General features: G+C 40.2%; 4 protein-coding genes across 5 annotated transcripts; 2 read left to right on the top strand and 2 right to left on the bottom strand.

Annotated features, from left to right (window-relative positions):
* Positions 1-10,943: 10,943 nt before the first annotated feature.
* sdhdb (succinate dehydrogenase complex, subunit D, integral membrane protein b) lies at positions 10,944-21,807 on the bottom strand. 2 transcript variants are annotated; one of them, XM_028464626.1, is made up of 4 exons: positions 21,682-21,807; positions 15,695-15,805; positions 12,580-12,730; positions 10,944-11,346 (listed from the first exon to the last, which is right to left on the bottom strand). In XM_028464626.1, the coding sequence occupies exons 1-4, from the start codon at positions 21,728-21,730 to the stop codon at positions 11,250-11,252; spliced, it is 408 nt and encodes a 135-aa protein (XP_028320427.1). In that variant the 5' UTR covers positions 21,731-21,807; the 3' UTR covers positions 10,944-11,249. The 2 variants fall into 2 exon arrangements, with proteins under 2 accessions (XP_028320427.1, XP_028320426.1); XM_028464625.1 differs by having other exon boundaries at positions 10,944-11,758.
* A 979-nt stretch (positions 21,808-22,786) lies between these two features.
* timm8b (translocase of inner mitochondrial membrane 8 homolog B (yeast)) lies at positions 22,787-27,447 on the top strand. The gene is made up of 2 exons (XM_028465166.1): positions 22,787-23,064; positions 27,160-27,447. Exons 1-2 carry the CDS (start codon positions 22,963-22,965, stop codon positions 27,325-27,327), a joined length of 270 nt encoding a protein of 89 aa, XP_028320967.1. The 5' UTR covers positions 22,787-22,962; the 3' UTR covers positions 27,328-27,447.
* Positions 27,448-29,200: 1,753 nt separating this feature from the next.
* il4i1 (interleukin 4 induced 1) lies at positions 29,201-41,209 on the bottom strand. The gene is made up of 8 exons (XM_028463829.1): positions 41,159-41,209; positions 40,991-41,078; positions 37,276-37,496; positions 35,065-35,177; positions 33,642-33,843; positions 33,496-33,564; positions 31,014-31,150; positions 29,201-29,969 (listed from the first exon to the last, which is right to left on the bottom strand). Exons 1-8 carry the CDS (start codon positions 41,207-41,209, stop codon positions 29,201-29,203), a joined length of 1,650 nt encoding a protein of 549 aa, XP_028319630.1.
* A 1,384-nt stretch (positions 41,210-42,593) lies between these two features.
* snx19b (sorting nexin 19b) lies at positions 42,594-87,085 on the top strand. The gene is made up of 14 exons (XM_028465333.1): positions 42,594-42,689; positions 44,527-44,786; positions 47,209-47,403; positions 48,339-49,430; positions 52,604-52,793; positions 61,795-61,895; positions 62,939-63,058; positions 63,140-63,258; positions 66,735-66,828; positions 67,063-67,192; positions 70,333-70,471; positions 79,085-79,269; positions 83,386-83,473; positions 86,866-87,085. The coding sequence occupies exons 2-14, from the start codon at positions 44,583-44,585 to the stop codon at positions 86,987-86,989; spliced, it is 2,781 nt and encodes a 926-aa protein (XP_028321134.1). The 5' UTR covers positions 42,594-42,689; positions 44,527-44,582; the 3' UTR covers positions 86,990-87,085.
* Positions 87,086-144,179: the final 57,094 nt, after the last annotated feature.

Raw genomic sequence — 144,179 nt, forward strand, 5'->3', positions numbered from 1 at the left:
CACGGGAGTTCAAAGGATTTCATTTTTTCTGGAAAAGAAAGAAAAAAAAATTTAGTTTTGGTTTAAATATATATATATATATATATATATATATATATATATATATATATATATATATATATATATATATATATATATAAAGTTGAAATGAGTGACTTCTTTTTCTCATTTAAACTTGATAACTTGTTTTCCTCTAAACTGATGAAGCATGAAGGATGGATTTAAACCAATGTGGTCACCATGTGATTCTTGAACAACGACCACATAGTGTTGGTTAACTGGGTCGTTGGAAAGCTTTACCAACACAGGGTCGTTATGGAAACCTGATGTGCTCATATCAGGACTAAAACAAGCTAAGCTACTGTCCTCTATTCATGTTTACAGTATATCTGTGGATCATTAAAATAGATGGCTCTGCTTTAATGGAACTCAAAGCTCACACTGTGTCATTATGCTACGTTACTTTTGGTGGTTGGACAGGAAACATCAATGTCATTAAAAGTATATACTAGGAGGGTGAGAAAAAATAAATTCTGTGATATATCTCGATGCTTCACTGCACGATTATCGTATCAATCCAAAATACGTCCAAATGTATTTTTTAATCATGTTTTTTTGTAAAGAAAAAAACATTTAATGTCGCTAACATATCATAGCACGTAAACTCCCTGTCACCAGGTGTCAGTGAACGCATCATCAGACCGCGTTAAACTACTTCACAGACTTTTAGCTTTAACTTTATATAACATACTTGAAACTTTTACTTTTAAAAAATAGTTTTAAGTGTAAATCTACCCTAAAACCACTTTTTCTGCTGAATCCATATATTATCAGGTATGAACTAATGTATTTAAATGTAGTGTTTTTAGTCGTAAATGTCAGAGTGACTGCCCTCTATGGGTTGAACGCTGCTATTACAATAAAATGTTTCTATTGGCTGAGATTAGATCGGTCACTGTTGGCCCCACCCCATCCTGGACTGGTTGATTGACAGCTCCATGTGGAACTGTGCAACACTGTGGGGGCGGGGCTGCAGTGACTGGGCGTGTCGGAGCCACGCCAATAACCAAGACATTTTGAATTTTCCCCAGACCACCATACCATACGCCACAGACCGGCATGGCCTGATGTCTGGGCCCCTGGGGGCCCTAATTCTGACAATAGCTAGGGTTCATCGTGCTGGCGACATCGATGAAGAGTGATCTGGTACACTATGGGGGGTTCGGTCGGTGCTCCAGGGTGTCTGTGGGGCGGCTTGCAGCGTCCTCCTGGAGATCTGGGTGGCCGGGGATGCAGCTGTCGTCCTATGGGGAGCTGCTGTTGGTGCTACCTCTTAAGAGGTTCCCTCTGGGTCCCTGGGGTCCAGTCTTACCTGAATCTTGGCCCGGTCCCCGATGGGTGTCCACTGACGGAGCAGGTTGCCTCCTGGGCGTGGGCCTCTGCCCCTCTGTTGGGGTCTCGGTCAGGGCCCTCCCATTGCCCTTCCCTGGGGGGTTGGGTGCTGGGGCGTGAGTGGGGTTTTGAGGGGTGAGTGCTGGCGGAGTGCCTGGGGGTGGGGTGTTGGTGCGGTGGCAAGGTGTGCTGGATCCTCGGCTCCTTGGGGTTTTCTCAGGTGTGTATGTGGGGGCGGTCTAATCTGGAGGGGGCTGCTCGGTTGTGGTGGGGGGGGGGGGGGGCTAGCCAGGGTCTTTGGTCCTTTGGTCCTTTGGTCCCGGGGCGGTGCCTGAAATCGCAGAGGTGTTTCTTGCACAAACATTGTTTGCGGATGCACTGCATTCAACTAATTACTATTACTAGTAACTAACTAATTACAGTTAGTTACTATTTACTTGTTCTCACAAGTTTATTAAAAAAGAAATTCATTGTATTTTATAATATTTTGTACTTATAAAGATGAAATTTTTAATTATTAATATTGCGATGTGTATATCGTATTCATATTGTTTAGTATGGTGATAAATCGTATCGTCAGATTCATTGCAATGTACAGCCCTAGGAGTGTGTGAAAGATTTATCACTTTTCTCAACTAAAACACGTGTGTGCGTGCTCTGTACACACACACACACACACTCTGAGTGACCTTTTTTAAAGCCTTTTATCTGCTGACTGGTGTCGTATAGAACAAACCTAAAGTTTATCTTAAAGGATTTATTAAATTGTAAACATGGTCCAGCCTCTTTCTATATCTATGAACTTTGGAGGGTTAAATAAAGGTGACTGTGTCAAAAACTGTTGCACTGACACACGTTACAATATAGGTTAGTTAAAGGACTTTGTAATAATTAATCTGAATTAATAGTCTAACAATATTTGACATAAGAAGCAACATTTTCCAGTTTAAATGTATGTTAGTTTATGACTGAATCAATGAAAACAATAAATGATGTTAAACAACTAAATAATGTTTATTATTTACATCACTGAGTGCTAACATAATGTGTAATATGAATAAAGAACATTATGATTGTATTGTTTAAAAAACACTAACTTATATTTAACTAAAATATATTTATGTTTTTCTGGATTTTTAGTAAACTTTCTAAAACAAATGTTTTTGTAATAAAATAAAAACATGACTTAGTCCAGAACATTCCAGAGAAATATAAACTGAACAGTGTAAAATATTTATAATATCTGTGAATATCATGAAATAAACAGAACAACTGATGAAGATGATGAATTTAGTTTAAAATAGTTTTTCTACATAACAGTTGATAAGTTGGGTCAGACGATGCTATTTGTAGCAGCCCTTCTAGCCCCGCCCACATCCTCTACCACAGAGTGGTCGACTGTCACTACAATCATTTATCACTGACTTTGTTCATTTGTCACTCATGGATTTATTATTGGTTCTGAACCCTGTCTGAGTGTCAGTGTGGATTGGAGACACTGTCTGCTCCACCAGGACCATTGTCCCTGCTAGCTGCTACATGTTAGCATTGAGGTGTTAGCTGCTACATGGTTAGCATTGAGGTTCTAGCTGCTATATGCTAGCATTGAGGTACGAGCTGCTACATGTTCGCATTGAGGTGCTAGCTGTTACATGTGAGCATTGATGTGCTAGCTGCTACATGGTTAGCATTGAGGTTCTAGCTGCTATATGCTAGCATTGAGGTACGAGCTGCTACATGTTAGCATTGAGGTACTAGCTGCTACATGTTTGCATTGAGGTTCTAGCTGCTACATGCTAGCATTGAGGTGCTAGCTGCTACATGTTAGCATTGAGGTTCTAGCTGCTACATGCTAGCATTGAGGTGCTAGCTGCTACGTGTTAGCATTGAGGTGCTAGCTGCTACATGTTGGCATTAAGGTTCTAGCTGCTACATGTTAGCATTGAGGTGCTAGCTGCTAAATGTTAGCATTGAGGTGCTAGCTGCTACGTGTTAGCATTGAGGTGCTAGCTGCTACATGTTGGCATTAAGGTTCTAGCTGCTACATGTTAGCATTGAGGTGCTAGCTGCTAAATGTTAGCATTGAGGTGCTAGCTGCTACGTGTTAGCATTGAGGTGCTAGCTGCTACATGTTAGCATTGAGGTTCTCGCTGCTACATGTTACCAGCTGCTATATGTTAGCATTGAGGTTCTAGCTGCTACATGTTAGCAGCTGCTATATGTTAACATTGAGGTGTTAGCTGATACATGTTAGCATTGAGGTGCTAGTTGCTACATGTTAGCATTGAGGTTCTAGCTGCTACATGTTAGCATTGACGTGATAGCTGCTACATGTTCGCATTGAATTGTTAGATGCTACATGTTAGCATTGAGGTGTTAGCTGCTATATGTTAGCATTGAGGTGTTAGCTGCTACATGTTAGCATTGAGGTGTTAGCTGTTACATGTGAGCATTGATGTGCTAGCTGCTACATGGTTAGCATTGAGGTTCTAGCTGCTATATGCTAGCATTGAGGTACGAGCTGCTACATGTTAGCATTGAGGTACTAGCTGCTACATGTTTGCATTGAGGTTCTAGCTGCTACATGCTAGCATTGAGGTGCTAGCTGCTACATGTTAGCATTGAGGTTCTAGCTGCTACATGCTAGCATTGAGGTGCTAGCTGCTACGTGTTAGCATTGAGGTGCTAGCTGCTACATGTTGGCATTAAGGTTCTAGCTGCTACATGTTAGCATTGAGGTGCTAGCTGCTAAATGTTAGCATTGAGGTGCTAGCTGCTACGTGTTAGCATTGAGGTGCTAGCTGCTACATGTTGGCATTAAGGTTCTAGCTGCTACATGTTAGCATTGAGGTGCTAGCTGCTAAATGTTAGCATTGAGGTGCTAGCTGCTACGTGTTAGCATTGAGGTGCTAGCTGCTACATGTTAGCATTGAGGTTCTCGCTGCTACATGTTACCAGCTGCTATATGTTAGCATTGAGGTTCTAGCTGCTACATGTTAGCAGCTGCTATATGTTAACATTGAGGTGTTAGCTGATACATGTTAGCATTGAGGTGCTAGTTGCTACATGTTAGCATTGAGGTTCTAGCTGCTACATGTTAGCATTGACGTGATAGCTGCTACATGTTCGCATTGAATTGTTAGATGCTACATGTTAGCATTGAGGTGTTAGCTGCTATATGTTAGCATTGAGGTGTTAGCTGCTACATGTTAGCATTGAGGTGTTAGCTGCTACATGTTAGCATTGAGGTGTTAGCTGCTATATGTTAGCATTGAGGTGTTAGCTGCTACATGTTAGCATTGAAGTGTTAGATGCTACATGTTAGCATTGATGTGCTACATGTTAGCATTGAGGTGTTAGCTGCTATATGTTAGGCAAGGTAAGGCAAATTTATTTGTATAGCGCATTTCATACACAAGGCAACTCAATGTGCTTTACATGATAAAACATTCAACTGTTTAAAATCAATAAACACAGTTCAAGCCTCACCTGGGCCATCACTGTGGGATGTTGAGCAAGTCCCTTAACCCCGAACTGCTCCCCAGGCGCCGCAAAATGGCTGCCCACTGCTCCTCAGGGATGGGTTAAATGCAGAGGACGAATTCCATTAATGTACTAACATTACATGGCCAATTAAAGGCGAAAGCCCAGATTTAATCTTTAATCATCAACATGATCATAAATCTCTCTCAATCATACACAGTAGATAAAAATAGTTCCTTTAACTTTGATTTAAAAATGTTCACATGTGATGCTGACTTCAGCTCTGCTGCAGTTTGTTCCACTACTTTGCAGCATAACAACTAAACACAGCATCACCATGGTTACTGTGAGCTCTGGGCTCCACTATCTGACCTGTGTCCATAGATCTCAGAGACCTGCTGGGGTTCATACCTGACTAACATGTCACTGATGTATTCTGGACCAAACCCATTCACACATTTATAACCAGCAGCAGAACTTTACAGTCTCCTCTGAGGCTGACTGGGAGCCAGTGTAAAGACTTTAAAACTGGACTAATGTGTTCTGACCTCTTTGTTCTGGTTCAGACCTGAGCTGCAGCGTTCTGAACCAGCTGTAGATGTTTGATGAAGACCATTACAATAGTCCAGTCTGCTGGAGATAAAAGCATGGACCAGTTTCTCCTGATCTTTCTGAGTCATTAAACCTTTCACTCTGGAGATGTTCTTTAGGTGGTAGAAGATGTTTTTGTGATAGATTTGATCTGATGCTGAATGTAAGATCTGAGTCAATCAGAACACCAAGGTTTTTGACTTGGTCTTTATCTTCTAAAGATCCAGACTCAGATACTTGCTGACAGCAGTCCTCTTTTCATTGTTACCAAAGACAATCACCTCCATCTTGTCATGGTTTAGTTGAAGGAAGTTTTCACTCATCCAGCAGTTTACTTTTTCTAAACAGTCACACAACACCTCAATGGGACCATAGTCATCTGGGTTCAGTGATAGATATAGTTGTGTGTCATCTGCGTAGCTCTGATAATCAACCTTACAGTTGTGTAAAATGTGTCCTAAAGGAACCATATAAAGGCTAAACAGAAGAGGTCCAAGAACAGATCCCTGAGGAACCCCACAGGACATTGGTAATCTGTCAGATTCAAAGTTTACAATGTTTACAAAATAACTTTGATCCTCCAAGTAGAACTTAAACCATTACTTTAACATTTAGTCCAACCCATGTTTACAATCTGTGCAACAAAATTGTATGATCTACAGTGTCAAATGCAGACTTAGATCCAATAGAATGAGAACAGATACTTTTCCTGAATCAGTGTTCAACCTTATGTCATTGATCACTTTGATCAGATCAGTTTCTGTGCTGTGATGAGAACCAAAACCTGACTGAAATTTATCAAATATTTTGTTGAATGTTAAGAATTGACTCAGTTGGTTGAAGACCACCTTCTCAATGATCTTGGCCATGAATGGAAGGTTCTGATTGGTCTATAGTTAGCCAGTATAGAGGCATCCAGTGTTCTCTTTTTAACAGAGGTTTCACAGCAGCTACTTTCAGGGATTTTGGTACGGTGCCTGATTGGAATGATCAGTTAATTATCTGACACTAATCAGTGATAAATGACTTTACAACAGTTTTAAAGAAGTTTGAGGGTTTTGTGTCAAGGCAACACGTTGATGGATTCAGCTGCTGAACAGTTTCCTCTATTGTTTTTGGGTTCACTGTAATAAACTCTAACATTGTAGTTGACTCCTCCCTCAGTGGTTGAAGCTGTTCAAGCTTTTTGTGATTTTGCTGGTTTGTTCTGATGTTTGACATTATTGATTGTATTTTTTCATTGAAATTTACAGAAAATTTATTGCATTTTCCAGCTGACAGTACACACGAGGAATTTGACTTGGTGAACTGTGCTCTCTCTAATAGTGTAAACATTAAATAATAACAATCAACTAGAAAAAAAATAATAATAAATATAAACATAAATATAAACAGTAGTTAGACTAGAATGTGCAAAACTAAATAAAATAACAAGATAATAATAATAATAATAATAGTATAAAAATAAAAATAAAAATAATAAAATATAATAATAAGATAATAGTGCAGTAGTGCATAGATGAGTAGTGCAGGAGAACATTTAAATTAAATTAAATAGTATGTACATGAACATTCTCAGTGTCAGATTGATCCAGGGTTGTTATGTTTAGTTCCAGGGTTATTTCACAGAAACAGGTCTGACACTCTTTGACTGTTTAGTGTTGATCACAGTGACAGCCTGGGGGAAGAAACTGTTTTTATGGCGGGTAGTTTTTGCTATGGTTTCCATAAACTGTGCACTTGTTCTCATTTATGTACCTTTTCTTTAAACACACATAACTAGGGTGAACAGATGTTACAGTCTCTAGGTCAAAAAAGACACAGAAATGATCAGATAGAGCTAAGTCTCTTACATCAACAGCAGAGATATCAACACCTTTAGAGATAACCAGATCCAAAGTGTGACCTTGAGTGTGTGTCGGACCAGTCACATGTTGTGTAAGACCAAAAGTATCCATTAAAGCATACAGTTCTTTGGCAGTATTGTCCATGTTATTGTCTACATGAATATTTAAGTCACCTGTTATTATTAAAAAGTTGTATTCAGTGCATACAACTGACAGCAGTTCAACAAACTCATCCATGAATTCTCCAGAATATTTTGGGGGTCTATAAACGACTAAAAACAGAACTCTTGAATCACCCTTCAGTAAGAATGACATATATTCAAAGGAGATAAAATCACCAAATGTTATTTCTTTGCACTGAAATATTGATTTAAAAATGGCAGCAACTCCACCACCTTTCCTGTAAGTACGACACTTATTGAAATAAATAAAGTCTTGTGGTGAACTTTCATTGAGAATAGTATTACTGATACCATCATTCAACCATGTTTCATTAAGAAATAAAAAGTCCAAGTGATGTGTTAAAATAAAATCATTAATTAGTAGTGACCTCTTCATTTTGGTGATTTTGATTTCTTGCTGGAAGCTCATGGACTCCATGTTCTTTCCTTGTTGTTTTGTTCTCCGATGGTACATGTTGTCCTCTGTCTTTATCAGAACTGATAGCAGTGTGACTGGTGAAGTAAAACAAGTTGGATGTGAAGAGTTTTACTCCAGCCTTGTTTAGACACAGTCCATCTGCTCTAAAAAGATGACCACGTTCCCAAAAAATAGGAAAATTTTCTATAAAATTTAGTGAAAGGGCAGCACAAGCTGAAAACAAAAATGTATTCAAAGAGTAAATCCTTGAGAATTTCAGATCTCCTTTGTGGACTGGAGGTATCTGGCCACTGATGAACACTTTAGGCTGTAAACAGCTCACAGTTTTTAGCAGATGGGTGAAATCCTGCTTTAACACCTCAGACTCCTCCTTGGCTAAATCATTTAACCCAAAATGAATCACAACATTTTTCAAACGTGGGTAATCTGCAACAATATGCAAGATTTTGTCAGCCAGGTCTGATACTGTGTCATTAGGTAAACAGATCACTTTCACGTTGCTGCTAAACATCTTCTGAGCATCTTTAACAGAAACGTCTCCCACTATCAGTGTGTGAGGTTGTTGCTTTGGCCTACCATGTCGCTTTTGTTTTCCTGAAGCACTTTCAGTCTTCACAGTTCCAGAAGGTTGTGTGTTGACCTCATTAGAGCAGATCCTAGGTCATTCAGCAGTGGGGCGAATCGATTACCCAGTTCTACATGAAACTGGGTTTGTGACTTGGTGATACTCCTGCCTTTAGCAGATGTCCACTTTTGTGCCTGGGCAGACAAGGGAGTTGATGTTGAGGCTACAGTCTGAGAAGGGAGTGCAGGCCAGTCCGTCTCATTATTGATATCAGGGCGCTTTGCTCGGCCCGTTAGCCTTTGAAGTGGATATGACTTTTTCTTAGGCTTAGCTCCCAGAGTATTCCAGGGAGGACTCACACCTGTTGGCTTATCAATGTGAACATGATCCTCTCTAGGCCTGATAGCTTTGTTAGCACGGGCTGGTAGCGAGTTAGCTTTATCCACTCCGCTGTTTATTATCATATCCACAGTGTCAATTAACCTCAATGTTTACTTGTATTCCTCGCACTGTAGTCTACAGTTCAGTAATCTTTTGGAGAAGACTGCTGTATTCTGTTGTGGAAAGAGCCATTCTTCTGTTAATTAGCTTGCTACTTGTAGCTAGCTAGCTTGCTACTTAGCTTCGTAAATAAATTCCTCTGTGAGCTCCTCTCTGCTCTTTTGCTGCTGTCAGCTCAGCTGCCGGAAGTTGGTAACATTGAGGTTGGTTAGCATCGAGGTGTTAGCTGCTACATGTTAGCATTGAGGTGCTAGCTATTACATTGCGGTGTTAGCTGATATATGTTAGCATTGAAGTGTTAGCTGCTATATGTTAGCATTGAAGTGTTAACTGCTACATGTTAGCATTGAGGTGCTGGCTGCAGCATGTTAGCATTGAGGTGCTAGCTACTATATATTAGCATTGTGGTGCGAGCTGCTACATGTTAGCATTGAGGTGTTAGCTATTAAATGTTAGCATTGAAGGGTTAGCTGCTACATGTTAGCATTGAGGTGCTAGCTGCTACATGTTAACATTGAGGTGCTAGTTATTACATTGAGGTGTTAGCTGCTACATGTTAGCATCGAGGTGTTAGCTGCTATATGTTAGCATTAAGGTGTTAGCTTCTACATGTTAGCATTGAGGTGCTAGCTATTACATTGAGGTATTAGCTGCTATATGTTAGCATTGAAGTGTTAACTGCGATATGTTAGCATTGAAGTGTTAGCTGCTACATGTAAGCATTGAGGTGCTAGCTGCTACACGTTAGCATTGAGGTGTTAGCTGCTACATGTTAGCATTGAGGTGCTAGCTGCTACATGTTAGCATTGAGTTGTTAGCTGCTATATGTTAGCATTTACGTGTTAGCTGCTACATGTTAGCAATGAGGTGCTAGCTGCTATATGTTAGCATTGATGTGCTAGCGGCAACATGTTAGCATTGAGGTGCTAGCTATTACATTGAGGTGTTAGCTGCTACATGTTAGCATTAAGGTGTTAGCTGATACATGTTAGCATTGAGGTGTTAGCTGCTACATGTTAGCATTGAAGTGCTTCTGCTACATGTTAGCATTCATGTGCTAGCTGCTACATTGTAGCATTGAAATGTTTCTGCTATATGTTAGCATTGATGTGCTAGCTGCTACATGTTAGCATTGAAGTGTTAACTGCTACATGTTAGCATTGAGGTGGTAGCTGCTACATATTAGAATTGAGGTGCTAGCTGCTACATGTTAGCATTGAGGTGTTAGCTGCTACATGTTAGCATTGAAGTGCTTCTCCTACATGTTAGCATTCATGTGCTAGCTGCTACATGTTAGCATTAAAGTGCTAGCTGCTACATATTAGCATTGAAATGCTTCTGCTATATGTTAGCATTGATGTGCTAGCTGCTACATGTTAGCATTGAGGTGCTAGCTGCTACATGTTAGCATTGAAGTGCTTCTGTTACATGTTAGCATTGAGGTGCTAGCTGCTACATGTTAGCATTGAAGTGCTTCTGCTACATGTTAGCATTGAGGTGCTAGCTGCTACATGTTCAACTGTGCTTTAGTTTTCCATCCAGTGTTTTTATTTAAACACAGCAACGACTTCTCCTCTGGTTCTCCTGTTTCTTGTGTTGTGGTCTGTGCATCAGTTTTATGGGTATACTGGGAACTCATGTAATGAGAAAGGTTCCACATTGTTTAGAGTGCAAAAAAACCCCTGATTAACTGCATTATTTTGTTTTTCTTCAATTGATTAAACGTGAGTAACGCATTTAAGTCCCAGCACTAGTTGTAAAATAAAAAGTCATGTTTGAACTGAGGGTTGCCGTCTTGAATCAAACATCCCAATGCAGCATGTGTACCATAAACAGTGTGTGGGGGGCAGGTAGAGCACTATCTGGCCAATCTGGAGACGGTCTATATATTTAATTCTGGTTTTTTTTATGCCCCCCCCCCCCCCCCCCCCCCCCCCCCCCCTAGAAACAATCTCAAACTCCTCCTGGCGTGAACTCTTTATTTCATACTTGCGTTAACAATACACCGTAAAACCTTCAATGACAACCTCATAGATTACAGTCATGGGGAAACATCTGACAGTGACATTATAGCTCCTGTACATCCAACCACTGTTTGTATGAAATGTGTTTACAAAGTTCAGAACTGAGGCCTTTAAGCTCTAATAATAGACATTTAGTGCATTGACAGAGATGGTGATAATAATAATAAAAGGCATGTTATCACAAAGATTGGCTTTACCACTCCCACAGGTTTGACCTGATGTGACCTGGACCACTGCTGTATGGAATCACATGACTTTAAAATCCTTAACGGTTCTGATCTCTGCAGCAGCCATACCAGGAGAACCAATCAGAGTGGCTCCTTTGATGGGAGGGATGAAGCAGCTGAAACATGAGACACAAAGCCTGAGATGTTTAACAAACGTGTTCTAAGACTGGACTGAAGATAAAGCCGTTTAAAGAACAATTAAACCCCGTCAATCAATAGGATAGATTTATGTTTATATTCATAGCAATTTACAAAGGACACCTGTGACTTTATTACAGTCTGTGGGGGCGGGGCCGCTTCCACCCTGAGATGGAGGAGATCCTACTGAGAGTCCCAGTCTGGTTCCATAGTCCCAGTGGTGTTCATTTGCTCCACAGCAGGGCCACGGCTCTGCAGATGCCCACGTCGCTGTAGTTAAAGTAGCAGAGACCAGCGAAGGTGACGGTGGAGAGCAGGAAGAGACCTGCACTGGCCATCTTCTCCTTAGTTTCCCCATGGACGTAGTCTGTTAGAACCTGGCCCAGACCCCTAAAACACACACAAACTGTCTAGTGCAGATGTGCAACTGGTGTCCCCCCAAAGTAAACACATTAAACTACACAAAATGACAGTAAAACACACAAAAAAACAGACTAAAATAATCAAAATCATTCCAAAAACTAACAAGATGACTACAAAAATAGCCAGAAATCTATAAAACAACAAAAATACAAAAAATAAAAACCATTATTTTGATCATCTTTGTTGAACAGTCAACTTTCTTTAAATTTACATTTCTCCATGTTGTTAAAAGTTTCTACAAACATGACGTGCATCATCTCACAGTCCCTCTGTAACCATGTCACTGTTGGTTCTGCTGTTGTGATTGCACAATGTTACAGTAAATAATTATTTTTTTTAAAAACTAGTGTCGTACCATTTAATTACAATAATAAAATCATATTTTTTATGAGGTAAAATGTAAGAGTTTTGAAACGTTTAAGGCCTTATTTTTAGATTGATGATTTTAATCCTTTTAAGACTTTTTAAGGATCTGACGGAACCCTGAGCTACTGACGTCATGATGCTGGTGTGTGTGCTACTCTATGTTCTACATGAAAACTCTCCCTCACCGTTACACTGATGTGTTTACATATGAAACGTGTAGCGTTTGATTTGACGTGAATCAGGACCAGCTAGTCTGAAGACGTTCAGTCTGCACCCATCCCCACTAATGTGATCAGATCAGTGACTGATGTTTTTAAACTCATTGATCAGTGATTGGCCCAAACATCCTGATACTTCTGATCGACTAATGGAGCTGTCCCAGGTGTGTGAGTGAGTGAACAGGTTGAATGTGTTCTTCTTACCAGTGTCCATGCAGAGTGAGCGCTGCAGCCAGGGAGTAGTCTATGAGGGGCCCGGGGCTGAGGTAGGCCACGGGGCCCATGGCCAGCAGCAGCACGCTGAGAACACGCTCTGCTGTCCAGTGGAGAGACGCTGCTTTAGAGTCAGAACCCCCTGTGGAACAACAACAACACGGTAAGAACGTGTCCAGAACATGACGTGAAAAGTAGGTGTGTCCACTACTTTGAGCTGCTGTCAACTGAAGACATTAGGATTGATGTTCATATGTTAATAAGCTCTGCTAAGGTTAGCACATTTACAGTAAACAACGTGCAAATGCTACCAACACAAAATGATCTTTAATAAATCATAACACACAGTAAACACAGATAGTGAAATAAAATAATCAGATTTATTCAGTCATTTAAACTGTTTTTTTTTTAAATAAAGCAACTTTTTGAAAGAAATGACAACCAACAGATAATGTCACTATTCCATTGATTTTTAATGTTGGTCATGTGACTCATGTCCCGCCCTGACATCCCATTGGTCTACTACTATATAATGAACACGTGTGGGTGGGGTTAAACTGTAATAATAAGCACACTGTGTTTATAACTTTTGATTTATGTCTGTATGAGTAATCAATAATCAACCTTTATTGTTCTATTTGTACAGGTACATATACTGTACGTTATGAGTTCTAAACTATTAACCCCTCCCCGAGGAGCAGTGAGCATCCACAGTGTAGCAGGGATCAGTTAGTTAGGACAACGGTTCTCAACCTTGGGGTCATGAGACACGAGGAGGGGATCGCCAGATTCCTTCAATAAACTAAGAATATTTTCTGAACAATTTTAACCTATTTTTGTTTATTTTTATCTTTTTTCTGCAACTCCACCAAACTGATCATATTTTAACCTATTTTCATCACTTTTTATTGCCATATTTTTGCTCCTTTTAATGTATTTTTGCTACATTTCTGACACTTCTACATAACATTTCAATGTCTTTTCTGCACATTTTTCCCACTTTCAATGCATTTTCATTTTTATATGTTGACCCATTATTGTCACTTTTGTAGGAACCCTGGTCGATGGTCAAAAGGCGGTAAAAACACTGTCGCACGTTTGGAATTTTATTACACTTTTATGACTCAAAAACAGACAATGGAAAAATGGACCAAGGAACATTTCTTCAAATCCCAGCCCTTCTTCCAGCAGACTTTTTGCTGACACCCATCCTCCCCAAAGAACAGACACCCCACAGAGATAACAGGGATGTAACCTGACACCCTACACCAGAGACATCCTCTTCAACATGAAGATTAAAAAGGAAGAAATAAAAATAAAACCTATACACCATCTGATGCTTTAAAGGCAGAACTGTGATTTAAACGAATTTCAGACATGGGACCTCGATTTTAACCATTTGTCTACAGGAAAGAGACTCATCGTGTGCCTCCATCTGACATATTTAAGCACTAATGCATCACATTTCAAGGGAAATGTTTATAACTTCATATTCCATGATCATTGATCAAAAGTGTATTTGTCCTCCTTTGTTATGCTTAAAGCTAGAAATAATTCAAATCAGTCATTTAAGGGATAATCAATTGAAAGTCATTTTTCAAGGGTTCATTAATTGGCACACACCCATGCTCCATTTTAGACCTAACATGGTAACACCCTATCTAGTTTTATGACTCTTTGTTTAAGAAGCACATGTGGGGATAGCCCCACCATTTTGTCTTCTTTACAGGAAAGTTAAGCCTCCCGCTTCTTTCTGCCAGCCAATCAGGTTTCACTCATTCCCACACTGCAGATGTGTTTTGACCAATCAGATAAGCTCTTGACATGTTTATAAAAGGCCTCGCTCCCCCTTATCACGCTCTCTTACCCCTCTTACGTCTCTCTCTTACGTCTCTGTCTAGTCCTCTTTGCATCTGACTTAACAGTTAGATGTTATTCAGTTTAGTGATGCTGAATTTTTGAGATATTGATTGAACTTCTCTCTAGTCAGGAAGTGGCTACCAGCCATTCTCACAATGACTAACTTTAAGGTTTATCTCCATTTTTGAAATTAACCAAGCAGTTTTTAATTTTTGGAGCAAATCAATTTTTATAGCCTCCCATGAGTAAGCTTTAACGAACTCTAGCATCTTTGATTGGAGAACATGTTAGTTAAACTACCCATCGACGTCCAGGAGTGGTGCCGTGTAGGAGAACCAGAACCCCAGCCAGGCCGACAGTATCCCGCGGGCCCGTACAGTGAATGAGCGGAAAACGTCTTCGGAAAAACGCAGGAAAAGCTTTTTCCCCACACACTGCTGGTTACGCAGAAGGAGCTGTCATCATCACGCCTGTTCAAAGGAGGGTAAAACTGCACGCACACACAATTCTGGCAAAAAGGTGGTTTATAACTTAACAAATTCTCTCAATCGAAAATTCTAGATTCATAGTCCATATTTTTCATTTTGGTAAAGTTTTATTAATTTCATTACTTTAACTTTCCATTTTCCTTCTTCCTCTTCCTCAGAGCGTTAGGAAATCCCTATAAATCCCAAATTCACACAAACATCTAAAACACTCAGAATGTGTAGATACCATACATCTGTGTTAAAATGTACATTTTGTGTGATATCAATGAGTCAAAATAACTGTGAATGATTGTGAAACTGCCTAATCTATCATCGTGGTAATAGCCTGTAAAATAAACATGTACATATTGTAAACGCTGTGTTTTTATTGACATTTAAACCTTTATTAAACCTCTATTCTGACGTCAAGAACCCACCACAAAAACAGGGAACTGTAACAATTAATTAAAATAAAGTGATCTAGGACACTTAAAACTCAATTCTAGATGACACCTCTGGCAACGAACATATTAAAATTTAATAATTAATATTTTTGAATATTAATCATCCTTTGTTCCCCTACACTTTTCACCATATTTCATGATTATTTTTCCCAGTTTAACCACATTCACCATTTGTTTGCTAGTTTAAACTAAATGTTACTACTTTTTGAATGAAACTTTATTACATTAAAGGACTTGATCCAGGTTGAATTAGAACCAGTGACCCTCTGATTACAGCCAGCTTTATTAGCTTCATTGAACAGTGTTCACACTGACCGTAGAGAGTCTGTGAGGAGTGGATCTGAGCCGCCAGCAGGTGGCGCTGATCCCGGTGTTTGGGAACGACAACCAGTGGCCGAGCCAGCAACGCACTTTGGTACAACAGAGCTGAGAGAGAGAGAGAGACTTTAGATTACATCATAAATACAAACACTGGAAACCTTTGCAACCCAGATAACACACGCACACACACACACACGCACACACACACGCACACGCACGCACACACGCACACACACACGCACACACACACGCACACACACACACACGCACGCACACACGCACACACACACGCACACGCGCACACACACTCTGAGTGAACCTAAAGAGTATCATATAGGATTTATTAAATTGTAAACATGGTCCAGCCTCTTTCCATAATGGTGAACTCATTGGCTGTACTTTGGAGGGTCAGATAAAGGTGATTGTGTCACAAACTGTTGCACTGACACGTTAGAATAAAACCTAATTAAAGGACTTTGTAATGAATTCATCTCAGTGAATATTTGACACGAGAAGCAACATGTTCTTGTATGTTGGTTTATGACTGAATCAATGAAAACAATAAATGATCTTAAACAACTAAATAATGTTTATTGTTTCCATCACATCAGTGCGTATGATGACCTTATTTTAGACGGAGCGGCTGATGATCTGTGATTATACATCAGAGGTAAACAACTATTATCACAGTGGGCCACAAAAATGTGTTTGTTTGATCAGAAGGTCACATGATCAATGTCCATGTCAGCATTAGAATAATGAGTGATCTGAGCATTAATACAGGAAAGAACAAAGAGTTTTTACAGTCATTCTGTGTATGTTTGTTGTTTTGCTCGTTATGAGGCATTTTGTGCATTTCTGTGTCCTTTTGTATATTTTTCCTGTAAAATATGTTTTTTGGAGTCATATTGTAATTTGTTTTTTCTGTTGTTATTTTGCTTATTTGTTAGTACTGTGGGTTTGCTGAGTCATTTTTTATGTTTTTCTTGTCTTTTGTGTAATTTTGTTCATTTTTGTAGTAGTTTTGTGTGTTTAGGTATTTTCTGTGTTTTTCTCTTTTCTTTTGATGAATTTTCCTGCAATGCAGTTGCCTATGTCTGTTATATACTGTTTTCTGTATATGGTGTTGCTATTAAAATAAATACGTTATAATTATTAATCTATACTATAATTCAAGTATGGTAGCCAAGAGGTGCTACACTGAGAAGCTAAAACAAAGCTTCTCAGACAAAGACCCTTCAGAAGTGTGGAAAGGCCTGCGTGAGGTCACTAACAGGCAACCGTGGCTCAGGTGGTAGAGGGTCGTCTTCTGATCGAGAGGTTGGGGGTTTGATCCCAGTACCTAACTATGTGTTGAAGTGTCCTTGGGCAAGACACTGAACCCTAAGTTGCTCCCAGTGGTCGACTAGCGCCTTGCATGGCAGTTCTGTCCCATTGGTGTGTGAATGTGAGAGTGATTGGGTGAATGAGCTGATATGTAAAGCGCTTTGAGACTGTTTCAGTGGTGATAAAGCTCTATATAAATCATGTCCATTTAACATTTACCATTTAACTACAGGAAACCCTCCCCCCACCCTGCAGGTGACAATAGACTGGCTGAAGACCTGAATAGCTTCTACTCAGTGACGTGCCGTCAGGGTAGGCAAGGTAGGCAGTGCCTACCCAAGGGTGAATTGATATTTTGACTAATTGTTTTAATTATAATTTTTCTTTTTTTTCTTAATTATCATATAATTATAAATTATTTATTTTTCTATTTCCAATAGCCTACAGTACCTTTAAGTTTGAAAGTGTCAGCATTTTGTGCGTTTCATAGCCCAAATTACTAAACAGCGCTATTTCCTGGAACAGCTGCACAGTCTCACTCCACTGTAAAGCTGAGGGAGGCCACACCCCCTCACAAAAGCACATTGCTGCTCTGCCTCTGTTCCCATTGTGTGTTTTTATGTGTTTGCGCATGCGCAGTCAGTTCCCCAAGATGACAACCATTTACGTGTAAAGGCAGTGTAGAGAGCTGCCTTTGGACGTAACCGTGCTATGCTAAATGCTATACGTACGTTCACAGTGCATTAGTGAATTGATGCCATGTAACCACTGCTGCTACATTCTCTAGCTATTGGGTGGGATAACACTACAGTCAGGATGACAGCGCTAGAGACGATAAAGAAACTTTGTTTAGAGGAAAAACAACATCTTTTAAAAGATGGAGACCAACACCTGAGCTACCAGACCTTCAGCAAAGCTAAGGTCAGAACATTGTTGGTATTTTCTACAGTGAATGGAACAAAAAGAAGGATTGACTTTGTGGATGCTCCTCACTGAGGATGTTCTGAGTTGTTGTTGTTGTCATTTTCTCCATGTTTCTGTGTTTCCAACACAAACAACAGATGTGCTGTCGTGTCATGAGATATATGTTGTTGGAGAGTATGGAGGCTATATTAAATAACTGTTTATGTTTCTTTAATGGTGTTTATGATGTTGATTTTGTTAGATTAACACTTGTTCATGTGGATCTTATTGGGTTTTTTCTTTATTATTATGAATTTCATATTTTGATAAGCACATTGAGATGACTTTGTTGTAAATTACGCTATACAAATAAAGTTGAATTGAATTGAATTAACACTTGACAGCAGAAACATATCAAATTGTCATTGGTGGTCTACATTTACAACGTGCCTACCAAACCCTAGTGGTCACGGCACATCACTGCTTCTACTGCAGGTTTTCACACCCACCCCCCAGCTCATTAGCATCAGCTCATTAGCATCAGCCCATCACCTGGACTCTGTCCTTCCTGCTCCCCCCACTTCCCCCCCCTCCCTCACCCTCTGACCCCCCATCTGGCCTGAAGGTCAATGACAGAGATGTGTGCCAGCTATTCAAGAAACAAAAGATCAAAAAGGCTCCAGGACCAGATGGAGTATCTCCCTCCTGCCTGAAAGCCTGTGCTGAGCAGCTGGTCCACATCTTCACACAGATCTTCAACACATCACTGGAGCTGTGTGAAGTACCTTCCTGCTTCAAAAGCTCCAGCATCATCTCAGTGCTACAGAAACCTGCCATCACAGGACTCAATGACTATCGACCCATTGCCCTGACGTCAATAGTCATGAAGTCCTTTGAGAGGCTGGTACTGAGCCACCTGAAGGACATCACAGGACCCCTGCTGGACCCCCTGCAGTTTGCCTATCGGGCAAACAGGTCTGTCGAGGATGCAGTCAACATGGGACTGAACTACATCCTGCATCACCTCGACTCCCCAGGGACCTACGCTAGGATCCTGTTTGTGGATTTCAGCTCTGCATTCAACACCATCATCCTGGACATCCTTCACCAGAAACTCATCCAGCTCACAGTGTCGGTCTCCACCTGTCAGTGGATCACCAACTTCCTGTCTGACAGGAAGCAGCAAGTAAGGCTGGGAAGCATCACATCCAGCACCCGGTCACTCAGCACTGGCGCCCCTCAGGGGTGTGTTCTCTCCCCACTGCTATTCTCCCTCTACACCAATGACTGCACCTCAGGGGACCCCTCTGTGAAACTCCTGAAGTTTGCAGACGACACCACCGTCATCGGTCTCATCAGGGATGGGGACGAGTCTGCCTTCAGACGGGAGGTGGAACAGCTGGATCTCTGGTGCAGTCAGAAACATCTGGAACTGAACCCGCTCAAGACTGTGGAGATGACAGTGGACTTCAGGAGAAATCCCCCCCACTCACCCCCCTTACCATTCTGAATAGCAAAGTGGCTACCGTGGACTCCTTCAGGTTCCTGGGATCCACAATCTCACAGGACCTGAAGTGGACCTCCCACATAGACACAACCAGGAAAAAGGCACAGCAGAGAATGTACTTCCTGCGTTAGCTGAGGAAGTTCAACCTGCCCCAGGAGCTGCTGATAATGTTCTACACCTCCATCATTCAGTCTGTTCTGTGCACCTCCATCACTGTCTGGTTTGGATCTTCAACCAAACTAGACAAACACAGACTACAAAGGATAATCAGGACTGTAGAAAAGATCATTGGTGTTGATCTGCCCTCCATCCAAGACTTATACCTGTCCAGGGTCAGGAAACGGGCAGGTAACATCACTGGAGACCCCTCACACCCTGCACACAATCTGTTTAAACTCCTCCCCTCCAGCAGACGCTACAGATCACTGTACGCAAAAACTACCCGCCATAAAAACAGTTTCTTCCCCCAGGCTGTCACTGTGATCAACACTAAACAGTCATAGAGTGTCAGACCTGGTTCTGTGAAATAACCCTGAAACTAAACATAACAACCCTGGATCAACCTGTCACTGTGAATGTTCATGTACATAATATTTAATTTAAATGTTCTCCTGCACTACTCATCACTGTACTATTATCTTATTATTATTATATTTTATTATTATTATTATTATTATTATTATTATTATTATTATTATTATCATCTTATCTTGTTATATTATTTTATTTAGTTTTGCACATTAGTCTAATTACTGTTTATATTTATGTTTATATTTTTTTCTAGTTAATTGTTATTATTTAATGTTTACATTATTACAGAGAGCACAGTTCACCAAGTCAAATTCCTCATGTGTATAACATACATTAGATGGTTAATAAAGTTGATTCTGATGGTCTGTCTGTGTGTGTGTGTGTGTGTGTGTGCGTGTGTCTGTGGAGCAAATATCTCCCTGACGTGGAGCGTGTTCGACCTGAAACTTTGTCAACGGTTTTTAAATACCCCAAGTTTGTGCATCTATTATTTTGGAGTAATTTGGTCATTTCCAAATGTTTATTTTAATTTTAAGTGAAACCTTTTCAGCTTTTGACCTCAGAGTGTGAGGGGGCGCTAGCGCACCATCTATATCTATTTCACTACACAGCTCACTTCCGGTGTGTGCCAGAGCTCCTGTGGAAAAAATACTTTTTTACTGTTCCTTATTTACTCAAAACGTTTATTTTCATGTTAGTTAGACCTCACCCTGAAGTTATTGATGGCAATGGCTGCTGTGTTGAAAGCTGTACATTTATCAGCAGCGCGTGACAGAACCAACGGAGGAGATTAGAGTCCCAGGTATAGAGACACACACACACACACACACACACACACACACACACACACACACACACACACACACACACACACACACACACACACACCGTTTTTTGAAAAAAATACAATAATATGACAACAAATGCACACAAACTACACTAAAAAAGATACAAAAATACACAAAATGACTCCTGAATCACACTACAATGGCAACAAAAAACTACAAACAAAAATTGCACAAAAACACAACAGAAAGATACAAAATTACACACAATAACTCCAAAAAAACAAACATTACAGAAAAATACACCAGACGAAAAAACTAAAAAAATTAGTAAAAAAAAAAAACCCGACACATTCATCATGCGCATGTGTCATTGAATTAAACCAGAGAAATTGTACACACTATTTTACTTTGCACCTGCAAATAAACCCCTTTATAATGTTATTAAATATGTTGTTATTATTATGGCCAAAATTGACAACTCTACTTAAGCTCCTCCCACTATATGAATACATACTTCTGACAGGCACTGTACTAGCAATAATAAAACAGATAGTTCCCACTTATAGATTATTCACCAGTAGAGGGCGGTGAGGAGCGGACATGTCCTAAAATGCCCCGTGTATCAGTCCGGGTATCGCAGTGAGCGTTACCCGGACTGAAGGAAGGAATAACTGTCATAATTAACTCTAATGAGTCATTGTTGATGTTCTATAAGACATGTTTGTTTGTGGATTGAAGCTGAGCAGGAAGAGCTAAACACACACACACACACACACACACACACACACACACACACACACACACACGCACACACACACACACACAGCCACACACACGCACGCACACACACACACACACCCCCACACACACACACACACCCATACAACCACACAACCACCCACCCACACAAAGACAGCACTACTCACGTTTAAATCCTCTGCGACACACAGAGCTCAACCTGATGACGGCCGCCATGATGAACTACCACCAAGGTCACCACATTAACCCGGAAGTACTTACTACGTCACCGTTCAACGTTTATAATTTTGAACCTGGTCAGAATAGAATTAAAAATAAATAAAACCTCGTCAGAATATTTTTAATACGTAAACAAATAATCATAATTAGCTTCGTCTAACTCGTAATTTTAAAAACAACAAACCAGACATTTCTTGTTCGTCCACAGTCACTGCCCGATACGTTCATCTACCTGATCCTTTCATGCACGAAAAGCGTCTACATCCGGTTGGTTTGGCCTATTTTACGGAAATAAAAAATAGGGAATAAAGTTTGGTGGTGGTATTAAATAATAATAATAATAATAATAATAATAATAATATAATAATAATAATAATAATAATAATAATAATAATAATAATAATAATATATTTTTAAGTTTAGATATAGATTTAAGTGTCAGGTTTGGATGAATGAAAATGTAATACAAATAATTTAAGTTTTATTATTATTAATTAATATTATATATATATCTATATATATATATATATATATATATATATATATATATATATATATATATATATATATATATATATATAATTATTACTTTATTACTTTAGTATGTAAAGTCTTACTTCATTACGTACTCAGTCGAATCCATAGTGTGACGAACATGTTATTTGGCTGTGTTTGATTACAGTTTTGTTAAATTTGGTTGCATTTTGAAGGACAAGAAATTTCTATGTCACAATTTGATGATATTTGGCAACTAGCGCAATGAGACAGTCCAAAGTTTTAATGTTGTATGTTGAATAACCCCTGTAAAAAATATTATTATAACTTTTATTATTATTATTATTTTTCTTATGTTTTAATTTTTAAAAAATGTGTTTTGTTTTGTGTTTTATTTTATTTTGCTGCTTGGATATGTGGATCGGATTTTCATTATTTGTGTCTGATTTTTTATTTTATTTTTTAAAGATCTAGTTTGATGTGTGTATATAAATGTTAAAATACTCGTTTAAAAAAAACAAAAGCAAACTACAGTAAATAAGCCGTAGAAGAAGAAGCATGTGACGTCACATCCTGTGTTAGCTGCTGCATGTGGGTGCATGGCGCTGCTAGCAGAGGTGCTGTAACGTAGTCTGAGCAGCGGTCACTCTCACAGGACCAAAGGTCACCACAGCTTCCTCTCCACGGACAGACCATAGGACACACCGACTGTGTACGGTACCTGGACCCGGACCATGGAGAGCTTCGATCAGCTCAGCGCGTCAGAAAAAGCCGAAGCCTCGGAGCTACAGAGAATGATCGCTGTGGAGCAGCAGAAGGCTCAGTTTCAGGCTCAGGTTGGTGTCTATTGTTTATTTTTTATTAGTTACTTTGTACTCTACTAGTTGTTCTAACCTGTCTCTAATTACTCTGTAGTAGCGTTGGGGTAAACTATTATTTTTTTGCGATGCATCGATTAATCTAACGATTAATTTTTTCCAGTTCGATTCGATTATCTCCCCAATAATTGACTTTAAGTACTTTGTACATGTTGATTTACAAATCTAAAATGAAGTGTGTGTGTGTGTGTGTGTGTGTGTGTGTGTGTGTGTGTGTGTGTGTGTGTGTGTGTGTGTGTGTTTTAAAATAAAAGGTCAGACTGCAAAGGAAAAAACTCCAATAGACGCGCTGCCGTCCGGTCAAGGATACACACATGTCCGATAAACGCCACTCGCGTTAGTTATTCTCCAGCGTCGCCATCTTTGTTTTGGTCAGACGACGCATTGGCGCGCACAATTTGCATCAACGTATTTATTGCGTCGACGTCAATCAATCAATCAATCTTTTATTTGTATAGCGCCAAATCATAACCAATGGTATCTCAAGGCACTTTACAGTAGAGCAGTCTTAAGGACGGACTCTTCAGTTTAAGGATACACACATATGCATATATACGTATATACACATACATATGTATCCCACACCCAACATGAATTCATCATGGCGGCAAGGAAAACCTTCTGTTAAGCAGCAGGAACCTTGTGTGGATCCCATTCCTATGATGAACAGCCATCCACGTTATGCTGTGTTGGGTGTGTGCAGAGGAAAGGGTGGAGACAGAGTTGTTGAGACTCTGTAACTCCACACTGAGGATCCCACGGACCTGCAAGACAAAAGCCAGAAGGAGAACAGGAGCAAACACACAAGGGAAGAAGCAGACATAGAGGGAGTGTTAGAGAGAGGAATGGGACCCTCTCCGGTCCCTCTCTAACCTAAATGACCTCTCTCTTAACGCCCTCTCCAACCTCTCTCCAACCGAGCATGCCAGACCCCCCCCCCCACCGGCAGTCTATGCCTATTGCATCTTAATTATGAGCTATGAGCTGGTTCCTAACTAAAAGCTTTACCAAAGAGGAATGTTTTGAGTCTAACCTTAAAGGTAGAGAGGGTGTCTGCCCCCCGAACCGTGGTTGGTAGATGGTTCCAGAGAAGTGGGGCCTGATAACTGAAAGCTCTTCCTCCTATACTACTTTTAGAGACAAATGGAACAACGAGTAGTCCAGCATTTTGAGAGCGTAGTGTTCTGGGGGGATTGTATGGCACTACAAGCTCCTTGAGATAGACTGGTGCCTGTCCATTTAGGGCTTTATAAGTGAGAAGAAGAATCTTGAATTCTATTCTATATTTTATGGGAAGCCAATGCAGAGAGGCTAATACAGGAGTAATGTGATCTCTTCTCCTAGTTTTAGTCAGTACACGTGCTGCAGCATTTTGAACCAGCTGAAGTGTCTTAAGCGACTTGCTCGGGCAGCCTGCTAAAAGAGAGTTACAATAATCCAGTCTAGAGGTAACAAAAGCATGGACTAGTTTTTCGGCGTCGCTCTGAGACAGGATAGATCTGATTTTAGCAATGTTACGGAGATGAAAGAAGGCAGTTCTTGAAGTTTGTTTTATGTGAGAGTTGAAGGATAAATCCTGATCAAATAGAACCCCAAGGTTTCTAACAGTTGTGCTTCGTGCCAGAGTAATGCCATCTAGGGCAGTTAGGCTAGCATAGGTTTCTCTAAGGTGTCGTGGGCCCAGTACAATGACCTCAGTCTTGTCTGAGTTAAGAAGAAGAAAATTTTGGTCCATCCAGGCCCTAATGTCCTTTAGACAGGCCTCAAGTTTAGATAGCTGATTTGTCTCACCTGGCTTCATTGATACATACAGTTGGGTATCATCAGCATAGCAGTGGAAGTTAACAGAGTATTTTCTCATAACATTACCAAGGGGGAGCATATAGATACAGAAGAGGATTGGACCTAGCACAGAGCCCTGAGGAACCCCGTAGCTTACTTTAGTGTACACAGAAGACTTATTATTCACGTGTACAAACTGGTACCAATCAGATAGGTAGGACTTAAACCAGTTTAGGGCAGTCCCTGTGATTCCAAGTAATTCCTCTAATCTCTCTAGTAGAATATAGTGATCTATAGTGTCAAAAGCTGCACTAAGATCTAATAAAACCAGCACTGAGAGTCGTCCTTCATCTGAAGCCCAGAGTAGATCATTAGTTACTTTAACTAAAGCAGTCTCTGTGCTGTGTTGAGCTCTAAAGCCTGATTGGAAGTCCTCGAACAGGCTGTTGTTTTGAAGAAATTCACAGAGCTGAGCTGCCACAACTTTCTCAAGAATCTTTGAAATAAAAGGAAGATTAGATATAGGCCTGTAGTTTGCTAAAGTGCTGGAATCAAGAGTAGGTTTTTTGAGAAGGGGTTTGATTACAGCTACTTTAAAGGACTGTGGCACGTAGCCTATTGATAGGGATATATTTATTGTCTCCAACAAAGATGGGCAGACCAGGGGAATAACTTCTTTAAACAGCTTAGTTGGGATCGGATCTGAAAGGCAGGTCGATGGTTTGGAGGATGAAATAATAGAGTTAAGTTCCTGAAGTCCTATATGTGTGAAACAGTTTAGGTTAGGCCTATTTACATTTAATGGTACAGCAGGCCCAGGTGAAGGCAGGGAGTGGCTAATTTTATCTCTAATCTTGTGAATTTTATGGTTAAAAAATGTCATAAAGTCCTCACAGCTGAGGGCTAGAGGAATCATGGGCTCAATAGAGCTCTGACTTTGTGTTAGCCTGGCTACAGTGCTGAAAAGATACCTCGGATTATTTTTATTTTCTTCAATTAGTGAGGAGTAGTATGTAGATGGACTATGTCGTAAGGCTGTCATGTATTTACTATGGCTTTCTTGCCAGAGTATTCGTGACTCCTCTGTTTTATTGGAGCGCTACATTCTCTCTAATTTACGGGTTGTCTGTTTGAGTGTGTGAGTTTCAGAGCTAAACCACGGAGCTTTCCTCTGACGTTTAATAGTTTTTTCCCTCAATGGGGCAATTGAGTCCAAGGTGGATTTTAGTAGACTAGCAGAGCTATCGACAAGCAGATCAATGATGTCGACGCGTTGTCCCGGCCCTACTGTAGTTAATGTATAAGTTACTCTGTAGTTACACATCTATTACATAGTTTTTTTCTAGTGCATATGTGCAACTGGTGAGTGTTGAGTGTATAACGGATCACCATTTAGTCTGGTTACAGTCTGTGTCACTACACCCGTCCATAGAGTGGCTCTGAGTCACATCATTGCTGTGATTGGACAGAATACAACACTCACACACACTTAGACGATGCTACATAGTGAAGGTCACATGATCACTATAGCATCACTCACACCACACCTGTCACTACACCTGACTACTGACATTAGGTAAGTTTAGTGAAAGTTAGACACGTACACGTGTGTTAGACTGGTGTGTATGAGTTTAGAAGTGATTCACCCCCATAGTGTGTGTGTGCGGGAGCAGCCGACAGTAACCACAGGTCTGTGTAGAGTAAACAACTCACAGTCGTCCTTTTCAACGTTCTGTGAGACGCTACAAAACCTTATGGACAGAGCTGCGGTGCATGAGTGTGCGTCCCCTCAACCGCGCTACCAGCATTAATACATTCAATAAAATAATCATTTAGATTGCGTTTGCTTTGGGCTCAGGCCTACAATTTAACGTAATTGGTCGGCTCCGGTTGGGTCAGGCTTTATGCCCGCGGGGTGGAGTCGGGTCACACGAGGCTCCAGAGCCGCAGGTTGCTGAGTCCAGAGCAAGTCAACATGTTGTACTTTCTTCTCTCCCCATGCCTCCTCTCATCAGTCTGTAGTTTACAGAGCCGCTGAAGTGTTGCTCTCTAGTTATTAAGTTAGATTAATGAAGCCTTCATCATGTGTTCGCCCCCTGGTGGTTGGATGACTAAATAAATAAAGTGTCTGGTTTGGTATGAAGCAGAGTCACATTTTAAAGGTACATTTAATGATAGAGGACAAAATTATGATCACGATTAAAAAGAGAAAAATTGTGGAGCCTTACGCCCCCCCCCACCCCACCCTAACCGATGTGTCTCCTCCTTCAGGTGCACACGTTCACTGACGTGTGCTGGGATAAGTGTGTAGAGAGTCCAGGATCAAAGCTGGACTACAGGACTGAGACGTGTCTGGTGAACTGTGTGGAGCGCTTCATCGACACCACCCTGAACATCACCAACCGTTTCACACAGATGGTCCAGAGGGGGGCTCAGTGATTGGTGCAGAGCATCAGTGGTGGGAGGAGCTTCCTCTGGTGCTGCCAATGGACTAACTCAGTGTCCTCCTGCATGTGTCAGAGTTTATGTGGATTTAGAAACTGTTATTTTTTTTTTTGTCATGTTTTTTTTTTTTTTTTTTGTGTGTGTGTGTCAGTAATGCAAAATAAACAGTTGCATTTAATGACTCAATAACTGTGGACACTGATTTTTTTATTGATTGCAATATACTTCTGTGATTTTGTACACATTTCTACATTCACTTGAAAAAGAAATCTGTTTTTTCTGAATATTTATTTTTTTTGGTTTGTTTTTTCTGATACATTTTTTCTTCTGTTTTTTTAAGCTTAGTGTGTTTGAAACAACAGATGCATTTATTTCTTTATTGAAAGCAAACAAACAAAGCGTTTTTTTCTGAATAATATAATTTTTATTGGTTTGTTTTTTGGACACTTTCTTTTTTCTGTTTTTTCGTGCTGTTTTTTTTCTGAATTAGCCTTTTCACACTCTGGAACTGCACATGCGTGACCAGCGAGGATCATTGGTAGAGATTGTTAAAATGTCAACAAGCTGAAAAAAAACTATTTATATATATATATTTTTTTTTTCTTCTGTTTTTTTGATTATTTTTTCCTTGTTTCTCAGACTATTTATTTTCTGAGCTTAGAGGACATTTTAAATACCAGATACATTTATTTCCTTTGTTGAGAGCAAACATGGCCGACTTGTTTAATAAAAATGTATTTTTAACTGGGTTTACGACACTGGGAGATAGTATAGATATATTTAAACTATAATATTGATGGCATTGTAATGAGGCATCTGAGTTATTGTTCAGAATTAAAAAACGTTCAGATCTGAGGGACACAGAGATGTTTCTCCAGGATCAGTTGGACAAATATGACGTGTTCCATGGATATAAAACCGGAAAAAAAATTATGCATAACAAGCAGTTTTTTTTTAAGTAAATGTAATACGGTTCCGTACAGAATACCCTGATTTAACAAAAATTAAATTAAAAAAAAACTGAGAGCATGAATGATATTGGAAGTTATGAAAAAATAAAGTTAACACTTAATGAACTAGATTCACCTCATTATTAAACATCAAACTCTTAATACATTTAATACATAACAAAACATTTTATTGATAATATTTTTATATATTATGTAAATATAAGATACCAATTGTTAGTTGCACTTGTTTGGAAAATGTAAAATAATTTTGTTTATTTGATTCCATTTAAAAACATAAGAATGACTGCAGATTAATTAGCACTTTTAATTAGAAAAAAAGAATAATGATAATAATGACTGTATATTGTTATTAAAGGATACAAAGTTACATTTTTTAACACTTTCAGTGAGTGGTATCTGTGCTTTGGGATTATTTTAAATGAAAAAATTAACCTCGGCTCAAAAAAGGTTGAAAAACCCTGGATGAGATCATCATTAACCCTGTTAATTATCCTCAAATATCACATTTTATTCTCGGGGTCAGTTTGACTCCAGGATATTTGCCTTGTAAACTTTTACATTACAATTAATTTATCTGGAATAGTTTTCATCCAAATCTAGAGTTTGAACCCTATTGGTTGTGGTGATTATATGATCTTTGACCTTTACTGCAGCGCCACCATCAGGTCAAACTTTCACTTTTACAGTTACTGGATCTGGAAAATCTTTCACCCAAATCTTTTCTAATTTGAGATGAACATTTATGACTCTCACACTGTTCCTCTGGAGTCAAATTGACCCCAATTTAAACAATATCATGATGATGATGTTATGCTTAATCACTTGACCCATCAAATTAGGAAAAGTCATGATGTCACTATAATCTTTAGATTGATAAACGTTGAAAATACGCAGGGTTAAAGTGTGAGGCTGTTGATGTTTTTTGCGGCCCTGATGGCAGACTTCATGGCCGTTTCTATCCACCCATGGGGCGTGGCCGTGTGCTCCCCTGCAAAGTGCAGAAGCCCCTCCCCCTGGAAGAGGTCGTGGGCGTGGTGCACCTGCTGGTAGGGCGTGAACAAAGCAAAGGCCCCCAGGCTGTAGGGGTCCAGGCCCCACTTCTTCACCAACCCGCCCGTCCACAGGGCCCTGATAGACTCCCCGTGGATCCTGACTAGGTCCTCCAGGACCACGCCCATCAGCTCATTGTCGCCCATCCCCTGGAAGAGGGTGGAGTCATCGGAGCAGGTGTAGGAAGCCAGCAGGGCCCCCGCCGCCGTGCCGGAGAAGCTGTGGCTGGGGTAGTAGATGAAGCGTGAGGGCCGGTCGGTGATGCTCTTGCCCCCCCTGATGCCTTGGCGTTCCCAGAAGCGTTCCTTGAAGCTGAGCACCACCTTAGTGGAGCTGGCGTAGTGAACGGAGCGCAGAGCCTCCATCTTGTCTCCAGGCAGAGGGGGGTGGAAATCTATGAAGATGGTGGCTTTGGCTGTGGCTGTAACCAGTGCGTAGTCCACTGTCAGGTGGGTCAGGGAGGCTTGGCCACGCCCACTCTGGTAAGACACGGTCACGTTAGATCCACTAGTTTGGTTAATCAGCTTCACCTTAGAGTCCAGGAGGACGGTGGCGTTTAGGAGCTGAAGGAACGCCTGGGGGAGGCGTTCAAAGCCCCCCGTTACCTCAAAGTATCTGCAACGAAACAACAGTTTGACTGAGTGTGTTCCAGGGTTGTCACATGGTCGCCATGACACCAAGCACTCGTGTACGATGATTTTTACGTCTTAGATTCAAAGTTGCTGTTCCTGTGGTCAGAGTTTGTTTTTCTACAAGTTTAAAGTTTGTAGTCATGGAAACAAAAGCTGTTTAAAGATACTCCCCCAGGGTTGGGCTTAATTATATCTAACAATTACAATTACGTCTTCAATTGACCATGTTCACTTACGACTTAATTTCGATTAAGATGACAATTACAATTAAAATTACAATGATTATTTTCCCCCCAAAAGTCAATTACAATTATGTTGTCAATAGAATATTTGCATTTCCTGAAGGAAATGCAGGTGCTGGCCCGTGTTGCACAGCATTAACTTAGCATTAGCATTGGCTTAGCGTTAGCTAGCATTAGCATTAGCTAGTGTCACTGCCCGATCCTTTCAAAGCATGTGCGTAAACTACGTCACTTCCTTAACTCACAATCCTTACGACAGAGCTGCTGGGACGTGATAGTTTAAACCGACCAAATTACGTTTCTTAAATATTTTAACACGTTTAAATATGTGACTGTTTTTTGGTGTTTTTAATTGTGAATTTAAAAAAAAGACAAAAAGTAAAAACCACTGTAAGATGAGTGAGGAAGACTGGCAGGTGATCAAAGTAAAAAAAGTTGTCTGAATAAATGAAACGTTAAAGGTCCAGGTTTTTGCTATTTTTCACACATTTCCATTTGTTCTAAGAACTCCAACAACAGTATTTCATGTTTATTTTCACAAACTCGCCTATTTGTCAGAGTTTTAGCCTCTGAAAAGGCATGACTGGGCGTGTCTGTAAATGCTGACTCCACAAAACAGCTGATCACCATAGTGATTTAATTTTGCTATTCACACTCTTGTTATTGTTTTCAGCCAAAAAACTGCACATTACAGTAAAACACATGGATATTTAAGCAGCTATTGTGATTGTGAGTCAGACAAACAGTGATAAACTATACAGTGTGTGTACTGTAGCAGGTCTTACTCAGTGTTGTCGTTGATGTCTGCCTGTATATACAGCGTCTCTATGAGGGATGTGTAGAACAGACTGTTCTCATTCAGCAGATCTCCAATCATCCTCAGAGCTCCACGGCTCAGCTTCCCCTCCTTCATCAGGTACTCCTGTTACCATGGAAACACACTTCAATCACTGGGACCCTCTGAACTAACCGTCGGTATAAGCTTCAAACCTTTTCTCTTTGTTAGTACACGTCTTTTTCCTTTACAGAGAACAATGTTCACTCACAGAGACTCAGACACATATGTATATGTACATGTATATATGTACATGTACATATATACATGTATAAGTATATGTGTATATGTATATGTATATATGTACATGAATAAGTATATGTATATGTATATATGTACATGTATATATGTACATGTACATATATACATGTACATATATACATGTATAAGTATATGTGTGTGTGTGTGTGCGTGCGTGTGTGTGTAAGTGGATTACTGATGCAGGTGGAATGAATCTGTTTACTGTCAGACATCAGGGATGGAAAAAACTCAGTGAGATTTAATCTCATATTCAGGGGTTTTCAACATTTTTGGGGTCCATCCATAAAGTCAGTAAAATGATGGTCCATTGTTCTATGAATCTGTGATAACCACATTTATTTATTCATCTGAATAATATCCACTGTTATCCAGGAACGTTTATTATTATTATTATAATCATCTTAAAGATGGAAATCATGGTTTTAATCACTAATAAAATGGTTCAAAGTGAATAAAAATGGTGGAAAATGTGGTGAAATGAGATTTTAAAAACCAGAATTGGTTAAAAGTTGTAAATTAGAGTGGATAAAAACAGACAGAAAAAGTGGTAAAATGGGTTCGAAGTGTCAATATTTGATTAAAAGTGGCAAACAATGAGTTTAAACTAACATAATAATGGGCATGTCAAGTCGTGAATGTGGTTAAATTGACAGTAATAAGCATGAAATATGGTGAAAAGTGATGGAAACAATTTATAAATGTCTTGAAAGATGAAAAAAATGCATTGACATGTGATGGAGAACTGTCAGGAATGGGAGTAATGTTGCAAAAATACATTAAAAATTGTATTTTTGGAATGAAAACCACACAAATTGGTTAAAAGTTACAAATTAGAGTGGGCAGAAAAAAGTTGGCACAATTATTTTAACCTGACAAATGTGAAATGGTGAATGTGGTTAAAATGGCAAAAATAAGCATGAAATATGGTGATAATAATGTGTCAACACATGCAACAATAGGTGGAAAAGTGATGGAAACAATTTATAAATGTCTTGAAAAATGAAAAAATGCAGAAAATGCATTGAAATTTGATGAAGAAGTGACAGGAATGGGATTAACGTAGCAAAAATACATGAAGTGACCAAAGATAGTGGAAAAGGTGGTGAAATAGGATTTTAAAAACCACAGAAACTGGTTAAAAGTTTCAAATTAGAGTGGATCAAAACAGACGTGGTTGTGATACTGTCTGACAGTTTTCTTCAACAGGGCTCCGGTCAGAGAGAATTTGTTACCAGCATATTTATTATTGTAGTTAGTGTACTGGCAGGGATGGTGGTGAAGGTACAAATCTTTGTAGGTATGTTTGAGTGTGTGTGGTTTGTAACTCAGTCATCACACGGAGGGCCCTCATGGTCTAACACACAGCGCTACTACTGACGTTGGACGCGCTCAAACAGGAAGTGACATCACTACTAAGCGACTTCAAAATAAAAGAGCTGTTAACACAAAGACTTTCTGACATAGTAAAGGATTCAAAGTGTCAATATTAGCTTAAAAGTGGCAGAAAAAAAAGTATGAACATTTAGTTTTAACTGGTAAATAATGGACATGACAATTGGTGATAGTGGTTAAATGAGCAAAAATGATCATGAAATCTGGTCTAACCTAAATCACCTAACCCACAAAATGCCAACATAGCTCCAAAGGTGCCAGAATTTAGTGAACGACACTTAATGACAGTCTTATGTATAAAACTTCAAGTATTACCAAAACAATTAGTTTAAACTGGTAAATAAAGGACATGACAAATGGTGAATGTGGTTAAATTGGCAAAAATAATCATGAAATCTGGTGAAAAAAGGTTAAAAGTGACAATAATAGGTCAATATATGTGACATTAGGTGTAAAAGTGGTAAAAAGAGTTTATAAGTGCTGAACATGTCTGGAAAGTGGAAAAAATGTGATGTAAAAGTGTCATAAATGAGAGAAATGTAGCAAAATACATTAAAATGAGCAAAAATATGACAAGAAAAAGTGATGAAAATAGGTTAAAATATGGTGAGTTTGGTGTAGTTGAGGAAAAATGGTAAAAATAAGCAAAAAATGGACTCAAATATTCTTAGTTTCTTGAAGGCATCTGGTGACCCCCTCCCAGTGTCTCATGACCCCAAATGGGGTCCTGAACCCCATTATATAAACAGTGAGTTGTGAGTGTGATGGTGGGCGTTTACCTTCACAGTGTAGGGATCATATTTATCTAACATGGCAGAGCAGCCCATGGCCCCGAGGTCGTCTCTAACCTGTGTATACATCAGATGATCAGTGTGTGTGTGTGTGTGTGTGTGTGTGTGTGTGTGTGTGTGTGTGTGTCAGGAACCTTCTGCAGTGTCTGAGTAAAGATCTGAGCTGCTGACTTTCCTCGTTCTCCATCCTTTAAAGTGTAGTTGAGAACATCTGGGTTATTCTGCACAGTCACGGTTTGATGCAGAGCTCCGTTTATATGGTAGAACGTGTTGGGGTTCTGTTGGATGAACGGGTTCAGGGGGATTTGTAGTTTGGATATAAAGGACAGTAAAATCCTGTGAAAGTGACACAACACACACAACACACACACACACACACACACACACACACACACACACACACACACACACACACACACACACACACACACACACACACACACACACACACACACAGCGGGGCCACAAAAATATGTTTGTGTGATGGAAGGGTCACATTATCAACATTCATGACTCAGCATTTAGCATAACAAGCAATCATTACCACAGGGAAGAACAAAGAGTTTTTATTGTAATTTTGTGTGTTTTTCTGTCATTCTGTGTGTGTTGTCTTGCTCATTATGAAGCATTTTTGTTGTTCTTTTGTGTATTTTTGGACTAATGTTTGTGTATTTCTGTGGTTGTTTTTGCTTGTGTGTTAATACTGTGGTTTTTAGAGTCATTTTTTTGTGTTTCTCTTGTCTTTTTGCGTACTTTTATTGTTGTTTTGTTTTTTGGAATAATTTTGTGTTTTCTTGTCTTTTACTGTATGTTGTAATTATCTTTATTTTTTTTTAATGTATTCTTGCTTTTGTTTTGTGTATTTTTGCTTGTTCTCTTTAACAGTATTTATCCACCTTGTCTAGTAGTTCCTGAATAAAAAGAATATATTGCCCTCTGTATCACCTCTAGTTCAGTCATGACCAACAGGAGGCTCGGGGGCCACATGCAGCCCACGGTCTGATTCTGTGTGGAACCCCAAAGTAAACACACAAAATTAATAAACGAAATACACACAAAAATAACAGCAAAATTTACAAAAATGACAACAAAAATATACAAAAAAATTACTCAAAAAACATAAAATTACAGAAAAATACACAAAATACGACTACCATACACAAAAAAAACTCAAAAAAGAAATGTAAATTGTGAAGAGAAACACACAAAATGAACTGAAGGTTGCACAAGATGACTAGAAATACACAAATATAATTGAATTGATAACAAAAATGCACAAATCAAAGAAACGATTAAAAATATATATATTTCATTTTTAAATTTTTAAAATCTTATCATTATTTTATTTTTAAATAAAACATGACATTTTTTTTTTTTGCGATATAGAAATGGGGTCACGCTCCAAAAAGGGTCGGGAACCACAGGTTTAACAGATAGCTAACTGTGATGGAGTCATCGTCGTCTTGAAAACGATCACTGTTTATATTCTAGCAGCATTGACCTTGTTCCTCTCGTGTTAAAGTCACGTGCACGGACAGATGTCAGCCGTGCACTCACCTGTGGAAGCTGGGAATCCTCATGGCCCCCACCTCTGCGTACCATCCCTCTCTGGTGTTCCTGAAGGTCTCCACACGTCCCCCAACCCTCCCACTGGCCTCTACGATGGTCACCTGGGAATTAAGGAAACACTGAGGGCCGGATTCACTAAAGGTTTAGTGATTTTAAAACGTGTACAAATATCACGTCATGCTCTACTAAGGAGTACAAAGTCTAGGGAATCAGCTGTGCACCGCCGCTGAGCTTATAAATGTGCCCTGATTCCATTTAACACGTTTCCCTCTGATGAATATGTATAGTAGGCGGATCTCCCAGGGGGGAGCAAAAATATGGGAGGAGGAAATGCAAATAAATTAATGCAGGGGGACGTAATGTGATTCATGAAATCTGGAACTGTTTGCGTTGATAGTTTTAGTACCAGAAAATACCACGACTGAGAAGGAGGTGCAAACACACACACAGAGATCATCACTGCAGTAAATGTGGACAGAAAACACAGCTAAGATGTGTGTGTGTGTGTGTGTGTGTGTGTGTAGATGGATATAGCTTCAGATGTAGCTTCAGACTCACTTCTCCACTGATCTCCTTCTCTCCATGTTTTAACGTCAAAGTCTCGTATCGTGTTGATGTCAGACCAGGATCAGCTGATCAGATGTAATTTACACATCATCACTGATGTTCATATATGAGAGTGTGCTGACACAGCACTGCTCAGACCTACTGGATGATGGTCAGTAGATGATCTTCATATAATACAGACTGATTGACAGACTGTGTATCTGTATTAACAATAGGACGGTTTCTGTCCTAATCTGACTATTTTTCATGGACTAATCAGAGCAAAGTTACAGGACCTGACGGAGCACCCACATTAAATGAGGTGGAAAAAATATTTGATATTATTTAGTTTTCTACATTATTAAATGTTTGTGCAGCAAACAGAGAAACACATCTGCCTCATATTTAACTTCCTCAAATGTCAGTGCTTGTGCACACTGACGTCTCCACATTAAACGCTCATTTAAATAGGGGCGGTCTGCACCAATTCTGCACGTGCACTAATCATTGCTGCAATCTTAGTGAATTCTGCACAGTAGGTGAGGAAACTGTGTCACTAAAGGATTATTACCACCTTTTATTTCAGATCGTAGTGAATCTGGCCCAATGAGTAGTAAGGCTGTACATTCCCATGAATCTGATAATACGATAAGATTCACTGTTTGTATGTGACGATATATCCTGATATTAATATATATAGATGTCAATTTTACAAGTACAAAATGGTATGAAATCCAATTTATTCCATTTTTGGGCGGGGCTACCGGACTCAAAACACCCTCACTTTGGTCTTGTTGTTGTGTACACTAGTTAAAATCACTCCTCTGGTTCAACCATTAGGTAGGTATGATCTATGGATGTGTACGCAGGGGGTCCCCAAGGACCTCAGGGGTTCTAAATATGAGGAATATTTGACACTAATGTTGACTAGTTCACCATATTGGAAAATCTTATTTATATTTAATATTGAACATTTATGATTAAAAAAAAATATCTTTATTTTACAACATAGCCTGACATCCCAGATCAAGGTATATTTAACTGATCAACCAAACTAGCTGTTTGTTAATAAATGTGTGTGTGTGGCATTTTGAATCAGCAAATTTAACCCAGAATTGTTTTTGTCAGACTATAGAGATTTATATCATATATTGCCATTTCAAAATATATATATACATAGATATAGATACATACATATATATATATATATATATATATATATGTATATATATATATATATATATATATATATATATATATATATATATATATACATATATATACATACATATACATACATATATATATATACATATATATATATATATACATATATATATATATATATATATATATATATATATATATATATATATATATATATATATATATGTATATGTATATGTATATATATATTGAGATAAGAGTTTTGGTTCATATTGCCCCGCCCTAATCTCCATTAAATTTTTATTCTTTTTTTAAATAGCAACTCTCATAAACAGTGCAAGACAATGTAGAAAAAAATAGTGCAAAAGATGTCGGTAATAATAATAAAAATTGAAAATTAATTAGATAATAAAAACAAATAAAAACAATTAATGCATAAAAAAATGAATAATAATCAAAAAACCCAAAGAATTAAAAAACCCTAACCTTATGTCCGGCGTCCTCTAAAAGCTTGGCAGCGGTCAGTCCTGCGATGCCCCCCCCAACGATGGCTACGTGTCGAGGAGCCTTGGAGGCAGGAAGTCCCCCCTCCATGATGTCCAGCAGCTGGCTGTAGTCTGAGTCTTGGAGGCATTCTGACAGAGGGTCATTGAACACACCGCTCACAGTCACAGCAAACACCAGGACCCCCACCACAACCAGGGGCACTGCTACTGGGACAAAGACCACGACAAACATCACCACTGCTCCAAAAGAACGCCTGTGATCTGGACCAGGGATGGAGTCAATTACATTTCTTAATTACAATTATGTCTTCAATTATCCATGTTCAATTGTTACTCAATCATGATTACACTAACCGGCATTCTTTCTAATTACAATGAAAAAATACAATTATTATTATTAGGAAGTCAATTACATATATGTTCTCAATTACTGAAGTAAAATTCCAATTATTCACATTTACTGATTCTTTAATAAATAATCCTTTCTCGTGTTAGCTTTCTGTTAGCATCTTTAATGCTAACGGCTCAGTTTAACCCATGTCTATAATCAGCTGTAAAATACACTAATAAATGTTATCTATCATATAATTAGTTTCTCATCTATTGATTACCTTGTTAGGATTCATAATCAATGAATATATAGATTTTAATATTTATGGTGTGGGTGTCTGAGCCTTTTTACTGTCACTATACACATAGATTTACTGTATTTTTTTTAATATTAAAATGATCCTGAAGAGCAGGTAAAGTTAATATGAAACACATTTTATTAATTGTTAACTACAGTATGTGTAAGACTTAGAACTGTAACATTTTCACCCAGTTTAAGTGTTTTTGTCATATTTGTATAAGTTTTTAGGGTCTAATAAAAGTAATAAAAATTCCAAAAATGTTTCCATTTTATGCCTTAATTGGCACTGACAGTTTTTATAGAATTTCCATGACAATTGCAATTACAAAGTCAATTATCTCAACTTGATTGCATTCAAATATTATTTTTTTAATGGTTTTTCAAATACAATTACAATTAAAGATGGTGTGGTTTGGCCAGAAATTTAGAAAAAGTGCTACATTTGGCTCACTAAATTCTAAATTACAGACTTCCTGTTGAATTTAGGTTTTAGGTCCAAATTACTTTTTTTCTAGTCACTGTCCACTGCATATACCTACAGGATGCCATCCAGCTAGTTCAAACCAGTGAAAAGTTACAAACTCTAGGTGGCGCTAAAAACAAGACTATACATGTTTCACCAAACGATACCGTCCTGCCAAATTTCATGAAATTGCACCAGTGGGAAGGGCCTCAAAAATCTAAGTAAAGTGTCAGAAGAAGAATCATAATAAGAAGAAAACATCAAATCTGTACGGGAACAATAGGGTTTGGGATAACCCTAACCCTTTGAACCGCCTCTGGTGCTTGGGCCTTAATTGACAGTACGTCATAATTGTAATAAGCCTTTTCACACTCAAAGGTCAGAGGGATATAAATGTAATGAAGCTTGTTTACTCTGTTGATATTTCCAACCTAACAGCGTTTCTAATGTTATTGGTTAGTGTTTTAATAGTGTTTATATGAATAATATTACACATATTCAGACTGGGGGAGGGACCGATGTTAGAAACATCAAAGTGACAGACCTCTGTTTACACTCCTGTTTTTTCTTTATTTACCATTGTTGGTAGTTTTTGTTTTGACTTTTGTAGTTGTTTTAACAACTGTAATGTGTCTTTGAGTTTTTGAAAAGTGCTTATAAATAAAATGTATTAATGATATTTCTGAGTGTGACAGGACAGTATGAGTTCTCACTGTGAAAAGGTGAAGTTATGAGGAACACCATTCACTAAACAGGTCCATGATTATTTTTATTAAGATTTTAATTTACAAATTTAAACAGGTCAATAAGTGAAACAGCACTGATCAGCTGATTGATCACTGTTTAAGAAGCAGGAAAAAAATGAATTTTTATCTTGTGTGCAACATTAGCTTTAGCATTAGCTTTAGCTGCTAACTCGGCATTTCTACCTTGGAGACCGATACCACATTTACACAATATTTGTTTTCAAAGAATCAATGCTCCGCCTCCAACATGGAAAAAATGATGTAAATCTCTGTCAGACTCACTGTTTACACCGTCAGCTACTGTATATAGGGTTAGCAACTTTCATAAAACAAAATAAGGGACACCCACGAGACCGTGATCATAATCCTCAAAAATATAAACATTTTGACATAGAACAGTGTTTACCAAACGTTATTGCCCCATGTACCCCTGAGCTCATGTTATATATTATTTATTAGTGTTTGCTGACTCGTCTAAACTCCTTCTGTGTCTCGTCCAACATTAACCTTGAATTTAAGCCTTTTTTTCCATTTATTTCTGGGTTTTTTTCTTCATTTTAAAGAGCTGTGCAACAAATTATGATTGATGGATGAAAAAAAAGTGTGCATGTTAAAAAAATCTATAATGTAAAAAAAAAAAAACTGAAACGTGTGTGTGGCTGCTGACAGGTGTTCATATAAACCTAGGGCAGCGGTCTGTAAACATTATTCTCAAAGGAACCATTTTTCCTCTCACCTGGATTAAAATCCTTCTGGAGCCAAAAAAATACCTTCTCAATGAAGACAATATAGTGTAGAAAATTCTAGTTACAGTTATATTGAATAAAATAATTAATAATCATTTTTTTAAAAATGTTGTTGATGTATTTGTAGTGCTACAAAAAATAACTTGAATTTTATAACACATGATCATGTCGATCAACACACACACACACACATATATGTATATATGTAAATATATATATATATATGTATATATATATATATATATATATATATATATACTAATTGTTAGAATCTCTCAACATATCAAGCATGCTTATTAATCCAGCACATTGGCAGATAATTCAATATTTCCCCACACAGATAAAATCTGTAGACTAGTCTTTTTGTTGGTTTAGTTACATTATCAGAGATTTAAAACATAAAATGAATTAAGGTGTAAGGAAAGTTTATGGTTAATGATAGTTATTGCACAATATAATTAATTTTTAGGTTTACAAATTGTTGTATCATGATTTAATTTGGTGTCACTGACATTTATCAATAATATCCTTGGTCAGAAATAACAATTCATTATTTTAACATGTTCTTATAGCTATAGGGAGCCTTTGCCAAACAGTCAAAGAGCCACAGGTTACAGACCCCTGTCCTAAAAGTACACGTACCCCAGTTTGGGAACCACTACAAACATGTTTAACCTAGGGAATATATATATAAATAAAATATGAATATATTTATTTATTTAATGTTAACCTATTTTTTGTTAAAAGGTTATACATAATATGCCTATTTATATTACCTAATACTACTGTAATAATTAATAAATGATCTTTCATTTAATTTTAAAACCTCCACATATTAAACATGAAATCAAATCACAGTCTTTCAAATGAATCAATCTTCCAAGTTTATAATCTAATCATGATGTGTCTACTGTATCAGGAGATGATGGATGTATGAACAACTTCTATAAATTATTTATACCTCTTGACCTTTGACCTCATGGGCGAGAACTAAACGAGAGTGAGATTTCCGAGAGCGTGAAAAGGCTTATTGATGATCAATTATGCAATTACAATAATAACTGAGTCCAACCCTGATCTGATCATTGAACGTTTAGGTCAGAACTTACAGAGTTTAACCACGGCCATGTGGGACATCACTTCTAACATAGAGCTCCACCGTCGCTTCCTGCTGCTGAACAAAGGACCTGTGGGAACCTAACACACACACACACACACACACACACACACTGTAAATGTAGCAATGAGGTACGTGAACCACGGCTGCACTGACTCACCTCTGCCTCTGTTAAAGGAAGCGTCTCATACGTTGCCATGGGTGGATCCATGTCTGAGTCCAGGTTCCTCTGAGTGGAGACCCTGGAACTAAAGCTACGTGTCAAACTGCACAGTCACTACGTAGTTCTTTAGGTGGTCCTGGAGTATTTTCCCACAGAGCTCCAAAGTCGTTCACTGGGAACAAATGAGATTAGAGATGCTGGGAACGCTCAATCACACACACTTCACTTCTTCATTAAGATCTGCTTAAAACGTCTGAGATAAACGCCATTATTACACGTGTTTGTCCTATAAGTTACATTGAAGCAGCGTTTCTCAACCTTGGGTTAGTGGGACACTGGGAGGGGGTCGCTAGATGCCTTCAAGAAACTATATTTTTTTCAACAATTTCAGCCCATTTTGACTTATTTTTTATCCTTTTTCTACAACTTCACCAAACTCACCATATTTTAAACTATTTTCATCACTATTTCTTACCATGTTTTTGCTCCTTTTAATGTATTTTTGCTACATTTCTCCCATTTCTGACACTTCTACATCACATTTTAATGACTTTTCTGAACATTTTTCTACTTTCCAGACATGTTCAGCACTTATAAACCCTTTCTACCACTTTTACACCTAATGTCACATATATTGACCCATTATTGTCACTTTTAACCTCTTTTCACCAGATTTCATGATTATTTTTGCCAATTTAACCACATTCACCATTTGTCATGCTCATTACTTTGCCAGTTTAAAGGAATTGTTTTTGTAATACTTAAAGTTTTATACATAAGACTGTCATTAAGTGTCGTTCACTAAATTCTGGCACCTTTGGAGCTATGTTGACATTTTTGGGTTAGGTGGAAGGATCTAGTGTGGTTTGGTAGGGTTTGGATTAGGGTTAATGACAGCCTTCTTCATGCTAATTACAATTAATTACACTTTGAATAATAATTCATTCAAAACACATTTATTTGGCTGTTTGTGTTTATTCAGTTTTTAGAATTCAACACATTGTAAATAGTGTAGAAAACAGTAGAAGTACAGTACATAAATATGTCTTTGTTACAAAATAATTCTGTCACATTTTTGTATGTTCTTTGTAAATTTACATTAAAAATAATTTTCTCATAATTATGACTTTCTGTCTTATAATTAGGACTTTACTGTCTCCTAATTATGACTTACTCATAATAAATTGTCATAATGATTTTTTCCCACATATTATTGATATTAAAACGAGGGTCACGATCCAAAAAAGATTGGAAATCACTGTACTAAGTCATTATTATGTATCTCATAATTATAACTTTATATCTTATTTATTCTTTTAAATGGCGGAAATGGGCTTCCATAGATTGTGTTTTGATTTAGAATTGTATTTATTTTTTTGTTAATCTGGTTGTCGTTTGTTAATAAAGTTTTTAGAGAGAAAAAAAACCTTAGCTTTGCACAATACCGGAAGTAAATAATCGTCATCATCATAGAGCGCTGGACGCTAACAGATGCTAACAGATGCTTCAGTAACAGCAGCTCCTTCAGGTGACAACACTCTTTATTTACCAGTACATGTGAATGTTTTTAAAGTATAATGTGTTCATGTGGACAGACTGTCTGTTAAAAGATGGTTTTTTCCACCGACCACAAAACCACATCGCGGAATTGTGTGTGCGTGCTTGTGCGTGGTGTTTGCTTCGTAATAACACATAAAATAAGTAAATGTTGACATTTTTAAATGTTTAAATGGTTTGAGTTAAGGACCATCATGTCGGGAGAACATCTGTAGAAGCAGGGTTGCCAGATCTCGCGATAGAAACAAGTAACCCGCTCAAAACCAGAGGCCATTGTATTATTTACACCTGTATGTCTAATAATAATAATATTGTGCTTTGGGTGCTTCATTATACAACTATTAGTCATGGAACAGCTCAATGTTGACAGGTAGTCATGGTAACTAAGGTGAAAGCCAGTAGAATCTACAGGAGTGACTGCACAACACAAATGTGTCAGAAACCACTGCAGCAGGTCTAACATCCTAAACCCTCCTTGTTGTCAATTTCACCCCATTCATTGTTTGACGTTCAAAAAATAATAATTGACTGTTTTTTTGCTTCATAATTCATGAATTTTCCTAAATTGATGGGTACAATTATCATGATGGTATTTTTTCAATGTGCTGGACACTTATTGCATGTATTGTTGTTCCTCTGGGGATCAATTTGACCATATTTCAACAAATGACCCACACACTTTAATTTTTACCAATTGTTATGCGATTATTCAATATTCACACTGTAAATATGTAGTTTGATTTGATAATTCATTCTGAAATATGGACAATTTATAGTACTAGTACAGTCCCTGTCAGAAGTATGTATTCATATAGTGGGCGGAGTTTAAGTAGAGTTAATTATGTCCAAATGAGTATGTGTTATAAGGTTGTATGTACATAGAGGTGTACATACTGTACTCTGTAGTGTTATTAAGGGTTTATTTGTGGGTGTAAAATAAAATAGTGTGTGTGATTTATCTGGTTTAATTCTATGAGACATGAATATAATAAATGTTTGGTTTTTTTTTTTTACTCATTTATTTATATTTTTTTCATTTGGTGTATTTTTCTGTAATGTATGTTTTTTGGAGTCATTTTGTGTGTTTTTGTCACTTTCTGTTGTGTTTTTGTGCTTTTTCTTGTATAATTATTGTTTTTTGTTGCCATTGTAATATGATTTTTCAAAATACGTTGTACGATGTATTCATTATCATAACACTAATTTAATGCTGCGTCACATACTGTATGCATAACAAACCAGTGTAATTAAATGTTCATGATTAAACTGGTCATTACTCCCCATATTTTATAATTTTGTAAAGCAAACATAATTAATTCATTTCAATCACAAAAATGTATGTATGGAATGTTAATTTGTAAAATTTTCTATTTGTTTTCTGCTGTATCTCCTAGTTTAACTTTGTATTTATTGTTTTTTCCAAATTGAAGAAATAAATTCCACAAGAAGAACATTTCTTGGAAGGGAGTGCTAATCAGTTGGAGAAATATGGTCATATATGAAATACATATATGTTCTAGTCCAGTCTGTGTTTGTCACATTATCATCATTTGGATCAGACGATAAATAACATTTGGATCATTATATCAGGTTTCAAGCTACAGATAAACTACCATATAGTTCCATCACGAGAAGCTGTACCTTAGTATCGAGTACTGTTATCATTATCATTATCATTACAGTCATTGGTAAAGTGTGTGAGATTAGTTAAAATAACATGGAATACATGTTTATTTTCTCTGCTTTTGTTCCAATCCGCTACGTTAACTGAACACTTTTTAAACCAACGTGTTGTGTGTGTTTTCCAGGCGCCATGCGGCGCCTCCACATGTGACGGTCGGTGTTAAAGCTGTGGTGCAGAGACATGACTGAGGTCCTGGGACAGAGGAGCCTGTTGGTCTTTGGTGGGGTGCTAACGTGTGTCCTGCTCTTCCTCCTGCTGGTCACCAACACTCTGCTGTGGATGTTCAGCAGTCTGCTGGTGGTGCTGGGAGGATGGCTAGGTTCACGAGCTATCCTGGAGTCCAACCGTGTGATCCACCTGGAGAGGTTCATCGCCCTGGATCAGGTACGTCTGATGGAGATGAGGCCACTTAATGCTGTGTGATATAATCATATATGTACATACAGTATATGGTAGTGTGATATAATGTTATATATAAATATATGGTACGCTGTAAACATGAACGTTCAAAGTAATTAAATAGATTAAGTAGTTTATACTCAATTATAGAAAAACTTCTGTTAACTTAAAACACAACTGAAGTACAACTTAAAAAAAAAAGTAATTACATGCTAAGAATGATAAAGCAGTGGACATTATTGATCAGTTTTGCGCCCCCTGGTGGCATTTCTACACATTTACAAATCAGAACACATGACAACAGTATATGTAGCAATAGTCACAAATATTACTTCATTGAGAAGTTACTTTAAAATAGAAGTACCATTTATTTTGGGATATTTTTAGTTTTAGCTTTAAAAACCATGTGTAATATTTTTTGTACTAAATGTTTACATTGATATAAATGATCCATATCTTGCTAAATTGTTGTGAATCTGCTCTTTTCTGTATTGATATGGAAGAATTGAAAAGCAATCAGGGTTTTTTTTGTTGTTGAAATTATTTAACCAGTCTATCCAAAGAAAATAACAAAGCCTTGTTATCAAAAATAAGTAACTTTAGTCACAACTTTTGAAATAATATTTGGAAGAAGCTGCTATTAAACCAGGCTTTTAAGACGTAACAATCACAGAAGATGGTCATGAGGTTCTGAGAACTAGGACAAGATCATGTTATTTATAGAAACTATTTTTATATATGATAAAATAATGAATTGCAATTTTCTATTCATTTCATGGAAGTAATACTATATCAGGATATACAGTGGATATATAAAGTCTACACACCCCTGTTCAAATGATAGTGAAAAACAAAGTGAAACCTTTAAAGGGTAAAAAATAAAAACTTAAAATAACCTGGTTACATAAACACACCATTAAACTAATACTTTGTTGCAGAACCTTTGGTTTTTATTCCAGCACTCAGTGTTTGTGGGTCAGAGTCTATCAGTGTGGAACATCTTGATGATGTCATATTTACCCACTCTTCTTTACTAAACTGATCTAAATGTGACAGATAGTGAGGACATCTCCTGTGTACAGCCCTCTTCAGATCACCACACAGATGTTCAGTAGGATTCAGGTCTGGACTCTGGTTGGTCCATTCCAGAACCTCCATCTGATTGTGGTGAAGCCATAGTTTAGTTGATGCTGTGCTTAGGATCATTGTGGTGTTGAAACATAAAGTTCTTCTTCATCTTCAGCTTTCTAACAGAAGTCTGAAGGTTTTGTACCAACACTGTCTGGTATTTAGAACTGTTCATAATTCCCTCCACCCTGACTAAGGTCCCAGTTCCAGCTGAAGAAAAACAGCCCCAAAGCATGATGCTGCCACCACCATGCTTCACTGTAGGTATGGTGTTCTTTTGGTGATGAACAGTGTTGTTTTTGTTCCAAATAAACCTTTTGGAATTATGGCCAAAAAGTTCCACCTTGGTTCCATCAGATCATAACACATTTTCCCACATGTGTTTGGGAGACTTTAAATGTGTTTTTACAAAATGAAGCTGGGCTTAGATGTTTTTCTTGGTAAGATAAAGCTTCCATCTTGCCATCCTACCCCATAGACCAGACATATGAAGAAGATGGAGATTGTTGTCTCATGTTCTACACAGACAGTACTTGTCAGAACTTCCTGCAGCTCCTTCAATGTTGCTGTCAGCCTCTTGTCAGCCTCCATGACCACTTTTATTCTCGTTTTGTCATCAATTTATGACGGACGTCCTGTTCTTGGTAAAGTCACTGTTGTGTCATATTTTCTACACTTGATGATGACTGTCTTCACTGTGTTCTATGTTATATTTAATTCATTAGAAAGTCTTTTGTACCTTCACTGACTGATATCTGTGAACAATGAGATCCTCTGATGCTTTAGAAGTTCTCTGAGGACCATGGATTGTTCTGGAAGATGTGGCTACAAAAATATGAGGAAAAGCTTCTAGAACATCTGAACTTTATTTGTGGTTAATCAGAGACACTTTAAATGGTGACAGGTGTGTGATGACTCCATTTAACATGAGTTTGAATGTGATTGGTTCAATCTGAACACAGCCCCGCCCCCTGTTATAAGAGGGTGTGAGCACTTTAGCAACCTCATTCTCTCAGTTTTTATTTTTACTTCACCTCCTTTAAGGGTTTCACTTTGTTTTCAGTTGCATTGTTCAGGTTATAGATCACATTAAAGGTGGAAAATGTTGTGGAATTATTTATCTTATTTTTTACATCACAAAAACCTGACATTTGAACAGGGGTGTGTAGACTTTAAATATCCACTGTAAATTGTTATCAGGATCTATATAGCGTTTTCTCCATATCACACAGCACTAGTCCCACTGTAGGCACTTTCTCTAATTCTACTATACTTTCAGATCCCACCATCTATTGGGGATGAGCGAGACCTGGACCAGGAGATCCACAACACAGTGAGGAAAATCATCAGGGATTTTGTCTCCTCCTGGTACTCCACCGTGTCGTCTGAGCGTGGCTTTGAAACCCAAGTTGAAGATGCTATGATCTCCACTGCCATGAAGCTGAAATTACGAGCACAACAGGTGGACACTGAGGTACTGGACTCTTCACTCTGTACACACTGAGATCTATGGTAGAACAGACATACTGAGTGATAGATGGGCCCCGTTTACACCACAACGTTTACTTCTGTTTCCCTTTTAGTTCTTGTTTTCCAAGAAGTTCCGCATTCACAAGGCAACGTTTTCAAAATGACATCAGTTTCCATGAGACCAAGAAACATAAAAAACTGTAGACGACTCTTTAGGTTTGCGTTTGATTTGTAATTGAAAGTTTTAAAGCTGCACTACTTGAATCTTGATCCATGACAGAGGGGCGTGGCTGAATTCATACCGTAAATCCTGCAAAAGGATGCACACAAAATATAGGAAAATGTAGCATTAGATGACCTGTCTGGAAGGAAAACAGCCACTTGTGCGTCCAAAGTTAGTCCAAGACTGAAAACAAGTTTGCACCGTGCACGTGCTTCACTATATATCGTGGCAGCCAATGAGGAGGCTCCTTTGTGGGCTCTGCTCACTCTTCCTTTCTCTAAATCCTGTGATTGGAGCTGGAGGGGGTGACCGCCAAGATTTTGTCGTCCGGGGTTTTATTAACTAAAATATTTAATTATAAAGCACAGACGGCACGCAGACACATTTTTTTTTTAATTAAAGAAAATAATTTGAGTACCGCAGCTTTAATAGGATTTTCATGGCAATTACAAAGTCAATTACCTGAACGCAATAACAATTAAATTATGATTACAACAGCAAGAGTTTTTTTTTTTTTAAATTACAACTATGTTATAATTGTAATTAAATATAATTTACACAATTATAATTATAATTGACCCCAGCCCTGGTGTCAGGAGCTTCTGATTGAGCTGTGTGTTCAGTGTTAGTGCAGAGAGAACACAGAGATCCTTCACTCTCTGACGTGAACGCTAATGTGCTAACGTGCTAATGTGCTATGATTTGAACTCTTCCAGAAACTGACCCAGAGGATCCTGGACCTGCTGGGTTGTCACCTACAGGACTACTTATCAGCCAAGGAGCTTGAAACCAAAAATAAGACAAAGGGGGCGGCGTTATGGAGAACATATTTCAGCATGGCTCCACCTCATCTGGCCATGAGCAGTGATATGGTGGAGGTGAACTACATCAGAGCCATGGTGGATCTAATGTTGCATGTGTTGGTCCCGCCCCCTCACCTGGACACGTGTACTGGACGCTTCGTGGTGGGAGAACTCATCACCTGCAACGTTCTGCTTCCTCTCGTTGACAAACTGTCGGACCCTGATTGGTTGAACCTCCTTATCATTGACATATTTAGTCCGACCGACGTATCCCACGTGTCAGAACCAGCAGAACGACTGACTTCATCTCCTCATCTGTCACCAGCGCCCCCTGCTGTGTCAGAACCTGCTACACTTCAGCAGGAAATACACACACACACTGAAGGCGTGGAAACACCACCAAAAGTAGAAACCAGAACAACGAGTGACACAGAGACAGTTCCGTCAGAGCGGGCCCCTCAGCACATGATTGGTTCTGATCAGGTGGACCTTTCACATGGAAACAAAGAAGACCAATACTTGAGCAATGGACAGTCTGATCCTATTCACCAACAGAACAACGTAGACCTGGACTCTCCTCTTCCTATAACGGACTATCATCAGACCTCCATGGATTCCTTTGTTCTGATTGGCCAGGAGGACGGCCTGGACGAGAGGCCCAGAGATGGAGTCAAACATGGACCGGAAGATGAACTCAGTCCAGCTCCAGTGGTCGGCTCCTGTCCTAGAGTCTTGGTGAGCTCTGAGTCAGTAGAACCAGCTAACGGAGTAGAACCAGAGACCAACACAGAACCTCTACTGGTGGGGGAGCACAGTGGGAGTTCTAATGAGCTGACTGTGGTCAGCCCCATGCAGGGCTGCTCATCTATGGGAACGTTTAGCTTTGAGCCCCTCAGCAGCCCAGAAGGACCCGTTATCATCCAGAACCTCCGCATCACTGGCACCATCACCGCTAAGGAGCACCGTGGTACCGGGTCCCACCCCTACACCCTCTACACCATCCAAGTAAGGACACATCACTACTTTGGTTTATTTATTTTCATCTTCACCTTTAACATCTTATTTTACAATTTTAATAATAATAATGATGATGATGATGATGATGATGATGCATTGGATGAAACCAGAGGTGGTAAAAGTAATAGTCCTCATTACTCAAGTAAAAGTATAGATACTTGAATAAAAAATAACTCTGGTAAAAGTATTGAAGTTGTTCCCATACTTGAGTATAAGTAAAAAATAAAAAACATGCTACTAAATGTACTCAAGTAAAAAAGTAAAAAGTACAACAAATGTCCCTTCAATAATAAGACAGAGTTTTTAAACCAGCAAATTTCATGTATTTTATTAAGAACTTGTAGAATACTGGTACAGTACATGGAAACAAGTTATAACTGTTACCTTTGAACACCAGGACTCATTATAAATAAAATTAGTAAAATCCTTGGGCCTGCCGAAGGAACCGTGACCTGATGGTTACAGAGGCTGGGGCATAGACAGTTTAGGGTTCTTAAACTGCGTGCCCTGAGGAGCCGGGAAAGCCTTGCAGTGAGCAGACGAAGACAGAACCGGGGTCTTCCTGGGAAAGCAGAGGCACAGGGCTGGTATGCCGTGAGCAGTGATGGGACATTTAGAGCTCTGACTGACTGCGCTGAAGCCTTGTAGGCACGTTCCGACAGGGCTGACTGCTGGCAGTCGGACTTCCCAGGCAGGCTTGGTTTCCGGGGAGAAACAAGGAGCCTGGGGGAGAAGGTGTGCAGCAACCAGCGGCTCTACCGTAGGCTTTCAAAGCAGGTCCAGGCCCTCCATGTACTCGGAGTCCAGGGAAGAAGCGTCCAGTATTGCGCCCCTGTTGGTGAATGGTTGATCTTTCCAAGAGCGTGACACCTCATCCAACAGCTCCAGGAAAACGGGAAGCAGCTGTCTCGCCGTACCCCTGGTTGGGGGAGTCGCTTTCCCTCATACCGGGACCTGGTCACCTCAGCTACGACGACGGGCCACGGGATGGACAGGTGGGCGGCGTACGCCTACAGACATCATATTTGAGCCGGGGAGAGGAGTATATGAGATGCTTACCTCCACTCCCTCCATGGAGGCGGCAGAGGCGGTGGGCTTTGCACCCCGAGCCGGGGTAACGAAGATGTCGTCTTCCTCTAAGATAAGGAATTCCCGAGGTCACGTCATAAAATTACCCACAGTACAAATCCAGAGTGTCCTCTCCGGTCGGAGGGACAAAGGCGATGTCGGACTGGGAGCTCCAGCTGGGCCCTACACAAGTGTTCATCTCCGTCCTTTCCGCAGCGATAGATTCGGCCCCGAGAGTGAGAGGGAGGGGTCCCTCCACTGCCAGGCTGTCCTGTCGTGCCAGCCGCCTGTGGAGGCTCTAAATGGTGAAGGCGACGCAGTGGTGGCAGGACCCAGGAGCGTCCATTGCCCTGAAGCAGACTTTGTGCGTGTCTCGCTCCGAAATCTTTTTACCACACCTGCAGAGGCGAGATCCCGAGCCTTCAGCCCTCCGGTGTGTGGGGCATTGCCCTCCATTTTTCCTCCCTGTGCTAGGTTGCAGGCAGGAAGGAGAAATTTGCTAGTGCTAACACGTGGCTTCTAGCCGCTAAGGTAGTGGAGGGCCGAAAACCTGCGCGGTGTTGTCACGAGCCGCTAACTGGGGTGGCTGGTCCAGTGGTCGATAGCCGTGGGGTGGCGTCGAGTGGCAAGTGGAGGCAGTCCTGAGCACGGGGGCACGGAAAACACTGGTCGACCTGGTGGTCACAAGAAAGGATACTAGCAGCAGCGTCAGTCGACGGAATCCGAGTAGGGTCAACCTGTGGACAGTTAAGCTGCCGCGGTGAGAAGCTTCCTGATGAGAAGAGGTTTTTAAAAGCCAATGTATTTTTCACCCACTTTACTTAGAGTAGGTGGGACTACCTGTCGCGAATGAATACAATTTCACCAGCCAATCAGGTTGGCTTTATGAGAAAGGGCTTCTGTGATATGACGCGGAGGCGTATATCCTATAGTGAGACATCGAAACGAATGTTATGAAAGAGAACACATTTTACCCTTGGGGTCAATCTGACACCCAAGGGTTCATTTCAATAAATGTTCCTTTCTTATTTAATTGAGACTTGTACTATTTGTTATCATCTTTATGTAATTTTTAGAATGTAAATCGAGGGAGCAAAAGTAGTATCGGCTTAAGAAAATCAGCAGTTCATATCGGTATCGGCTAAGATTGATGAAAAAAAAAATGGGTATCGGTATCGGCCCTAAAAAACCCAAATCGGTCGATCCCTAGTGAACATTCACGACTCTCACAGAATGAACCATATTTATTAATGTTGGGATTGATCGTAAACTTTTTTATACAGGATATTTTCAAGAGGGAGAGAAAGAGAGAGTACAAATCACATCATACAAGTATTTAATATTATTTATAGAGTACAGTCAAACCGTGTCCTTTTTTACAATTTTTTTATGTTTTGGAGTTATATATTTTATAGCTTATTTAGCTTTTTTTTAACTTATTTTTGTAGTTGCTGCTTTTGCTACTTCATAGAAAATATAGAGCTCAGTAAGATGATCACTGAATGCGTCCTAACCCACACCTTCATCTAAACAAGACACACTACAGAACTCACTCGCACTTGCTGTCCCTTAGAGGAGAAAAAGCCAAAAGTGACACATATTAATGAGCTGTTTGTTAATAAATGGGCATGTGTGGCATTTTGCATCAGCAAATTTAACCCAGACTTGATTTTCTGGTCAGATTTTATTGATATAAAAATCTTGACATTTATATCCTATATTGTCATTTGGGGAAAAAATATTGAGATATGAGTTTTGATCCATATTGCCCATCCCTAACACAAATGCACCCTTCCATCCCTGCTGCTTCTGTCCTAAGTCAGCGTGTCTTTCCAACTGCACGAGACAAAGTCAATGTCCAAAGGTCACAATTACTGCCATTCAAAGTAGAGATGCTAATATAGTTGAAGAAGAACATGTTTATATGTTAAATTATATGGTCCCACTCTAATTGAGCCCCATACTTTAAAATGCAGAAATGCAGACATTTTAAAAGTGTAGCATCATCATTTTTACACACAATTGATTAAACGTACAAGAATAGCTAAGAATTATTCTTTTTTTTTTTCTTTCATTCTTTCTTTTTTCTCAAGTATGAAACAGCAATTGGCAGTGAGACCACAGGAGGCATCCAGACGAGCACCGAAGACGCTGAAGCCACGCCCACATGCTCGTCACCTGTCCAGTCTGTAGCCTATCACAAAGTCAACAGACGATACAGCGAGTTCCTCAACCTACAGACGCGTCTGGAGGAAAAAGCAGAACTTCGAAAACTCAGCAAAGGTACAACTCTCGCCATCGTACTCCACTGCTGTAATACTACATGAATGTTAGCATTGTTAGCTAGTAAGTGAAAAAAGTTTTAGGGTCATTCCATGTCATTTCAACTAACGTCCCACGCACTTTGGTCTAAAACAATTCTAAAGTTTTTAACAATTGTTCCACGATTATTGAATATTCTCACTGTAAACATTTAGTTTGATCTGATCAATACTTTTTGAGATATAGACGATGTAGTGGGGGGGGGGGGGGGGGGGGGTGTATGTGTCTATTTATCTTCCATGTTCATCTTCCAATATATCTATAACTCCATCACATATAAAGGTAAATATGGTATAGTAATAAGCTCCACCTACTCTCTCAGAATATAGAAATAGATCTGCTATACATCCTATCTGGTGGACATGTCAGCTCCTCTAAATAGTCAGTGTGTGTTTGGGTCTGGAACATGTTTGGGTCTTCAGTAAACTACTTAGCATATGTCTCAGCCTAATAAATAATATGATCTGTTTTCATTTATAGTATGAAGGTTACACTTTGTTTGGATATAAAATTATTGTTTAGGCTTTATTAGGGCTGGGCAAAAAATTGAATTTAACGATTTATTGAATTTGTAGATAAAAATGATTTTCACTTTGAAAATTTGAGTTAAAAAAAAAAAAAAAAAAAATATATATATATATATATATATATATATATAAATTTGTTTTTCCAGACCTTTTGGTGTTCCATCCTTGTTAGTTACCTTAGCGTGATGTGAGCCAGCCCCCTCTTTGTTTACATGTGTTTACCCTTTGAGTAGGCTGTTCCCCCAGACATGTTTATTATTCACACTATGCTGAGATGCACTAAATCTATAATTTTTTTATTGGCATGTTATATGATATAAAATATGTAGGTATCTGATTTCTTAATCAGAAAATATAAGCTACTGTATAGTTACTGTTGAACATTTGCTTAAACCTGGTCTAAAGCTTGAAATTGTTGAATGAACCTCATTTACTTTATACCAGACTCAAAATACCGCTCACTTTGGTGTGACTTTGGGCAGTGATGTTGTTTGGCACGCGTCCTGCGTCCCTGACGCATAAAAATCTAAAAGGACGTATTAAATCCACTATCCATGCGTCCCAGGGATGCACCTCATTTTCCCCATGAAAAACGACACATTGTGAACAACAACTTATGTTTAAAATCACAGTAACCATCAAAATAAACGTAGCAGTCAGCGGACCCCTTTACGCATTAACTCAGCGCACACATGATCACCTTGTGTACATGCTAGTTTAGCCGCTACAACAACAACTAGCAAGTTAACTAGCTGCTTATAATACACCACAAAAATATCATTTTATTTTTCTCAACAGACTTTACACTGTGCTAGTTAAGTTACATTTTGTGCTAAAAGTTTCATAGTGACTGACTTCATTTGATTTAGTTGATGTTCAGACAAGAAGATTATGGTCTTCTTTTGGTGAAAATTGATTTTTTTGACTCAGTCATGATGATGAGAATGTTTTGTTTGTGTTAAAATCAGCACTTTTATTGATAATTTATTTTTGTACAACAGACACCATTTTGTTATTAATTTGAATTTTAGTCATTTATTTTGGTGGTTTTTTTTTGTGCTACTAAAGTGAAATATAACCTGTTACTGTGACATTTGTTTAATTTCAGATACATTTTGAACATACATGAATAAATCTGCTAATTATAGACATATTATACCACCATTAAGAGAGTTTAACACTACAATTTAAGAAATAGAAGAATATGAGAAATAAAAAAAAATATTTTTTTATTGGGGACCCATTGAATTTCCCAGGGACCCACTCAAATCACCACCTGTGGGTCCTGGGACTCAAGACATTGTAAACCTATCAACATCACTGCTTGGGAACGTTTGGGAACCACTGATCTATGGAAGTGTACGCATCAACGCTCGGAGCCCGATTTTAGATTTGGGGCCCCAAAAGAAGAAAAAAAAGAAAGTTGATTTTTCATTTATTTGGGAGTCAAATATTATGACGGTTGGTGGTACCGAATCGTTGGCACATACCATTATATAAACAGGGGCCATTACCCCATACGTGTCACGGGGGTGCCTGGGGGCCCCATTTTTTAAATGACTTTAACTCCGTTAGTCCTCGATAGATCAAAATGCAGTTTGGTATGAATACTCTATGAATGAATATGATGAGACGCTCCTTTTTTTGGGGGGCCCGGGGGCCACCCCCCATGTCAAATTTAAAGGAACATAGTTGTATGATATATTGTTTCAAATGTAGTTCAATGTAGGTTACGATTACTCTTCACACAATACAATTAGGGGCCCAGGGGCCCACCCCCCTTTTTTTAGCAATTTACATTAAAGTCATTTTCTCGTTTATTTGTGTCAAATATTGCGACAGTTTGTGGTACAGAATCATTTATTTATTTGACAGGGACAATGCAGACAGACATAGTTACAGTAAAACTGATGCGATGCATACAGTGTGTATAGCTAATGCTAATTCTCAACTCCTGTCCCTGGTTGAACTTTTTGCTAGATGCAAAATTTAATTAAACTTTATTTGTGTAGCGCAATTTACAACAAAGTCTTCTCAATGCGCTTATCAAAATATATAATTCATAATAAGAAGAAAAACAACCAACAAGATATAAAAGCACAATCTTAGACACATGAACTTATTTACAACAGTGTATTTACACATTCCCACATTCAGCTCACACAGATACACACACTAATCTTCCTTTTATTTCAAAGATTCTTGAGAAAGTTGTGGCGGCTCAGCTCTGTGACTTTCTTCAAAACAACAGCCTGTTCGAGGACTTCCAGTCAGGCTTTAGAGCTCAACACAGCACAGAGACTGCTTTAGTTAAAGTAACTAATGATCTACTCTGGGCTTCAGATGAAGGACGACTCTCAGTGCTGGTTTTATTAGATCTTAGTGCAGCTTTTGACACTATAGATCACTATATTCTACTAGAGAGATTAGAGAAATTACTTGGAATCACAGGGACTGCCCTAAACTGGTTTAAAGGGGACATATCATGGTTTTAAATCCTTCCTTTTTACATATAAATCATACAGTTATGGTCTATATAAAGCAGAACTGCAATGTTTGGGTCTGAATTCCTCATTATTATAGCTCCACCCCTTTTCTACCCCTTTTCTGATGTGCTTCTGAGAGCAACTCGTTTTGGTGCTGTCTCTTTAAATGCAAATGAGACACTCCATACCCCGCCCCCTCTTCAGGTGACACTCGGTTCAACTCCACCCTGCTCGGCCATTTTTGTAGTTTGATAGAAGAGATACGGCTATGTAGCGGAGCATAAACTTTTTATTCAGAGGTTATTTACACAATGTCAACAACGTTAGACTTGTCCATCCAGCCTTACATGTTCCAGCCAGAGTCTGACCCAGTGGAGCGAGATGAAAATGAAGATGATGAACCTGCAGAACCCTAACAAGTGAGCTAACACAAGCACCGAGCTAACGCTAGCGCCAAGCTTACGTCACGAAATGCATTTTAATACAGTCTTTTCAAAGACAAAAACGTCAAAATGAAATGACTAATGAAAACTTTAGACTTAAATTAAATCACGTAGGCCATATCATCAAGGATCTAAAACGAGCACACAGCGCTAACATATGAAGACGGTGCAACTGTGCTAATGCTAACAAAACAATGACAGGGACGTCTTATCACACTTTTTAGCATTATTTACAGGCACTTTGAAAAGGTTCTGATGCGGGAGACGGTGTAATGAAGCGTGTGGGTTACAACCGAACATTTTGACTTATCCTCTCGTAACTTCAGCATCCTTGAGCTTGGACTACAAAATAAAAGCGAGAAACAAAAGTGTTGGGCCTGGAGTCGATATCTTAATTTGGCAGTTCCGCTGCAAATACTGTGACGTTATTGTTCAAAAAACGTAATAGAGAATCGAAACAGATTGAAAAATATGACCAAAACAGAATATAAAGATGTCAACGGAGCACCTGAAGAGACTAATTTGAACTTTTCTGTACTTCTAAACACTAAATATGCAACAAAAAAAAACAAAAAAAACCTTCTCGTGTTCAGTTTTCTGTTATGTATTCATCATTAATAGGTATTAGACCAGGGGGCGGCAACTCTAGTCCTCCAGGGCTGGATTCCTGAGACTTTTAGATGTTTTCCTGCTCCAACACACCCGAATCAAATGAAGCTCGTTATCATGCTTCTGCAGAGCTTGATGACCACACATTGGTTTCAGGAATCCGGCCCTAGGGGACTGGAGTTGCCGACCCCTGAACTAGACTATGAAAAGCTTGATTGGATCAACTCCGGCATCAAAGGCAAACATTTTATCACAGGTTTTATTTGTTGTCTTTGGTGCAACCCTGTTACCAATATTGAGATACCTGGAAAAGTACATTATTTTTAAAAATATGAGTATTTTACCATCTTATCATCACTTTTTAGCGTTATTTACAGTTTACCGAAGTGCTCTGTTCATCGTCTCCAAAGATAGAAGGAATTGAACCCTCAATCAGACAAAGTCTTTCTGTAAATCCTTCTTTATACTGGTGGAGGTTGATGAAGCAGTCATCATTGAAGTGCTTCACACACACTAAAATGACCTTATCCACAGATGTGGTACATTTCTATAAAAAATAAAACTCAACCAGACACTTTGAAAAGGTTCTGATGCTGGGAGACGGTGTAATGAAGTGTGTGGGTTACTACATCCAACAACCCAACATTTTGACTTATCCTCTCGTAACTTCTGCATCCTGGAGCTTGGACTACAAAATAAAAGCCAGAAACAAAAATGGCGGATTGCTCTAAGTGTTGGACCTGGAGTTGATGAACTAATTTAGCAGTTCTGCTGCAAATACTGTGATGTAATAGTTCAAAAAACGTAATAGAGAATAGAAAAATCGAAACAGATTGAAAAATATGAGCAAAACAGAATATAAAAATATCTACGGAGCACCAGAGAGAGGTTGGAGAGGGCGTTTAGGTTAGAGAGGGACCGGAGAGGGTCCCATTCCTCTTTCAAATACTCCCTCTATGTCTGCTTCTTCCCTTGTGTGTTTGCTCCTGTACTCCTTCTGGCTTTTGTCTTGCAGGTCCGTGGGATCCTCAGTGTGGAGTTACAGAGTCTCAACAACTCTGTCTCCACCCTTTCCTCTGCACACACCCAACACAGCATAACGTGGATGGCTGTTCATCATAGGAATGGGATCCACACAAGGTTCCTGCTGCTTAACAGAAGGTTTTCCTTGCCGCCATGATGAATTCATGTTGGGTGTGGGATACATATGTATGTGTATATACGTATATATGCATATGTGTGTATCCACAAAACGAAGAGTCCGTCCCTAAGACTGCTCTACTGTAAAGTGCCTTGAGATACCATTGGTTATGATTTGGCGCTATACAAATAAAGATTGATTGATTGATTGATTGATTGACTAACTCATCACAATATTAAAAACGTTATTTACACGTGGATTCAACTTTGATTTGTTTTAAGCCACAACTTGAGCCTGGACGTGAACAATTGAAACTGTGTGATGCATGTGAGATGGTGTACAGTGAGTTCTACAGTTTGGCCTGTTTGATGGTTCTACGGCTGGGGATTGTTCACTTATTGCTGGAGGTGCTACTGGTGACTCTGGTGCTGCTTTGTCTCTATATACATGAACTTAGTGGTTCTGCTGAAAGGTTATTGATGCATTTCAATATTAGTTTTAAGAGAATATAATTTATTAAAGCTTTCAAAACTTAATATATATTTCTTGAGTATATTACAGTGGTGGTAGTGGATTGTTTTTTTGTCCATAATTTGTATTGCTTGGTTGTATAATGAACCAATGACCTTTGTGGCTGAGGGAGCTTCTTGGTTCCATGATGTCATCATGTATGATATGTAGATCATCACGTATGTACAGCAGGGCTGCTTGATTTGGGATGTAGTGTTTAATTTATTTAAAACAATTGAGATTTATTTTAATAGTTAATATGTTTATCAAATTTTATTTGTGGGTCTAGAACCAACAACAAATACTAGAATTCTGTTATGGTTTCAATTTGTTCAGAGTAAACCACTCAATTGTTTCTGGTGTGATGTTCAAATATGACATTTTAGACAGAAGCAAGTCATGATTCACAGTTTGGAAGCCCCTCCTTAAATCTAAAAAGACTGCCCCCACCATTTCTCCTGTCCACGTTCTATAAAACAACAGTTTGGAATTTCGGTGGAGTAACCCACCCGAGAACCAAACTGCTGAGGGTGCAGAAGCTGGTGGGCCCCCCGGTGGTCAGTTAGCTGTGTGGCTACAGTTTTATAGTACAGTATAGGTAAAATAGATATGGGCCTGTAATCAGTCATGCAGTCCTGGGCTCCTGATTTAAATATTGGGACAATAAGAGTTTTTTTCTAAGCAGCAGGACATTTACAAGTTCTAATTAAAAGATTGACAAGATGTGTCAGAGGTTTAATTAATGCACTCTGATACATTTACAGGAAGCAGGTGTTCATATTATGTCATTAGATTTAGAATTTGACAATTTTTTGATACTGTTTTCTCATCAATTGCTGGAATTTGGAAGAGGTCTACTTCTGCTGTTTGGACCACATTTAAATATTCAGTTATTTCTTTTACTAACTACACAAAGTTCATATTCAATTCATTAACAATGGCGTTGTTAATAGTTTTGCCTTTAATGGTGAATTATTTCATTTAATTGTGTTTAACTTTTTTGTTTGTCAGATTGTTTAAATGTTTCCAGAGAGTATTTTAGTGAGAGCTTTATTTCCTAAACTTTTGTATATTAGATTGTCAGTGATGAGATTACTTAAGGATTTCTTCAGAGCTAGATCTCAAGATTTCATCAGTTTTCTTAGTTCAATATTAATCCATAATATAATCATTTTGCTGCATATATTTTGCCATCAAATCCATAATAGATCTAGTCATAAAATTACAGGCATCATCTACATTCTCCAGAGTCATCATCTGCATCAAATCCAAATTATTTAATTCTCTTTCAAACTGCAAGGCTTTAGTTTTGGGAATGACCAGTTTTACATTATCATTATTATCTATTAACTATTTTTAGTCCATTTTCTATCTGTCAGTCATGTTATGGTCAGAAAGTCCAGTTACTAAATCCTCGTGATACGTTCTGGTTTATTAATAAATACACAGTCTTTGTCTCTTTGATGATCATAGTAGGTCTTTTAACCATTTGATGGTAGTTACATTTTGCCATCAGTGTTTTTATTTTTTGTTTAACACTATTGTTGGACCAGTTAATATTAGTCACCATAACACAAAGTCTCTCTCTATACATAAGGCAGTGCTATGAGAAGGTGGATTATAGATTACAATAACATTGAAATTCATTGTTGGAGACAGAATTATGTTCAGTACTAGACATTCAAGGGAAGTGTCCAGTTTAATTAAATTACATTTAAATTAGTCTTTTATGTAGATGAACACATGCTCCTCCTCCTTTCTCAGAGTTTCTGTCTGTTCTAAAACATTGGTAACCTGCAATGTCATCATATTTGTTAGAATATTACTATGGTGCCAGGATTCTGTCAAACAAATGTAGTCCAAGTTGGAATCCAGGAGAAGAATAGTCTTTTGGAGATGATGCTGCGAATGTTCAAGTGTCCACCCAGTATTCCTTCAGACTAGCATGATGCTTACCACAGCATTAGGACATGATGAACAGTTTGATAGAAGAGATGTTGCCTTTGTTTTTTTATCAGCGCAACCCGTGAGTGCCACGTGCGTTTTGCCGTGCCTGTTACCGTTGCGACGGTGTCTTGGTGTGTGAGCGCCGTGGATGTCACCGGCATACTCGTCGTATCCGCGTTTGGGTGCGTCGGGTAGGGAGACTCACCGGTGGAGCAGCGGTCAGGTGAACATAGTGGGTGGTTCGCCAGCAGCAGGGCCGGATGGTGCTACCAGTGCTGCTCCATTGGTAGCAGGCCTCACAGTGGGGCAGGCCTGTTGCTCAAACGTGGTCAGTCCAGGTCCGGGATTAAGATGTATATCCCCGCCATGAGTATGAGCACAAGCAGGACTTTGGATGCATACATACGGCCATGCTTTGATGTTAGACTGAGCCTTGCTCCTGTTTTTTGTCCAGAGGGTTGAAGACCAGATGGAGTTCAACACGCTTTGTCCATGACAAACATATAGAGTTTGTTTTGTTCCTTTGTTGAAAAGGCTTGTATACCCCTTTGTAGTGAAACATTGTAAATCCAAACACATGATGACAATAAAACTGAGTGGAGCCCAACAAACCACTGCTGTCCTCGGCTGCCATCTTAGGAGGTTTGACACATACCAGTATATGAATGGGGCCCATTACTCCCTTTGTGCCAAGGGGGCCTCATTTTTTTTCAAATGACTACTCCTCCATTAATGCTCGTTTTACTCTGAATTCTGCGTTCCGCGGGCGAGACCGTTGTTCATCCAAACGTGTTCTTTATTCATTTTTATTTTGGACTCCAACTTTGGGTTATTTCACCACTCGTGAATATTGAACATCCTTTAAGTGAGGCCTATGTAACTTAACTCTGTGTCTTATAATCATTTATTGTTTATTAGTTTATCACTGGTCACATACAAATATAAATAGTAGAAAATGTAGAACATAATACATTTGTTTATAATTACTGTAACATGTTTTATGTTACGAGTGAAAAACCAATAAACAATAGTGTATTTACCTTTCCTATGTGCTGTAGTTCCTGAAATATTGGAAATGGAATAAAAATAAGGACACATACTTCCCTCACTAAATGATCCATATCTCAAAAAGTATTGATCAGATCAAACTAAATGTTTACTGTGTGAATATTGAATCATCAGGAAACAATTGGTAAAAATGTCAGAATTTGTTTAGATCAAAGTGCGTGGGATATTTGTTGATAATATGTAATGACCCTGTTAAAAGGAGCAGATGCTGATTCACTGTTAATGCTGCAGGTGTTAAAGGTCCAAAGAAAATACTCCCAGACATGCCTTTTGGGAACATGGACAGTGATAAGATAGAAGCCAGAAAAGGACTGTTGGAGACGTTCCTAAAGGTCAGTGCGCTGCCTGCTTTCTTTGCCTCATGCTCACTTTTACTGGTTGTTGACACTTTGTGTTGTTTTTAAAGGCTTTGAATCAATTATAATTGCTATCATGTAATTGATAATTAATCACAATAATGGTGTAATTCTAACTGTATCTTTAAAAATATGGTGCTGTTGTAAACGCAATTGACTTGTAATTTAGGATGTGGGTCAAACTGACCCTTTAGCATTAGAGATGCTAACAGAAAGCTAACACAACGGGAAGGTTACGTTTTATGGGCTTATTTATAGAAGGCTCAGTAATTGTGATTAATTGTAATTGAACTTTAGTAATTGAGAATATAAATTAGTGAGGATACAGGAGGCATCCGCACTATTATCTGTTTTTTTCTTCCGTTTTTGCTAACTCCTCCTACACCGTTTGTCAGTTTTTGACAAATAAGCTATCCAAAATTTCAGAAAATTCCTGAGATTTATGTTATCGATTTTTATCATTTGTAACTTTCAAACTTTGACTTATTACATTTTTTCTATCCCATTAATTTCTATTGGAAATTTCAGCTTTTTCAACTTTCAAGCCCTTCATCCCCAGACATTTTTTAACTGATTTTAACTGTTTCAACTATTTCAACCTTATTGCTAATGTTTAGCTTGGTGGGTTCATGCTATTTTATTCTAATACTAAGCTGATGATAAGTTAGTGGTAATGCTAGGTTAATGCTAATGCTAGATAATGCTAATGCAAGCTAATCATTATGCTGATAAAACTGTATGGTAATGGTTATTCTAATACTGATGCAGATTTATGCTGCTAATGTTAACCAACGCTAATGCTAAGCTAATGCAGTTCGACATAGGCCAGCACCTGCATCCTCACTTGCATTTTCTTCAGGAAATGCAAATATTCTAGTTGTAATTGACTTTCAGGGGATAAATAATAATCATAATTTAATTGTAAATAGAAACATGTTGGCCACTCTAATCGTAACTGAATTGTAATTGAACATGGATAATTGAAAACGTAATTTTTTTTTTTTTTTTTTTACTTCCAGCAACTGTGTGCCATCCCAGAAATTGCCAATAGTGAAGAGATGCAGGAGTTCCTGGCGCTGAACACAGACGCCAGGATTGCCTTTGTTAAGAAGCCGTTTGTTGTGTCCCGTATAGACAAGGTTTGTCCCATTGTGTGGGATTTAGATTTAAAACACTGGTTTGTATTTATTATCCTTTCTAACTCCGGTCTACTTGTGCAGATTGTGGTGAACGCCATCGTTGATACGCTGAAAACGGCGTTTCCTCGCTCAGAGCCTCAGAGCCCCACAGAGGATGAGGTGGAGGTGGACGGAAAAGTGTTTTTAGACAAAAAGAGCAAGTAAGATATAAATGTGTTACTGTGCAGAAAGATTTATTAGCATTAGTAACATATTATAAAAGCACTTTAAGCTGTATTTATTTATTTCTACATGATATTACTGCAGCAGGAATGTGTAATGATACCACTAAGAATTAAATTCAGCTTATTTTTCACCAAAAACAAAACAGATCCACAACAACACACTGGACATAACACCTACCTAAAATCAATGTCCACAAACATGAAGTATGACTGCTGACAAATGGTTATAAAATGATCCTCCACTGTTGTTAATGTGGCCTAAGGCTAAAATATCTAAATGATCTATGTCTAATAAACACATTATTATGCATCATATTCATTTAATTAACTTTTAAAAACAGGACAACTTCACAGTTTTAGAGCTTGTGTTCATCCATCTTGAAATCACATGATTGATGATGTCACATGACCCCACTGCCTGTAAACAGCCATTGTTTTCTATTGGAGTGAAACATTCAGCCTGATTTATAGATTTCGTAGATTTTTACATTATTTAGTAGATTTTTTAGTCACAATAACAACTTGTGCTGCTTTTGGTTGCTCTAAAAATCCAGGAAAAGTAAAAAATGTAAATGTAAACCTCTTGTTTACTGAAAGAGGATAAAAACAGTTGTGACCTGAAAACACATCTGACACGCTGTGGTGGCTGAAGTTAGCGAGTAAATCATGGTCTATTGAAGGACTCCCACCTAAAAGTCCTTCTATCCTCAGGGTTTGTGTGTCTTCAACAGTCTGTGATTTACTCTCTATTTTCAGCCACCAGAGCGTGTCAGTGCACTGTTTAAGGGAGAGTAAAGATCCCTTAGGAGAGCCCTCCTTCTCTGCTTCATTGTCTACTACCAAACCTCAGAGTTGGAACTGTCGCTTCATGCGCTCTCAGATTATTTTTGTGGAGCCTTAATATGAACACATTAGCATACACTGAGCTAACAGCTAACTATAGGAACACAACTTTTACCACAGCAGGCTTGGATATCTATGATCACATAGTGTAGATCTATAACTTTGATATGTGAACACATTGAATGAATGAAATTAATCTAGCTTCAACCACCAATTTCATCACATCTCCACAGCATCCATGTGTCAGGTTCAGAGTTAATATACGTAACGTTGCGTTTGATTTTATAAATCACAAACTTTGCGTGGACAGTGACGTGCACAGGGCTGTAAATGAACTTTTTAGATCAGCAGCCAGCATGGCTAGTAATGTTACCAGCCAATCACAGAATAGATTTAAGCGTTCATGTTTCTTTAAATAGTTTTTATTTTAGTTGATTGCAGAAATACATTAAAATTGTGAAAATATAAACATTTAATTTAAAAACAATGTTGTACCAATGCCTAAAAGGTGTAATATGGAACTTTGGGTGTGTCAGAGAAGTGAACCTTTTATAAAGTATATTCTCATAATTTAATAAACAAACTTAACTCAGATAAAAATTGGATCCCTGGAACACTGACGTTAGAAAGAATAGAAGTAATCAGTGCTAAGAATTACATGTACTGTAGAGAAACATGTTTGACTTTTCTTTCTCTCTTTGCACATGCTGTCAAAGGTCAACACTAATCTTTTTAAAACAGCAATGCATTTTTGTTTTAGTAATGAAATAAATGAATTTATTTTATTGTATTATTGTGACCATCACCAGCCCTCCCTAAGGAAGGGTAAGAAATAATTTATTAAAGGGAGGATATAAAAAGAGAGAGCAGTGTTACACCTGGGTGGGAGGGAGGGGAACAGGGAAGAGGGAGTCAGGGTAGGAATTGTAAAGGGTGGGGAAAGGTTGATTATTGTATAGTGAGAGTGAGATGTGAAGTTATAGTTGTGTATATTGTGCTTATTGTGTGTGCTGACCAGTGTGAAGCTTAAGTATAATGGTGGTGGTTGTGGACAGAGGGAAGGAGTGAGTGGTAATACCTAAAACAGGTATTTAGGATTTGGAAAACATGTTTTACTAACACTGCAACGGGATGTCGTAAAGGAAAGGGTGCCAGTCAGCGTCAGGTCTGACAAATAATAATAAATTCCACTCAAAACAAAATGACTATAACCCGTACAAAACAGAAATAGTTTAATGAACAATCAATACACATTTCCACAAAATACACCAGAAATCAAGTTCAATTCAGTTTGTGTATTTCACAGGTAGTTTACATGATCAGTCCATTCCATGAAACTCCAGTTCGTATTTTACGCCACCATCGGTTTCGTGAATCCGTTCCCTTATGGCTCACACTCGAATGAAAAGGAAACTCCACTCCGGGTTTTACCACGGATCCCACCCTATAAACAACCCGGAAAACACAATAAGAAAAAAAAACACAAGAAAACTCTTCTCTAACTAAAGTTTCAGTCACTGTACTTCCCGTCAGTAGAGTCTGGGTTCAGTTGGGGAATGCCACGGTAGTCATGGCTCGGTACTCTGCGGAATTATAAAATCATAAGTTCGTCGCAGGGCAACAGAGAACGCTGACATGCTACCGGTGCTAACATTGTTGGCTGTTACCAAGGCGACAATCGAAGGATAACTAGCAGTTCAGCAGCAGGTAAGAGATCCACGATGTTTCTGGCATGTCTGTCTCTCAGCAGTTATCCAACGTGGATGCTTGTGGGCGTTTTTAATAGTGTCCACGGGTTGGCAGTATGTGATCATTGGATGAACGGTGACAAGTGGGCGTGAACGGCTGGACACGTGAAATGGAAAATAACCTCAAACAGCTGGAACGCTACAACATGCATGCTCTTCAAATGTAAACAAACTGTATAGTGCACATTTTAAAGGTGGACAAATGGTGAAATATCAGCCACTCACGACCCGACATCCATTTATTAAGAAAACTCCTCAATTTCTTCTTCTTTTCAGATCCTTTTTCATCTTTATTTTCCCTGAGTCAGCAGCAGCTTTCCTTTTTACAGTTCAGGTTTTTTAACACCTGATAAATATCTACACGTTTGTTTGTTTGTTTTCAACTCATTTTACAACTTCATTTCAGATCCTATTGTTTGTTTTGTGTCTTTCTGTTTGTCTTCTGGTACCAAACCATAACAAGCACGCTAACGTTAGCACGTAGGCAATTGTTGTATGACATGTCACAACATAGTGTTCATGGGAAATGTAGGATTAGTACAACCAGCAGTGTTGCCAGATACACATTATGTTTTAAAGTCTAAACACACAAAAACACACATTTCTTGGTGAAAAACAGCCCAATCTGGCAACAATGTCTTGTTGAATCGTTTCTGCAGCCTGTCAATTTAAACAGATGCAGTGGTATCTGTTTCATTCTTCACCAGCTAAACAGGCTAATGACGCTACAATGTTACCACCAAAGTTCATTTTTACCCACAATTGTCGGGTGTTAATTTAAAGCCTTGGACGTGCACGTGTTTTGTGCACGTGAACCTTATAAATCAGCTTAAATAACTGAAGGTGTTTTTGTGTTTCCAGGTGTCGTGTGAAGCCCCCCACTAAACATGTTACGGTTCTGAACGGTTCTGACATCAAACACCCAGTGGTGTTTGGATTGGACCAAACCAACTCTGTAAGACATTTACTGGTCGCTATGGCAACCATCAGCACCAGCTTGTTAATTATCTCTGTCTGTGTGTGTCTGTGTGTGTGTGTGTGTGTGTGTGTGTGTGTGTGTGTGTGTGTGTGTGTGTGTGTGTGTGTGTGTGTGTGTGTGTGTGTGTCTGTGTGTGTGTGTGTCTGCGTGTGTGTGTGTGTGTGTGTGTGTGTGTGTGTGTGTGTGTGTGTGTGTGTGTGTTCTCTCCAGGTGTTTAAGGGCATGTCCTTAGCAGAACTAGAGGCTGCTATTACTGAGCTGGAGAAGGTTCCCATGCACCAGGAAACAGGAAGTGAAGAACATGGAGGAACTCTGAGTGGAACACACACTCAATCACATGGTACGTGCTCACTGATATAACGTAGGATGATATTATTATTATGACACTGGTGCTCTTTAACTCTTTATATTTATATTCTTTTCTTCCTTTAATGAAAATGTTTAATAATTAGGTTCAATCATTTTCTTTATCAGATACACATCGCATCGTTCTCAGCAGGAACCTTTCACAGCGTAGGATATTATTTAGTGTCACGTAAAATATCTAACCTTCTGAAATACTATTTCCTGCATTTTTTAAAGTAAAGCTAAAGTTTAAAAAAAGCCTTACTTTAAAGCTAAAAGTGATTAGTGTAATTAGTGATGGTGATAATGAATGTAGTTAGAGAGTTTTCAGACTATAAAGCACATCACTGTATCGGCTGCATTCTAATAATAGAAATATTATAATAAATAATAGGCAGCACTCTATTGGCTGATGAGAGTGGCCTTCAAATGACTCGGCCAATCAGAAGGAGGCTTCCAGAATCATGTTAGGTTTCACAGAGATTTCTGCGTTTCAACTGATAATGTCTAGATGAAGTCTCCTCCTCACTGCTCCACGTCTGCATATCAGTCCATTTACAACTTTTTATGGTCATTTTTTACTGGATCAGACTGATGCACCATTTCATCTGTTCTCCTTATCATGAACTAAATTACAGCGAGTCCAGACTCTGAGTCAGAATACGGACGCGATTGCTTCTGAACGAACTGTTTTATTTGGCAACTTTATGCTGTTTGTTGCCTTCTATTTAAAACTGGTTAATTTTTACTTCACCCAGGCTGCTGCAGCACTCTCTCTCTCTCTCTGATAATATTCTTCATGTCGTTGCTATGATGAGGGTGTGTGGGATTAATGTGAACAGTTTCATTAGTTTGTTTAGATAAAGAGTAGGGGATCAAAATCACAGCCTAGGGGATCAAAATCACAGCCTAGGGGATTAAAATCACAGCCTAGGGGATTAAAATCACAGCCTAGGGGATTAAAATCACAGCGTGGGGGATTAAAATCACAGCCTAGGGGATTAAAATCACAGCCTAGGGGATTAAAATCACAGCCTAGGGGATTAAAATCACAGCCTGGGGGATCAAAATCACAGCGTGGGGGATTAAAATCACAGCGTGGGGGATTAAAATCACAGCGTATGTGATTAAAATCACAGCCTAGGGGATTCAAATCACAGAGTATGTGATCAAAATCACAGCCTAGGGGATTAAAATCACAGCCTAGGGGATCAAAATCACAGCCTAGGGGATTAAAATCACAGCGTGGGGGATTAAAATCACAGAGTATGTGATTAAAATCACAGCATGGGGGATTAAAATCACAGCATGGGGGATTAAAATCACAGCGTATGTGATTAAAATCACAGCCTAGGGGATTAAAATCACAGCGTGGGGGATCAAAATCCCAGCCTAGGGGATCAAAATCACAGCCTAGGGGATCAAAATCACAGCCTAGGGGATCAAAATCACAGCGTGGGGGATCAAAATCACAGCCTAGGGGATCAAAATCACAGAGTATGTGATTAAAATCACAGCGTGGGGGATTAAAATCACAGCGTATGTGATTAAAATCACAGCCTAGGGGATTAAAATCACAGCGTGGGGGATCAAAATCCCAGCCTAGGGGATCAAAATCACAGCCTAGGGGATCAAAATCACAGCGTGGGGGATCAAAATCACAGAGTATGTGATTAAAATCACAGCGTTGCCTGAGATAAACATAGTGTTGACCTCATAGATCATTTTCTCAAATAAAAAAAGATGTAAAAGGTTGGAATTGTTGCTCTGAAGTTAGTTTTCATTTCCACTCTAAACTTTCTCTTATTGACATTGTTTTTAAAGTTTGGTGCATTGCATTGTGGGATGTGGAGTCCTGTAGAACTGTTTTTGACAAAGTGATTTCAACACATTTCTGCTGTTTTCACTGAAACAATGGAGGATGTTTATTTTGGGGTTACACACAAAGTTGTGAATCCCACTGAAACTGAATGTCTCTCAGAGTAATCGAGAACCAAAATGGAGTCAACCAATCACTGTCCTCTGTCTGACAATAAACACCATGTGATTTGAGCCACTAGGGGGCAGTGTTGCAACAGCTTTAGTTTTTCTCTTGTCTCCTGATCAGAAGTTTATCACTGTTACATAACACCAGGGCTGGGCTCAATTACATTTTTCAATTACAGTTATGTCTTCAATTATCCATGTTCAATTACAACTCAATTACAACTATGGTGAATTATTATTTTCCCCTGAAAGTCATTTACAATTAATCACAATTACTGAGCCTTTAATAACTAACCCTTATTAAACGTAACCTTCCTCTTCTGTTAGCTTTCTGTTAGCATCTCTAATGCTAACAGTTTGACCCATGTCTATAATCAGCTGTAATCTAATCAATGAATATATTAGTATTAATATTTATGGCGTGAGCGTCTGAGCCTGTTTTCTGTCACTATACACATAGATCTATATTATTTTTGTAATGATAAAATAATCCTGTAGAGAAGTGACAGGTTGTGGAAAATGTTCATCTGAAACATATTTTAATAATTATTAACTACGTATGTGTGAGACATAGAACTGTAACATGGTTCCACACGGTTTGTGTTTAATTCAATTGTAATTGACAGATTTTATATCATTTCTATGCCAATTACAATTAAAGGTTAAATATTTGAACTAAATTACAATTCACTTATGATTACAACAGCAATGCAATATATGTTTTCAATTGCAGTTGTAATTATAATTGTCATAATTATAATTAATTATTAATTATGCTATTACAATTATAATTGACCCTTTTCTTCCAGTGCAATTGATTGTAATTCTTCCAGTGTAATTGATTGTAATTCCTCCAGTGTAATTGATTGTAATTCCTCCAGTGTAATTGATTGTATTTCTTTTAGTGTAATTGATTGTAATTCTTCCAGTGTAATTGATTGTAATTCCTCCAGTGTAATTGATTGTAATTCCTCCAGTGTAATTGATTGTAATTCCTCCAGTGTAATTGATTGTAATTCCTCCAGTGTAATTGATTGTAATTCTTCCAGTGTAATTGATTGTATTTCTTCCAGTGTAATTGATTGTATTTCTTCCAGTGTAATTGATTGTATTTCTTCCAGTGTAATTGATTGTATCCCTGTCTTCCAGGTGTCTCAGTGTGTGAGATGGAGCTAGCTGATGTGGTTCTGAACATTGTGTGTCTGCTGGTGAAGGACCAGGGCAGCTACCTGTGCACTGAGAACATCCAGAGGACCATCAGACTGCTCTTTGGAACCCTGATCAATAGGTGATGAGTTCACACCTCAGCTACGTTACACACATTTACTGATCAATCACTGATACATTTAGGACTCAGGTCTAGACTAAAACAGTCAGGGAGAAAAACTGGTGATTTGTGTAAAACTTCTGATGAAATTAGAGTCTTTAATCTTTCTGAATCTGGTGTCAGATTCCATAATACAAAATATTCTGTGGGTCTTTAAAAATCAGTCAAAATGCTCTAAAATGGCTGGCACTGATTGGGTTAATGGTCAATGTAACCCCCCACCCCCTGGTGGGGAATAGAGGTATGACAGGTGTGGTGTGACAAACAGGAGGACGTTTTCAATTTCAAGCCAATCTTCTTAAAAACATAAAAAAAACTGAAAATGTAGCAGAAATTCAAAAAGTATTAAATGATTAGACTGCGTTAGACATGTTTCAATTGTCAACTGCCAGTCTTCCTCAGAGGTGTCTGCTGATCCCTTTGATGTTTTTTTGACTTCTGCATAGTAATTCCTACGAGTTAATTTTGGTCTTCTTTTTGAATTGCTTTGATGTTTTCTTGACAGTATTAGCTCATTGTGGGCTAAACGCTGTTTCCCAAAGCTAAGCTATTGCTTGATGACCTTGATGATGATGTCAGAGGTGCGTCTGATTGGTGGATCATGACTTGTATATATCTGCAGCGTGCTGGAGGAGCATGTTCTATTATAGGTTTCACTGATTAAATGGACGTGTGCACATGCATGGTGTCCCTGTCGTGAACTTTCCAGTAAAGTGAATGCAGACAATGTTCTCAGACCCCCCCCCCCCCCCCCCCCCAGCCCCCGAGGTGTCACTACCAGAATATCCTGTCCTCATGTTAATATCCACGTCTCTATTCTGGGATGTTCCACAGCTCAGTCAGACACACCTTGTGCTTTTGTTTGGCCTTGGTCTGGATTATTATTATTATTATTATTATTATTATTATTATTATTATTATTATTATTATTATTATTATTATATATAATATGTCTACATTCAAGATATATCAAGTTTTCTATTTTGGTGATATAGAAAATTACAATATTGCCAATATCGAGATATATCTACCTTTTTTTTTAGCTTGTTTTTATCTATACAATCACACAGTGTAAATCACATCACACATTCATTCAATATTATTCATAAAGTACATTCAAACTGTGTCATTCTTAACACATTTTCCATATTTCTGGAATATGTTTTATAGCATATTTTGTATTAAAATACTTGTTTTACGTGTTGCTGCTTGGGTAACTTCTCAGAACATGTAAAGCACATTTAGATGATCACTGTACCCGTAAATCAGTATCAGTTATCAACAGTACCAATGTGTTGTAAAACATGGTAAATAATAAAATATCAAAATGTTCCAATTTATCATAATAATATTAATAATAATAATAACAAATGTATCAAACCAACATCCAACTATTTGTTTTGTAGCTAAATTAGTTTAACAAATTTCTGCAACATGAAAACCATTTCTTTTCTTTTTTTAATTTTAAAAAATAAAATAAAAACCATCTCTATGGGACAGGGCTCCATAATGTAAATATTTCACTTGCATTTGTGCACAGAGGTGAAAACCTATGTTTGAATAGCAAAAATTAATGTATTTATAGTATACATACAGTGGATATATAAAGTCTACACACGTGATGTAAAAAATAACACTAAGATAAATAATTTAATAATTTTCCACCTTTAATGTGACTTATAACCTGTACAAAAAACCTTTGGTTTTTATTCCAACACTCAGTGTTTGTGGGTCAGAGTCTATCAGTGTGGAACATCTTGATGATGTCATATTTACCCACTCTTCTTTACTAAACTGATCTAAATGTGACAGATAGTGAGGACATCTCCTGTGTACAGCCCTCTTCAGATCACCACACAGATGTTCAGTAGGATTCAGGTCTGGACTCTGGTTGGTCCATTCCAGAACCTCCATCTGATTGTGGCCATTGTTTAGTTGATGCTGTGCTTAGGGTCATTGTGGTGTTAAAAGATAAAGTTCTTCTTCATCTTCAGATTTCTAACAGAAGTCTGAAGGTTTTGTACCAACACTGTCTGGTATTTGGAACTGTTCATAATTTCCTCCACCCTGACTAAGGTCCCAGTTCCAGCTGAAGAAAAACAGCCCCAAAGCATGATGCTGCCACCACCATGCTTCACTGTAGGTATGGTGTTCTTTTGGTGATGATCAGTGATGCTAAGCCCAAAACGTAAAAACTTAACCCCCCCCCCTACCATGGTTGTGTTTCTCAGGTCAATCAGACGTTACCATGACGATGGACGCCTCAGCATTTGTACGGAAGCAGATTAGGGCCAATTTTGATGGAGAAAATACTTTTTAGCAAATCAAGAAAAAAGTCGAAAAGACAGGAATAAAGTCAAAATGTTGAGAATAACTGAGTAACTAATAACTAAAAAACTTAGAATAAAGTTGAAATTTCAAGACTAAAATTGAAATATAATGTTGAGATTAAAGTAAAAAAGACAAGATTAAAGTTGAAATTTTGAAAATGAACTCAAAATACAATATAGTGATATATATATATATATATATATACTGTATATTAGCAAGGCAACAAAATTTAAATTCTTGGCCGAAATGAATAAAAACTGACGGTTTTAAATGATTTATTCAGAGAGCTCCATGTGTGAAATGTTGACGATAGTGTGGCACAGTGATGAGACGGAGGAGGAAGTGAACTCCGTGAAGTCCCTGACCCGCGATTTAAGGGAAGTTTGGGATCACGGGAATAATTTTAAATAACTATGAAATATTAAATTGAATAACTTTTATCAGTACAAAAACGTTTTTAAGAAAGACCTTCTTTTTTAAACCCAAACAAACTGCGACACAGTGACGTCATGAACCGGAAGTAGCGTATTCAATACCGAGAGGGAGCGTAATCTTAAAATTAAAATGAATGTTTTTTAACACCAAATTACTCCAAAATAGCGGATGCACACACATGACCTGTGTGGAAGCTGTTGACAAAGTTTCAGGTCGAAAAGATACCGAGTCGGGGAGATATTCGTTCCACACACACACAAGCGTGCGCATATAGAACTTTCTTGCTTTTATATATAGATCATATATGATGTGTATTGTGAAATGAGCAATGTTTGATTATTTCACACAAATGTGTCAATTTCACAGAGCTGTCTTTAATTTCATCCTTCTCCTGTTGGGGGCGGAGTTTCCCATTTCTCATGATTGTGTGCGTACAGCATGGTCAGAGCTGCTGTGGAAGTGGAAACTTTATCTCACCAGGTTCTTTTTTACAAGTCCCAAACGTTGCGTACGCTTTTTTTAGTATGTACGCAGCGTTTTTAAATGAGGCCCCTGGGGAGGGAACAGGCTGAAGATGGCTACAAATGTGACCTAAAACCTTTGAGATGTCCTCATTAGTAGATCTATGTTTAACAAAACACATTATTTTGAGAGCCTGTGCGCCGCCATGTTGAAATGATGTCATTGATGATGCCAATCGTCCCTTTCAGTCCATTGAGTTCTATAGGAAGTCAAGCATTCAGGATCATTTATCAGCTTTTTCAGTCAAAATAACAACTTGTGCTGCTTTGGGTTGATCTAAAAATTAGAAAAAAGTTATAAAAGTCGATGTAAACCTCTTTTGTTTACCGAAAGATGACAAACAAAATCTGTGACCCGAAAAGATCTGTGACAACAGGGGCGACAGTTCTAACTCTGCTGTTTCATCGACGACATGAAGAAGAGAAGAAAAGCTTTGTTCATGTAAATACAGACAACCAGGATCCACTGCTGCTCATTAACTCTGACCCAAGTACAATCTGTCTGCTGCAAAAAACTGCTGTTCTGTCAGAAATGGTTGAAGGTTTGGTTTCATGGTTTAAGTCCAGATTTTTTGCTCTTCTCTTCTTCATGCTATCTATGAAACAGCAGTGTTGGAGAAGGAGAATAGATTCACTGTCCACTCAGATCACTTGGGATTACAATATTCTCAAAGGTCAATATGCTTTTTTGACCAAATGACGCCAAAACAAACTTACATACTGCAGCTTTAACAGGATTTTTGGTCCTGTTTGACAGAATCCACTCTGTGTGCATTGCGCTCTTTGATTTATTTACCTTTATTTCACATATTTAGTGTTTTATTGAGGTGATAATCAGCAGGTGTTCTCTTTATCCTGGAAAGCAACAGTGTTGACACGTGCATTAAAGCTTTCCCTCAGCACCGTAACACACGCCTCAAATAGAACCAGTCATGCTGTTGTAACATTCACCTGGCCCCTAGGGAGGGGCCACATGAGCTGCTCCACCCTCTGTCTCCTGAGACGTAGATGTAGCTATGAACAGCTTTGTGCTGCTTGTTTTAGCTTCCACCTTACATGGCCACTGATATAAATCTCACTGCAGTCCATCACAGGCTTAGCTCATACTTTACCTTCTGTTACATCACTCATTTATGGTTCACGTTGGTTATTCAGTCAACAGTAATCAGTGGTGATGATGTCACTTTATTTTATGTCATCATTGTTTACTGTCGTAGTGACATTTTAAAGATTATTCTAGTGTTTTGGAAACACATTTGACTCAAGTGTTTCTCCCTTGTATCATAAACACATGCATAACCACGCTATGTGTTTTATGAAAAGTTCTTCATTTCTCAGGGTTTGTGTGTCTTCAACAGTCCATGATTACTCTCTAACTTCAGCCACCAGAGCGTGTCAGCGCACTGTTTAAAGGACAGTAAAGTTCCCTGAGGAGAGCTCTTCTTCTCTGCTTTATTGTCTTCTACCAAACCTCAGAGTTAGAACTGTCATCCTCTGTGGTCATAGATTTTTTTTTGTTTTTATCATTTTTCTATAAACAAGAGGTTTACATCGACACCTTTAACTTTTCCTGTTTTTTACAGCAACCAAAAGCAGCACAAGTTGTCATTGTCACAAAAATCTACTAAATGATCTATAAATCTACTAAATGATCTATAAATCTACTAAATGATCTATAAATCTACTAAATGATCTATAAATCAGGATGAATGTTTCACTCCAATAGAAAACAATGGATGTTTACAGGCAGTGAGGCCGTATGACATCATCAGTCACATGATTTCAATATGTAGGAACACAGGCTCTAAAACTGTAAAGTAGTCCTATTTATAGAAGTTAATTAAATGAATATATTTCATAATAGTGTGTTTAGTTGGACATGGATTACTAATGAGGACATTATAAGGTTTTAAGTCAAACTTGTCAAACAAAAAGCTCTAATACAAACACAGAGTCAGGCTCTATCTATGGTGATTATAATATGTCTGTTCATAACAGCTGTGTGCTGTTTAAAGGTATTTTTAAGGTGCTAATCCTTCAGATCAAAGGGTCACTGTTAAAAAGAGGCTCCAGTAAGTGATTTATCTCTAATAAACTATATTTAGACTTTACATGAATAGAGTGGATCATTTACAGAATGACCCATTGGCAGAGGAACTAGGTTGTGATATAACACCAATCATGTATATTAATCATATACAGTAAACAGTTTATGAATGTATTTAGAAGTAATGACAGAGTGAGAAACTGAATTTAAATGAAACGTTCCTCTCGCTCTGTTGATATTTACCAATGAAGAAAATCTGTTTTTTGTCACAGCTACAAATCATGGTTTGAACATTGATATAATCTAAATAAACAACCTTATTTAAAATAATAATAATAATAATAACCTTAAACATGTTTTCTACTGCTGTGCAGAAATGTCAGATAGATGTTTCTATTTCTTATATACAGTGAAGAAAATAAGTATTTGAACACCCTGCTATTTTGCAAGTTCTCCCACTTAGAAATCATGGAGGGGTCTGGAATTTTCATGGAAGGTGCATGTCCACTGTATGAGAGATAACCTAAAAAGAAAAATCCAGAAATCACAATCTATGATTTTTTAACCATGTATTCGTGTGATACAGCTGAAAATAAGTATTTGAACACCAACGTTAATATTTGGTAGAGTAGCCTTTGTTTGCAATTACAGAGGTCAAACGTTTCCTGTAGTTCTTCACCAGGTTTGCACAGACTGCAGGAGGGATTTTGGCCCACTCCTCCACACAGATCTTCTCTAGATCAGTCAGCTTTCTGGGCTGTCGCTGAGTAACACGGACTTTCAGCTCCCTCCAAAGATTTTCAATTGGATTTAGGTCTGGAGACTGGCTAGGCCACTCCAGAACCTTGATATGCTTCTTACGAAGCCACTCCTTGGTTTTCCTGGCTGTGTGCTTTGGGTCATTGTCATGTTGGAAGATCCAGCCATGACTCATCTTCAATGATCTGACTGAGGGAAGGAGGTTTTTGGCCAATATCTCACAATACATGGCTGCAGTCATCCTCTCCTTAATACAGTACAGTCGTCCTGTCCCATGAGCAGAAAAACACCCCCAAAGCATGATGCTACCACCCCCATGCTTCACAGTAGGGATGGTGTTCTTGGGATGGTACGCATCATTCTTCTTCCTCCAAACACGCAAAGTGGAATTATGACCAAAAAGGTCAATCTTGGTCTCATCTGACCACAAAACTTTCTCCCATGACTCCTCTGGATCATCCAAATGGTCATTGGCAAACTTAAGACGGGCCTTAACATGTGCTGGTTTAAGCAGGGGAACCTTCCGTGCCATGCATGATTTCAAACCATGACGTCTTAGTGTATTACCAACAGTGACCATGGAAACAGTGGTCCCAGCTCTTTTCAGGTCATTGACCATGTCCTGCCGTGTAGTCCTGGGCTGATTCCTCACCTTTCTTAGCATCATTGAGACCCCACGAGGTGATATCTTGCATGGGGCTCCACTCCGATTGAGATTGTCCGTCATGTTTAGCTTTTTCCATTTTCTAATGATTGCTCCAACAGTGGACCTTTTCTTCACTGTAGCTACAAAACGATGAAGATTCTGGGAATTCTGTGCTTGCAGATCTATGAATACTGACTTTCTTTTATTATTATCTATCTATTTATCTGTGTGCGTGCGTGCGTGCGTGTGTGTGCGTGTGTGTGTGTGTTGTTTTTCTGAATCAGTAACACGTCTAATACTTCAGATTTAAATGTAAAGTAGTTTACATGTTGTCTCTATGTTGTTTTGTCTGCTCTTAGAGACTAAAAAACAAAAGGATGTGTGTACGTGTTTGATCATAAAGCTAAACAGAGTGAACAACATCTGTATGATATCACATATTGTCAGTGAGTCCTTGTGATGGTTTCATATCATCACATTAGTTCAGTGTTGGTGCTAACGCTACATACAGCTGTTATATGTAGCTTTAAATAATGTCTACGGCCGTTCTGCTTAGAAACTCACATTATGGGAAACGCTTGAGATGCTCCATGGAGGTTAATGATCACATGACCTAGCTGAAGCAGTTATGTGTGAAGGATTAGGATGACTTTAGCTCATCATGGTCACAGATTGGACACGAGTAAATGTGACTGACTGAATGATTCATGAGGTCAAAGGTCACAGCATGACACACGTTAAGGAGATTATTGTTCAATCAGATTCTTCAAAGGATGTAAAATTACTTCATTAGAGCCGGAGTTCTCAATCTTCAAGAAACTAAGAATATTTTCTCAACAATTTGAGCCAATTTTTGTTTATTTTTATAATTTTTCTACAACTCCACCAAACTCACCATATTTTAATCTATTTTCATCACTTTTTTGCCATATTTTTGCTCCTTTTAATCTATTTTTGCTACATTTCTCCCATTTCTGACACTTCTACATCACATTTTAATGACTTTTCTGCACATTTTTAACACTATCCAGACATGTTCATCACTTATAAACCATTTCTACCACTTTTACACCTAATGTCACATATGTTGACACATTATTGTCACTTTTAACCTCTTTTCACCAGATTTCATGATTGTTTTTGTCAATTTAACCACATTCACCATTTGTCGTGCATTATTTTCCAGTTAAAACTAAATGTTCCTTTGTCACTTTGAACCCTTTTTATTTGTGATTAAAACAAGAATTTCCATATTCAAGATGACTATAATATACTATAATATAATATATAGATATATAGCTATATTTTTAAAAATATTCTCACAGGGATAACATCTGACTTATTCTTCTTTTTCCCTCTTTTTCATTAACTGTGACTATTTTTAATGTATGGAATTGTTTGATCTTTTCTTTTATGAGTTCAACCACTAAGTCTGTCTGATCTATTATTAAAGAGTTTGACTTTTTAATGTTTTCAACACGTGACTGACCACAACATAACCAGCAGTGAGTGTCTCTGTGGGAGAATGTGAAAGCTTTCCAATCATGTCTTATACAACGAAATCCAAACATGTTAGAGCAGATATGACATGATGAATGTTGGCCCTCCTTTAAATAATGTGTGTTTGGGTCTGGAACATGTTTGGGTCTTCAGTAAACTACTTAGCATATGTCTCAGCTCCCTGTAATGTGATCAGCTTAGAGCTATGAACATAGACTGTTCACATCACTAATGATTAGTCACAGATATACATTGGTTCTAGACTCACACGCTCTGGAAATATGAACATATAATGAACCTTCCTTTAACGCTTGTGTTTTGTTGATGTGTTCCAGGTGGCTGGCTGTGGGCGTGGCCAACCTGACCTCTCCCAGGTACTGGGTGATCTACCTGCAGGTGATCCAGGAGGCGGTGTGGCCTGGTGGGGCTCTGCCCACTCAGGATGTAGAGGAACGCAGTCAACAGCAGAAAGACATCAGCAAACAGCAGGCGTTACACTGTCTGATGGGACTATTACCAGGTACACGCACACACACCTTCACTATGTAGCACCGTCTACGTAACATGTAGACCGTGGCTCAGGTGGTAGTTAGGTCGTCCTCTGGTAGAAAGTTTGTGGGATCGATCTCAGTCTATACTGTGTTGAAGTGTCCTTGGGCAAGACACTGAACCCCAAGTTGCTCCCAGTGGTTGACTAGCGCCTTGCATGGCAGCTCTGTCCCACTGGTGTGTGAATGTGTGTGTGAATGAGTGGTTATGTAAAGCACTTTGTGACCTCTGTCTGTGAAAGGTTCTATAGAAATAAACATTACTTAAAGGGGACATATCATGTTAAATCCACTTTTTTAGCCCTTAAATACATTTTGTTGTATATTTAGAGTGCTTAGAAGTACAGAAAAAATAAAATTAATCTCTTCAGGTGCTCCGTAGATATCTTTATATTCTGTTTTGCTCATATTTTTCAATCTGTTTCGATTTTTCTATTCTCTATTACGTTTTTTGAACTATTACGTCACAGTATTTGCAGCAGAACTGCCAAATTAGTTCATCAACTCCAGGCCCAACACTTCGAGCAATCCGCCATTTTTATTTCTGGCTTTTATTTTGTAGTCCAAGCTCCAGGATGCAGAAGTTACGAAAGGATAAGTCAAAATGTTGGGTTGTTGGATGTAGTAACCCACACGCTTCATTACACCGTCTCCCAGCATCAGAACCTTTTCAAAGTGTCTGGTTGAGTTTTATTTTTTATAGAAATGTACCACATCTGTGGATAAGGTCATTTTTGTGTGTGTGAAGCACTTCAATGATGACTGCTTCATCAACCTCCACCAGTATAAAGAAGGATTTACAGAAAGACTTTGTCTGATTGAGGGTTCAATTCCTTCTATCTTTGGAGACGATGAACAGAGCACTTCGCTAAGCTGTAAATAACGCTAAAAAGTGTGATGATAAGACGTCCCTGTCATTGTTTTGTTAGCATTAGCAGTTGCACCGTCTTCATATGTTAGCGCTGTGTGCTCGTTTTAGATCCTTGATGATATGGCCTACGTGATTTAATTTAAGTCTAAAGTTTTCATTAGTCATTTCATTTTGACGTTTTTGTCTTTGAAAAGACTATTAAAATGCATTTCGTGACATTAGCTTGGTGCTAGCGTTAGCTCGGTGCTTGTGTTAGCTCACTTATTAGGGTTCTGCAGGTTCATCATCTTCATTTTCATCTCGCTCCACTGGGTCAGACTCTGGCTGGAACATGTAAGGCTGGATGGACAAGTCTAACGTTGTTGACATTTTGTAAATAACCTCTGAATAAAAGGTTTATGCTCCGCTACATAGCCGTATCTCTTCTATCAAATTACAAAAATGGCCGAGCAGGGTGGAGTTGAACCGAGTGTCACCTGAAGAGGGGGCGGGGTATGGAGTGTCTCATTTGCATTTAAAGAGACAGCACCAAAACGAGTTGCTCTCAGAAGCACATCAGAAAAGGGGTGGAGCTATAATAATGAGGAATTCAGACCCAAGCATTGCAGTTCAGCTTTATATAGACCATAACTGTATGATTTATATGTAAAAAGGAAGGATTTAAAACCATGATTTGTCCCCTTTAAACACACACAAATATTAAGCGCTTACGCGTGCAGGCGTGTACACATCAGTAAGTGTGTGTGTGTTGTATTCTGTCCAATCACAGCAATGATCTGACTCAGAGTGTAACACTACAGTCACTACCACTCTATGGACGGGTGTAGTGACACAGACTGTAACCAGACTAAATGGTGGTCTATTATACACACACACACAGTGTTTACATGTCACATGTAAACACTGTGCTACAACAGGTGCTACATAGTGAAGGTCACCTGATCACTATAGCTTCACTCACGCCACACCTGTGTCTACGTGTGACTGATATATTTATGTTTGTTAGGTGTGGCGTATGTGTGCATACGCTTAATGTGCATATACATTAAACACATGCAGACGCGACTTGTGCATTGTGCCCGTCTACCCATTCTAAGTCTATGGGAAATGTAGATCAGACGTGCAGACCCATTCGTTTACACATTCATTGGACTGGTGCGCATGAATTTAGAATGGATCCACTCCCCATACACACACATACGCACACACACGTACACACATACGCACACACGTGCAGGGGCGTAGCACCACATTTTGGTCCCTGGGTACAAACCCCTACTGTACGTTATGTACACTATTTTTTTCATCCAGAAACTTTACTAGTATTCTTGCATTATTATATAAGCTTTGTTTTTTCTTTACAATAACCTAATGACTCCACAGCCATCGTTTGTATTTTTTAATCTATCACAAGTGTATTAACTAGGGATGGACTGATGGGTTTTTTAGGGTGATACCGTTTTTCCCATCAGCCTTAGCGATGACCGATACAGACTGCTGATTTTCTTGAGCTGATATTTGGAACCGATTCTACTTTTACTTCCTGAATTTACATCATAAAAATTACACAATGATGATAACAAATGGTACAAGTCTCAATTTAAAGAAAGGAACATTTATTGAAATGAACAAAGTAATATTTAACAAATAATAAAAACGGGATGTAGAACAAGAACAAGTAAAAAATAGAATGAGAAATGTCATGAAATATAATGAAACAACTGTTCGTCCTTGTCCTGAAAATAGTTTTGACAAAAGTTGGTCTGACTGAAGATATATGTTATTAACAGGATTATTGAGTATAAATATATACATTTATCATATTAAACACAGAAAGAAACTATGAATAATAGACCTTTTTCACGACAACCAGAAGGAGTGCCTCCTGGTGCAGAGTCACTTCCTGTTATTGTGGGTCGAAGGGAAAATAGCTCTAATTTTTCTACAGCGTTGCTCAACTTGCCAGTTTTTTCATTTTCTGATGCAGAAACAATCAGTGATTACCTGAACTAATAAACCTGATCAGGGTTATAAGTTCTTCCATGAAGAATATATCCACAGCTATCAATATAAGAAAAGAAGTAGCTTCATGAGCTAACCGCTATCTACAACATGTGAAGTATAAACATCGTCATAAAGAAAACTAATTTAGTCTGATAAAATATTCAGAATGTTTAAAGAGAGGCATGTTACAGACTTTTAAACTATATTCTAACATTCTGATCATTCTTATTTACCTGTGGGTGGATGTGCAGTAGCAGCTTTAGCATAGCTTTAGCATAGCTTTAGCATAGCTAGCTTGCTATGAGAGGTCAAGCTGCTGTTTCTGAGCTCTCTCGAAGGCAGACTCTCTCTACGGTGGTGCCATAAAATTATTCCAGGGAAAAAGAGATGAAACAGCTCCACTTTTAAGGCGTCTGATAACAGAACAAGAGCGACCGGGAACAGAACAAGAGCGACCAGGCCAAGACTTTGTCACTAACGCTAAAGCTATAGCCACAGGAAGTTGTTGCACACCACTTCCGGTTTAAAATACGGAAGTGTGATAAAGGTTTATAGTCCATTCCAACACAACCCAGAACATAAACTAACAGAGGAAAATAACGTGATGTCAGATGTGCATTAAGCAACAAACTGTTCAAGTTTCTGTTCTAAATTATATCAACATTAACAAGAATAAATATTCAAAGAAGTAGTAAACTGATTCTCAGAGTTAAAAACTTGAGAAGCAGAGAGAGAAAGAAAGAGAGACACACACACCTCCAGCTGCCCGTTAACTACAACTGCTAGTGGGGGGAGGGGCTCTGCAGGGGCTCTGCAGCCTAACAACATGTGCGTGTTTTACAGTTGAAGAACTGAGTCATTTCCTTTATTCCACCTTCTGTCCCTCTCCTTTATTTCCTGGTTTTCCTTTCTTGAACAAAGACATGGTTTCCTGCTGCTGTCTATCTCCTGCTCCTCATCACATCCACATCACATGTGGGTCGTACCATTCTCACTGTTTTAAAGGGGTGTTTGCTGTGGTCCTGATGCAGCATGAATCATTGTGTTTAGTGATAAACTGTAATTAACAACCTTTTCATTCTAATATAAATAATCTAAAAATGTTTAAAATGCATTTCCGTACAAAACAGTAAATAGAAAACAGACCTCTGCCTTTACCCCCCTCAGTCCAATGACCACATGTGGACGTGCTCACATGGCTCTGTATCTCCAGGTGTGGCTTCAGACGTGTTGGGATCAGAGAAATATAAAGTCAGCTGGCAGACGGCACTGGACTCCTTCCAGGACCCTGTGATCAACAGGTACACACACACACACACACACACACACACACACACACACACACACACACACACGCACACACACACACACACACACACACACACACACACACACACACACACACACACACACACACACACACACACACACACACACACACACACACACACACAAACATAAACATCAGTAAATTACAATAAAAGAACAACAAAGAATAGAAATGAACAGAAATGATAAGTTGATGATGTCAGACATCTTTAGTCCACTGTTATACACATCTGACAGTTTACATCAGACATAGGCAACTGGCAGCCTGGGGGCCACATGGGGCCCTCAGTCAATTTTTTTGGCGGCCCCCAAACCCAATCCACAAAAATTTATGAATATGAATCCCAACATAATACACAAAATAACTCCCTCAACACACAAATCGGCAGCAAAATGCACAAAGTACACAAAATGACTCATAAAACATAAAATAACAACAACGACAGATGCAACAATCACTTAGAAAAACAAACAACACATTATAGAATAGCTCCAAACACACACACTGTTTACAAAATGAAAGATAAATACTTAAAACAACAACAAAAACAGTAACAGTAATAGTAATAGGAACGTAGTAGTGATAGTAATAGTAATAGTGACAGTAACGATAACAGTAGTAGTGATGGTAATAGTAACATTAATGATAACAGTAACAGTGATAGTAATAGTAACAGTAATAGTAATAGGAACGTAGTAGTAATAGTAATAGTGACAGTAACGATAACAGTAGTAGTGATGGTAATAGTAACATTAATGATAACAGTAATAGTGATAGTAATAGTAACAGTAATAGTAATAGGAACAGTCGTAGTGATAGTAATAGTGACAGTAACAGTGATAGTGACAGTAATAGTAACAGTGATAGTGACAGTAATAGTAACAGTGATAGTGACAGTAATAGTAACAGTGATAGTGACAGTAATAGTAACAGTGATAGTGACAGTAATAGTAACAGTGATAGTAATAGTAACAGTAATAGTAATAGTGACAGTAACGATAACAGTAGTAGTGATGGTAATAGTAACATTAATGATAACAGTAATAGTGATAGTAATAGTAACAGTAATAGTAATAGGAACAGTCGTAGTGATAGTAATAGTGACAGTAACAGTGATAGTGACAGTAATAGTAACAGTGATAGTGACAGTAATAGTAACAGTGATAGTGACAGTAATAGTAACAGTGATAGTGACAGTAATAGTAACAGTGATAGTAATAGTAACAGTAATAGTAATAGTGACAGTAACAGGCACAGTAATAGTGATAGTAATTGGAACGGTAACAGTGATGTAATAGTAACAGTAATAATGACAGTAATAGTGATAGGAACGGTAATAGTGATAGTAATAGTAATAGGAACAGTAGTAGTGATAGTAATAGTAACAGTAATAGTAATAGTGACAGTAACGATAACAGTAATAGTGATAGTAATAGGAACAGTAGTAGTGATCGTAACAGTAATAGTGACAGGGACAGGGACAGTAATAGTAACAGTAATAATGACAGTAATAGTGATAGGAACAGTAATAGTGATAGTAATAGTAATAGGAACAGTAGTAGTGATCGTAATAGTAACAGTAATAGTAATAGTGACAGGGACAGTAATAGTAACAGTAATAATGACAGTAATAGTGATAGGAACAGTAATAGTGATCGTAATAGTAACAGTAATAGTGACAGGGACAGGGACAGTAATAATGACAGTAATAGTGATAGGAACAGTAATAGTGATCGTAATAGTAACAGTAATAGTAATAGTGACAGTAACAGGGACAGGGACAGTAATAGTAACAGTAATAATGACAGTAATAGTGATAGGAACAGTAATAGTGATAGTAATAGTAATAGGAACAGTAGTAGTGATAGTAATAGTAACAGTAATAGTAATAGTGACAGTAACGATAACAGTAATAGTGATAGTAATAGGAACAGTAGTAGTGATCGTAACAGTAATAGTAATAGTGACAGGGACAGGGACAGTAATAGTAACAGTAATAATGACAGTAATAGTGATAGGAACAGTAATAGTGATAGTAATAGGAACAGTAGTAGTGATCGTAATAGTAACAGTAATAGTAATAGTGACAGGGACAGTAATAGTAACAGTAATAATGACAGTAATAGTGATAGGAACAGTAATAGTGATCGTAATAGTAATAGTAATAGTGACAGGGACAGGGACAGTAATAATGACAGTAATAGTGATAGGAACAGTAATAGTGATCGTAATAGTAACAGTAATAGTAATAGTGACAGTAACAGGGACAGGGACAGTAATAGTAACAGTAATAATGACAGTAATAGTGATAGGAACAGTAATAGTGATAGTAATAGTAATAGGAACAGTAGTAGTGATAGTAATAGTAACAGTAATAGTAATAGTGACAGTAACGATAACAGTAATAGTGATAGTAATAGGAACAGTAGTAGTGATCGTAACAGTAATAGTAATAGTGACAGGGACAGGGACAGTAATAGTAACAGTAATAATGACAGTAATAGTGATAGGAACAGTAATAGTGATAGTAATAGGAACAGTAGTAGTGATCGTAATAGTAACAGTAATAGTAATAGTGACAGGGACAGTAATAGTAACAGTAATAATGACAGTAATAGTGATAGGAACAGTAATAGTGATCGTAATAGTAACAGTAATAGTAATAGTGACAGGGACAGGGACAGTAATAATGACAGTAATAGTGATAGGAACAGTAATAGTGATCGTAATAGTAACAGTAATAGTAATAGTGACAGTAACAGGGACAGGGACAGTAATAGTAACAGTAATAATGACAGTAATAGTGATAGGAACAGTAATAGTGATAGTAATAGTAATAGGAACAGTAGTAGTGATAGTAATAGTAACAGTAATAGTAATAGTGACAGTAACGATAACAGTAATAGTGATAGTAATAGGAACAGTAGTAGTGATCGTAATAGTAACAGTAATAGTAATAGTGACAGGGACAGTAATAGTAACAGTAATAATGACAGTAATAGTGATAGGAACAGTAATAGTGATAGTAATAGTAATAGGAACAGTAGTAGTGATAGTAATAGTAATAGTCATAGGAACAGTAATAGTGATAGTAATAGTGACAGTGATAGTAATAGTAACAGTAATAGTGATAGTAACAGTAATAGTGATAGTAATAGTAATAGGAACAGTAGTAGTGATAGTAATAGTAATAGTCATAGGAACAGTAATAGTGACAGTGATAGTAATAGTAACAGTAATAGTGATAGTAACAGGGACAGTAATAGTAACAGTTATAGTATCGGTGATAGTAATAATGACAGTAATAGTAACAGTAATAGTGAATAAGTGAATAGTGAATAAGTTATTGTGTTTAATCCTCAGACACCTGGTCTACTGTCTGTTTGATCTCCTGACTGACTTCCTGGTTCCTGAACTTCTTGAGGAAAACTTCCAGAAGAACCTCCTGAAGACCCTGATCAGAGACCCAGAGAAGATGCTGGGCTGAGGAGAACTCTTCATCATCATTTATAAATCTATAATTGTTGTTGTGAATTGTGTAATGTGTGTTTGTCTATAAAATAAATTCACACACTGGCCGATCTACAAACGTAACTCAGTTTGTCTCAGATTCACACACACACAGAGCTGTGGCCCCTCCCCTCCACTAGGGGGCAGTACAGAAGTCTCTGATGGCGAATCTATTTATTATACAAGTAACAATAATATCTAACTAATAAATAATGTCACTGGTATTTACTGCAGTGTCAGCACAGTCACTGCAGCCTTCAATGGTCTATTGATGATCATTGTATAACACTTGGTTTTATCAAATTTTAAGTAAAAATGTTTTTAATGACACTTCTCATGATGTATGTGACGCTACCATTTATATAACAGATTAAAACTGCAGTGCACCAGTTTGGCCAAATGATTGATAGTGTATATAATTAAACTGACAGTACCATCAAATAAGAGGAAATAAATGGTTTCACTGTTAATTTATTATTGAAACCAGAATGGTTAAATTGATTAAATAGCTGTTTTTTTTTGTTTGTTTTTTGCCAAACCAAGTGTTGTAGTGTGATTACCAGAACCTTTGATGTTTGGATAGTTTAATTAGTCTACTGTACGTTACTAAAAACAATCTATACAAATTAAGGGGAAAAGAGTATTTTTTGTGAATACCAGTGACGATATTAGATATTTTTGTAGCTTGTTTTGGTAAAATGTAATTAATCTTCATCAAAGACTTCAATACTGCCCCCTAGTGAAGGGGAGGAGCTTTACATGTGTGTGTGTGAATCTTTGTTATGTTTGTCTCTATAATAAATAAATTCACACGCTGACTGATCTACAAACACACTTTACACAATTGATCAGCACAATTACACACGATAATTAATGATTAATACACATTTTAAAACATGTATATTGTGGATATGTTTTAGACGAATCTCTCCACTGATCAATAAAACAAGTGTGTTACAATGCTACATCAATGCTAATGTTACATAATCACATTGTGTCCTCCAGCTGTAAAACAGCTAAATGAAGTCTGATATTGATGAAAGCTATGCTAAGCTAAACGTTACAGATGCTAATATATATTCTATCAATCTAATATTTATTTAAATAAATGACTCTAATCATGTGACTAAATAGTATTATTAGTTGATCCTCGTGTTGCTTGTGCAATAAAATAAATGTGTTTTTACTAAAACTAAAAATAAACATGTAATTGTTTTTTTCTAATTACTTTTGTGTCAGTCTTTGTATTGACTCACCTGTGGACAGTGTAAAGGTTTTAGGAAGATGATTATAAATATTTTATTGTTATTCATTCTGAAAGAATAAAGAAACACTGTGAGATAAAGTGAAGCTTCGTTAGCTTTAACCTGTGTACAGTAGCACATACAGTAGATATAGTATCAGGGAGAAAATGGCTCTGAAACTACACTCACAGATGTCGGCCATCTTGGATCTTGCTCTGAGCACAATTTACAGTATTTTAAGATAAATTATTGAATTCCTTGACCCTGAAAACCTATAATTCATCATGATTCTATGTCAAATAGAACCAAAGTTATGACAAAATATTCACATTACCAATTCTGAGTCGGCTCCGTATGTTTAGCAGCATGGATCCCTTTAAAAATACATTTAGCATACTCAAAAACACCCGTGTACACATTTACATGCTTTTTTTCAACATCTCAGCCTCATAATGCTACATATGTGCTATGCTAACACGAACCTGATGCTACGTCTCATTTGTGTCTGAATTCCTCCACATTAGCGAGTGTAGAACAGAGTTAAATAAAGCCAGTAACGCTCTGTGATGGTTCCTAGAAATCTATTAATAGAGCTGCACACACACACACACACTATAGATATAGATCAATAAAGACTTTAAACGCTCACTGTACTAAGATGTTAGAATGGTTTTTATTTTTATTATAAACAGTCTTTGATGTTCACTTGTCATTAACCTCTACAACCCCCTGATATAGCAATCATCTCTGAGGAAGACTGGCAGTTGACAGTTGAAACATGTCAGGAGATAAAATTTCCTGAAAAACCTCATCTGAATAAACAATACCTTAACATATACCTCTGCGTAAACCTTGGAAACTACTACGCTAAAACTGTAGCTAACACAACACACACCAGCTCATTGTGTTCAAAGAGGGAAAAGTCGTAAACTGGACCTTTTTCAGTTTCACGCGTCACTAAATAAACACAGAGCTCTAGAACAACGTGAAACTACACAATTAGCTCAGAGAACACACACACACACACACACACACACACACACACTGAAAGGTATTTCTAAAATGTGAGACATTAATGTGACAATAGGTGGCGCTGTGTGTAAACAACAGATTAATATTGTGTTCTCTCAACAACCACAGGGTGGCGCTGTTGTGTAACGTTGTGTGGTTGACCTGAAAAAAGCAGAATTAAGTCTGATTTATAGAAAACATTCCTGTGTTGGGAAATAAAAATAAAAATAATATAAGAATATGTTGTATTTTCAAACACCAATGATACAAAATAATTATTTCACTTCTTGTAAATTCACATTCAAATTATTTGACAGATTACTTCCCCAATAAAGAGTTATTTTGACTCGACTCCATTAAAAATTAATGAATCTAAATTAATAGAAGAAGCAACATTTTCCAGTTTAAATGTATGTTAGTTTATGACTGAATCAATGAAAACAATAAATGATGTTAAACAACTAAATAATGTTTATTATTTACATCACTGAGTGCTAACATAATGTGTAATATGAATAAATATTATGATTGTATTGTTTAAAAAACACGAACTTATATTTAACTAAAATATATTTATGCTTTTCTGGATTTTTAGTAAACTTTCTAAAACAAATGTTTTTGTATTAAAATAAAAACATGACTTAGTCCAGAACATTCCAGAGAAATATAAACTGAACAGTGTAAAATATTTATAATATCTGTGGATATCATGAAATAAACTGATGAAGCTGAACTCAGTCACATGGTTTCTGTGTGTTAACAAAGAACCTTGTGTATGTTCTACGTCTCTATGAACATTCTTAGAGCATAAAGTACATTCTGCTACGCTGCTTATTGGCATTAAGTCACATGACCTTCATATACAGTATGTCTACAAACACTAAATACTGGACCTGGTTAAAGGCACATAGACAATAAACAGGTGAGATGTTATGACGTATACGTTTGATTCTTGAAACAATATTATTTTAGGCTAATGCCTAAAAGCACGTCAAAAACCTTTTCTCCAGGCCTACTACAAGGCATGGGTTCTCAACCATGGGGTCAGGACCCCATTTTGGGTCATGAGACACTGGTAGAGGGTCACCAGATTCCTTCAATGAACTAAGAATATTTTTTTTAACAATTTGAGCCCATTTTTGTGTATTTTTACCATGTTTCTACAAATCCACCAAACTCACCATATTTTAACATATTTTCATCACTTTTTGACATATTTTTGCTCCTTTTAATGTATTTTTGCTACATTTCTCACATTTCTGACACTTTTACATCATATTTAATGTCTTTTCTACACATTTTTTCCACTTTCCAGACATATTCATCACTTATAAACCATTTCTACCACTTTTACACATAATGTCACATATGTTGACCTATTATTGTCCCTTTTAATCACTTTTTACCAGATTCACTTTGAACCATTTTATTAGTGATTAAAACCATGATTTCCATCTTTAAGATGACTATAATAATAATAATAAATGTTCCTGGATAACAGTGGATATTATTCAGATGAATAAATAAATAAATGTGGTTATCACAGATTCATAGAACAATGGACCATCATGTCAGCTACGGGGGGGGGTCCCCGCTCTCTGGGACCTTTATTTTGGGCGTCACGGCCTGAACAGGTTGAGAACCACAGGTTTAGGATCTAAAATGAAATGATAACCGATTGGGAAGCAGAAAAGGAGAGAATAAGTAGAATAATTGTTATGGAACATGTCTGAAACGGGCTGAAAGAAGCTTTAATAAAGACATTCTGATGTTGACTAAAACTAGACAGTATGAGTGATATGTGTAATATTTCAAATAAAGAAGCTCTCATCCATACAAACACTCAAGACGTCTCGTAACTTATACAAAATCAAACTAAAACAGTGTTTTAACGGCCGTATTTAGCCTGAGTTTTACATTTTTGTTCCACCTTAAACCACTAAACACTTCATAAACAACAATAAAACAATAAAAGCTCTTTTATTCCAACATCTGTAGAAATGACTTGTGTTCACCACTGAGTCCAGCTGTTCATCAAACCTCACCACATTTCTTTAATCAACAACTTTAACAGCCAATAAAGCTTCGTTACAGACACTATGAGCTCATGTAAAACAGAAGAACGTCAGACATTGTTTGTTTTTCACGTATTACATGGATTAGAACGCTCTTATCTTTCTGATATTTTAATGTTTCACTGAGGTCTGCTGACCAGATGTTCCTGGTTGTTCCATGGTCTAGGCCAGGCATAGGCAACTGGTGGCCCAGGGGCCACATGCGGCCCACGGTCTAATTTTATGCCCCCAAAGTAAACATTCAAAAAGACAGAAAAATAGACAAAACAAAAGCAAGAATACATTACTCTGGTTGTGCTTACATAAAAGTGTATTATAGGCGTGTGCACGTCACTCACTCCCTGTGGGCGTCACTTCATTTTTATCTCCTCCGTTTTTGCAAATGCATCCTTCAAATATTATGTGTTGTTAAATGTTCAATGAGTTCGATTATTTCACACAAATTCTATAAATTTCACAGAACTGTCTTTAATTTCATCCTTCTCCTGTTGGGGGCGGAGTTTCCCATTTCTCATGATTGTGTGCTAGGGCGGGGTCAGAGCTGCTGTGGAGGTGGAAAGATTATTTCACCAGGTTTTTTTTATATAATCCCAAACTTTGCTGATATGTGGCGTACGACTAAGAACTGGTATTTCTGCTTCTCATTTTCTTTCACTTGTACATTTTATAACCTTTGCAGAATGTTCAACACGTTGGTCAATGTCTGTTGTTTTTAAACGTGCTCTATGAATAAAATGAACTTGACTTAATTAAACATTACAGTAGTAATGTAGCTTTTAGAAGCACAAAGAAGAATAAACTAATAACATCTGCCCCTCCAGGTGTAGATCTCTGCACTTAAAGTCAACGTACGCTAAAACCATTTCTGATTCATCAAACCGTGCGTAGCTCGCCTGTAGCACTTTTCTCTTTATAAATCACAGCCCAGATAAAGTTGGTGCAGATGATTTCACTTCCTGTCCCGCCTTGGACACGCCCACATTCTACCATGACCAATGGCATACTACCATCATCAGTGAAAGAAGTGAGTGACGAAGGGCAGACAAAGAAAAATAGTAGAAGTTATTTATCACTGCAGTGTTTCTGCTCCAGGACAAACCTGAACATCACTGGTAACGTCAGCTTTTAGGAAACGTGTGGGGACACAAGCACGAGCAGAGGTGGACTGGGACAAAAATAGTGACGTGTTAAACACATTCTTCTCAAAGAAATGAAGTCCGAGCCAGATGTGCTACTCCACTAGATCTTTAAAGTCTATGGAGTGGATCCACTGGTTTACACGGACCACAACCATTCACTGCGTTCAATAACCGTAGGTTACTCTGATGGAGTTGAGCTTTGCAACATCTGCCACTAGAAACCAAACATGTCAAAGAAAAAGACAATGTAGTGGCTGGAGATGTATAAACACAGGAAATGACATAGACACACACACACACACACACACACACACACACACACACACCTGTACCTCTACCTCTACCTGACTTCCTGCAGCTGAGCTGACAGCAGCTAAAGAGCAGAGCGGAGCTCACAGAGGAATTTATTCACTAAACATGAACTTTTTCTCCTGAGAAATGATACGATACCTCAACATCAAACTCTATCATTTACCATCTGACTCTGGCTCTGAGGTAATCATCTACTGCTTTTTTATTTGCTGGCTCAACTGGAACGCTAAGTAGCAAGCTAGCTAGCTACAAGTAGCAAACTAACTAGCAGAAGAATGGCTCTTTCCACAACAGAATACAGCAGTCTTCTCCAAAAGATTACTGAACTGTAGACTACAGTGTGAGGAATACAAGTAAACATTGAGGTTAATGGACACTGTGGATATGATAATAAACAGCGGAGTGGATAAAGCTAACTCGCTACCAGCCCGTGCTAACAAAGCTATCAGGCCTAGGGAGGATCCTGTTCCCGTTGATAAGCCAACAGGTGTGAGTCCTCCCTGGAATACTCTGGGAGCTAAGCCTAAGAAAAAGTCATATCCACTTCAAAGGCTAACGGGCCGAGCAAAGCGCCCTGATATCAATAATGAGACGGACTGGCCTGCACTCCCTTCTCAGACTGTAGCCTCAACATCAACTCCTTTGTCTGCCCAGGCACAAAAGTGGACATCTGCTAAAGGCAGGAGTATCACCAAGTCACAAACCCAGTTTCATGTAGAACTGGGTAATCGATTCGTCCCACTGCTGAATGACCTAGGATCTGCTCTAATGAGGTCAACACACAACCTTCTGGAACTGTGAAGACTGAAAGTGCTTCAGGAAAACAAAAGTGACATGGTAGGCCAAAGCAACAACCTCACACACTGATAGTGGGAGACGTTTCTGTTAAAGATGCTCAGAAGATGTTTAGCAGCAACGTGAAAGTGATCTGTTTACCTAATGACACAGTATCAGACCTGGCTGACAAAATCTTGCATATTGTTGCAGATTACCCACGTTTGAAAAATGTTGTGATTCATTTTGGGTTAAATGATTTAGTCAAGGAGGAGTCTGAGGTGTTAAAGCAGGATTTCACCCATCTGCTAAAAACTGTGAGCTGTTTACAGCCTAAAGTGTTCATCAGTGGCCCGATAGGGTTTTTAATAATAACAGGTGACTTAAATATTCATGTAGACAATAACACGGACAATACTGCCAAAGAACTGTATGCTTTAATGGATACTTTTGGTCTAACACAACATGTGACTGGTCCGACACACACTCAAGGTCACACTTTGGATCTGGTTATCTCTAAAGGTGTTGATATCTCTGCTGTTGATGTAAGAGACTTAGCTCTATCTGATCATTTCTGTGTCTTTTTTGACCTAGAGACTGTAACATCTGTTCCCCCTAGTTATGTGTGTTTAAAGAAAAGGTACATAAATGATAACAAGTGCACAGTTTATGGAAACCATAGCAATGACACCAACATTGAGTGCTGAGACAGTTGATGATCTTCTGGATGAGTTTAATACAAAAGTCTGTGATGTCATAGATGTGGTGGCTCCAATCAAAACTAAGAGAAAACCACACACATTCTTAATTAAGGGTGTAACAATACATGTCTTTGTATTGAACCGTTTCCGTACAGGACGTTTGGTTCAGGTACAGGGTTATGGACGAGTGAGTTCAGTGCTGAGTAGATAAAAAAAGTCAATCACTTTCTCTCTTTATAACAAAAACTTTTAAAAACAATCAGCGGTGAATGAAGTCAATCACCTTTATTATGATTATTACAATCTGTCCTTGAAAGTCTCATATAAACCTTTTTAAAAAGTATTTTTAATTGAAACAATCAGAAACACCTCCTCCTAGAAACTAAACTATTAAAAACTAAAGGCTTACAGAACATGAAATAATCATTAAATATACACTTATAACTGTGACCTTAACTTCCTATAGGATACGTTTCTCCAGAGAGGTTTTATCATCCAGGAAGGTTTTCTCATTTTTCCATCAGGTCTCTTTCAGTCGTTCTCTTCTCTTTGCTACGTGTGACGATTTCATCAAAACAAAGCGACATCTTTAATGATTCATCACGTGTGAGTAAAATTACCTCATGAGTTCATTAACGTTCAGAAATAGAGCAAATATTAGCAGAGTTATGGTCATTTAAATGAACCTGTTCTCAGAGAAAGAGGGCGTGTCTGAGTAAATCTAGACATATGGTCACTATGTTAGTGAATGTGGTGATTCTAGTTGAAGTCTTCGTCTTGTTCTTCTCTAAATGTGTTTCTATTCCAGTTTCATTTCATTTTATTTCACAATTCCATACATTGCATTGTGTTACATCATGTTAGTCAAGTACAATTGTGAAAAAGGACCCAAAAAGCAACAGCTTATAAGTCGGGGGTCCATCCCACCACCTTTCACCTGTGAGCCGTTCAACTTAAATAATAAAACATCTCTTTAATTTTTCGGGTGTTTAAGAACAGTTCCCTCAAAGCAAACAATATGGATAACTACAGTACCTCTGCACCTTAACTATATACTGTACGTATATATATATATATATATATATATATATTTATCATGAAACAAGAGAAAGAAGTGAACCCTCAGCCACAGGATGTAAATGGACCACACTGAAGTAGCCTCACAAAGCGCTTTACATATCAGATGTACAGTATATCTCATCAGTAGTTGATGCTTTAGTTTCTTTTTGAATGTAGATAATGACGTAGATTGTTTTAACTTTGTATCCAACTCATTCCATAATTTTGGACCATTATTACATCTACTGAATTTAGAACTTGATAGATTCCTATATTTCCCTTTTAGTAACAGCTTATGTCTGGTTCATGTGGGTGAGAAGATGAGTATAATGGAATGAGTTTACATAATATGATATTTAACCTGTTGACAACATTATACATTGTACATGCATTGTGATAAAAGTTGATTTCTGGAAGCTTTATAAGCCATGTCTATGGAAGAGTGCATTTGTATGAGAATTTCATGTAGACCAAAAAATAGTTTGTATGGCTTTCTTTTGATATATTAAGAGTTTGTTAGTATAAGAAGGGTCATTATTGTTCCATATAATATTACAATACTTTAGATGAGGCTCAAACAAGGTCCTATACAGTGATAAGAGTGCATCTAATGAGAGCACTTGTCTTACTTTAAAGAACAATCCAACAATTTTGGATAATTTTTTAACCAGATCATTAATGTGTTCCTTAAAGTTTATGGATTGATCTATATGGATTCCAAGAAATTTTATTTTGTCCACTTTTTGGATAGCTCTACCGTCTATGTTTACATTAATGTCACAATCCCTGTACTTATGACTGCTTGGACGAAAGACAATATAAAAGGTTTTACTGGTGTTTAGTGATAGTTTGTTACATTTGAACCAGATATCTGTTTCCACTAGCCTGTCATTTAAAAGTTTCTCAAGGTGATCCAAGTGTTTGTGGGATATAAACAAATGAGTATTTTATGAATATCACAGGAACAATGTACAAAATCGTTAATATAAATAATGAACAAAAGAGGCCCCAGAATGGATCCCTGAGGAACCCCAAATTCTATATTTTCCAAATCAGAATCTTTTCCATTTAAGTTCACATATTGCCTTCTTCCATAAACATAGTCCCTGAACCACTGCAAGGCCACGCCCCTGACTCCGTAGGGCGACAGTTTACCGATTAAAATTTGAAAGTCTATGGTTTCAAATACTTTAGAGAGGTCAAGAAAGACACCAATACCAAAGTCTTTCCTCTCAAAAGCATCATTTATTTTCTCTACCAAATCTAAAATGGCCATACTTGTGCTGCTTTTTTTCCTAAAGCCATATTGTGAGGATTCTAGTATGTTATGTTTATCTAGGTAGTCTACAAGTCGTAAATAAACCACCCTTTCTAGTACTTTAGACAACGCCGGCAGAATTGATATGGGTCTATAATTATGAAGATCATTTTTGTCACCTGATTTGTATACTGGTATTATCTTTGCTACCTTCGTTTGTTTGGGAACTTTGCCATACTGTAATGACAAATTAATTATGTAAGCAAGTGGCTCAGCTATTTCATTCCCTATGGCTTTAAGAATAATACTAGAAAGTCCATCAGCACCAGCTGTGTGTGAACATTTCATTTTTTTGATTATGTTGTTTATTTCCATTTTACAGGTAGGTCTAAAGAAGCAGGAACTGGGATAATTATTTGTCAAGAAAGTTTTATAATTCACACCCCCAGGTGGGCCAAATTGTTGGGACAGATTCTTACCAACAGAGGCTAAATATCTACTGAATAAGTCAGGAAGTGGATCTTATATTGTCTGGTTATGTGATGAGGATGGTACCATGTTGTCAGGGATGACTGGGGATTTATTACTGTGACCAAGTATCATATTCAAGATTTCTTCTGATCCCCTGAGGCAGATTTGAACCGATCAGTGTAGTAACTGGCTTTGCTAGTTCATTTATTCTTGTAATGTGTAAATAACCTTTTGTTTTCAATGTCAGGTTCCTTCCTATATTGTTTATAAAGTTGTTTTTTCTTCTGGATAGATTTTAGGATTCCTTTGGTGATCCATGGATGAGTTTTTATTTTTGATTGTCCTTTCAGGAATAGTTGCGTTGATAGCATCAGTTATTTGAGTAATTAAAAAATTGTAAGCATAATTTGGATCTGTGGCATTGAATATTTCATCTCAACTTTTTCTTTTGAGGTGTTGAACTAATTTTGCAAGAGTTGTGTTATTAAGAACATTGACCTTTCTATTAGTACATGGATCAGATACTCGTTTTATCCACTTTGTAAAAAACACAATAGGGTAATGATCAGAAATGTCAGAATAAATCACACCTGATTTACAGTCAGTATTTTGTATATTTGTTATAATATTGTCAATTATATTTCTATCTGTAACACGTGTATGTTTATTAATAGTCAGATAGAATGATGAGGAGTGGATAGTATTTAAAAAATCGGTTCCCTTTGTATCTTCTTTAGCAATGTCTATATTAAAGTCTCCCATAATTATGCTTTTTTGTTCATCTGGTTTATACTAAGAAGGAAATTATCAAAGTGGTTTCGAAATGTTTCATAATCAGAGTTTGGTGGTCGGTATATTACTCCGATGATCATGCATGCACCACTCGCTGTCAGATCATAACGCTCCTTTACAGCATAATGAGCATTTACATATATACTGTACATACCCCTCCTCCAATTCTGCCCAGCCTATTCATAAAATATAATGAGTATCCATCTATTTTGTAAATATCTGAAAGAGTTTGCTCACTCATCCAAGTTTCACTGCAACCGATGATATCAAAACTTGTTCCTGTGCTAGCAAGGAGTGTCACCAAATCATCATGATGTTTTTTAAGACGTCTAATGTTTAGATGCATTAGAGAGAAAGATAAATTATTATTTTGTTTCAGATCTTCAGGATTGTAGTACTCACAGCTTGTATTAGTAGAAGTAGAGGTACTGCTCAAATTTCTCATACTCGGTACTACAATTTATATCTAAAATACCCATTATTCTATAATAGAATTAAAATTATATTTTCAGATGCAAAAATACATTACATACAGAAAACATTGGACCATTATTTTCTTTTTTATTTAAACACCCTGTGAAGAAGAAGAAAAAATAAAATAAAAAAACAATGAAGTAAATCAAAACAAAGTTGGACATCCAACCAAAACTCACAATGTCCAGTACCAACTCTTCATTTAGGATGTAACGTAATATAGGATACCAACTGTGCCCCATTTACGCATAACAAACAATCATGTGCTTAGGTGGGGGCAATAAGCACATCAGATTATTAAGGTAGAGGCTACTTTACCAGTCAAGTGAGGGTTGAAAGAAAAGCTTCAGCCTTATCTGGGTCCTTAAAGGATTTCTGTATTCCATTTGCCTTGAAGAACAGCGTAGCTGGATAAGCCATCCTGAAGCGTATGTTCCTCCGAATGAGTTCAGCACAGACCGTGTTGTAGGCACGTCTTGCAGCCCGGACATCTGGAGGGACATCAGGAACAATGCGCAGTGGCCGACCATCATACTGGAGAACCCCACAGCCTTTCACTGCTACCATTATCTTTGTGACATCACTGGAGTGTTGAAGTTTGATGAGCACAGAACGCGGGCGATCATTTCCATGTACTCCAAAGCCCCGATGAGCACGATCGATTGGTATAGTCTGGACAGGCATTTGTAAGAGTTTGGGAATAAATGCCTCAAAAAATGCCACTGTGTCGCTCCCTTCAGTAGACTCCTTTAGATTGAGTACCCTGATGTTCTTTCATCTTTGCTGACATTCCAGTTCAGATATTGTCTTTCAACTCCTTGGTCGATTTCTCCATCGCATTTAGCCGATCTTTTATCGGAGCGACGTCATCCTTCAGTTGAGAGATGTGCGTTTCAGCCTCGGCTAGTCGAGCGACGAGTGCCTCCGTACTAGCCGCAGCATCATCAATACGCTTCATCATGTTATCAACTTTAGTCTCAAGTTTTCCAAGCGACTCATTTACACACCGCAGGATGCGCTGCCCCTCCTCTGCAACCGCCGCAGAAATACTCTTAAGCAGAGCCTCAGTCATCAAGAGAGAAGTTCCTTCAGGGCTCGCATTAGCACTAGCAATTCCACCGACACCGGTGATACCTGGATGGCTGGTAGCAGTACAGTCCTCTGAAGCATCACGGTCTTTGGGCGGTACTTTTGATCATTTGGGCATATTAACAGAGATTCTTGGTTCAAGTTATTGGCTTTAGGGCACGAGTGCACTCATTAAATGAGTAAGATAAGGACGTATTTATGGGTGCAGAGCGGTGTCTGCCGCGTTACTCACGACGCCATCTTGTCAATGCTAGTTTAAACCCCAGGAGCTTCTTCTTTGTTCTGAATAAGTAGATCTTTTTCATCAATACCCAAACACTGATTACATGCCTTCAGCCTCTTCACAATAAGATGCTTTCCTGGCAACTTATGGCTTTGAAACTGTTTCTAGAGGAACAGTTTGCCCTTGTGTTGGATGTGCAGTCAACACATCCCTCATCCTTCCTCATCCAGCATGTAGAGGAGGAGGAGTCTATCAGTTCTTTTGATTTCCACTCACTCTGAGATGCTCAGGTTTCTCCAACATTTCTTCTCGTGTCCTTAGAAACTGAAGCAGGCTGTCATAGTGATTCTCAGGTGCGATGTTACTGCTCGGTGTCACCATGAACACAAACCAGTCCTTTTCTTATTTTATGAAACCACAAAAAATAAAATGATCAGAAAACAATGTAATCTATCACATCATATCTGACCAATCAGATTAAACATAAGCTATCACATCATATCTGACCAATCAGATTAAACATAATCTATCACATCATATCTGACCAATCAGATTAAACATAATCTATCACATCATATCTGACCAATCAGATTAAACATAATCTATCACATCATATCTGACCAATCAGATTAAACATAATCTATCACATCATATCTGACCAATCAGATTAAACATAATCTATCACATCATATCTGACCAATCAGATTAAACATAATGTACGAAACCAAAACAGAGTTGAATAAAGGTTATTTTCTCAGTTTTTGAGTTCATAAATGTATCAATATTTAGAGACTGAAATTTGTATTTTTGAAGTTTCTAATGAGATGTTTATTGTATGTAAGGGACCCGTACCAAGATTTATAACCAACAATAAACATGGGGGTGAAAGTAATGAGTAACTTTTACTTTGAGTATTATTTAGAGCTACTTTTAACTTGTAATGGAGTATTTTATGTAGGACTTACTTCTACTTGAATAGAATCTATCAGTACGTTTTACACGTCTGATGGTTGCCCGTGGTTACATAATGTTTTTTTTAACTTGGAATTAGTTGTTCAGAATTAAAGTGTTCTGCTTCGTGTTTACATGGAATTAGTCATTCTGAATTGAGGTTCACATTGAAAACGAACGTGACATATTCTCGTCTGTCAGAAGGAAACAAACTCCAGGTCTGGCTTCTTTTCTTTTTGGCTGCAACATAAAATTAATTTAATTCTGAATTAAAGGGGAATTAAAGCTTTTGTACAGGATTACAATAGATCAATAATGCAGCACATTTAAGCAACGAGGCGTTCAAAGTGATTCACGTTAGGCATTAAAACATTACGTAAATAATTAAACAAATAAAATAAAGTCATAAAAAAAGAGGCGTTTATTTAAAAATCAAAATGAAACAACTATTACAGCCTTTATTACTGTGGTCCAGGATAGTGGTGAGTAAACTGAAAACATAGTGACTATTAAACTTTTTTTTATTTCCAACTTTACAGAGTGGGAGGAGCTCTGACATCAGGTGGCGTTCAGAGTTTAACATCTATTTCCTGCATGTTGAGGCCAAACATTGTGAAATAAAGCTAAAAACTTTAAATCTTTGTTCCAGCCTTACTTTAAAGCCTAAAGTTCATCGTGTAATAGGTGATAAAGTTACTCATGCTTGGTGTATATGTTGTATAGTTCCTCCACTAATAAATTCTCCCAAAACTCCAACTCCTGTTGTTGGCCAATGAGTCCCACAGGGTTGGTGTCAATCATAATGGTGATTGAGTTCAGATACTTGACTTTATGAGGCCGCCGCCCCCCCACACACACCTGAGAAAGCACCAAGGAGCTGAGGACCCAGCGCACCTCGCCACCGACCCCAACCCCCCACCCAGCCTTTGTGTATACATGTGTATGTGGTGCAATAGCTCCAGAGGGTGGAAGTGGTGGTCACACCCTACGGGGGGCGGTGTGTTGAGGCACGATTACAATTGGAGGGATTGGTAGGGCAACTTGAGGTGGGAATGCTGCCCCCCCCCACAACCTAGGAGTTCAGTAGCCCGTCCTAAAAATAATATAAATCTATGTTTATAGTGACAGTAAAAGGCTCAGACGTCCACACCATAAATATTAATACTAATATATTCATTGATTATGAATCCTAACAAAGTAATCAATAGATGAGAAACTAATTAGATGATAGATAATATTTATTAGTGTATTTTACAGCTGATTATAAACATGGGTCAAACTGAGCCAAAAGGTGGGTGTGTGTGGGGGCGCGGCCGGTGGCTCCTGTCCTGGTGGATCCGCGTCGGGGTGGTTGGTCTGCTGGCTGGGGGCGTCGGGCCCCGTGGGTGCCGTATCTGGGCGGGGGTGCCCCGGGGGTGAGTCTCTGGGTTCGGCGTCTCGGGGTGCGCCCCCCCCACCGTCTGCCCGATAACGGGCTGCGGTTCGGCGAGGTGCTGGTGGCTGGGGCCCACTGTTCTCCGGGCTGTGCTGGCGTCGGGGGTGTCTCATGTCGGCGCGGGGGTGATTGGGGGTGGTCTCCGTGGGTGGGGGGGGCTCTGCTGGCGACATTGATGTGGGGTTGCGGTGCCTGGCTGGGGGAGCATGGGTTCGCCTACCTATCAGTCCGTGGCTGGTGGGGTGGCCCTGCTTGGGTGGTTGGTGGCGTCCTCTCTCGTCGGGGGGGCCGGGGCCGCCCACCTGTGGAGGGTGCTATGTCGTGGTGTCGTGCGGGCCTGTGCTGGCCCTGGTGTGGGAGCTGGCCTCTCTCCTGCGCGGTCGCCGCCTGCTTTGGCGGGGCGGGCCGCTCTGGGCCGGCTGGCGGCGGGGGTCGCCTCCTGGACTGCTGGGGGATGTGGCTAGTGCCTGGCTCCGCCTGGGGGGGGGGTCCCGCCGCGCTCCGTATGGCCGCCGCGGTTCAGGGGGGTGCCGCGGGGGGTCTCCGGTTGTGCTGCTCGGCACGTCTCTGGGGCCCGCGGTGCCGTGTGCCCGTCTACGCCGTCTGCCCTCTCCGGTGGCCCGCCGTGCGGACGGGCCGGGCTCCTACCAGACAGGCCTCCTACATGGACACTTCACATCACTCACTCCCAGCTGGTCTGGCTCACCCACTTGTTGCACCACACTCACATACCCAACCCTTGGGGGGCTGGATGGTGGGGCTGGGGGTGGAGGGGGCCGCCGCCTGCGCTACTAAGTAGTGTTGCGGGGGCGGCACTCCCACCTCTGGCTGCCCTACTAATCCCTCCAATTTTAATTACACCTCAACACACCACCACTTCCACCCTCCGGAGCTATTGCACCACGTACACATAAATACACATAGGCTGGATGGGGAGCACCGCTCCCCTCCATCCACCCTTTTTTAAAAGCACTTCATACATTCACTAAACACATACATTCACTCAGGGGATAGGGAAGTGCCTCTCCATTGGGGAATGGAGAGGCATCATAACAGGGTGGTGGGTAAATTCACACATCTGGGCCTGTCGGGTGGGGGCCCGGCCCCTCTGTTGATGGCTGGGCTACCGTGTGGGGATCGGGGGGTGCGGTCAGGCGTGGCGGGGCGGTGGGTTTCTGGGGGGCGTGGAGGAGTGTTGCTGGGGGCTCCCTTTGCGGGGTCTCTCCGGGCGGTGCCGGCCTGGTGGGGCGTGGAGGTGCCCCTTCCCTACGGGTGGGGCTTGGCGCTTGTCTCGTCTCCTGGTAGCCTTGGGGGCGTGCCTCGCGGCGTGTGATGCCGCCCCGGTGTGGAGGGTGGGCGCGCTGGGGGGTGCCGGCATCTGCGCCAGGGTTGGGGCGGGGTTGCTTGGCGCTCCAGGGTGGTGCTCTTTGCTGGGGGGTGGCTCTAGCTGTTCCGGGGGTTGAGGTCTGGGGCACATTGCGCAGGCGGCATCAAGGAAAGGCTATCTGGCGCGCTCTGGGGTGCCTGGTCGGTGCGCCTGGGGACCAGCGGGGCGGCTTGCAGCATCCCCTTGGTGCCCTCGGCGACTATGGGCGTGGTTGTCGTCCCTGGGGGCGCTGCTCTCGGTGCTGCTTCTGTTCCGGGTCCTTCTGGCCTGGGGTCCGGACCCTGCTGGCTCTGGGCCCACCGGCGCTGGGTGGGGGCCTTGGCTCCTCTGCTGGGGTCTCAGGCGGGGGGCTCTCTGGGCCCTTCCCTCGGGGGGTTGGGTGCTTGTGTGTGGGTGGGTGGGGGGGCTGGATGCTGGCGGGGGGCCTTGGGGTAGGGGGTCTTCCTCGGATGTGTGTGTAGGGGGCGGTGGCTGCTTCTCGGCCTGGGATCTTGGGGGCGTCTAGGGGGTTGCTCAGCCGAGGGGGGGTGGCCTGGGGCTCCCTGGCCTCCGCTCTTTCTGCTGGCCTGGCTGCATCTGCGGGCCCAGGGCAGTTCCTGGGTTTGCAGTAGCGGTTTTTTTTTGCACATATACTGGTCTACAATGCACTGGCACGCCTTGGGATGTGGGATAAAACTCATACTGGGCTTAACTTTAGACACGTTAATCCCAAATACCTGCTTTAGGTACTACCACTCACTCATTCCCCCTGTCCACAGCCACCACCATTATAGCTAAGCTTCACACTTGTCACCATACTGGCTGGATTACACAACATAATAAGCACAATATATTCTATAACTTCACATCTCACCCTCACTGTAAAACAATCTATTCTTCCCCACCTTTTCTATTTCCTGCCTTGTATGTAATGTAATTGATCCCAATTCTGGAGTCACGTATTGTGGAGAACATCATGTTGATACATTGTGGGAACGTCTGTTCCTGATCCAAAAGCAAAGAATTTATTTATGTTTGTTTGTTTTATTTTTTTGATTGTTTCTGTTTAGATTATAAAACACTGTTTCTATTGGAGGTGATTTTATGTTACAAAGACAAGGATGAATACAGTAGAGCTTTAATTATTTTTAATTACTTTAAGGGTCTGATGACCCACAGGTTAATGGTTTTAGGAGAGCTGGTTGACCTTTGACCTCAGGTATGTGCTGTGTACCTCAGGGCGATGTTATCAACTTTGACCTCCAGAGGTTGACATAGTTATTGTGTTTCCTGAGGGGGGTTGGGGGGGGGGGGGGGGGGGTGAGTATTTTGTTACTTTCCAGTAGTTGTAGTCATCGTCTCCCCCACCATCAGTCTCTTTACCAGGAATTATTGAGTATTAAATAACTACAACACTCACAATACATTAACAATCAATATTTCACTGATATATAAATACATGTCAGACAGGCAGAATAACATACTGTACAATGAGTACAAAGTTTAACCAACTTTTAGCTCATTTATGCTAATGCTAAGTTAGCATGCTAGCTTAGCATGCTAGCAACAAAGCTGATATCAGCTTCCTGTATGAATGCTGTATGTGATGGTAGTAATGGACCAGTAGCACACTTTAAATGTTATTAATAATGTGTTATGTTTACAGACTGTTACATAAAGAAAGATTTAGGTATTTATACAATGTTTGGAGACAAACCTGCTCAGGGCTGGGGAAGCTTCCTCTCCACACAGGTGTGACTAGGAAGTTGCAGGTAAAATGGCTGCCCAGATGTTACCATTGGCTGAGCAAGGTCACATGACTATTTAGTTTAAAGAAGTGTTGATGCATGAGGCAATAATTAAGTACATAAATTAATTACATATATTTATATAAAAAGTAATACCTGTTAAATACTATATATATTATAAATTAATAAAAAGGTAGATTTGACCTGCGTTACACATTGATAGTATAAAATTCACTGTTATATTATGTTTGTATGAACTTGAGGCAGCGCATCAAAGTGGCACGATGAAGGCGAAGGCCGTGTATCGCCGCTTGCGGCTATATTTTTAACATTATTGTTAAATTATTATACGTAAAATACTAAATATGTAAGAAACTGACAATATGTAATCAATAAGTGACAGATATTAGTACCAACAGGATGTACATCTTAAATTTCCTAGATCTATGACCAATTTCTATTAAATGAGGAAAATATTACGTCATAATTTGATAAAAAATTTGATCAATTCCCTCGGGAAATAAACGAACGTCGAAAAACCCTGTATCCTATCTTTAAAGAAAACCGACAGAAAGGCAAAAATTCCAAACTGGTCGTAGACAAGCTTTACATAGATGGCCAACTGTTTAGGGACTTAAACATCACCCCCTGGCTCTACTGAGAAAGACAAATCTAAAAATAATAATAATAATGAAGTTAAAAAAAAAAACACAACACAGGTGTTATGTGAGTTAACATTGAAAGGATAATTCTCCACTTATGGTGAAGCTAAGGTAGCATTATTTTTAAAAAAAATTAAAATAAATATATATGTTGTATGTGTGTATGTATATATCTGTACATTAAAAAAAAAAAAAAAAAGGGCAAATAAAAACAATAAATACATTTAAAAAAAAAAAAAAAAAAAAAAGTGTGTATGTATGTGTGTGTGTATGTGTATGTATATATGTATACATATGTATGTATGTATGTGTGTATATGCATGTGTTTATATATGTATGTGTATGTAGATGTGTGTGTATGTATATGTATGTGTGTATATATATATATATATATATATATATATATGTTTATGTGTGTGTGTATATATGTGCATGTGTATGTATGTATGTGTGTATGTGTATGTATGTGTGTATGTATATATGTATATATATGTCTATGTATATATGTATATATATGTTTATATGTATGTGTATGTGTGTATGTATGTATGTATGTATGTATATATGTATGTATGTATGTGTGTATATATATATATATATATATAAATAGAGAAAATATATATAAAATAATGATAACTCAAAAAAAAAAAAAAAAATAAAAAAAAATATATGTATATATATATATAACAATAATAATAATTAAAATAAATAAATACATAAAGATAATAATAACACTAAAATAAAAACATGGATAGGTATATATAGACACGTATGTGTATGTATGTTTGTATGTATGCTACATATTGGCTTAGATTTTGGTAAACACTTTTTGGCACGTACTCTCTCACAGGACACTCTCTACCCTCATGTCAACTCACTCGTCTCGAACCCCTCACTCTTTTTTTTGTTTCACACTCACTCAACACCCACAACCCCCCCCACCTCCTATACCTCCTATAATTACCCCTTGCTCCTTTTACTCTTTTGATATTGGTTGTTGTCATTGTATGTTTGTGCTTTTCACTAACCTATTCAATCCAGTCCTTTACCCCGTGGTGCTATCGCATGATAAATATGTCTCCTCTTCTTTCTTTCCTTGCATCCAAGCTTTTTACAACACAGTGCACAAATGCTCACAGATTCTCACTTATGCTCACACCTGTATGGACTAACACTCACCTCATTCTATGTATCAGTTTACAGTAACTTCTTGGAATGTGCGTGGCATTCGCTCACAGGCTAAAAAGATTAAGATATTTGACTATGTATCAAGATTAAATGCAGACATTGTCTTCTTTCAAGAAACTCACTTACTTAAATCAGAAGAAAAATCCCTGACAGATTCAAATTTTAACAAGATATATAATTCATGTTTTAATTCCAGACAAAGAGGAGTCTCGGTTCTTCTCAACAAAAGGTTACCCGTTAACATAATCAACTCCGTCATAGACCCAGAGGGTAGATATATTATTATCAAAGTAGTAATCTATAATAAATGTTTCACAATTCTTAATCTATATGCCCCCAATAATGATGACCCTGATTTTTTCCATAGAATTTTCTCAGAGCTTTCAGACCTTTCTGCAGACTCGTCTCTAATCATCGGAGGTGACTTCAATCTGGCGCTCAACACATCATTGGACAGATCTAGTAAGTGCTCAAATACAAAACCATCTCGATCTGCTAAAGTATTAATGGATTACATGGAAGACCTTGGAATAGGAGATGTATGGAGACTGAATAACCCAACTAAAAAAGAATATACCTTCTTCTCCCCTGTGCATAAATCCTTCTCCCGAATTGACTTTTTTCTTTCAAATAATTCCATCGTACATAAGATGTCCTCTAAAATACATCCTATAATTATTAGCGATCATGCCCCAATATCCCTCACCCTGCAGTGTGACTCTAATCAGAAAGTATCCTCTCTATGGCGCTTTAACACTTCATTACTTAATGACAGTAAATTTGAAAAAATTATAAGAAAAGAATGGGAGGACTTTCTATTGACAAACGACTCCCCGGAAATATCACCGTCCTTACTCTGGGAAACTGGCAAGGCTGTCATTAGAGGGAAGATTATATCATACTCTTCTTTTAAGAAAAAACAGGAACAGATGGCAGAAAAAACACTTGAAGAAAAGATCAAAAAACTTACGGAAGAATACGCAGCTAACCCTTCTGAACTTTTATGGGAAAAACTCCAAAATACAAAACTTAATCTGAATATCATCTTATCTAAAAAAACCGACTTCATTTTGCAACAATTACGATACAAAAACTTTGACTACAATAATAAATCAGGCAAATATTTAGCAAATCAGCTCAAACATAGTAAAGAAAATTCCTTTATAGCAGCAATTTCTGATAACGCAGGTCAAACTTTAAACTTACCTCAGGACATTAATAACATCTTTCATGATTATTATCAAAACTTATACTCATCAAATTTAAACCCTGACCCTGAAGATATTAAAACCTTTCTTAATAAACTAAACCTACCACAGCTCACTATAGATCAGAAAACCACCTTAGACTCACCATTAACCTTACAAGAATTACAAAATGCTTTAGATAGCATGTCAACAGGCAAAGCACCAGGTCCAGATGGGTTCCCTGCTGAATTCCTAAAACATTTCTGGTCAATGCTGGCTCCACTATTTTTCAGAGTAGTAACAGAGATCAAAAATAAAGGGCATGTAGGAGGTCACATGAATACAGCGAACATTAAATTGTTACTTAAACCAGACAAAAACCCCATATTACCCTCAAGCTATCGTCCCATCTCACTTATTAACACAGACTTAAAAATTATTTCCAAAGCACTCACATCCAGGTTAGAGAAAGTAGTACAGTCAATTATACACCAAGACCAGACAGGTTTTATTAAAAATAGACACTCCACAGACAATGTGAGAAGACTGTTTAATGTGATCAACATGGCACAGAACTCTAAAAAGAAAACAATAATCTTGTCACTCGATGCAGAAAAAGCATTTGATAGAGTAAACTGGTCATTCCTCCTAACTGTCCTTGGCAAATTTGGCTTCGGAGAATCATTCATACAATGGATCTCCACCCTGTACAATAAACCTAAGGCCTCAGTAACCACAAACAAAATAACATCCCAAAGCTTCACACTGCAGAGGGGAACCAGACAAGGCTGTCCACTCTCACCTTTGCTTTTTGCAATATTCGTTGAACCTCTCGCAGCAGCTGTACGTCAGAACTCTGTTATTAAAGGAATCCACTCATCCATCTCAGAACACAAAATTAATCTCTACGCGGATGACATTTTACTCTATTTGGAAGAACCGCAATCCTCTTTAGAGGAAGTATTTAATCTAATAAACAGCTTCTCTAAATTATCAGACTATTCCATTAACTGGACAAAATCATCAATCCTCCCTTTGACAAAAAACTCTTGGAATCCTGCACACCAAAATCCACAACACCCCTCCACCACAAATACAATTAAATATCTAGGCTTAAATATATCACCAAACTTAAATGAATTAATTAAACTAAATCATGATCCGATGTTGGACAAAGTCACAGAAGATCTGCGGAGATGGAACAATCTCCCCATCTCACTACTTGGCAGGATAGCCTCAGTTAAAATGAAAATCTTACCAAAAATAAACTACTTGTTCTCAATGATACCACTAAAACCACCAAAACAATGGTTTCAAAGATTAGATTCTACAACTACAAAATTCTATACTAGAAATAAAAAACCTAAAATAAGCCTTTCTACCCTTCAAAAAAACAAAGACGAGGGTGGTTTAGAAGCCCCTAATTTCATGCATTATTACTTAGCAAACCAAATACTATATTTAACAGAATGGCTAAATCCAAAAGAATACTACAACACCTGGCTAGAAATAGAACAGTTAGACTGCAAACACATTAAACTCTCTGATCTCCCTTTTATCACTGCGACCCTCAAACATCACAACTGCTTTAAAAACCCACTAATTGCCTCCACACTGACTGCATGGTGGAAAGCCCTGGACATCACAAATGGCCAATTAAAAACTAGTATACTCTCTCCAATCTGGCACAACCCCGACTTTAAAAATAAAAAAACACCACTCTATCTGAAGACATGGGAAGAGAGTGGAATCACTCATCTCCAAGACCTTTTTGAAAATGACAAGATCAGGTCATATAACAATCTAACCCAAGCATTCGATATAAATAAAAGTAACTTTCTACAGTATTTACAAGTAACAGAGACAATAAAGAAAACCACTCCACTAGACTTAACTACGTTACAACCTCCAGACAAAAAACACAAACCTTCAGCTAATTCAATACAAGGTCCTCCACAGATCCCACATTACCCAACAGAAAATGCATAAAATGGGCTTCTCAGCAACAGACATCTGCTCTCAGTGCACCCAGAATACAGCGGATTCCTATTTACATGCCTTATGGCTTTGCTCCCCAGTTCAACACTTTTGGATTCTAATCACTGAAAAACTGTCCTCCATTTTGGACTACAGAATTCCTTTATCTCCAAATCTCTGTTTGATTGGAGACCTGACAATGCTTCAACCTCCAGCAAACCAATCACAATCAATCCTTGCGGCACTAGCCATAGCAAAAAAAACAATATTACTAAATTGGAAAGACAAAAAATCCTTAAACATAAACCAATGGCAAAATCTCCTCACAGAATTTATTTCCATGGAAAAGATGTCTGCTCTCAGAAAACAAAAAAAAATAACGTGCTTTGAGGAGCGTTGGACTCCTTTTTTAATTGCATTAAATCTAAATTTTTAAAAGCCTGATGATCTAGCCTGCAAGCGACTGCCAGCACCACTCTTTACTAACGCACTAGCCCAACTGTAGGCCGGGGCCGCCTTGGGCCTCTGGGGTGGTCTTGGTCAGGATGGCTGGGGTGGGTTGCCGGGGTGCCTTGTTGCCTCAGCACGGGTGTGCATTCCTTCTGGGTGTTCACGGGGTCCCGGGGCTGTTTGATTTGGCGCCGTTGCCCCTTGCATGCGCATCTGGTTGGTCTCTGGGGCTGGGGCCCTGCGTGCTCCCCTGCCGCTCCTTCCCCTTGCTCCCTGTCCCCCTGTCTCGTCCTCCCCCCCTCCTCCTCCTTTGCTCTTGCGCCCGCCATCCTGTGGGGTTGGGTTTGGGGGGCTCCCGTTGGCCTGGGGCGCTGGTGGGGGGGCTGTGGCTCCCGCCTGGGGGGCGGGCGGTGCCGTGCCGGGTGGGTTGGCTGGGGGGTGGTCTCGTTGGGGGGCCTGGGGTGGTGGGGTCCTTGGCTCCGGTCCGGGGGGATCCGGGGTGGGGGTAGCTTTGGGGGTGGCTGCTGCCCGGGGTCGGCGATTGCCTCCTGGGTTGCTGGGTGGCGGGGTGTGGCTGTGGGTTGCTCCGTCGGCCCTTGCGGGTCCTTGGCTTGGCTCCCTGGGGCGCACCTTTGCTAGGGATGTCGCTTGCGCGACGAGCTAGGCGGGGCCCCCTCGGGGGCTTTTTGTACGACCGCAATGGCCGGGGTGTGGACGTTATGGCTAGGGGGTGGGGTGAGGGGTGCTATGGGGCCTCCCCGGGGGTCGTATTGGGCGGGTGTGCGGGGGCGCGGCGCGTGGTTCCTGGCCCGGTGGATCCGCGTTGGGATTGGCTGGTCTGCTGGCTGGGTGCACCGGGCGCCGTGGGCGCGATTCCGGGGCGGGGGTGCCCCGGGGGCGGATCCTTGGGCTACGTGTCCGGGGAGGTGCTCTCCGGCCATCTGCCCGGGGACCGGCCGCGGCTCGTGGCGGCGCTGCGCAGCCTTGGGCGGGGCGGGGCTGGTGGCCTTGGGCCCGCTGTTGTTTGGGGTGTGCTGGCGTCGGGGGGGTGTCTCGTGCCGGTGCGTGGGTCGTCGGGGATTGCCTCCGTGGGGGGGGGGGGGGGCTCTATTGGCGCCGTTGGTGTGGGGGGGGCGGTTCCGGGCTGGGGGTGCTTCGGTACTCTGGCTTGCCGGTCCGTGGCTGGCGGGGTGGCCCTGCTTGGCGGTGGATGGCATCCTCTCTCGTCGGGGGGGCCGGGGCCGCCTCCCGGTGGAGAGTGTTGTATCGTGGCGCCGGGTGGGCCTGTGCTGGCCCTGGTGCGGGCATGGGCCTCCCCCCCGCTCGGCCGCTCCCCTTGGTGGCGGGGTGGCGTTGCTCCGGGCCGGCGGGCGGCGGGGGTCGCCCCCTGGGGCGCCGGGGGATGTTGTTGGTGCCTGGCTGTGCCCGGGGGTGGGGGGTGTCGCCGTGCTCCGCGGGGCCGGCGCGGTCTGGGGGGTGCCGTGGGGGGGGGTCTCCGGCTGTGCTGTTCCGGGGCCCGCAGTGCCACTTGCCCGTCTGCGCCATCTACCCTCTCGCGTGGCCCGCCACGCGGACGGGCCCGGCTCACACTGGACAGGCCTCCTACATGTTCACTTCACCCCACTCCCAGCTGGTCTGGCTCACTCACAAAATGCACCACACACCAATACCCAACCCTTGGGGGGCTGGATGGTGGGGCTGGGGGTGGAGGGGGCCGCCACCTGTGTTACTATGTAGTGGCGTGGGGGCGGCCCTCCCACCTCTAGTTGCCCTACTAATCCCTCCAATTTTAATCGCATCTCAACATGTCACCCCCCGGAGGGTGTATCATCTTTTACACCCTCCGGCCTATTACACCACATACACATAAATCCACAGAGGCTGGAGGGGGAGCACCGCTCCCCTCCATCCCCCTTCTTTTAATTACACCCCATACATTCACCAAACACACACATTCACACAGGGGATCGGGAAGTGCCTCTCCATTGGGGAATGGAGAGGCACCATAACAGGGTGGTGGGTTGGTACACATATTTGGGCCTCTCCGGTGGGGGCCTGGCCCCTCTGTTGGTGGCTGGGCCACTGCATAGAGCAAAAGCACATCAAGATGGTGCGGTCGGGCGTGGCGGTGGGTCTCGGGGGGGCTTTGCCGGGGTCTCTCCTTGCGGGGTCTTTCCGGGCTGTGTCGGCCGGGTGGGGCGCGGGGGTGCCTCTCCCCCTTGGGTGTGGCTTGGTGCTTGCTTTGTCTCCTGGTGGCCTTGGGGGCGGGCCCCGCGGTGTGCGGGCCCGGGGCGGCCTGCCTCGCCGGTTTGGGGGGTGGGTGTGCTGGGGGGGTGCTGGTGTCCTCGCCGGGGTTGGGGCGGGGTTGCTTGGCGCCTCGGGGTGATGCTGTTTACTGGGGGGCGGCGCTAGCTGTTCCGGTGGTGGAGGTTGCTGTCGGCCGCCTGGTGGGTCTATCCTGCCGTTTGCGGACTGGTGGGTGGGTCCGGGGCATCTTTGGCCGGGGGCTGCTGTCCCGCACTTGATGTGTGCCGTTGGGGTGCCTCCGTCCCCGCGGTGGGGATCGCCGGTTGCTCGCGGGCCGGCGGGGGGCGCTGCTCCGTGGCTGGCGCTGTCCGGGGGGCGGCGGGCCCTGGGCTGCTGGCCGTGGGCTGTCCGGGGCTGTGCGGTCCTGCTGGGCCGTGGCCGGGTCCCGGGCGGGGGTGGGGGATGCGTCCCGGGGGGCTTGGCCCGGGGGCTTGCCCTTGGGGGGTCCTGGTCCCGGGGGGTGCTCCTGGGGCCCGGGGTGCTTGGCCTGCTGGCCGGGCCGGTCCTGGCGGGGGTCTTTCGGGGCGGGTGGCGCGTGCCGCGCCCTTGCGTACCTACTGGTACGGCCCCTGCTTGGGCAGTGCCCCGTGAGGTAGGGTGTCGGGGGCCGGAATAGGGGGCCACATCCCGGCGGGGCGGTCTGGCTTGGCCCTTGGAGGGGGCCCTGGCTTTAAAAAAAAAAAAAAAAGAACTGAAGCTCGTGGCGCGGGCGGCATCAGTGAAGGGTGATCTGGGGCGCCGTGGGGGGCTAGGTTGGGGTGCCTGGGGGCCGGCGGGGAGACTCCCAGCGGCCCCCTGGTGCCTTATGCGGCTTGGGGTGTGGTCGTCCTCCCTGGGCGGGCTGCTCCTGGTGCTGCATCCGTTCCGGGTCCTTCTGGCCTGGGGTCGGGCCCCTGCTGGCTCTGGGCTCGCCGGCGGGTGCCCACTGGCTGCCTGTTCGGCGCGGTTCTGGTCGTCTGCTGGGTGTGGGCTTCGGCTCCTCCGCTGGGGCCTCGGGCAGGGAGTTCTCTGGGCCCTCCCCTCGGGGGGTTAGGGTGGGGGGGTGGGGGGGTCGATGGGGTGGGGGGTCTGGGGGTTGGGGGTGGGATCGGTGGCGTGGTGCGCTGGGTCCTTGGCTCCTTGGGGCTTTCTCGGGTGTGTATGGGGGGGCGATGGCTGCCTCTCGGCTTGGGATCTTGGGGGCGTTCGGGGGACTGCTTGGCCGTGGGGTGGTCGCCGGGGGCCCTTAGGCTGCCTGCTCTTGCTGCTGGCCTGACTGCTTCTTCGGGCCCGGGGGCGGCTCGTGGGTTTTGCAGTGGCGGTTCTTGGAAATACATTTGTCATGGATGCACTGGCCTTGGGCTGTGGGATAACACTCATACTGGGCTCAACCTTAGACACGTTGTTCCCAAATACCTGTTTTATGGAATTTCCACTCACCTCTTCCTCTGTTCACAGCCACCACCATTATTCCTAAACCACACACTGGTCACCAAACTGGCTTGACAACACAACAATAAACACAATATACACAACCACAATTTCACATCGCATCACTTAAAACTATTCCTCACCCATTCCATATCCTATCTTGTATCCCTCTTCCCTGCTAACTTCCCCACCCCCCTCCAACCCCTCACCTTGGTGTAACACTGCCCTCTCTTTTTTACATCCTCCCTTTAATAAAGTATTTCTTACCCTTCCCTAGGGAGGGCTGGTGACGGTCACAATTATGCAATGAAATAAATAAATTTATTTAATTGCAATAATAAAATATGCATTGCTGTCAAAAGATTGCACTTCTTGTAGTGTTAACCTTCGAAAGCATGTGCAGACAAGGAGAAAAAAAAAAAAAAAAAAAAAAAAAAAAAAAAAAAAATAAAAAAATAATTTGATAAAAATGTAATAGTTTTGGAAGAATTTTGAGTTTTTTCAAAAGTTTAACATTAAAAATGACTGTAATCATGCAATAAAAGCACCAGGAAAACTGTGAGAACCTGCAAATATTGTTGTTTCATTTACACAATAATTCACGTTTTCTGACATTTTTACTTTCTCCTGCGGGCCAAATTGGATGCTCCAAAGGGCCCGATTTGGTCCCTGGACCATGAGTTTAACACATGTGGTATAGTGCTTTTCATACAACGTCATACAGATGCAAATATAAAAAAAAATAAAAAGATTAAAAAAGAACCCAGAACTTCATGTTAATACATTTATTGAGAACAGAAAGTAAAGTAGCAATAGCACACACACACACACACACACACACACACACACACACACACACACACACACACACACACACACACACACAGCTCAGATCTGCGTGTTCTACCTGGACCAGAGCCAAACAGACCCACTGATGTTCCTCATGGGAACACACAGGGATTAGTTAATCAGATACACTTGTTTTACACACACACACACACACACACACACACACACACACACACACACACACACACACACACTGGGAACATGCCTGTGTGATTGGTCAGCCTCTCAGGAGAAGCTAAGGTCAGAGCCCAGTTCTCAGTAGAAACTCAGGGACTTTCCACTGCACAGCTTCATCCACACACACACACACTGATGATGTCACCAATCATGATGTCATCACTCAATGTGTCGCTGAGCATTTGGAAGATGTTAGCGTTTATTTTGGAGGGTCCCTGCTCTCTGGAACCTTTATTTTGGAGGGTGCCTGCTCTCTGAGACCTTTATTTTGGAGGGTCCCTGCTCTCTGGGACCTTTATTTTGGAGGGTCCCCACTCTGGGGCCACAGGACTAAACGAACGCTAATGCTCTGTTAATCCCAGCGTCTAATTGCAGTATGTCTCTGATGAGATTAACATTCCTTTTCTGTTTGACTTGATTCATTGATTCTGGTTCATTGATCATCTCATGCCTCTGACTGAGCTTGTTATGTAACTTAATGTAACTTAATGTAAAGTTACAATAATGAGCCTTCAGCGTCACAGCTGCTCATTTCATGCATCACAAACTTTACTGCAGTGGATGTTAATCACATACTGTACCGTGTGAATCATCTGGAACTTAATATGTAATACAGTGGATATCAGAGGTGTCAAACTCATGTTAGTTCAGGGGCCAAATATGGACCAGTTTGACTTTAACTGGGCCGCGGATTTTTTTGTGGAGAAAAGAGAAAATTCCACATGAATGTGTTAAGGTTTGCATTTCTATGTATAAATGAGAAAGTATTTCAGTCCCTGCTTCACTTAAATTTCTCTGATTTGGAGAAATTTTGTGGAATAATTTAAGGAAAATTAGCAAGATTTTGATTAAAAATGACTGCCTTCATGTGATGTAAGAAGTGTAAAACTGAGGCTGAGATATCGACAACTCAATTAGTTTTTTACAAAATGTGTCATTTTTTCCCATCATTTTTATTTTCTCAAGTGGGCCAAATTTGATGCTCTAAAAGGCCAGATTTGGCCCCCGGGCCTTGAGTTTGACACATGTGGCATAGAGTCAGATAAAGAAAGGTGGTATTATTATAATCAGCTTTATTGTTATTATTTACAGACCTGCCTTTCTATTGTCAGTGGGAGGAGTCAATCCAGGGTTTGTTATTGATAAAGATTTTTAAAATAGGAACACATGTATATGTCATAGAAAACACTGACTGTTTTCTTCCTTTATAAACGTTAGATGGTGTGAATGAGTTAATATGACACGTGTGTGTTTTCAGTTCTGCAGAGCTGTTGTAACCTAGTATTATTCAGACGGCAATGACAAAAAGTAAGGAAGTGGGTGTGGCTTCGCCAGATGATTGAAATCAATGTGTTGTCATAAAGCTCTGCAGAAACACGATCACGAGCCATTCAGTTTATTCAGGTGTGTTGGAGGAGGGACACGTCTAAAAGGCTCAGGAATCCGGCCCTCGAGGACTGGAGTGGCCCACCCATGTTTTAGATGTTTCCCTCTTCCAACACACCTGATGAAACGACCAGGATGGTTATCAGGCTCCTGCAGAGCTGATGATGAGTTCATCATTTGAATCAAATGTGTTGGAAGAGGGAAACATCTAAAACATGCTGGAGAGTGGCCCTGGAGCACCAGGATTGGGGACCCCTGACCTGGACCCTCTGGACCCTCAGTCAGGAATGACAGGATCCAGAGGATCATCTGAAGCAGTTTATGTCCCATCACCACTGGAAAAGTCCAGTGAAATGTTGTTGTGTTCATTTCCTCTGCAGTGATGTAGTCTGGGTCCTGACTTCACTTGGACTGTGACCAGTGACATGAGGCCATGGCAGGTTTTTCCAGCTGTGTGGGGACGGGGGCACAGAACTGGACTGGATCCAGTACCAACCTGCTCTGATCCCTGCAGACTGTGTGTTAAATCACCTGGTTTCTTCATCTGAAAACACTGAGAACAGCTTTAAACTGGTAACATGAAGAAAGCTTTCAGTTGAAATATTCACCAATCCATAACTGTTGTACAGTATCATATTGTTAAATAAGGGACATATTTTTCCTTTTGCATCGTGTTCTTGTCCTGTGTACGTGATGAAGCAGTATTTAGACAGCTGACTTAGACACCTCTGCTGCTGACATCATGGATTACAAAGTGTTCCAACAATTCTTCCATGTTCCACTGCTCCATATTACGTGCACCATACCAGGCCTTGATAATCATAATGAGCACTAATGTATTAACATAGCAGCAGCAAAACACTGCGTACACAACCACTTTATTAGAAAGATCCTCCACTGTTTTTATAAATGTGTCCTAAAACCTTCTAAATGTCTTTATTAGTAGATCTATGTCTAATAAACACGTTATTATGCACTATATTAGTTGTATTACCTTTTAAAAATGGAACTACTTTACACTTTTTAGAGCCTGTGTTCCTCCATCTTGAAATCATGTGATTGATGATGTCACACGGCCCCACTGCCTGTAAACATCCATTGTTTTCTATTGGAGTCAAACATTCAGCCTGATTTATAGATTATTTAGTAGATTTTTCCATCATTTAACAGATTTTTCAGACACAAATAATAACTTGTGCTGCTTTTGTTGCTCTGACACAGCATTTTTCAACCATCTCACCTGTTGCTCTCCTGTGTACCACCTTTGTGTGGGCGTGGGCGTTAAACCGGACCACTTCCAGAAAGCCCATTATATAGCATATAGTGGCCCACATGTAAAACCATGTGATGTGGACTGAACTATTTTCCAGGTGTTCATGTAATTATATGATTTATTTGTGCTATTTAGATTTCATTTAAGGGGTATGAAGAGAGTTTTTGTTTCTGCTATGGTTCTGTTATTTTATGTCCCATGATGTGTATTTTTAAGGAATTTATAAATATATATTTTTTGTTGTTCATTTGATTACTATTAAAAATACGTATAAGAATTACTAATTGTTAACACAGTGCCATTGACGAGATAACTCGTCATTTGCATTTTTTCACGGTTATTACTAGAAAACACCCTGGTGGAGGTTCCTCATCAATATCTAAGCTGTGGGGTGTTGTAGTGACCAACTGTGTCCTGAAGAAGGCAGTAGTGCACCTTTAGATGAGAGATTAGCCACTGATGCTAACCAGCAAAGGAGTAAAAAGCAGGAAAAAGGTACATTATGGCTCTATGAAGTGATATTGTGACTTATCCAGCAGCTCACAGCTCCACATACTAACACAGAACATGTGTGGACCTGAGTGGATTATTGATAATGTTGTGATCGTGACATAAAATCATCAACTAACAGGGCCAAATGGGTCATCCCTGCGTGTCGGGAGGAGGGGGAGGAGGGGGGGTGTGGAGGTGGGTACAAAATACCCCCAGCCTGTGAGCCAGATAGCAAAATAATAGGTGACATGTAGGAGGTAGCAACGCACCTTTGGATGAGAGATCATCCATGCACAGCAGAGCTCAGAGGGAGAGAGGAAAGGTGTTGACGAGACAGAAAAGGGCGCTACGTACAGGGTTGACGTTCCCAGCAGCGCACACTGGACCAGAGCAAGTGTGAAACTCATGGATAATGTGGCGATGGTGAGATAAAACCATAAACAAACGGGGCAAGCAGTGACACTGCATGTCGGGGAGGAAGAGGAAGTTGCGTGTGTGCAGACTGACGGGAGAGAAAGTTGGAGGAACGCCAAATACAGTAAGAAATCCATTCAACTCTGACCCAGATAGATAAATAATAATAGTTTTGTCATCGAAAGCCCGGTCTGTGTGTTTTTTTTAAATTTTTTTTTTAATGTTTTAGAAATGGGGAAACAATGTTCAGATGTTAGAGTTGTCACTAAGTTCTCAGCTTTTTGCTCTGAAACTGAAGATTGTGTAAAACTTGCTCTATTCAACAGCTGATCAGACAAACTGGACATAACACATTTGGCCGCTGCTCACCCTGTGAGGCAGAACAGGCCAAAAGATCAATAGGAGAACACAAGCCCACAATCTTCGGCAGAAAGGCGGGGTTGGGTCCCAGGATGATTCTCGCACCACCTGGGAAAAGCTGAGCGAACGACAGATGAACCGAGAGCGTATGGATGTCACTGACACTCTTGCCTGAAGCCAGAGCCATTAAAAAGAAAGCCTTAAGAGAGGCGAACTTCAGGCCCGCCCCCTCCAGTGGTTCGAACGGAGGACGTTTAAGTCCCTCCAAAACCACCACCAAATCCCACGGTGGTACCAGTGGTCTGGACACAGGGAGGAGCCTACGTGCTCCCTTCATAAACCAGATCAGCGGGTGCTGACTGGCCGACTTATCCCCAAAGCCAACATGACAGGCGGCGATCGCCGCCAAATACACTTTCACAGTGGAAAAGGCTTTGTTTTCATCAATCAGGTCCTGCAGAAATGACAAAATCACTTCCACCAGGCACTGAAAAGGAATGTGGTTCCTTTGGAGGCACCACCCCTCAAACAGCCTACACCTGAAGTCATAAACAGAACTCGTGGAGGGGGACTCGGGCACTCTGTATGGTGGAAATCACACTCTGTGATAATCCCACGGCTGACAGATTGAGCCAATCAGGGGCCAAGCCCACAGCACCAGATGGTCTGGACGCGGGTGAAAAATTGTGCCCCTCCCCTGTGACAGCATGTCCCTGTGCAGCTGGAGCTGCCAGGGACGTGCACACAGCAACTGGTAAATCTCCAGCCAATGCATGGCCGGCCACAGTGGAGCCACCCGGATCAGTGTGTGACCGTATTCCCTCACCCTGGACAGGGTGGAGGGAATCAGAGCCAACGGGGGGAACGTGTAAAGAAGCACCGCACGGCCTGAGAACAGGTCCACTTTGGCCCGTCCATAATGGCCCCACAGCTGCCCCACCACCTCTGGATGCAGTATTCATTCGCCATAAAGCGGCGCACCCCTGGATAACAGGCCGCCGTGCGTCGCTCTCAGCGAGAGGAGACGCCCAATACTCCACAGGATCAGTCTGTGCACCAGTGACAGCAACCAACGCAAGTGCAACCTGCCCTGACTTTTGATGTACGCCACCACTGTGGTATTGTCCGTCCTCACCAGGACATGATGTCCCCTGAGAGACGGAAGGAAGTGGATCATTGAGAGAAACACCGCTTACAGTTTCAAGCAATTTATGTAAGCGCGCTGGAAGACCGCATCCCAGCAAACCCTCACAGCCCCGCCCTTGTGGGTCCCACCCCAGCCTGTCAGGTTGGTGTCCATGGAGAACACCTTCCTAGACGTAATGATGCCCATAGGAACCCCGTCCATCAGGAAGCCCGGGGCACGCGAGTGGAGCAGAGCCACGTCGCACTCTGGAATAACCAAAAGTTGTATACTTTCTGTCAGGGGATATATTGGAATGTGGAAATACGCGTCTTTGAGGTCGACAGACATGAACCAAACACAGTAGGGAGGAATGCGTGAGCATCCTGAAGGGGTATTTCCTGGGCCAATCAATGCCCGTACGTCCAGGATGGGACGGATCCCAGACCCCCCTCGTTTGGGGACCAGGGACCACCGAGATCGCTCTCCTGCACAGCAAGGATGTAATCTCCTCTTGTAACAAACGGGCCGACACTCCATGGGCCCGAAAGTGATTAACGCCAGTAAAACGAGGCAGGACAGATGCAAACTGCAGCCTGTAACTCTTCGATATCTTCCGTAACACCCAAGGCGAAGCCGCGAGTGCGCTCCATCTCTTCATCCTCAGGGAGAGCGATGTCAAGCGCTCTGGTGTACCCACTAAGAGAGAAGCCATACACGGAGCGATATTGCCTTCTCTCAGAAGCAAACCGTAAGCGACCGGAGAACCCAAAAGTGGCGTGACGGCGCCCCCTGTCGGAGGCCGCCTCTGGGACCGTTATTTAGTTTTTTATTTTTAATGGGTTTATACCAAAGGTTTCTGGGTGTTTAGATTAGATTGTACTCTGCTATGTCAGAACTAGTGCCGTGTTTACTGCCTTTCAGGTGAACTATGTGATGATAAAATCTATTGATCTTGATACTTGAAATCCACTTGGGATGAAGTTTACCTGCATTGTGATAAAATGCTAAGAATCAATGAGAGATATAATAAAGAGAATACTGAAGCCCAGGAAAAGCCCAGAGCTCATGTTGACGTAGGCTAGCTTAGCTATGGCTAACTATGGTAAAGAGCAGGAGCCAATGAACAGATAGATGAAGAAGAGTCGCTGAGTGACGGCCTCCATTTATCACTCTCAGATTCTTTGTGTAAAACGTGTGAGCGACAGGGAGGATGGAAACAGACTCCACTGACAGCGTCTGATGGATAACCTGCAGATTTTACTAGATTTTAAATTAAATCCTGAACACGCACCTTTCTACCTTTCATAGCCCGACACGTCCTGTTCTCACTGGATTCTGACACCTGGAGAGAAATAACATTCAACCTTAACCCTCCTATTATCCTCAAATATTACCAACACATTTACCCCCCAGGGATATTAGCCTACAGGAAATGATTGACCAAGATTTAGTGTCAGACTGTCTATTTGTTGAATCCATAAATTAGTCCTGGATAATAAACCTTGACCTGTTCTCTAGCGCCACCATTAGGACAAACTTTTTACATTACAATTAATTTATCTGGAATAGTTTTCATCAACATCTTCTCATATTTACTGACAACATTAATGAGCACTAGAGTTTGAACCCTATTGGTTGTGGTGAGGATATGACCTTTGACCTTTACTGCAGCGCCACCATCAGGTCAAACTTTCACTTTTACAGATTTTTTTTTTTTTGAGATGAACATTCATGGTTCTCACAGAATGAACCATAGTGATTGATGTTGGGAACCCCCTTTCTTCTCATAAACATATTTACTTGTTTTATGTAACATATATGGGGATATTCACTATAAAGTCCTCTGTATCAGATACCTCCTCCTCTATGCCACTCTCACTAGCCACGGTTTCATGATGTTTTTTTATTCGGAATTATTTATTCCAAATGTAATCATTCGGAATTAAAATATTCTGCTTCGTCTAATTCCCGAACAAGGTTTACATGGAAAACTGAATTCTGAATTAAAAATGGAATAAATCAGCCACTTAATTTGGAATGAACTTTAATTCGGAATTAAATTAACATTAGGAATTATGTGTTTACAAGATCAGGTTAAAGAGGATTTAACTTTCATTCCATTTTAAAGAGGAATTAAAGCTTCCATGTAAATGTGGCCACTGTGAAAGAGCTGTTCTATTTCATGTATCAACTCAAAAGTATCAACTCTGCCTCTGCAGGTGTGGTGATATAAGGTCAGTACAGACAGTTTACACAGCTACAACAGCTTGGGGTGAAATTGATCCCCATCACATTAAAAAATGTCATCATTAATAATGTTATGCTTAATAAATTGAGAAAAGTCATGAAATATGAAGCAAAAAAAAAAGAATCAACTATTATTTTTTGAATGATAAACATTGAATGGGGTCAAATTGATCCCAAGGATAATATTAGTGTTAAGCAAGTTTTATCACTCAAGTTGTCTTTATATCAATGTTATTTTCTTCACTTTGGTCAATTAAAAGTATTCATATTCATTTAATTTTTGGCATAGAAATAATGACATTTATGTTGAAGATTATTACTGTCATACAGAGTGAGAAAAAAGGCAGCATCAACCTGTTCCTGCTCCGTTATGTCTCACTTCATGTTCTAGTTAAAGTAGCGTCTGTTTCTCGTTACACCACGTTACGTGGTGGTTTATGGACATGAGGCAATGCAGCTGGTGCTGGGCTGAGAAACAATGTTACACATGGGATTGTTTTAAGCTCACATTAGTTCTACTGCTTACTGTGAACATTAAGGGTGAACAAACAAATCTATATTTCACCACACGATTATCATATCAATCCAAAAAATGCCCAAATTGATTTTTAATTATGTGTTTTAACAATAAAACCATTTAATTGTAGGAGTTCAGTGCAGTTCATGATTCACTCTCTAACTTCAGCCACCAGAGCGTGTCAGCGCACCGTTTAAAGGACAGTAAAGGTCCCTTAGGAGAGCTCTTCTTCTCTGCTACATTGTCTATTACAAACCTCAGAGTTGGAACTGTCGCCCCCTGTAGTATCCACTTTGTAAACAAATTGACATCTTTATTTTTTCCTGATTATTTAGAGCAACCGAAAGCAGCATGTGTGTTGTCATTATGACTGAGAACTGCTAAATGATTTAAAAAATGCTAAATGATTTTAAAAATGCTAAATGACATAAAAAATGCTAAATGATCTAAAAAATGCTAAATGATTTAAAAAATGCTAAATGATCTAAAAAATGCTAAATGACATAAAAAATGCTAAATGATCTAAAAAATGCTAAATGACATAAAAAATGCTAAATGATATAAAAAATGCTAAATGATATAAAAAATGCTAAATTATATAAAAAAATGCTAAATGATCTAAAAAATGCTAAATGATCTAAAAAATGCTAAATGATATAAAAAATGCTAAATGATACAAAAATCTACTAAATGATCTATAAATCAGACTGAATGTTTCACTCTAATAGAAAACAATGGATGTGTGACATCATCAATCACATGATTTCAAGATGGAGGAACACAGGCTCTAAAACTGTAAATTAGTCCATTTTTAAAAGAATATAGTGCATAATAATGTGTTTTATTAGACAAAGATCTACTATTAAGAATATTTTAGACTTAACTTATAAAAACAGTGAAGGATCTTTTAAGGAGCTCAGTGTTTAGGAGAGCCTTATGTCCTGGTTACATCATGTACTGTATTATCTCTCTATTATACTATCTGATCCTTGGTAACAGTTGTAACATCTGGAACATTGTCACAGCCAGGGTTTGGTTCTGTATGAGTTCAGAGCTCACATAAACTCAACCCTCTGCACTGGTAAACAGCAAGCTCATCACATTTACAGTATATAGTGTATATATGTGGTTGTATATGCTCTAATAGTCAGATTATGTTGTTATAAGATGTGACCATCTGTCCGTGCCACACAGGGTTCATGTGTTCACTCCAAACCAGTCAACACTAATGATCTCATGTTGCTGTTCTAGAACTGTCTGTCTGTCAACACCATGACACTGGCTGATGCTGTGACGCTACGTAAACACAGGCTGATCTGACAGAAGCTATATCTATCTATCTCTAAAATCAAGGAAGGTCTGTGTGTGTGTGTGTGTGTGTGTGTGTGTGTGTGTGTGTGTGTGTGTGTGTGTGTGTGTGTGTGTGTGGAGCAAATATCTCCCTGACGTGGTGCTTGTTTGACCTGAAACTTAGTCAACATCTTCCAAATGCCCCGCGTGTGTGTATCTGTTATGTTGGAGTAATTTGGTGATTTCCAAATGTTTATTTTAATTTGATTTAACTTCTGGACGGCACAGCAAGTGAAACCTATTCAGATTTTGACCTCAGAGTGTGAGGGGGCGCTAGCGCACCATCTATATCTATTTCACTACACAGCTCACTTCTGGTGTGTGCCAGAGCTCCTGTGGACTTCTTTTCTCTTTTGAGGAAAAATGTTTTTTTACTGTTGTTTATTTTGACGTTTATTTTCACGTTAGTTTGACCGTTCGCTATTTAGACCAGACAGACCTCACCCTGAAGTTATTGACGGCAATGGCTACTGTGTTGAAAGCTGTACATTTATCAGCAGCGTGTGTGTGAGAACCAACGGAGGAGATTAGAGTCCCAGGTAGAGAGACACACACACACACACACACACACACACACACACACACACACACACACACACACACACACGTTGATCAGGTGGGCTTCACTATCGATCACCGTCTACGTCACATGTGCAGGTATGTGAGTGTTGAGTGTATAACGAACCACCATTTAGTCTGGTTACAGTCTGTGTCACTACACCTGTCCATAGGGAGGTAGTGACTGTAGTGTTACAGTCAGATCTAAGTGTTTACATGTTACATAGTGAAGGTCACCTGATCACTGCAGCTTCACTCATGTCACACCTGACACTACATCTAACTACTGACAATAGATACGTTTAGTGAACGTTCGACAGGTACACCCCCCCACACAAACACACACGCACCAAACGACAACAAAAATATGAAAATGACTCAAAATACACAAAACTAAATATTTATTCAAAAAATACACAAAAGACAACAGAAATGCAAAAAACTACACTAAAAAAAGATGCAAAATGACTCCAGAATCACACTACAAATGCAACAAAAAACAATAATTATACAAAAAATGCACAAATGATGTAAAACAAAAAACTAAACAATATTCATACAGTACACAAAACAACAGAAATGCACAAAAATATACAAAAAGGCTCCAAAAATACACACAATGACACAAAAAATACACTAAACGACAACAAAAATATGAAAATGACTCAAAATACACTAAACTATAAATATTTATACAAAAAATGCACTAAAATGACAACAGAAATGCACAAAACTACACAAAAAAGACACAAAAATACACAAAATGACTCTAGAATCACACTACAATGGCAACAAAAAACAATATTTATACAAAAAATGCACAAAAACACAACAGAAACATACAAAAATACACACAATGACTCCAAAAAACATACATTACAGAAAAATACAAACAAAAAAATATAAAAATGAGTAAAAAAAAACAACACATTCATCATGCACATGTATCATAGAATTAAACCAGAGAAATTTCACACGCTATTTTACTTTGCACCTGCAAATAAACTCCTTTATAACACTACAGAGTATGTTATTATTATGGCCATAATTGACAACTCTACTTAAGCTCCTCCCTCTATATGAATACATACTTCCGATGGGCACTGGACTAGTTTATCTATATATTCAAGGAAGTTCTGTGTATGTGTGTGTGTGTGTGTGTTCCAAATACCCCAAGTGTGTGTATCTGTTATTTTAGATTAATTTTGTGAAGCAAAACGTTCAAAACGTTAATTTTAAGATTAAGGCTCCATTGGTAAGAGCGCGGTATTGAGCGTGTCACTTCCGGGTTCATGGCGTCACTGTGTCACAGTTTGGGTTTAAAAAAGAAAAGGTCAATATTGTACTAATAAAAGTTGTTTAAGTTAATATTTCATGGTTATTTAAAATTATCCCTGTGATCCCAAACTTCCGGTTCACAGACTTCACTTTCTCCATCTCTGTAGCTGCCACGCTATCGTTAGCGTCTCAAACATAGAGCTCTCTGAATAGATCATTTAAACCATCAGCCACTGGTGAGTTTCCCATTGTATAAACCATATAACTGTCTGTGTAATTGTACAATGATTGGGTGTTGGTGTGGACCCAAATGCAGGGGAAGAAGGAGGCAGGATGCAGGAATAGCGTTCTCGGAACCAGTCCATGTTTAATTCAAAAATCCAAAATCCAAAATCAAAACTCAAATCCAACTTAGGGGAGTTGGAACAGGGAGCAAGACCAGACACGAGGAAGCAGATAACGACCCTGACATCACACAGACACACAAACAATGATCCAGCAGTCATACTGTGTCCAAACACTCAGCTAAATAGTGGAGGAGGCCTGATTGGGAATGGGCCACACCTGGGTGAAAACACGAGGGAGCTACTCAATCACCCACCAAGCACACAGACATCACTGGGAGGTGGAGCCACAAACAGGAACACCTGAAACACAGACAAGACTCAGAATAAAACAAAGACACAGAATAACTAAACTAAACAGAACATGACAGAACCCCCCCTTTAAGGAGCGGGTTCCAAACGCTCAAAACAAAAATCTATCCACCCAAACACCAAACCAGGGTGGGTGGACGGGGGCCCGGAGGAGGGACGAAACCAAGTTAGGCAGCCTCCCATGAGGCGGAGCCGGCGAAGCAGGGGACCAGGAGTCCGGCGGCCTCCCATGAGGCGGAGCCGGCGCAGCAGGGGACCAAGAGTCCGGCGGCCTCCCATGAGGCGGAGCCGGCGAAGCAGGGGACCAAGAGTCCGGCGGCCTCCCATGAGGCGGAGCCGGCGAAGCAGGGGACCAAGAGTCCGGCGGCCTCCCATGAGGCGGAGCCGGCGAAGCAGGGGACCAAGAGTCCGGCGGCCTCCCATGAGGCGGAGCCGGCGAAGCAGGGGACCAAGAGTCCGGCGGCCTCCCATGAGGCGGAGCCGGCGAAGCAGGGGACCAAGAGTCCGGCGGCCTCCCATGAGGCGGAGCCGGCGAAGCAGGGGACCAAGAGTCCGGCGGCCTCCCATGAGGCGGAGCCGGCGAAGCAGGGGACCAAGAGTCCGGCGGCCTCCCATGAGGCGGAGCCGGCGAGGCAGGCGGGGAGACCTCCGGCGGGCCGGGCGAAGAGGGCTCAGACGAGGCAGGCGGGGAGACCTCCGGCGGGCCGGGCGAAGAGGGCTCAGACGAGGCAGGCGGGGAGACCTCCGGCGGGCCGGGCGAAGAGGGCTCAGACGAGGCAGGCGGGGAGACCTCCGGCGGGCCGGGCGAAGAGGGCTCAGACGAGGCAGGCGGGGAGACCTCCGGCGGGCCGGGCGAAGAGGGCTCAGACGAGGCAGGCGGGGAGACCTCCGGCGGGCCGGGCGAAGAGGGCTCAGACGAGGCAGGCGGGGAGACCTCCGGCGGGCCGGGCGAAGAGGGCTCAGACGAGGCAGGCGGGGAGACCTCCGGCGGGCCGGGCGAAGAGGGCTCAGACGAGGCAGGCGGGGAGACCTCCGGCGGGCCGGGCGAAGAGGGCTCAGACGGGACGGGCGGGGAGACCTCCGGCGGGCCGGGCGAAGAGGGCTCAGACGGGCCGGGCGGGGAGACCTCCGGCGGGCCGGGCTCAGACGGGAAGACCTCCGGCGGGCCGGGCTCAGACGGGAAGACCTCCGGCGGGCCGGGCTCAGACGGGAAGACCTCCGGCGGGCCGGGCTCAGACGGGAAGACCTCCGGCGGGCCGGGCTCAGACGGGAAGACCTCCGGCGGGCCGGGCTCAGACGGGAAGACCTCCGGCGGGCCGGGCTCAGACGGGAAGACCTCCGGCGGGCCGGGCTCAGACGGGACAGGGGTGCGGGGAGCCGGCACTGGCGGCGACGTTGGCGGCCTGGTGCGGGGAGCCGGCACTGGCGGCGACGTTGGCGGCCTGGTGCGGGGAGCCGGCACTGGCGGCGACGTTGGCGGCCTGGTGCGGGCAGGCGGCACTGGCGGCGACGTTGGCGGCCTGGTGCGGGCAGGCGGCACTGGCGGCGACGTTGGCGGCCTGGTGCGGGCAGGCGGCACTGGCGGCGACGTTGGCGGCCTGGTGCGGGCAGGCGGCACTGGCGGCGACGTTGGCGGCCTGGTGCGGGCAGGCGGCGGCCGGGTGCGTGGAGCCGGGACTGGCGGCAGGGCAGGCGGCGGCCGGGTGCGTGGAGCCGGGACTGGCGGCAGGGCAGGCGGCGGCCGGGTGCGTGGAGCCGGGACTGGCGGCAGGGCAGGCGGCGGCCGGGTGCGTGGAGCCGGGACTGGCGGCAGGGCGCGGGGAGCCGGCACTGGCGGCCTGGTGCGGGGAGCCGGCACTGGGCCGCTAGCCTGACAGCTAGGGGACACAGGAACGCTAGCCTGACAGCTAGGGGACACAGGAACGCTAGCCTGGGAGCTAGGAGACACAGGAACGCTAGCCTGGGAGCTAGGAGACACAGGAACGCTAGCCTGAGAGCTAGGAGACACAGGGACGCTAGCCTGAGAGCTAGGAGACACAGGGACGCTAGCCTGAGAGCTAGGAGAAACAGGGACGCTAGCCTGAGAGCTAGGAGAAACAGGGACGCTAGCCTGAGAGCTAGGAGAAACAGGGACGCTAGCCTGAGAGCTAGGAGAAACAGGGACGCTAGCCTGAGAGCTAGGAGAAACAGGGACGCTAGCCTGAGAGCTAGGAGAAACAGGGACGCTAGCCTGAGAGCTAGGAGAAACAGGGACGCTAGCATGAGAGCTAGGAGAAACAGGGACGCTAGCATGAGAGCTAGGAGAAACAGGGACGCTAGCATGAGAGCTAGGAGAAACAGGGACGCTAGCATGAGAGCTAGGAGAAACAGGGACGCTAGCCTGAGAGCTAGGAGAAACAGGGACGCTAGCCTGAGAGCTAGGAGAAACAGGGACGCTAGCCTGAGAGCTAGGAGAAACAGGGACGCTAGCCTGAGAGCTAGGAGAAACAGGGACGCTAGCCTGAGAGCTAGGAGAAACAGGGACGCTAGCCTGAGAGCTAGGAGAAACAGGGACGCTAGCCTGAGAGCTAAGTGAAACAGGGACGCTAGCCTGAGAGCTAGGTGAAACAGGGACGCTAGCCTGAGAGCTAGGTAAAACAGGGACGCTAGCCTGGGAGCTAGGTAAGACAGGGACGCTAGCCTGGGAGCTAGGAGACTGGCGGGGCTGACCCTTCCTTCTCGACCGACCTTTACCTCGTTGTAGGCTCCGGGGTCCTCCCAAAGCCAGTCGAGTTCCCCTGTAGGGATCCCTAACAGGCTCGTTCTCCCATCCATACCAAAGATCTTCCCTGGCCTCCAGTAGGTAGCTCTGCCAGTAGGCAGTCCTTTCAGCCAGGTCCATCTCTGCCAAATCTATCTCCGCTGGATCCACTTGTGGCTGGATCATTCTGTCATGATTGGGTGTTGGTGTGGACCCAAATGCAGGGGAAGAAGGAGGCAGGATGCAGGAATAGCGTTCTCGGAACCAGTCCATGTTTAATTCAAAAATCCAAAATCCAAAATCAAAACTCAAATCCAACTTAGGGGAGTTGGAACAGGGAGCAAGACCAGACACGAGGAAGCAGATAACGACCCTGACATCACACAGACACACAAACAATGATCCAGCAGTCATACTGTGTCCAAACACTCAGCTAAATAGTGGAGGAGGCCTGATTGGGAATGGGCCACACCTGGGTGAAAACACGAGGGAGCTACTCAATCACCCACCAAGCACACAGACATCACTGGGAGGTGGAGCCACAAACAGGAACACCTGAAACACAGACAAGACTCAGAATAAAACAAAGACACAGAATAACTAAACTAAACAGAACATGACAAACGCACTGTTTCACTAGAGTCAGTATTGAACTCAACCTGTTCAATACTTCATCTGATAAACTGTAGATTCTCTGTGGTGCCGTGTATGGAAGTTAAACTCTGACCACTCTGTTCAAAGGTAAACAATGATTTTTGTTTTAAAGAAATACAGCTGAATAATAGATAATACTGTAATTTACTTACTCACTCATGTAGTTTAAAGCTTTACATTTTGTTTTGCACAGTTTTGTTACTTTTCTGGTTGGCGCTACAATGTCTATGGAGTTTGGTTATCAGCGTCTCAAACATTTCAAGGGAACACACACACACACACTCACACACATACACACACACACACGCACTCTCACACACATACACACGCACACATACACACGCACACACACACTCACACACATACACACGCACACATACACACGCGCACACACACACACACACACACACACACACACACACACACACACACACACACACACACACACACACACACACACACACACACACACACACACACACACACACACACACACACAGTGTCTGTTTCCAATGGTCTGGATCAAAAGATCTGAGCGCGCTCAGACACAGGATGACATTGGTCACATGATCCTCTTGGTCTGACACAGTATTAAAGGAGATGAGATGAACAGAATGATTTAATGAGAACAGGCCCAGGCTTTCCTACACACCATTAATCACTAATGTCTTCAAAGGACTGTGACATCACTAAAGGCTCCGCCCACTGCTGAGGAACTGAACAGGATCCTAAACATGAGACAGTTTCAACATCCACTGAAATCAAACCTGTGCTAAGGTATATTTGACCTTCTGAGGGTGGAGTTTAGATGTTTTATATCTATTTGGAAAGGGCGTGGCCAATATGCTGTCAGCAGTCTGATATAAATGTTTTAAAAAACAGACCATTGCCTGATTTGGATGCACCTATTCCAGGTTTTCTACATCCATCAACGTGGATCATTTCTTTGTTTATTCCCACATTCAAGTGATGATCTTCATAACGTGGATAAAGTACAGTTGTAATGAAGTGCTGAAGGTCTCTGTGAACGACACAGACTTTAAAGCTGAGTTTAGTGATGCTTCTGATCAGTAGTTTGTCTACTTTGGAGCGTCAGGCGTTGACTGTGGTGATGACAGTGTTTGTTACAGACCAGTTGTACATCACTACTATTTGCATAATAAGAATCTAGGCTGACCATATTTTGATTCCTAATAAAGAGCACACTTGGGCCGACCTCTTCATACTTAAAGTACTCCACAAAATACAATATAGTCAATTGTTATTGTCCATTATTTAAAAACCAATTTCCCTCTTTTTTACAAAGATTTAAAAATAAAGTGAAATCAGTGGTGACTCAAGTCAATCACCTTTATTATGATTTAAACAACCTGTCTTTGAAAAATATTGTATAAACCTTCCTAAAATATGTTTATCAAGGCTTACAGAACAATAAATAATCATTAAATATGGAGTTTAATAAATATCTGACTTTAACTTCCTATAAGATGAGTTTCTCTGAGCCTTCACAGATGTTTTATCATCCAGGACGGTTTTCCTGCTGATATTTTTTAATTAAATCAACTGGTTTGATGCAACTCGTTTGTTTTCAGAAACTAATGCCATATCTCAGATAGAGCAAATATTAGTTGAGTTAAGGTCTTTAAAAGGTCCCATATTGTGTGGTCTCTACATCTATAAAGTGGTCTGCCAACTCCCAGAATGAGGAAAGTAGTATGAATGTAGTGTGTGAGTGAGTGTTGATGGTGGTGGGAGGGGCCGATGGTGCACTATGGCAGCCTCGCTTCCGTCAGTCTGCCCCAGGGCAGCTGTGGCTACAGTAGTAGTTTACCACCACTAAGTGTGGAGTGAAAGAATAATGCCTTAATTCTGTAAAGCGACTTTGAGTGTCTATGATAAAGCGCTATATAAAATTGATGCATTATTATTATTATTATTAAAACTAGTGATTCCTGGATGGTCTCTGCAGCCCCACCCACTGGTAAAACGGCTGTTCAGATTCACCAAATGACTCATTTACATAGGCCGACCTCCTCTGAGCGCTGATAGAAGACATGAGACTGTGGTAACGCCATCAGCGGTTGAAAACTAGAATGCCCGTTTACATCACGTATTACGGTAAAGTCGTCAGAAGCCAAAAATACTTTGAAAATCAAATTGTTTTGTGCGAACTATCCACATTCTATTTCTCTAGCGTCCCAGGTTCCTCTGTGCACATGTTCAACTGGATTCACTGGAGCATGTGTAGAGATGGGAATCAAAAACCACTTCTTTCTGAGAACCATTCCCAGTAATCCAATTTCTAGGAATCGTTTGTTTGCTTGTATTTCAATTCCGCAATCGGTTCATCTTATGTCACAAAATACATAACAATAAACGCCTCCAGGTCCTGTATATTGTGTTTATGCTAGCACCAAGTGAAGCTCCTCCCACCATATAGATGTTTGCTGTCCACCTGGTGGCTTAAAATAGAGCTGACATCCCTGCAAGAAATCAAACAAACAAAGATAATATAATAAAAAGTTAAAGCAAACGAATCATTTGTATTATTTAATTCCCTCACCCAATGAGAATCGATAAGAGAATCAAATTGAACAGCAGTATCAATAATGGAATCGCTAAATTCTTATCAGTTCCCATCCCTAAGCATGTGTGTGTAGTTGGTAGAATAACCCTGTACACTACTGTATGTATTGGTGTGTTTTGTGTAGTTATGAGAAAATGCTCCAGTGAATCCAGTTGAACATATGCACAGAGGAACCTGGGAGGCTGTAGAACTAGCATTCTAGTTTTAAACCGCTGATGGCGTTACTGCAGTGACGTCTCTGAGGTGAGGTTTGGTGTGTCCAGTGGACTATCACTGTGAACGGACTATTGCTGTAATCACTACATAGATGATCACAAGAAAGCGACTTAGCAGCTTTCTTGTGTTGCTGCTGCTGCTGTTCTACAGATATATAATGCTGATGCACAAAGCCCACACTTCATGAAACAGTGTTTTTCTGACTCGCAATCACTTTATCCACAGTATGAATGTGAATAGTGTGTGAGTGAGTGTTGATGGTGGGAGGGGCCAATGATGCACTATGACAGCCTCACTTCTGTCAGTCAGCCCCAGAGCTGTGGCTACAATAGTAGCTTACCATCACTAAGTGTGAAGTGAAAGAATGCCTTAATTCATTGAAGCGCTTTGAGTGTCTATGATAAAGTGCTATATACTGTAAAATCTAATGCATTATTAGGGGGCCAAGCCCGCGGGGCCAGGGAACCGCGTATGTAAGCATACGCGGTTCCTAGGACCAGCGGTGCTAGGAACCCTATTGTAATCGTTCCGATTATTATTATAGTTACCTTTTATAGTTCCGTTGGTAAAAGTGGTGCTGCAGGCTAAACCGTACCAGGTAGGGTGGTGCCCTTTGGTGGTTGGGTCCAAAACCCCCAGGGGACCTTGGACGCAAAAATTCACATATGTCCGCCAACAGGTGGCGCTATAACAAAGGTGAACGCGTTTTGGCCAATAACTTCCACACCGTTTGTTGCAAATTTAAAACCTTCATATCCACAGATTCCTTGAATAGCACTGAATCACCTGGGCTAGGCCACGCCCATTTCCGCCTGAACTTTTCTTGGAGCAAAATCGCAAAAACTGGAAAACCTACTTTTTCGAAATCCTCCTTGGTGGCGCTATATTTGCAAAAACATTTTGGCCTTTAACTTTCACATTTTAAATCACACTTCATATACCATAGTTCCCTATATAGAGGCGCATCTTCTAACATAGGCCACGCCCACTCCCACAGCACATTGCTCTTTGTAAGTCACGACATATCAAAAACCTACTTTTTCAAATTACTCCTTGGGGTTTTGTCTAATCGGCATAAAACTTTTCACGTAGAGTCTTCAGTTGGACCTGATCTAAAGCTGATAAAATAATTTTGTTGGCTCAAAATATGCACAAATAATTACTTAAAATTTTCTAGAAAGCTATAAAAATGCATAATTGTTGCATATCTCGGTCAAAATAAATGCTAACAACACCAAATCTGAGGTCCTTTGTTGGCATGTGACTGAGGGTATAAGCAAAATTTTAATAATTAATGCCACTAGGGGGCGCTGCAAATATGGGAAATTTATATCTCCTAAATGGCATGACCAATTTTTACCAATTTTAGTGGGTATGACCTTGGGACACTCCTGGGGTCGTATCTCGAAGTTAATTGCGATTGGTCAAAGTGGGTGTGGCTTATTACAACATGACATATAAATAAACAAACCCTTATATCAGCTGAAGTATTATGTTAAGGGCTGTGAAATTTACAGGGTACATATATAAGAGCACACAGATCACCCATACCAAAAAAGTGTACCACTAGGTGGCGCTATAATGGGTGCAAAATTTTAAATCACATCTCCTAAAACTTCATATCCACCTGTTCACAGCAAATGGCACGTTGGCCTGTGTCCTGACGATCGCCACGAGCCCGTCATCCTTCATGACGTACTTCCACAGGCTCTGCGAAACCTGGGGGCCGAGTCGTGTGGGAAGGATTGGCCCCCTTTCATAACTGCTTGTAGTTCTAGTTATTATTATTATTATTATTATTATTATTATTATTATTATTATTATTATTATTATTATTATTATTATCAGGGCTGCCAAGTTTCAGAAAATGACAGAGTGAGACTTTAGTGACCTGATGTTAAAAAAAGTCCTTTTTTAACATGACTTTTGTTTTAACATTGATTTCTACCTTCAGAATGATGTCATCACCTCCATACCAGCAGCTCTCCCTGCACTGTGGCCTCCTAATGCTAGTTTTAATCAACCACAAATTACAAATGAAAACTAACAAGAATTTTGACAAAATCCATTTATTTGTCAGTAAATCATTATAACAACTGTCCATCATTTATCTGGGGACATGTCTCATGTTGTAGGTGTTTATCACAGATGTTGATGATGACAGAGGCTCCCACTTAAAACACTGTGGCCCAAGGCAGTGCTACCTTTACCTCAGCTCTCCTTGTCTGTAACAGAAAGGACGTCATTAAAAAGATCATCATGTAAAAAACATTCAAATATCAAGTCATTTTTCATTGAATCAATGTCTATAGAAATACACTATTACATACAATAATAATCATAAGAACAGTTCAAATGAACATTAGATTAGACATTTGTTTCATTTACTATGTATTTATGATGATATAACCTACAAGTGTAATTCAGCTACTAGCAGTGAATAAGAGTTTTAATTCATTTAAGTTAATGTCTAACACAGACATACACACATAGGAGTGGGTGATATGGGGAAAAAAAATCATATCACTTTTTTTTTCTTTATAAAATCACGATCACAATACGATTTTTTTCATTCAAATCATTTAGACTATTTTAATGTTATTTACCAATAAAACAACCAAATTCACTTACTTAAAATCATGGCCCTAAATGGAAAAAATTAATAAAAGATAATTTCAATCAAGATAATTTTCAAAAACATTTTTAAATTGTATGTAAGTAATTTATCAAACTGGTTCTAAGTACAATTAACATCAAACAAAAGTTCTGACATGTTCTTATAGTCACACAGTCTTTTTACTTTGTTTAACTAAAGTAGTGTAGCATTAGCATTAGCAATACTTGCTACATAACAAGGCATCATATCAGTCTCGTGATTTCTATTTGTTATTGAGGTAACATTCATTAATACCATCTGAAATGGAGTCTGACCTCTAGACACACTTTCTTTCTGAAAGCATGTCATGAGTCGGTGCGTGTTGTGTGAGGTGTCATTACGGACAGTTCGTCAAGACCCGCCTTACCTTGCTTCTGATTGGTTTATTATTGTGTGATGCCTACCGTGGTTGGTTAGATTTAGACACAACGAGACATGGATTGGTCTGGGATTGGTTATCTCTGTCAGTCAATCAGAGTTACTCGAGCTACGGCAAGCTGTGAGGACCAAAGTTCATTATCATGAAAAAAATAAATAGAGAATTAAATGGGGAAATATAAGCATGAGAAATGTCAAGTGTGGTGTGAGAATTTGTCAAATTATGTGACTGTCACACTCCATGGGTGAGGCTTGGTAGCTCTGGTACATTAACTCTGACCCTGGTACATGAATATGGAGATGTGGGAGAAATTATGCCTTAGTGGTGAAATGCTGAATTATAGCCAGATTCATCTCATCCATTTAATGTGTTTACAATCAGAGTTATAGATTTATGTGATATCCAATCCTGCTGATCCTTATAGATGTGTTCCTAATCCATAATTTATGGCATGAAATCATTCTAAAAAGTTATCTTAATGTGGGTTTTTTTTTTATTTCAAAAAAGGTGCACATATTTTGTTTAAATGTAACACATTAAAGACTTTTTTGTTCTATACATTCCAACTACAGGTAGACTTTTAAAGTGCACATATATATGCATCACGTCATGTGACATCATATAAACAGAGAAAACCAACACAATCATTTGTACAACCAGTAAGAGGTTGTTAGCACTGGATCTAATGAGACAAGTCTTCTTCTAAAGCCTGGTCTGTGTTTCTATATGTGAACTGTCACATGTTAAAGAATCTGGATCCACTCACAGCTACAAAGTGCTGATCAAAGCTAAAGTGTGACTTTAATTCCACAAAGACCTGATACTGTATATAAAACACAAGCCAGAGCTCAGTGGGTCACAGATTAATTCTGGTTAAAACAATCCTGGTTTATTCCTGATGTTTGGATCTGTGGAACTAGAAGGACCATGGTTAACCACAATGACAAGGTCTCAGAGTGCAGAACACAGTGGTTTTCTTTCCTAATGGAGTGATGGAATGGTTGTTGACCACATGACCACTGCTTTCATTGGATGAGAAAGTTCTAACAAGTGATTGAGAGCTGTGTCACATCCCCAGATGTTTTTGCCAAAACATTCTGCCACATGTGATTGCTGAATTCAATAATTAGATATTAAACATGATTAGCCACAAGAAGATGGAGAAATACAGAAGTTAGGAGAGCAAACGTCCTGAGGTCTATAAACAGATTCACGGATTAAACGTTTAAAGATGAAACCTACGAGTTAGAGTCAGTGTCAGACATGATTAGCATAGCGCTAACAGCATGATTCACCATGGAAAAAAAGCTAATACTAACGTACAACCAGTGGTGGGAAGGTGACTTTCAGAATGTAATCAGTTACAGATTATATGCTAAAATGTATTTGTAATTTTACTCATACTAACGTACTACTCACACTAACGTACTACTCTCACTAACGTACTACTCACACTAACGTACTACTCACACTAACGTACTACTCTCACTAACGTACTACTCACACTAACGTACTACTCTCACTAACGTACTACTCACACTAACGTACTACTCTCACTAACGTACTACTCTCACTAACGTACTACACTCTCACTAACGTACTACTCACACTAACGTACTACTCACACTAACGTACTACTCACACTAACGTACTACTCTCACTAACGTACTACTCATACTAACGTACTACTCTCACACTAACGTACTACTCACACTAACGTACTACTCACACTAACGTACTACTCTCACTAACGTACTACTCTCACTAACGTACTACTCACACTAACGTACTACTCTCTCACTAACGTACTACTCATACTAACGTACTACTCTCTCACTAACGTACTACTCACACTAACGTACTACTCTCACTAACGTACTACTCTCACTAACGTACTACTCACACTAACGTACTACTCTCTCACTAACGTACTACTCATACTAACGTACTACTCTCACACTAACGTACTACTCTCACTAACGTATTACTCACACTAACGTACTACTCTCTCACTAACGTACTACTTTCTCACTAACGTACTACTCACACTAACGTACTACTCTCTCACTAACGTACTACTCTCTCACTAACGTACTACTCTCACTAACGTACTACTCTCACTAACGTACTACTCACACTAACGTACTACTCTCACTAACGTACTACTCACACTAACGTACTACTCTCTCACTAACGTACTACTCATACTAACGTACTACTCTCTCACTAACGTACTACTCATACTAACGTACTACTCTCACACTAACGTACTACTCTCTCACTAACGTACTACTCTCACTAACGTACTACTCTCACTAACGTACTACTCACACTAACGTACTACTCACACTAACGTACTACTCTCACTAACGTATTACTCACACTAACGTACTACTCTCACTAACGTACTACTTTCTCACTAACGTACTACTCTCACTAACGTACTACTCTCACTAACGTACTACTCACACTAACGTACTACTCACACTAACGTACTACTCTCACTAACGTACTACTCACACTAACGTACTACTCTCACTAACGTATTACTCACACTAACGTACTACTCACACTAACGTACTACTCTCACTAACGTACTACTCACACTAACGTACTACTCACACTAACGTACTACTCTCACTAACGTATTACTCACACTAACGTACTACTCTCTCACTAACGTACTACTCTCTCACTAACGTACTACTCTCACTAACGTACTACTCTCACTAACGTACTACTCACACTAACGTACTACTCTCTCACTAACGTACTACTTTCTCACTAACGTACTACTCTCACTAACGTACTACTCTCACTAACGTACTACTCACACTAACGTACTACTATCACTAACGTATTACTCACACTAACGTACTACTCTCTCACTAACGTACTACTTTCTCACTAACGTACTACTCACACTAACGTACTACTCTCTCACTAACGTACTACTCTCTCACTAACGTACTACTCTCACTAACGTACTACTCTCACTAACGTACTACTCTCACTAACGTACTACTCACACTAACGTACTACTCTCACTAACGTACTACTTACACTAACGTACTACTCTCTCACTAACGTACTACTCTCACTAACGTACTACTCACACTAACGTACTACTCTCTCACTAACGTACTACTCATACTAACGTACTACTCTCACACTAACGTACTACTCTCTCACTAACGTACTACTCTCACTAACGTACTACTCACACTAACGTACTACTCTCACTAACGTACTACTCACACTAACGTACTACTCTCACTAACGTACTACTCACACTAACGTACTACTCTCTCACTAACGTACTACTCTCACTAACGTAATACTCACACTAACGTACTACTCTCTCACTAACGTACTACTCATACTAACGTACTACTCTCTCACTAACGTACTACTCATACTAACGTACTACTCTCACACTAACGTACTACTCTCTCACTAACGTACTACTCTCACTAACGTACTACTCTCACTAACGTACTACTCACACTAGCGTACTACTCACACTAACGTACTACTCTCACTAACGTATTACTCACACTAACGTACTACTCTCTCACTAACGTACTACTTTCTCACTAACGTACTACTCTCACTAACGTACTACTCTCACTAACGTACTACTCACACTAACGTACTACTCACACTAACGTACTACTCTCACTAACGTACTACTCACACTAACGTACTACCTCTCACTAACGTATTACTCACACTAACGTACTACTCACACTAACGTACTACTCTCACTAACGTACTACTCACACTAACGTACTACTCACACTAACGTACTACTCTCACTAACGTATTACTCACACTAACGTACTACTCTCTCACTAACGTACTACTTTCTCACTAACGTACTACTCTCACTAACGTACTACTCTCACTAACGTACTACTCACACTAACGTACTACTCTCTCACTAACGTACTACTTTCTCACTAACGTACTACTCTCACTAACGTACTACTCTCACTAACGTACTACTCACACTAACGTACTACTATCACTAACGTATTACTCACACTAACGTACTACTCTCTCACTAACGTACTACTTTCTCACTAACGTACTACTCACACTAACGTACTACTCTCTCACTAACGTACTACTCTCTCACTAACGTACTACTCTCACTAACGTACTACTCTCACTAACGTACTACTCTCACTAACGTACTACTCACACTAACGTACTACTCTCTCACTAACGTACTACTCATACTAACGTACTACTCTCTCACTAACGTACTACTCATACTAACGTACTACTCTCACACTAACGTACTACTCTCTCACTAACGTACTACTCTCACTAACGTACTACTCTCACTAACGTACTACTCACACTAGCGTACTACTCACACTAACGTACTACTCTCACTAACGTATTACTCACACTAACGTACTACTCTCTCACTAACGTACTACTTTCTCACTAACGTACTACTCTCACTAACGTACTACTCTCACTAACGTACTACTCACACTAACGTACTACTCACACTAACGTACTACTCTCACTAACGTACTACTCACACTAACGTACTACTCTCACTAACGTATTACTCACACTAACGTACTACTCACACTAACGTACTACTCTCACTAACGTACTACTCACACTAACGTACTACTCACACTAACGTACTACTCACACTAACGTACTACTCTCACTAACGTATTACTCACACTAACGTACTACTCTCTCACTAACGTACTACTTTCTCACTAACGTACTACTCTCACTAACGTACTACTCTCACTAACGTACTACTCACACTAACGTACTACTCTCTCACTAACGTACTACTTTCTCACTAACGTACTACTCTCACTAACGTACTACTCTCACTAACGTACTACTCACACTAACGTACTACTATCACTAACGTATTACTCACACTAACGTACTACTCTCTCACTAACGTACTACTTTCTCACTAACGTACTACTCACACTAACGTACTACTCTCTCACTAACGTACTACTCTCTCACTAACGTACTACTCTCACTAACGTACTACTCTCACTAACGTACTACTCTCACTAACGTACTACTCACACTAACGTACTACTCTCACTAACGTACTACTCACACTAACGTACTACTCTCTCACTAACGTACTACTCTCACTAACGTACTACTCACACTAACGTACTACTCTCTCACTAACGTACTACTCATACTAACGTACTACTCTCACACTAACGTACTACTCTCTCACTAACGTACTACTCTCACTAACGTACTACTCACACTAACGTACTACTCTCACTAACGTACTACTCACACTAACGTACTACTCTCACTAACGTACTACTCACACTAACGTACTACTCTCACTAACGTACTACTCTCACTAACGTACTACTCACACTAACGTACTACTCTCTCACTAACGTACTACTCATACTAACGTACTACTCTCTCACTAACGTACTACTCATACTAACGTACTACTCTCTCACTAACGTACTACTCTCTCACTAACGTACTACTCTCACTAACGTACTACTCTCACTAACGTACTACTCTCACTAACGTACTACTCACACTAACGTACTACTCTCACTAACGTACTACTCTCTCACTAACGTACTACTCTCTCACTAACGTACTACTCATACTAACGTACTACTCTCTCACTAACGTACTACTCATACTAACGTACTACTCTCACACTAACGTACTACTCTCTCACTAACGTACTACTCACACTAACGTACTACTCTCACTAACGTACTACTCTCACTAACGTACTACTCACACTAACGTACTACTCACACTAACGTACTACTCTCACTAACGTATTACTCACACTAACGTACTACTCTCTCACTAACGTACTACTTTCTCACTAACGTACTACTCACACTAACGTACTACTCTCTCACTAACGTACTACTCTCTCACTAACGTACTACTCTCACTAACGTACTACTCTCACTAACGTACTACTCACACTAACGTACTACTCACACTAACGTACTACTCTCTCACTAACGTACTACTCTCACTAACGTACTACTCACACTAACGTACTACTCTCTCACTAACGTACTACTCATACTAACGTACTACTCTCTCACTAACGTACTACTCACACTAACGTACTACTCTCACTAAACATAATTAGCCACAAGAAGATGGAGAAATACAGAAGTTAGGAGAGCAAACGTCCTGAGGTCTATAAACAGATTCACGGATTAAACGTTTAAAGATGAAACCTACGAGTTAGAGTCAGTATCAGACATGATTAGCATAGCGCTAACAGCATGATTCACCATGGAAAAAAAGCTCTGTTCTAAATGCCATGCTAACGTACTAATACTAACGTACAACCAGTGGTGGGAAGGTGACTTTCAGAATGTAATCAGTTACAGATTACATGCTAAAACGTATTTGCAATTTTACTCACACTAACGTACTACTCACACTAACGTACTACTCACACTAACGTACTACTCTCACTAACATACTACTCTCTCACTAACGTACTACTCTCACTAACGTACTACTCACACTAACGTACTACTCACACTAACGTACTACTCTCACTAACGTACTACTCTCACTAACGTACTACTCACACTAACGTACTACTCTCACTAACGTACTACTCACACTAACGTACTACTCTCTCACTAACGTACTACTCTCACTAACGTACTACTCACACTAACGTACTACTCTCTCACTAACGTACTACTCATACTAACGTACTACTCTCACACTAACGTACTACTCTCACTAACGTACTACTCACACTAACGTACTACTCTCACTAACGTACTACTCACACTAACGTACACTGTACTACTCTCATCACTAACGTACTACTCTCACTAACGTCTACTCACACTAACTTACTACTCTATACGTAACGTACTACTCTCTCACTAACGTACTACTCATACTAACGTACTACTCTCACACTAACGTACTACTCTCTCACTAACGTACTACTCTCACTAACGTACTACTCTCACTAACGTACTACTCACACTAGCGTACTACTCTCTCACTAACGTATTACTCACACTAACGTACTACTCTCTCACTAACGTACTACTTTCTCACTAACGTACTACTCTCACTAACGTACTACTCTCACTAACGTACTACTCACACTAACGTACTACTCACACTAACGTACTACTCTCACTAACGTACTACTCACACTAACGTACTACTCTCACTAACGTATTACTCACACTAACGTACTACTCACACTAACGTACTACTCTCACTAACGTACTACTCACACTAACGTACTACTCACACTAACGTACTACTCACACTAACGTACTACTCTCACTAACGTATTACTCACACTAACGTACTACTCTCTCACTAACGTACTACTTTCTCACTAACGTACTACTCTCACTAACGTACTACTCTCACTAACGTACTACTCACACTAACGTACTACTCTCTCACTAACGTACTACTTTCTCACTAACGTACTACTCTCACTAACGTACTACTCTCACTAACGTACTACTCACACTAACGTACTACTATCACTAACGTATTACTCACACTAACGTACTACTCTCTCACTAACGTACTACTTTCTCACTAACGTACTACTCACACTAACGTACTACTCTCTCACTAACGTACTACTCTCTCACTAACGTACTACTCTCACTAACGTACTACTCTCACTAACGTACTACTCTCACTAACGTACTACTCACACTAACGTACTACTCTCTCACTAACGTACTACTCATACTAACGTACTACTCTCTCACTAACGTACTACTCATACTAACGTACTACTCTCACACTAACGTACTACTCTCTCACTAACGTACTACTCTCACTAACGTACTACTCTCACTAACGTACTACTCACACTAGCGTACTACTCACACTAACGTACTACTCTCACTAACGTATTACTCACACTAACG

Source organism: Gouania willdenowi, chromosome 13 (assembly GCF_900634775.1).
Source record: "Gouania willdenowi chromosome 13, fGouWil2.1, whole genome shotgun sequence".
NCBI classification, from domain to species: Eukaryota; Metazoa; Chordata; class Actinopteri; order Blenniiformes; family Gobiesocidae; genus Gouania; species Gouania willdenowi.

Coding starts and splice junctions, on each gene's coding strand:
- sdhdb (XM_028464625.1), bottom strand. CDS start 21,730: ATGGCGGCCGTCATCAGGTTGAGCTCTGTGTGTCGCAGAGGATTTAAA. Junction 15,806..21,681: donor GTGTCGCAGAGGATTTAAAC/GTGAGTAGTGCT, acceptor TCTCTCTCTCAG/CTCTGTTGTACCAAAGTGCG. Junction 12,731..15,694: donor CTCCTCACAGACTCTCTACG/GTCAGTGTGAAC, acceptor GTTGTTCCACAG/GGGGTTCTGACTCTAAAGCA.
- snx19b (XM_028465333.1), top strand. CDS start 44,583: ATGACTGAGGTCCTGGGACAGAGGAGCCTGTTGGTCTTTGGTGGGGTG. Junction 52,794..61,794: donor ACTTCGAAAACTCAGCAAAG/GTACAACTCTCG, acceptor TTAATGCTGCAG/GTGTTAAAGGTCCAAAGAAA. Junction 67,193..70,332: donor AACACACACTCAATCACATG/GTACGTGCTCAC, acceptor CCTGTCTTCCAG/GTGTCTCAGTGTGTGAGATG.
- timm8b (XM_028465166.1), top strand. CDS start 22,963: ATGGAGAGCTTCGATCAGCTCAGCGCGTCAGAAAAAGCCGAAGCCTCG. Junction 23,065..27,159: donor AGGCTCAGTTTCAGGCTCAG/GTTGGTGTCTAT, acceptor CTCCTCCTTCAG/GTGCACACGTTCACTGACGT.
- il4i1 (XM_028463829.1), bottom strand. CDS start 41,209: ATGGATCCACCCATGGCAACGTATGAGACGCTTCCTTTAACAGAGGCA. Junction 33,844..35,064: donor AGGATTCCCAGCTTCCACAG/GTGAGTGCACGG, acceptor TCACTTTCACAG/GATTTTACTGTCCTTTATAT. Junction 29,970..31,013: donor GACATCAACGACAACACTGA/GTAAGACCTGCT, acceptor GTTTCGTTGCAG/ATACTTTGAGGTAACGGGGG.